This window comes from Abrus precatorius, unplaced genomic scaffold (genome assembly GCF_003935025.1).
Source record: "Abrus precatorius isolate BTA unplaced genomic scaffold, Abrus_2018 Scaffold3, whole genome shotgun sequence".
Classification (NCBI taxonomy): domain Eukaryota; kingdom Viridiplantae; phylum Streptophyta; class Magnoliopsida; order Fabales; family Fabaceae; genus Abrus; species Abrus precatorius.
In genome coordinates, this window is record NW_020874373.1 from 21,270,284 (window position 1) to 21,409,057 (window position 138,774).

The 138,774-nt window shown below is 48.2% G+C and overlaps 1 pseudogene; it reads left to right on the top strand.

The window, feature by feature from the left end:
- Nucleotides 1–40,376: 40,376 nt before the first annotated feature.
- On the top strand, nucleotides 40,377–117,027 carry LOC113862329 (annotated as a pseudogene).
- The last annotated feature ends 21,747 nt before the right edge of the window (nucleotides 117,028–138,774 follow it).

Consider the following 138,774-nt stretch of genomic DNA (forward strand, 5'->3'; position numbering starts at 1 on the left):
TTCTGGCACTTTCTGGCGCCTTTGGACCCAAGTTCCAGTTTTGGTCTCTTTTGGTCCCCTTTTGCTTAATAAAAGGAAGATGTGCGAAACTTGTCTCAGGCCACTGAAACTCCTTGAATATCACTCCTAGGACTCTATGGAAGGCTTTCTCACCCCTTCTCCCATTCTGGCACTTTCTGGCGCCTTTGGACCCAAGTTCCAGTTTTGGTCTCTTTTGGTCCCCTTTTGCTTAATGCAAAGGAAGATGTGCGAAACTGTCTCAGGCCACTGAAACTCCTTGAATATCACTCCTAGGACTCTATGGAAGGCTTTCTCACCCTTCTCCCATTCTGGCACTTTCTGGCGCCTTTGGACCCAAGTTCCAGTTTTGGTCTTTTTGGTCCCCTTTTGCTTACGCAAAGGAAGATGTGCGAAACTCGTCTCAGGCCACTGAAACTCCTTGAATATCACTCCTAGACTCTATGGAAGGCTTTCTCACCCCTTCTCCCCTTCTGGCACTTTCTGGCGCCTTTGGACCCAAGTTCCAGTTTTGGTCTCTTTTGGTCCCTTTTGCTTTATGGCAAGGAAGATGTGCGAAACTCGTCTCAGGCCACTGAAACTCCTTGAATATCCTCCTAGGACTCTATGAAGGCTTCTCACCCCTTCTCCCTTCGGCACTTCTGGCGCTTTGGACCAAGTTCAGTTTTGGTCTCTTTTGGTCCCTTTTTGCTTATCGGCAAAGGAAGATGTGCGAAAACTCGTCTCAGGCCACTGAAACTCCTTGAATATCACTCCTGGGACTCTATGGAAGGCTTTCTCACCCCTTCTCCCATTCTGGCACTTTCTGGCGCCTTTGGACCCAAGTTCAGTTTTGGTCTCTTTTGGTCCCTTTTGCTTACCGGCAAAGGAAGACGTGCGAAACTCGTCTCAGGCCACTGAACTTGAATATCACTCCTAGGACTCAATGAAGGCTTCTCACCCCTTCTCCCTTCTGGCACTTTCTGGCGCTTTGGACCCAGTTCCAGTTTTGGTCTCTTTTGGTCCCCTTTTGCTTAATGCAAAGGAAGATGTGCGAAACTCGTCTCAGCCACTGAAACTCCTTGAATATCACTCCTAGGACTCTATGAAAGGCTTTCTCACCACCTTCTCCCTTCTGGCACTTTCTGGCCTTTGGACCCAAGTTCCAGTTTTGGTCTCTTTTGGTCCCTTTTGCTTACGGCAAAGGAAGATGTGCGAAACTCGTCTCAGGCCACTGAAACTCCTTGAATATCACTCCTAGGACTCTATGGAAGGCTTTCTCACCCCTTCTCCCTTCTGGCACTTTCTGGCGCCTTTGGACCCAAGTTCCAGTTTTGGTCTCTTTTGGTCCCCTTTTGCTTACGGCAAAGGAAGATGCGAAACTCGTCTCAGGCACTGAACTCCTTGAATATCACTCCTAGGACTCTATGGAGCTTTCTCACCCCTTCTCCCTTCTGGCACTTTCTGGCGCTTTGGACCCAAGTTCCAGTTTTTGGTCTCTTTTGGTCCCCTTTTGCCTAATGGCAAAGGAAGATGTGCGAAACTCGTCTCAGGCCACTGAAACTCCTTGAATATCACTCCTAGGACTCTATGAAGGTTTCTCCCCTTCTCCCTTCTGGCACTTTCTGGCGCCTTTGGACCCAAGTTCCAGTTTTGGTCTCTTTTGGTCCCCTTTTGCTTACCGGCAAAGGAAGATGTGCGAAACTCGTCTCAGGCCACTGAAACTCCTTGAATATCACTCCTAGACTCTATGAAAGGCTTTCTCACCCCTTCTCCCCTTCTGGCACTTTCTGGCGCCTTTGGACCCAAGTTCCAGTTTTGGTCTCTTTTGGTCCTCTTTTGCTTACCGGCAAAGGAAGATGTGCGAAACTTGTCTCAGGCCACTGAAACTCCTTGAATATCACTTCTAGGACTCAATGGAAGGCTTTCTCACCCCCTTCTCCCCTTCTGGCACTTTCTGGCGCTTTTGGACCCAAGTTCCAGTTTTGGTCTCTTTTGGTCCCTTTTGCTTACCGGCAAAGGAAGATGTGCGAAACTCGTCTCAGGCCACTGAAACTCCTTGAATATCACTCCTAGGACTCTATGGAAGGCTTTCTCACCCCTTCTCCCTTCTGGCACTTTCTGGCGCTTTTGGACCCAGTTCCAGTTTTGGTCTCTTTTGGTCCCTTTTGCTTATGGCAAAGGAAGAGTGCGAAACTCGTCTCAGGCCACTGAAACTCCTTGAATATCACTCCTAGACTAATGAAGGCTTTCTCACCCCTTCTCCCTTCTGGCATTTCTGCGCTTTTGGACCCAAGTTCCAGTTTTGGTCTCTTTGGTCCCCTTTTGCTTACGGCAAAGGAAGAGTGCGAAACTCGTCTCAGGCACTGAAACTCCTTGAATATCACTCCTAGGACTCAATGGAAGGCTTTCTCACCCCTTCTCCCTTCTGGCACTTTCTGGCGCTTTGGACCAAGTTCCAGTTTTGGTCTCTTTTGTCCCCTTTTGCTTAACGGCAAAGGAAGATGTGCGAAACTCGTCTTCAGGCCACTGAAACTCCTTGAATATCATCTAGACTTAGGAAGGCTTTCTCAACCCCTTCTCCCTTCTGGCACTTTCTGGGCCTTTGGACCCAGTTCCAGTTTGGTCTCTTTTGGTCCCCTTTTGCTTACCGGCAAAGGAAGACGTGCGAAACTCGTCTCAGGCCACTGAAACTCCTTGAATATCACTCCTAGGACTCAATGGAAGGCTTCTCACCACCTTCTCCCCTTCTGGCACTTTCTGGCCTTTTGGACCCAGTTCAGTTTTGTCTCTTTTGTCCCCTTTTGCTTAAGGCAAAGGAAGATGTGCGAAACTCGTCTCAGGCCACTGAAACTCTTAATATCACTCCTAGACTCATGGAAGGCTTTCTCACCCCTTCTCCCTTCTGGCACTTTCTGGCGCTTTTGGACCAAGTTCATTTTGGTCTCTTTTGGTCCCCTTTTGCTTACCGGCAAAGGAAGACGTGCGAAACTCGTCTCAGGCCACTGAAACTCCTTGAATATCACTCCTAGACTCTATGGAAGGCTTTCTCACCCCCTTCTCCCATTCTGGCACTTTCTGGCGCCTTTGGACCCAAGTTCCAGTTTTGGTCTCTTTTGGTCCCCTTTTGCTTACGGCAAAGGAAGACGTGCGAAACTCGTCTCAGGCCACTGAAACTCCTTGAATATCACTCCTAGGACTCTATGGAAAGGCTTTCTCACCCCTTCTCCCGTTCTGGCACTTTCTGGCGCCTTTGGACCCAAGTTCCAGTTTTGGTCTCTTTTGGTCCCCTTTTGCTTACCGGCAAAGGAAGATGTGCGAAACTCGTCTCAGGCCACTGAAACTCCTTGAATATCACTCCTAGGACTCTATGGAAGGCTTTCTCACCACCTTCTCCCCTTCTGGCACTTTCTGGCGCTTTTGGACCCAAGTTCCAGTTTTGGTCTCTTTTGGTCCCCTTTTGCTTACCGGCAAAGGAAGATGTGCGAAACTCGTCTCAGGCCACTGAAACTCCTTGAATATCACTCCTAGGACTCTATGAAAGGCTTTCTCACCCCCTTCTCCCCTTCTGGCACTTTCTGGCCTTTGGACCCAAGTTCCAGTTTTGGTCTCTTTTGGTCCCTTTTGCTTACCGGCAAAGGAAGATGTGCGAAACTCGTCTCAGGCCACTGAAACTCCTTGAATATCACTCCTAGGACTCAATGAAAGGCTTTCTCACCACCTTCTCCCCTTCTGGCACTTTCTGGCGCCTTTGGACCCAAGTTCCAGTTTTGGTCTCTTTTGGTCCCCTTTTGCTTACCGGCAAAGGAAGATGTGCGAAACTCGTCTCAGGCCACTGAAACTCCTTGAATATCACTCCTAGGACTCAATGGAAGGCTTTCTCACCACCTTCTCCCCTTCTGGCACTTTCTGGCGCTTTTGGACCCAAGTTCCAGTTTTGGTCTCTTTTGGTCCCTTTTGCTTAATGGCAAAGGAAGATGTGCGAAACTCGTCTCAGGCCACTGAAACTCCTTGAATATCACTCCTAGGACTCTATGAGAAGGCTTTCTCACCCCTTTCTCCCTTCGGCACTTTCTGGCGCTTTGGACCCAAGTTCTAGTTTGGTCCTTTTGTCCCTTTTGCTTATCGGCAAAGGAAGATGTGCGAAACTCGTCTCAGGCCACTGAAACTCCTTGAATATCACTCCTAGGACTCTATGGAAGCTTTCTCACCCCTTCTCCCTTCTGGCACTTTCTGGCGCCTTTGGACCCAAGTTCCAGTTTGGTCTCTTTTGGTCCCCTTTTGCTTAAGCAAAGGAAGATGTGCGAAACTCGTCTCAGGCCACTGAAACTCCTTGAATATCACTCCTAGGACTCTATGAAAGGCTTTCTCACCCCTTCTCCCGTTCTGGCACTTTCTGGCGCCTTTGGACCCATGTTCTAGTTTTGGTCTCTTTTGGTCCCTTTTGCTTACCGGCAAAGGAAGATGTGCGAAACTTGTCTCAGGCCACTGAAACTCCTTGAATATCACTCCTAGGACTCTATGGAAGGCTTTCTCACCACCTTCTCCCTTCTGGCACTTTCTGGCGCTTTTGGACCCAAGTTCCAGTTTTGGTCTCTTTTGGTCCCCTTTTGCTTAAGGCAAAGGAAGACGTGCGAAACTCGTCTCAGGCCACTGAAACTCCTTGAATATCACTCCTAGGACTCTATGGAAGGCTTTCTCACCCCTTCTCCCGTTCTGGCACTTTCTGGCGCCTTTGGACCCAAGTTCCAGTTTTGGTCTCTTTTGGTCCCCTTTTGCTTACCGGCAAAGGAAGATGTGCGAAACTCGTCTCAGGCCACTGAAACTCCTTGAATATCACTCCTAGGACTCTATGGAAGGCTTTCTCACCACCTTCTCCCTTCTGGCACTTTCTGGCCTTTGGACCCAAGTTCCAGTTTTGGTCTCTTTTGGTCCCCTTTTGCTTATCGGCAAAGGAAGATGTGCGAAACTCGTCTCAGGCCACTGAAACTCCTTGAATATCACTCCTAGGACTCAATGGAAGGCTTCTCACCCCTTCTCCCTTCTGGCACTTTCTGGCGCTTTGACCCAAGTTCCAGTTTTGGTCTCTTTTGGTCCCCTTTTGCTAATAGCAAGGAAGATGTGCGAAACTCGTCTCAGGCCACTGAAACTCCTTGAATATCACTCCTAGGACTATGGAAAGGCTTTCTCACCACCTTCTCCCCTTCTGGCACTTTCTGGCGCCCTTTGGACCCAAGTTTCCAGTTTTTGGTCTCTTTTGGTCCCTTTTGCTTACCGCAAAGAAGATGTGCGAAACTCGTCTCAGGCCACTGAAACTCCTTGGAATATCCTCCTAGGACTCAATGGAAGGCTTTCTCACCCCTTCTCCCTTCTGGCACTTTCTGGCGCTTTGGACCCAAGTTCCAGTTTTGGTCTCTTTTGGTCCCTTTTGCTTACCGGCAAAGGAAGATGTGCGAAACTCGTCTCAGAGCCACTGAAACTCCTTGAATATCACTCCTAGGACTCAATGGAAGGCTTTCTCACCACCTTCTCCCTTCTGGCACTTTCTGGCGCTTTTGGACCCAAGTTCCAGTTTTTGGTCTCTTTTGGTCCCTTTTTTGCTACTGGCAAAGGAAGATGTGCGAAACTCGTCTCAGGCCACTGAAACTCCTTGAATATCACTCCTAGGACTCAATGGAAGGCTTCTCACCACCTTCTCCCTTCTGGCACTTTCTTGGCGCTTTTGGACCCAAGTTCCCAGTTTTGGTCTCTTTTGGTCCCCTTTTGCTTACGGCAAAGGAAGACGTGCGAAACTCGTCTCAGGCCACTGAAACTCCTTGAATATCACTCCTAGGACTCTATGAGGAAGGCTTTCTCACCACCTTCTCCCGTTCTGGCACTTTCTGGCGCCTTTGGACCCAAGTTCCAGTTTTGGTCTCTTTTGGTCCCCTTTTGCTTACCGGCAAAGGAAGATGTGCGAAACTCGTCTCAGGCCACTGAAACTCCTTGAATATCACTCCTAGGACTCAATGGAAGGCTTTCTCACCACCTTCTCCCCTTCTGGCACTTTCTGGCGCTTTGGACCCAAGTTCCAGTTTTGGTCTCTTTTGGTCCCCTTTTGCTTACCGGCAAAGGAAGATGTGCGAAACTCGTCTCAGGCCACTGAAACTCCTTGAATATCACTCCTAGGACTCAATGGAAGGCTTTCTCACCACCTTCTCCCCTTCTGGCACTTTCTGGCGCTTTTGGACCCAAGTTCCAGTTTTGGTCTCTTTTGGTCCCCTTTTGCTTAATGCAAAGGAAGATGTGCGAAACTCGTCTCAGGCCACTGAAACTCCTTGAATATCACTCCTAGGACTCTATGAAGGCTTTCTCACCCCTTCTCCCGTTCTGGCACTTTCTGGCGCCTTTGGACCCAAGTTCCAGTTTTGGTCTCTTTTGGTCCCCTTTTGCTTACCGGCAAAGGAAGATGTGCGAAACTCGTCTCAGGCCACTGAAACTCCTTGAATATCACTCCTAGGACTCTATGGAAGGCTTTCTCACCCCTTCTCCCTTCTGGCACTTTCTGGCGCCTTTGGACCCAAGTTCCAGTTTTGGTCTCTTTTGGTCCCCTTTTGCTTACCGGCAAAGGAAGATGTGCGAAACTCGTCTCAGGCCACTGAAACTCCTTGAATATCACTCCTAGGACTCTATGGAAGGCTTTCTCACCCCTTCTCCCGTTCTGGCACTTTCTGGCGCCTTTGGACCCAAGTTCCAGTTTTGGTCTCTTTTGGTCCCCTTTTGCTTACCGGCAAAGGAAGATGTGCGAAACTCGTCTCAGGCCACTGAAACTCCTTGAATATCACTCCTAGGACTCTATGGAAGGCTTTCTCACCCCTTCTCCCGTTCTGGCACTTTCTGGCGCCTTTGGACCCAAGTTCCAGTTTTGGTCTCTTTTGGTCCCCTTTTGCTTACGGCAAAGGAAGATGTGCGAAACTCGTCTCAGGCCACTGAAACTCCTTGAATATCACTCCTAGGACTCAATGGAAGGCTTTCTCACCCCCTTCTCCCGTTCTGGCACTTTCTGGCGCCTTTGGACCCAAGTTCAGTTTTGGTCTCTTTTGGTCCCCTTTTGCTTACGGCAAAGGAAGATGTGCGAAACTCGTCTCAGGCCACTGAAACTCCTTGAATATCACTCCTAGGACTCTATGGAAGGCTTTCTCACCCCTTCTCCCGTTCTGGCACTTTCTGGCGCCTTTGGACCCAAGTTCCAGTTTTGGTCTCTTTTGGTCCCCTTTTGCTTACCGGCAAAGGAAGATGTGCGAAACTCGTCTCAGGCCACTGAAACTCCTTGAATATCACTCCTAGGACTCTATGGAAGGCTTTCTCACCCCTTCTCCCGTTCTGGCACTTTCTGGCGCCTTTGGACCCAAGTTCCAGTTTTGGTCTCTTTTGGTCCCCTTTTGCTTACGGCAAAGGAAGATGTGCGAAACTCGTCTCAGGCCACTGAAACTCCTTGAATATCACTCCTAGGACTCTATGGAAGGCTTTCTCACCCCTTCTCCCTTCTGGCACTTTCTGGCGCCTTTGGACCCAAGTTCAGTTTTGGTCTCTTTTGGTCCCCTTTTGCTTACGGCAAAGGAAGATGTGCGAAACTCGTCTCAGGCCACTGAAACTCCTTGAATATCACTCCTAGGACTCATGGAAGGCTTTCTCACCCCTTCTCCCTTCTGGCACTTTCTGGCGCTTTGGACCCAAGTTCAGTTTTGGTCTCTTTTGGTCCCCTTTTGCTTACGGCAAAGGAAGATGTGCGAAACTCGTCTCAGGCCACTGAAACTCCTTGAATATCACTCCTAGGACTCTATGGAAGGCTTTCTCACCCCTTCTCCCTTCTGGCACTTTCTGGCGCCTTTGGACCCAAGTTCAGTTTTGGTCTCTTTTGGTCCCCTTTTGCTTACGGCAAAGGAAGATGTGCGAAACTCGTCTCAGGCCACTGAAACTCCTTGAATATCACTCCTAGGACTCTATGGAAGGCTTTCTCACCCCTTCTCCCTTCTGGCACTTTCTGGCGCCTTTGGACCCAAGTTCAGTTTTGGTCTCTTTTGGTCCCCTTTTGCTTACGGCAAAGGAAGAGTGCGAAACTCGTCTCAGGCCACTGAAACTCCTTGAATATCACTCCTAGGACTCATGGAAGGCTTTCTCACCCCTTCTCCCTTCTGGCACTTTCTGGCGCCTTTGGACCCAAGTTCTAATTTTGGTCTCTTTTGGTCCCCTTTTGCTTAAGGCAAAGGAAGACTCGCGAAACTCGTCTCAGGCCACTGAAACTCCTTGAATATCACTCCTAGGACTCTATGGAAGGCTTTCTCACCCCTTCTCCCTTCTGGCACTTTCTGGCGCCTTTGGACCCAAGTTCCAGTTTTGGTCTCTTTTGGTCCCCTTTTGCTTACGGCAAAGGAAGATGTGCGAAACTCGTCTCAGGCCACTGAAACTCCTTGAATATCACTCCTAGGACTCATGGAAGGCTTTCTCACCACCTTCTCCCTTCTGGCACTTTCTGGCGCTTTGGACCCAAGTTCAGTTTTGGTCTCTTTTGGTCCCCTTTTGCTTATGGCAAAGGAAGATGTGCGAAACTCGTCTCAGGCCACTGAAACTCCTTGAATATCACTCCTAGGACTCAAGGAAGGCTTTCTCACCACCTTCTCCCCTTTGGCACTTTCTGGCGCTTTGGACCCAAGTTCCAGTTTGGTCTCTTTTGGTCCCCTTTTGCTTACCGGCAAAGGAAGATGTGCGAAACTCGTCTCAGGCCACTGAAAACTCCTTGAATATCATACTAGGACTCAAAGGAAGGCTTTCTCACCCTTCTCCCTTTTGGCACTTTTGGCGCTTTGGACCCAAGTTCAGTTTGGTCTCTTTTGGTCCCTTTTTGCTTACGGCAAAGGAAGATGTGCGAAACTCGTCTCAGCCACTGAAACTCCTTGAATATCACTCTAGGACCAAGGAAGGTTTCTCACCCCTTCTCCCCTTTTGGCACTTTCTGGGCTTTGGACCCAAGTTCCAGTTTTGGTCTCTTTTGGTCCCCTTTTGCCTTACCGGCAAAGGAAGATGTGCGAAACTCGTCTCCAGGCCACTGAAACTCCTTGAATATCATCTAGGACTCAAAGAAGGCTTTCTCACCACTTTCCCCTTGGCACTTTCTGGCGCTTTTGACCCAAGTTCCAGTTTTAGGTCTCTTTTGGTCCCCTTTTGCTTACCGGCAAGGAAGATGTGCGAACTCTCCAGGCCACTGAAACTCCTTGAATATCACTCCTAGGACTCAAGGAAGGCTTTCACACCACCTTCTCCCCTTTTGCACTTTTCTGGCGTTTTTGGACCCAAGTTCCATTTTGGTCTCTTTGGTCCCCTTTTTGCTTACTGGCAAAGGAAGACGTGCGAAACTCGTCTCAGGCCACTGAAACTCCTTGAATATCACTCCTAGGACTCAAAGGAAGGCTTCTCACCCACCTTCTCCCCTTTTGGCACTTTCTGGCGCTTTTGGACCCAAGTTCCAGTTTTGGTCTCTTTTGGTCCCTTTTGCTTACCGGCAAAGGAAGACGTGCGAAACTCGTCTCAGGCCACTGAAACTCCTTGAATATCACTCCTAGACTCAAAGGAAGGCTTTCTCACCACCTTCTCCCCTTTTGGCACTTTCTGGCGCTTTTGGACCCAAGTTCCAGTTTTGGTCTCTTTTGGTCCCCTTTTGCTTACCGGCAAAGGAAGATGTGCGAAAACTCGTCTCAGGCACTGAAACTCCTTGAATATCACTCCTAGGACTCAAAGGAAGGCTTTCACCCCTTCTCCCCTTCTGGCACTTTCTGGCGCTTTGGACCCAAGTTCCAGTTTTGGTCTCTTTTGGTCCCCTTTTGCTTACCGGCAAAGGAAGATGTGCGAAACTCGTCTCAGGCCACTGAAACTCCTTGAATATCACTCCTAGGACTCAAGGAAGGCTTTCTCACCACCTTCTCCCTTTGGCACTTTCTGGCGCTTTGGACCCAAGTTCCAGTTTTGGTCTCTTTTGGTCCCTTTTGCTTACCGGCAAAGGAAGAGTGCGAAACTCGTCTCAGGCACTGAAACTCCTTGAATATCACTCCTAGGACTCAAGGAAGGCTTTCTCACCACCTTCTCCCCTTTTGGCACTTTCTGGCGCTTTTGGACCCAAGTTCCAGTTTTGGTCTCTTTTGGTCCCTTTTGCTTACCGGCAAAGGAAGACGTGCGAAACTCGTCTCAGGCCACTGAAACTCCTTGAATATCACTCCTAGGACTCAAAGGAAGGCTTTCTCACCACCTTCTCCCCTTCTGGCACTTTCTGGCGCTTTTGGACCCAAGTTCCAGTTTTGGTCTCTTTTGGTCCCCTTTTGCTTAACGGCAAAGGAAGACGTGCGAAACTCGTCTCAGGCCACTGAAACTCCTTGAATATCAGTACTAGGACTCATGGAAGGCTTCTCACCACCTTCTCCCCTTTGGCACTTTCTGGCGCTTTTGGACCCAAGTTCCAGTTTTGGTCTCTTTTGGTCCCCTTTTGCTTACCGGCAAAGGAAGATGTGCGAAACTCGTCTCAGGCCACTGAAACTCCTTGAATATCACTCCTAGGACTCAAGGAAGGCTTTCTCACCACCTTCTCCCCTTCTGGCACTTTCTGGCGCTTTTGGACCCAAGTTCCAGTTTGGTCTCTTTTGGTCCCCTTTTGCTTACGGCAAAGGAAGACGTGCGAAACTCGTCTCAGGCCACTGAAACTCCTTGAATATCACTCCTAGGACTCAATGGAAGGCTTTCTCACCCCTTCTCCCTTTGGCACTTTCTGCGCTTTTGGACCCAAGTTCCAGTTTTGGTCTCTTTTGGTCCCCTTTTGCTTACCGGCAAAGGAAGATGTGCGAAACTCGTCTCAGGCCACTGAAAACTCTTGAAATATTACCTAGGACTCAAGGAAGGCTTTCTCACCACCTTCTCCCCTTTTGGCACTTTCTGCGCTTTGGACCCAAGTTCCAGTTTTGGTCTCTTTTGGTCCCCTTTTGCTTACCGGCAAAGGAAGACGTGCGAAACTCGTCTCAGGCCACTGAAACTCCTTGAATATCACTCCTAGGACTCAAGGAAGGCTTTCTCACCACCTTCTCCCCTTTGGCACTTTCTGGCGCTTTGGACCCAAGTTCCAGTTTTGGTCTCTTTTGGTCCCCTTTTGCTTACCGGCAAAGGAAGACGTGCGAAACTCGTCTCAGGCCACTGAAACTCCTTGAATATCACTCCTAGGACTCAAAGGAAGGCTTTCTCACCACCTTCTCCCCTTTTGGCACTTTCTGGCGCTTTGGGACCCAAGTTCCAGTTTTGGTCTCTTTTGGTCCCCTTTTGCTTACCGGCAAAGGAAGACGTGCGAAACTCGTCTCAGGCCACTGAAACTCCTTGAATATCACTCCTAGGACTCAAAGGAAGGCTTTCTCACCACCTTTTCCCTTTTGGCACTTTCTGGCGCTTTGGACCCAAGTTCCAGTTTTGGTCTCTTTTGGTCCCCTTTTGCTTACCGGCAAAGGAAGACGTGCGAAACTCGTCTCAGGCCACTGAAACTCCTTGAATATCACTCCTAGGACTCAAAGGAAGGCTTTCTCACCACCTTCTCCCCTTTTGGCACTTTCTGGCGCTTTTGGACCCAAGTTCCAGTTTTGGTCTCTTTTGGTCCCCTTTTGCTTACCGGCAAAGGAAGACGTGCGAAACTCGTCTCAGGCCACTGAAACTCCTTGAATATCACTCCTAGGACTCAAGGAAGGCTTTCTCACCACCTTCTCCCTTCTGGCACTTTCTGGCGCCTTTGGACCCAAGTTCCAGTTTTGGTCTCTTTTGGTCCCTTTTGCTTACGGCAAAGGAAGATGTGCGAAACTCGTCTCAGGCCACTGAAACTCCTTGAATATCACTCCTAGGACTCTAGGAAGGCTTTCTCACCACCTTCTCCCTTCTGGCACTTTCTGGCGCTTTGGACCCAAGTTCCAGTTTTGGTCTCTTTTGGTCCCCTTTTGCTTACGGCAAAGGAAGATGTGCGAAACTCGTCTCAGGCCACTGAAACTCCTTGAATATCACTCCTAGGACTCTATGGAAGGCTTTCTCACCCCTTTTCCCGTTCTGGCACTTTCTGGCGCCTTTGGACCCAAGTTCCAGTTTTGGTCTCTTTTGGTCCCCTTTTGCTTACCGGCAAAGGAAGATGTGCGAAACTCGTCTCAGGCCACTGAAACTCCTTGAATATCACTCCTAGGACTCTATGGAAGGCTTTCTCACCCCTTCTCCCTTCTGGCACTTTCTGGCACCTTTGGACCCAAGTTCCAGTTTTGGTCTCTTTTGGTCCCCTTTTGCTTACCGGCAAAGGAAGACGTGCGAAACTCGTCTCAGGCCACTGAAACTCCTTGAATATCACTCCTAGGACTCTATGGAAGGCTTTCTCACCACCTTCTCCCCTTCTGGCACTTTCTGGCGCTTTGGACCCAAGTTCCAGTTTTGGTCTCTTTTGGTCCCCTTTTGCTTACCGGCAAAGGAAGATGTGCGAAACTCGTCTCAGGCCACTGAAACTCCTTGAATATCACTCCTAGGACTCAAGGAAGGCTTTCTCACCACCTTCTCCCCTTCTGGCACTTTCTGGCGCCTTTGGACCCAAGTTCAGTTTTGGTCTCTTTTGGTCCCCTTTTGCTTACCGGCAAAGGAAGATGTGCGAAACTCGTCTCAGGCCACTGAAACTCCTTGAATATCACTCCTAGGACTCAGAGGAAGGCTTTCTCACCACCTTCTCCCCTTCTGGCACTTTCTGGCGCCTTTGGACCCAAGTTCAGTTTTGGTCTCTTTTGGTCCCCTTTTGCTTACGGCAAAGGAAGATGTGCGAAACTCGTCTCAGGCCACTGAAACTCCTTGAATATCACTCCTAGGACTCAATGGAAGGCTTTCTCACCACCTTCTCCCCTTCTGGCACTTTCTGGCGCCTTTGGACCCAAGTTCCAGTTTTGGTCTCTTTTGGTCCCCTTTTGCTTACCGGCAAAGGAAGATGTGCGAAACTCGTCTCAGGCCACTGAAACTCCTTGAATATCACTCCTAGGACTCTATGGAAGGCTTTCTCACCCCTTCTCCCTTCTGGCACTTTCTGGCGCCTTTGGACCCAAGTTCCAGTTTTGGTCTCTTTTGGTCCCCTTTTGCTTACCGGCAAAGGAAGATGTGCGAAACTCGTCTCAGGCCACTGAAACTCCTTGAATATCACTCCTAGGACTCAAAGGAAGGCTTTCTCACCACCTTCTCCCCTTCTGGCACTTTCTGGCGCCTTTGGACCCAAGTTCAGTTTTGGTCTCTTTTGGTCCCCTTTTGCTTACCGGCAAAGGAAGATGTGCGAAACTCGTCTCAGGCCACTGAAACTCCTTGAATATCACTCCTAGGACTCATGGAAGGCTTTCTCACCACCTTCTCCCATTCTGGCACTTTCTGGCGCTTTGGACCCAAGTTTCAGTTTTGTCTCTTTTGGTCCCCTTTTGCTTATCGGCAAAGGAAGATGTGCGAAACTCGTCTCAGGCCACTGAAACTCCTTGAATATCACTCCTAGGACTCAAGGAAGGCTTTCTCACCCCCTTCTCCCGTTCTGGCACTTTCTGCCGCTTTGGACCCAAGTTCCAGTTTTGGTCTCTTTTGGTCCCCTTTTGCATACTGGCAAAGGAAGATGTGCGAAACTCGTCTCAGGCCACTGAAACTCCTTGAATATCACTCCTAGGACTCAATGGAAGGCTTTCTCACCACCTTCTCCCCTTCTGGCACTTTCTGGCGCTTTTGGACCCAAGTTCCAGTTTTGGTCTCTTTTGGTCCCCTTTTGCTTACGGCAAAGGAAGATGTGCGAAACTCGTCTCAGGCCACTGAAACTCCTTGAATATCACTCCTAGGACTCAAAGGAAGGCTTTCTCACCACCTTCTCCCCTTTTGGCACTTTCTGGCGCTTTTGGACCCAAGTTCCAGTTTTGGTCTCTTTTGGTCCCCTTTTGCTTATCGGCAAAGGAAGATGTGCGAAACTCGTCTCAGGCCACTGAAACTCCTTGAATATCACTCCTAGGACTCAAAGGAAGGCTTTCTCACCACCTTCTCCCTTCTGGCACTTTCTGGCGCCTTTGGACCCAAGTTCCAGTTTTGGTCTCTTTTGGTCCCCTTTTGCTTACCGGCAAAGGAAGACGTGCGAAACTCGTCTCAGGCCACTGAAACTCCTTGAATATCACTCCTAGGACTCAAGAAAGGCTTTCTCACCACCTTCTCCCTTTGGCACTTTCTGGCGCTTTGGACCCAAGTTCCAGTTTTGGTCTCTTTTGGTCCCCTTTTGCCTTACCGCAAAGGAACGTGCAAACTCGTCTCAGGCCACTGAAACTCCTGAAATCATCCTAGGACTCAGGGAAGCTTTCTCACCCCTTCTCCCCTCTGGCCTTTCTGGCCCTTTGGACCCAAGTTCCAGTTTTGGTCTCTTTTGGTCCCCTTTTGCTTACCGGCAAAGGAAGACGTGCGAAACTCGTCTCAGGCCACTGAAACTCCTTGAATATCACTCCTAGGACTCAAGGAAGGCTTTCTCACCACCTTCTCCCCTTCTGGCACTTTCTGGCGCTTTTGGACCCAAGTTCCAGTTTTGGTCTCTTTTGGTCCCTTTTTCTTACCGGCAAAGGAAGACGTGCGAAACTCGTCTCAGGCCACTGAAACTCCTTGAATATCACTCCTAGGACTCAAAGGAAGGCTTTCTCACCACCTTCTCCCCTTCTGGCACTTTCTGCGCTTTTGGACCCAAGTTCCAGTTTTGGTCTCTTTTGGTCCCTTTTGCTTACCGGCAAAGGAAGACGTGCGAAACTCGTCTCAGGCCACTGAAACTCCTTGAATATCACTCCTAGGACTCAAAGGAAGGCTTTCTCACCACCTTCTCCCCTTCTGGCACTTTCTGGCGCTTTGGACCCAAGTTCCAGTTTTGGTCTCTTTTGGTCCCCTTTTGCTTACCGGCAAAGGAAGACGTGCGAAACTCGTCTCAGGCCACTGAAACTCCTTGAATATCACTCCTAGGACTCAAAGGAAGGCTTTCTCACCACCTTCTCCCTTCTGGCACTTTCTGGCGCCTTTGGACCCAAGTTCAGTTTTGGTCTCTTTTGGTCCCCTTTTGCTTACCGGCAAAGGAAGATGTGCGAAACTCGTCTCAGGCCACTGAAACTCCTTGAATATCACTCCTAGGACTCTATGGAAGGCTTTCTCACCCCTTCTCCCTTCTGGCACTTTCTGGCGCCTTTGGACCCAAGTTCAGTTTTGGTCTCTTTTGGTCCCCTTTTGCTTACCGGCAAAGGAAGATGTGCGAAACTCGTCTCAGGCCACTGAAACTCCTTGAATATCACTCCTAGGACTCTATGGAAGGCTTTCTCACCCCTTCTCTCCTTCTGGCACTTTCTGGCGCCTTTGGACCCAAGTTCCAGTTTTGGTCTCTTTTGGTCCCCTTTTGCTTACCGGCAAAGGAAGATGTGCGAAACTCGTCTCAGGCCACTGAAACTCCTTGAATATCACTCCTAGGACTCTATGGAAGGCTTTCTCACCCCTTCTCCCTTCTGGCACTTTCTGGCGCCTTTGGACCCAAGTTCCAGTTTTGGTCTCTTTTGGTCCCCTTTTGCTTACGGCAAAGGAAGACGTGCGAAACTCGTCTCAGGCCACTGAAACTCCTTGAATATCACTCCTAGGACTCAAGGAAGGCTTTCTCACCACCTTCTCCCTTCTGGCACTTTCTGGCGCCTTTGGACCCAAGTTCCAGTTTTGGTCTCTTTTGGTCCCCTTTTGCTTACCGGCAAAGGAAGATGTGCGAAACTCGTCTCAGGCCACTGAAACTCCTTGAATATCACTCCTAGGACTCAGAGGAAGGCTTTCTCACCACCTTCTCCCCTTCTGGCACTTTCTGGCGCCTTTGGACCCAAGTTCCAGTTTTGGTCTCTTTTGGTCCCCTTTTGCTTACCGGCAAAGGAAGATGTGCGAAACTCGTCTCAGGCCACTGAAACTCCTTGAATATCACTCCTAGACTCAAGGAAGGCTTTCTCACCACCTTCTCCCTTCTGGCACTTTCTGGCGCTTTGGACCCAAGTTCCAGTTTTGGTCTCTTTTGGTCCCCTTTTGCTTACGGCAAAGGAAGATGTGCGAAACTCGTCTCAGGCCACTGAAACTCCTTGAATATCACTCCTAGACTCATGGAAGGCTTTCTCACCACCTTCTCCCTTCTGGCACTTTCTGGCGCCTTTGGACCCAAGTTCCAGTTTTGGTCTCTTTTGGTCCCCTTTTGCTTACGGCAAAGGAAGATGTGCGAAACTCGTCTCAGGCCACTGAAACTCCTTGAATATCACTCCTAGACTCTATGGAAGGCTTTCTCACCCCTTCTCCCTTCTGGCACTTTCTGGCGCTTTGGACCCAAGTTCCAGTTTTGGTCTCTTTTGGTCCCCTTTTGCTTACCGGCAAAGGAAGATGTGCGAAACTCGTCTCAGGCCACTGAAACTCCTTGAATATCACTCCTAGGACTCATGGAAGGCTTTCTCACCCCTTCTCCCTTCTGGCACTTTCTGGCGCCTTTGGACCCAAGTTCCAGTTTTGGTCTCTTTTGGTCCCCTTTTGCTTACCGGCAAAGGAAGATGTGCGAAACTCGTCTCAGGCCACTGAAACTCCTTGAATATCACTCCTAGGACTCATGGAAGGCTTTCTCACCACCTTCTCCCTTCTGGCACTTTCTGGCGCCTTTGGACCCAAGTTCCAGTTTTGGTCTCTTTTGGTCCCCTTTTGCTTACCGGCAAAGGAAGATGTGCGAAACTCGTCTCAGGCCACTGAAACTCCTTGAATATCACTCCTAGACTCAAGGAAGGCTTTCTCACCACCTTCTCCCTTCTGGCACTTTCTGGCGCCTTTGGACCCAAGTTCAGTTTTGGTCTCTTTTGGTCCCCTTTTGCTTACCGGCAAAGGAAGATGTGCGAAACTCGTCTCAGGCCACTGAAACTCCTTGAATATCACTCCTAGACTCTATGGAAGGCTTTCTCACCCCTTCTCCCTTCTGGCACTTTCTGGCGCCTTTGGACCCAAGTTCCAGTTTTGGTCTCTTTTGGTCCCCTTTTGCTTACCGGCAAAGGAAGATGTGCGAAACTCGTCTCAGGCCACTGAAACTCCTTGAATATCACTCCTAGGACTCATGGAAGGCTTTCTCACCCCTTCTCCCTTCTGGCACTTTCTGGCGCCTTTGGACCCAAGTTCCAGTTTTGGTCTCTTTTGGTCCCCTTTTGCTTACGGCAAAGGAAGATGTGCGAAACTCGTCTCAGGCCACTGAAACTCCTTGAATATCACTCCTAGGACTCTATGGAAGGCTTTCTCACCCCTTCTCCCATTCTGGCACTTTCTGGCGCCTTTGGACCCAAGTTCCAGTTTTGGTCTCTTTTGGTCCCCTTTTGCTTACCGGCAAAGGAAGATGTGCGAAACTCGTCTCAGGCCACTGAAACTCCTTGAATATCACTCCTAGGACTCAGAGGAAGGCTTTCTCACCACCTTCTCCCCTTCTGGCACTTTCTGGCGCCTTTGGACCCAAGTTCCAGTTTTGGTCTCTTTTGGTCCCCTTTTGCTTACCGGCAAAGGAAGATGTGCGAAACTCGTCTCAGGCCACTGAAACTCCTTGAATATCACTCCTAGGACTCAGAGGAAGGCTTTCTCACCACCTTCTCCCCTTCTGGCACTTTCTGGCGCCTTTGGACCCAAGTTCCAGTTTTGGTCTCTTTTGGTCCCCTTTTGCTTACCGGCAAAGGAAGATGTGCGAAACTCGTCTCAGGCCACTGAAACTCCTTGAATATCACTCCTAGGACTCAAGGAAGGCTTTCTCACCACCTTCTCCCTTCTGGCACTTTCTGGCGCTTTGGACCCAAGTTCCAGTTTTGGTCTCTTTTGGTCCCCTTTTGCTTACCGGCAAAGGAAGACGTGCGAAACTCGTCTCAGGCCACTGAAACTCCTTGAATATCACTCCTAGGACTCTATGGAAGGCTTTCTCACCCCTTCTCCCTTCTGGCACTTTCTGGCGCCTTTGGACCCAAGTTCCAGTTTTGGTCTCTTTTGGTCCCCTTTTGCTTACCGGCAAAGGAAGATGTGCGAAACTCGTCTCAGGCCACTGAAACTCCTTGAATATCACTCCTAGGACTCTATGGAAGGCTTTCTCACCCCTTCTCCCCTTCTGGCACTTTCTGGCGCCTTTGGACCCAAGTTCAGTTTTGGTCTCTTTTGGTCCCCTTTTGCTTACGGCAAAGGAAGATGTGCGAAACTCGTCTCAGGCCACTGAAACTCCTTGAATATCACTCCTAGGACTCATGGAAGGCTTTCTCACCCCTTCTCCCTTCTGGCACTTTCTGGCGCCTTTGGACCCAAGTTCCAGTTTTGGTCTCTTTTGGTCCCCTTTTGCTTACCGGCAAAGGAAGACGTGCGAAACTCGTCTCAGGCCACTGAACTCCTTGAATATCACTCCTAGGACTCAAAGGAAGGCTTCTCAACCACTTCTCCCTTTTGGCACTTTCTGCGCTTTTGGACCAAGTTCCAGTTTGGTCTCTTTTGGTCCCCTTTTGCTTACGGCAAAGGAAGACGTGCGAAACTCGTCTCAGGCCACTGAAAACTCCTTGAATATCACTCCTAGGACTCAAAGGAAGGCTTTCTCACCACCTTCTCCCCTTTTGGCACTTTCTGGCGCTTTTGGACCCAAGTTCCAGTTTTGGTCTCTTTTGGTCCCCTTTTGCTTACCGGCAAAGGAAGACGTGCGAAACTCGTCTCAGGCCACTGAAACTCCTTGAATATCACTCCTAGGACTCAAAGGAAGGCTTTCTCACCACCTTCTCCCCTTTTGGCACTTTCTGGCGCTTTTGGACCCAAGTTCCAGTTTTGGTCTCTTTTGGTCCCCTTTTGCTTACCGGCAAAGGAAGACGTGCGAAACTCGTCTCAGGCCACTGAAACTCCTTGAATATCACTCCTAGGACTCAAAGGAAGGCTTTTTCACCACCTTCTCCCCTTTTGGCACTTTCTGGCGCTTTTGGACCCAAGTTCCAGTTTTGGTCTCTTTTGGTCCCCTTTTGCTTACCGGCAAAGGAAGACGTGCGAAACTCGTCTCAGGCCACTGAAACTCCTTGAATATCACTCCTAGGACTCAAAGGAAGGCTTTCTCACCACCTTCTCCCCTTTTGGCACTTTCTGGCGCTTTTGGACCCAAGTTCCAGTTTTGGTCTCTTTTGGTCCCTTTTGCTTACCGGCAAAGGAAGACGTGCGAAACTCGTCTCAGGCCACTGAAACTCCTTGAATATCACTCCTAGGACTCAAAGGAAGGCTTTCTCACCACCTTCTCCCCTTCTGGCACTTTCTGGCGCTTTTGGACCCAAGTTCCAGTTTTGGTCTCTTTTGGTCCCCTTTTGCTTACCGGCAAAGGAAGACGTGCGAAACTCGTCTCAGGCCACTGAAACTCCTTGAATATCACTCCTAGGACTCAAAGGAAGGCTTTCACACCACCTTCTCCCCTTTGGCACTTTCTGGCGCTTTTGGACCCAAGTTCCAGTTTTGGTCTCTTTTGGTCCCCTTTTGCTTACCGGCAAAGGAAGACGTGCGAAACTCGTCTCAGGCCACTGAAACTCCTTGAATATCACTCCTAGGACTCAAAGGAAGGCTTTCTCACCACCTTCTCCCCTTTTGGCACTTTCTGGCGCTTTTGACCCAAGTTCCAGTTTTGGTCTCTTTTGGTCCCCTTTTGGCTTACCGGCAAAGGAAGACGTGCGAAACTCGTCTCAGGCCACTGAAACTCCTTGAATATCACTCCTAGGACTCAAAGGAAGGCTTTCTCACCAGCTTCTCCCCTTTTGGCACTTTCTGGCGCTTTTGGACCCAAGTTCCAGTTTTGGTCTCTTTTGGTCCCCTTTTGCTTACCGGCAAAGGAGACGTGCGAAACTCGTCTCAGGCCACTGAAACTCCTTGAATATCACTCCTAGGACTCAAAGGAAGGCTTTCTCACCAGCTTCTCCCCTTTTGGCACTTTCTGGCGCTTTTGGACCCAAGTTCCAGTTTTGGTCTCTTTTGGTCCCCTTTTGCTTACCGGCAAAGGAAGACGTGCGAAACTCGTCTCAGGCCACTGAAACTCCTTGAATATCACTCCTAGGACTCAAAGGAAGGCTTTCACACCAGCTTCTCCCCTTTTGGCACTTTCTGGCGCTTTTGGACCCAAGTTCCAGTTTTGGTCTCTTTTGGTCCCCTTTTGCTTACCGGCAAAGGAAGACGTGCGAAACTCGTCTCAGGCCACTGAAACTCCTTGAATATCACTCCTAGGACTCAAAGGAAGGCTTTCTCACCAGCTTCTCCCCTTTTGGCACTTTCTGGCGCTTTTGGACCCAAGTTCCAGTTTTGGTCTCTTTTGGTCCCCTTTTGCTTACCGGCAAAGGAAGACGTGCGAACCTCGTCTCAGGCCACTGAAACTCCTTGAATATCACTCCTAGGACTCAAAGGAAGGCTTTCACACCAGCTTCTCCCCTTTTGGCACTTTCTGGCGCTTTTGGACCCAAGTTCCAGTTTTGGTCTCTTTTGGTCCCCTTTTGCTTACCGGCAAAGGAAGACGTGCGAAACTCGTCTCAGGCCACTGAAACTCCTTGAATATCACTCCTAGGACTCAAAGGAAGGCTTTCTCACCAGCTTCTCCCCTTTTGGCACTTTCTGGCGCTTTTGGACCCAAGTTCCAGTTTTGGTCTCTTTTGGTCCCCTTTTGCTTACCGGCAAAGGAAGACGTGCGAAACTCGTCTCAGGCCACTGAAACTCCTTGAATATCACTCCTAGGACTCAAAGGAAGGCTTTCTCACCACCTTCTCCCCTTTTGGCACTTTCTGGCGCTTTTGGACCCAAGTTCCAGTTTTGGTCTCTTTTGGTCCCCTTTTGCTTACCGGCAAAGGAAGACGTGCGAAACTCGTCTCAGGCCACTGAAACTCCTTGAATATCACTCCTAGGACTCAAAGGAAGGCTTTCTCACCACCTTCTCCCCTTTTGGCACTTTCTGGCGCTTTTGGACCCAAGTTCCAGTTTTGGTCTCTTTTGGTCCCCTTTTGCTTACCGGCAAAGGAAGACGTGCGAAACTCGTCTCAGGCCACTGAAACTCCTTGAATATCACTCCTAGGACTCAAAGGAAGGCTTTCTCACCACCTTCTCCCCTTTTGGCACTTTCTGGCGCTTTTGGACCCAAGTTCCAGTTTTGGTCTCTTTGGTCCCCTTTTGCTTACCGGCAAAGGAAGACGTGCGAAACTCGTCTCAGGCCACTGAAACTCCTTGAATATCACTCCTAGGACTCAAAGGAAGGCTTTCACACCAGCTTCTCCCCTTTTGGCACTTTCTGGCGCTTTTGGACCCAAGTTCCAGTTTTGGTCTCTTTTGGTCCCCTTTTGCTTACCGGCAAAGGAAGACGTGCGAAACTCGTCTCAGGCCACTGAAACTCCTTGAATATCACTCCTAGGACTCAAAGGAAGGCTTTCTCACCAGCTTCTCCCCTTTTGGCACTTTCTGGCGCTTTTGGACCCAAGTTCCAGTTTTGGTCTCTTTTGGTCCCCTTTTGCTTACCGGCAAAGGAAGACGTGCGAAACTCGTCTCAGGCCACTGAAACTCCTTGAATATCACTCCTAGGACTCAAAGAAAGGCTTTCTCACCAGCTTCTCCCCTTTTGGCACTTTCTGGCGCTTTTGGACCCAAGTTCCAGTTTTGGTCTCTTTTGGTCCCCTTTTGCTTACCGGCAAAGGAAGACGTGCGAAACTCGTCTCAGGCCACTGAAACTCCTTGAATATCACTCCTAGGACTCAAAGGAAGGCTTTCACACCAGCTTCTCCCCTTTTGGCACTTTCTGGCGCTTTTGGACCCAAGTTCCAGTTTTGGTCTCTTTTGGTCCCCTTTTGCTTACCGGCAAAGGAAGACGTGCGAAACTCGTCTCAGGCCACTGAAACTCCTTGAATATCACTCCTAGGACTCAAAGGAAGGCTTTCTCACCACCTTCTCCCCTTTTGGCACTTTCTGGCGCTTTTGGACCCAAGTTCCAGTTTTGGTCTCTTTTGGTCCCCTTTTGCTTACCGGCAAAGGAAGACGTGCGAAACTCGTCTCAGGCCACTGAAACTCCTTGAATATCACTCCTAGGACTCAAAGGAAGGCTTTCTCACCACCTTCTCCCCTTTTGGCACTTTCTGGCGCTTTTGGACCCAAGTTCCAGTTTTGGTCTCTTTTGGTCCCCTTTTTGCTTACCGGCAAAGGAAGACGTGCGAAACTCGTCTCAGGCCACTGAAACTCCTTGAATATCACTCCTAGGACTCAAAGGAAGGCTTTCTCACCAGCTTCTCCCCTTTTGGCACTTTCTGGCGCTTTTGGACCCAAGTTCCAGTTTTGGTCTCTTTTGGTCCCCTTTTGCTTACCGGCAAAGGAGACGTGCGAAACTCGTCTCAGGCCACTGAAACTCCTTGAATATCACTCCTAGGACTCAAAGGAAGGCTTTCACACCAGCTTCTCCCCTTTTGGCACTTTCTGGCGCTTTTGGACCCAAGTTCCAGTTTTGGTCTCTTTTGGTCCCCTTTTGCTTACCGGCAAAGGAAGACGTGCGAAACTCGTCTCAGGCCACTGAAACTCCTTGAATATCACTCCTAGGACTCAAAGGAAGGCTTTCTCACCAGCTTCTCCCCTTTTGGCCTTTCTGGCGCTTTTGGACCCAAGTTCCAGTTTTGGTCTCTTTTGGTCCCCTTTTGCTTACCGGCAAAGGAAGACGTGCGAAACTCGTCTCAGGCCACTGAAACTCCTTGAATATCACTCCTAGGACTCAAAGGAAGGCTTTCTCACCACCTTCTCCCCTTTTGGCACTTTCTGGCGCTTTTGGACCCAAGTTCCAGTTTTGGTCTCTTTTGGTCCCCTTTTGCTTACCGGCAAAGGAAGACGTGCGAAACTCGTCTCAGGCCACTGAAACTCCTTGAATATCACTCCTAGGACTCAAAGGAAGGCTTTCACACCAGCTTCTCCCCTTTGGCACTTTCTGGCGCTTTTGGACCCAAGTTCCAGTTTTGGTCTCTTTTGGTCCCCTTTTGCTTACCGGCAAAGGGAAGACGTGCGAAACTCGTCTCAGGCCACTGAAACTCCTTGAATATCACTCCTAGGACTCAAAGGAAGGCTTTCCACCAGCTTCTCCCCTTTTGGCACTTTCTGGCGCTTTTGGACCCAAGTTCCAGTTTTGGTCTCTTTTGGTCCCCTTTTGCTTACCGGCAAAGGAAGACGTGCGAAACTCGTCTCAGGCCACTGAAACTCCTTGAATATCACTCCTAGGACTCAAAGGAAGGCTTTCTCACCAGCTTCTCCCCTTTTGGCACTTTCTGGCGCTTTTGGACCCAAGTTCAGTTTTGGTCTCTTTTGGTCCCCTTTTGCTTACCGGCAAAGGAGACGTGCGAAACTCGTCTCAGGCCACTGAAACTCCTTGAATATCACTCCTAGGACTCAAAGGAAGGCTTTCACACCAGCTTCTCCCTTTTGGCACTTTCTGGCGCTTTTGGACCCAAGTTCCAGTTTTGGTCTCTTTTGGTCCCTTTTGCTTACCGGCAAAGGAAGACGTGCGAAACTCGTCTCAGGCCACTGAAACTCCTGAATATCACTCCTAGGACTCAAAGGAAGGCTTTCTCACCACTTCTCCCCTTTTGGCACTTTCTGGCGCTTTTGGACCCAAGTTCCAGTTTTGGTCTCTTTTGGTCCCCTTTTGCTTACCGGCAAAGGAAGACGTGCGAAACTCGTCTCAGGCCACTGAAACTCCTTGAATATCACTCCTAGGACTCAAAGGAAGGCTTTCTCACCACCTTCTCCCCTTTTGGCACTTTCTGGCGCTTTTGGACCCAAGTTCCAGTTTTGGTCTCTTTTGGTCCCCTTTTGCTTACCGGCAAAGGAAGACGTGCGAAACTCGTCTCAGGCCACTGAAACTCCTTGAATATCACTCCTAGGACTCAAAGGAAGGCTTTCTCACCACCTTCTCCCCTTTTGGCACTTTCTGGCGCTTTTGGACCCAAGTTCCAGTTTTGGTCTCTTTTGGTCCCCTTTGCTTACCGGCAAAGGAAGACGTGCGAAACTCGTCTCAGGCCACTGAAACTCCTTGAATATCACTCCTAGGACTCAAAGGAAGGCTTTCTCACCACCTTCTCCCCTTTTGGCACTTTCTGGCGCTTTTGGACCCAAGTTCCAGTTTTGGTCTCTTTTGGTCCCCTTTTGCTTACCGGCAAAGGAAGACGTGCGAAACTCGTCTCAGGCCACTGAAACTCCTTGAATATCACTACTAGGACTCAAAGGAAGGCTTTCACACCAGCTTCTCCCCTTTTGGCACTTTCTGGCGCTTTTGGACCCAAGTTCCAGTTTTGGTCTCTTTTGGTCCCCTTTTGCTTACCGGCAAAGGAAGACGTGCGAAACTCGTCTCAGGCCACTGAAACTCCTTGAATATCACTCCTAGGACTCAAAGGAAGGCTTTCACACCAGCTTCTCCCCTTTTGGCACTTTCTGGCGCTTTTGGACCCAAGTTCCAGTTTTGGTCTCTTTTGGTCCCCTTTTGCTTACCGGCAAAGGAAGACGTGCGAAACTCGTCTCAGGCCACTGAAACTCCTTGAATATCACTCCTAGGACTCAAAGGAAGGCTTCTCACCACCTTCTCCCTTTTGGCACTTTCTGGCGCTTTTGGACCCAAGTTCCAGTTTTGGTCTCTTTTGGTCCCCTTTTGCTTACCGGCAAAGGAAGACGTGCGAAACTCGTCTCAGGCCACTGAAACTCCTTGAATATCACTCCTAGGACTCAAAGGAAGGCTTTCTCACCACCTTCTCCCTTTTGGCACTTTCTGGCGCTTTTGGACCCAAGTTCCAGTTTTGGTCTCTTTTGGTCCCCTTTTGCTTACCGGCAAAGGAAACGTGCGAAACTCGTCTCAGGCCACTGAAACTCCTTGAATATCACTCCTAGGACTCAAAGGAAGGCTTTCTCACCACCTTCTCCCCTTTGGCACTTTCTGGCGCTTTTGGACCCAAGTTCCAGTTTTGGTCTCTTTTGGTCCCCTTTTGCTTACCGGCAAAGGAAGACGTGCGAAACTCGTCTCAGGCCACTGAAACTCCTTGAATATCACTCCTAGGACTCAAAGGAAGGCTTTCTCACCACCTTCTCCCCTTTGGCACTTTCTGGCGCTTTTGGACCCAAGTTCCAGTTTTGGTCTCTTTTGGTCCCCTTTTCTTACCGGCAAAGAAGACGTGCGAAACTCGTCTCAGGCCACTGAAACTCCTTGAATATCACTCCTAGGACTCAAAGGAAGGCTTTCTCACCACCTTCTCCCCTTTGGCACTTTCTGGCGCTTTTGGACCCAAGTTCCAGTTTTGGTCTCTTTTGGTCCCCTTTGCTTACCGGCAAAGGAAGACGTGCGAAACTCGTCTCAGGCCACTGAAACTCCTTGAATATCACTCCTAGGACTCAAAGGAAGGCTTTCTCACCACCTTCTCCCCTTTTGGCACTTTCTGGCGCTTTGGACCCAAGTTCCAGTTTTGGTCTCTTTTGGTCCCCTTTTGCTTACCGGCAAAGGAAGACGTGCGAAACTCGTCTCAGGCCACTGAAACTCCTTGAATATCACTCCTAGGACTCAAAGGAAGGCTTTCTCACCACTTCTCCCCTTTGGCACTTTCTGGCGCTTTGGACCCAAGTTCCAGTTTTGGTCTCTTTTGGTCCCCTTTTGCTTACGGCAAAGGAAGACGTGCGAAACTCGTCTCAGGCCACTGAAACTCCTTGAATATCACTCCTAGGACTCAAAGGAAGGCTTTCTCACCACCTTCTCCCCTTTTGGCACTTTCTGGCGCTTTTGGACCCAAGTTCCAGTTTTGGTCTCTTTTGGTCCCCTTTTGCTTACTGGCAAAGGAAGACGTGCGAAACTCGTCTCAGGCCACTGAAACTCCTTGAATATCACTCCTAGGACTCAAAGGAAGGCTTTCTCACCACCTTCTCCCCTTTGGCACTTTCTGGCGCTTTGGACCCAAGTTCCAGTTTTGGTCTCTTTTGGTCCCCTTTTGCTTACCGGCAAAGGAAGACGTGCGAAACTCGTCTCAGGCCACTGAAACTCCTTGAATATCACTCCTAGGACTCAAAGGAAGGCTTTCTCACCACCTTCTCCCCTTTTGGCACTTTCTGGCGCTTTTGGACCCAAGTTCCAGTTTTGGTCTCTTTTGGTCCCCTTTTGCTTACCGGCAAAGGAAGACGTGCGAAACTCGTCTCAGGCCACTGAAACTCCTTGAATATCACTCCTAGGACTCAAAGGAAGGCTTTCTCACCACCTTCTCCCCTTTTGGCACTTTCTGGCGCTTTTGGACCCAAGTTCCAGTTTTGGTCTCTTTTGGTCCCCTTTTGCTTACCGGCAAAGGAAGACGTGCGAAACTCGTCTCAGGCCACTGAAACTCCTTGAATATCACTCCTAGGACTCAAAGGAAGGCTTTCTCACCACCTTCTCCCCTTTTGGCACTTTCTGGCGCTTTGGACCCAAGTTCCAGTTTTGGTCTCTTTTGGTCCCCTTTTGCTTACCGGCAAAGGAAGACGTGCGAAACTCGTCTCAGGCCACTGAAACTCCTTGAATATCACTCCTAGGACTCAAAGGAAGGCTTTCACACCAGCTTCTCCCCTTTTGGCACTTTCTGGCGCTTTTGGACCCAAGTTCCAGTTTTGGTCTCTTTTGGTCCCCTTTTGCTTACCGGCAAAGGAAGACGTGCGAAACTCGTCTCAGGCCACTGAAACTCCTTGAATATCACTCCTAGGACTCAAAGGAAGGCTTTCACACCAGCTTCTCCCCTTTTGGCACTTTCTGGCGCTTTTGGACCCAAGTTCCAGTTTTGGTCTCTTTTGGTCCCCTTTTGCTTACCGGCAAAGGAAGACGTGCGAAACTCGTCTCAGGCCACTGAAACTCCTTGAATATCACTCCTAGGACTCAAAGGAAGGCTTTCACACCAGCTTCTCCCCTTTTGGCACTTTCTGGCGCTTTTGGACCCAAGTTCCAGTTTTGGTCTCTTTTGGTCCCCTTTTGCTTACCGGCAAAGGAGACGTGCGAAACTCGTCTCAGGCCACTGAAACTCCTTGAATATCACTCCTAGGACTCAAAGGAAGGCTTTCACACCAGCTTCTCCCCTTTTGGCACTTTCTGGCGCTTTTGGACCCAAGTTCCAGTTTTGGTCTCTTTTGGTCCCCTTTTGCTTACCGGCAAAGGAAGACGTGCGAAACTCGTCTCAGGCCACTGAAACTCCTTGAATATCACTCCTAGGACTCAAAGGAAGGCTTTCACACCAGCTTCTCCCCTTTTGGCACTTTCTGGCGCTTTTGGACCCAAGTTCCAGTTTTGGTCTCTTTTGGTCCCCTTTTGCTTACCGGCAAAGGGAGACGTGCGAAACTCGTCTCAGGCCACTGAAACTCCTTGAATATCACTCCTAGGACTCAAAGGAAGGCTTTCACACCAGCTTCTCCCCTTTTGGCACTTTCTGGCGCTTTTGGACCCAAGTTCCAGTTTTGGTCTCTTTTGGTCCCCTTTTGCTTACCGGCAAAGGAGACGTGCGAAACTCGTCTCAGGCCACTGAAACTCCTTGAATATCACTCCTAGGACTCAAAGGAAGGCTTTCACACCAGCTTCTCCCCTTTTGGCACTTTCTGGCGCTTTTGGACCCAAGTTCCAGTTTTGGTCTCTTTTGGTCCCCTTTTGCTTACCGGCAAAGGAAGACGTGCGAAACTCGTCTCAGGCCACTGAAACTCCTTGAATATCACTCCTAGGACTCAAAGGAAGGCTTTCACACCAGCTTCTCCCCTTTTGGCACTTTCTGGCGCTTTTGGACCCAAGTTCCAGTTTTGGTCTCTTTTGGTCCCCTTTTGCTTACCGGCAAAGGAGACGTGCGAAACTCGTCTCAGGCCACTGAAACTCCTTGAATATCACTCTAGGACTCAAAGGAAGGCTTTCACACCAGCTTCTCCCCTTTTGGCACTTTCTGGCGCTTTTGGACCCAAGTTCCAGTTTTGGTCTCTTTTGGTCCCCTTTTGCTTACCGGCAAAGGGAGACGTGCGAAACTCGTCTCAGGCCACTGAAACTCCCTGAATATCACTCCTAGGACTCAAAGGAAGGCTTTCACACCAGCTTCTCCCCTTTTGGCACTTTCTGGCGCTTTTGGACCCAAGTTCCAGTTTTGGTCTCTTTTGGTCCCCTTTTGCTTACCGGCAAAGGAAGACGTGCGAAACTCGTCTCAGGCCACTGAAACTCCTTGAATATCACTCCTAGGACTCAAAGGAAGGCTTTCTCACCAGCTTCTCCCCTTTTGGCACTTTCTGGCGCTTTTGGACCCAAGTTCCAGTTTTGGTCTCTTTTGGTCCCCTTTTGCTTACCGGCAAAGGAGACGTGCGAAACTCGTCTCAGGCCACTGAAACTCCCTGAATATCACTCCTAGGACTCAAAGGAAGGCTTTCACACCAGCTTCTCCCCTTTTGGCACTTTCTGGCGCTTTTGGACCCAAGTTCCAGTTTTGGTCTCTTTTGGTCCCCTTTTGCTTACCGGCAATGGAAGACGTGCGAAACTCGTCTCAGGCCACTGAAACTCCTTGAATATCACTCCTAGGACTCAAAGGAAGGCTTTCTCACCAGCTTCTCCCCTTTTGGCACTTTCTGGCGCTTTTGGACCCAAGTTCCAGTTTTGGTCTCTTTTGGTCCCCTTTTGCTTACCGGCAAAGGAGACGTGCGAAACTCGTCTCAGGCCACTGAAACTCCTTGAATATCACTCCTAGGACTCAAAGGAAGGCTTTCACACCAGCTTCTCCCCTTTTGGCACTTTCTGGCGCTTTTGGACCCAAGTTCCAGTTTTGGTCTCTTTTGGTCCCCTTTTGCTTACCGGCAAAGGAGACGTGCGAAACTCGTCTCAGGCCACTGAAACTCCTTGAATATCACTCCTAGGACTCAAAGGAAGGCTTTCACACCAGCTTCTCCCCTTTTGGCACTTTCTGGCGCTTTTGGACCCAAGTTCCAGTTTTGGTCTCTTTTGGTCCCCTTTTGCTTACCGGCAAAGGAAGACGTGCGAAACTCGTCTCAGGCCACTGAAACTCCTTGAATATCACTCCTAGGACTCAAAGGAAGGCTTTCACACCAGCTTCTCCCCTTTTGGCACTTTCTGGCGCTTTTGGACCCAAGTTCCAGTTTTGGTCTCTTTTGGTCCCCTTTTGCTTACCGGCAAAGGGAGACGTGCGAAACTCGTCTCAGGCCACTGAAACTCCTTGAATATCACTCCTAGGACTCAAAGGAAGGCTTTCACACCAGCTTCTCCCCTTTTGGCACTTTCTGGCGCTTTTGGACCCAAGTTCCAGTTTTGGTCTCTTTTGGTCCCCTTTTGCTTACCGGCAAAGGAAGACGTGCGAAACTCGTCTCAGGCCACTGAAACTCCTTGAATATCACTCCTAGGACTCAAAGGAAGGCTTTCACACCAGCTTCTCCCCTTTTGGCACTTTCTGGCGCTTTTGGACCCAAGTTCCAGTTTTGGTCTCTTTTGGTCCCCTTTTGCTTACCGGCAAAGGAAGACGTGCGAAACTCGTCTCAGGCCACTGAAACTCCTTGAATATCACTCCTAGGACTCAAAGGAAGGCTTTCACACCAGCTTCTCCCCTTTTGGCACTTTCTGGCGCTTTTGGACCCAAGTTCCAGTTTTGGTCTCTTTTGGTCCCCTTTTGCTTACCGGCAAAGGAGACGTGCGAAACTCGTCTCAGGCCACTGAAACTCCTTGAATATCACTCCTAGGACTCAAAGGAAGGCTTTCACACCAGCTTCTCCCCTTTTGGCACTTTCTGGCGCTTTTGGACCCAAGTTCCAGTTTTGGTCTCTTTTGGTCCCCTTTTGCTTACCGGCAAAGGAAGACGTGCGAAACTCGTCTCAGGCCACTGAAACTCCTTGAATATCACTCCTAGGACTCAAAGGAAGGCTTTCACACCAGCTTCTCCCCTTTTGGCACTTTCTGGCGCTTTTGGACCCAAGTTCCAGTTTTGGTCTCTTTTGGTCCCCTTTTGCTTACCGGCAAAGGAAGACGTGCGAAACTCGTCTCAGGCCACTGAAACTCCTTGAATATCACTCCTAGGACTCAAAGGAAGGCTTTCACACCAGCTTCTCCCCTTTTGGCACTTTCTGGCGCTTTTGGACCCAAGTTCCAGTTTTGGTCTCTTTTGGTCCCCTTTTGCTTACCGGCAAAGGAGACGTGCGAAACTCGTCTCAGGCCACTGAAACTCCTTGAATATCACTCCTAGGACTCAAAGGAAGGCTTTCACACCAGCTTCTCCCCTTTTGGCACTTTCTGGCGCTTTTGGACCCAAGTTCCAGTTTTGGTCTCTTTTGGTCCCCTTTTGCTTACCGGCAAAGGAAGACGTGCGAAACTCGTCTCAGGCCACTGAAACTCCTTGAATATCACTCCTAGGACTCAAAGGAAGGCTTTCACACCAGCTTCTCCCCTTTTGGCACTTTCTGGCGCTTTTGGACCCAAGTTCCAGTTTTGGTCTCTTTTGGTCCCCTTTTGCTTACCGGCAAAGGAGACGTGCGAAACTCGTCTCAGGCCACTGAAACTCCTTGAATATCACTCCTAGGACTCAAAGGAAGGCTTTCACACCAGCTTCTCCCCTTTTGGCACTTTCTGGCGCTTTTGGACCCAAGTTCCAGTTTTGGTCTCTTTTGGTCCCCTTTTGCTTACCGGCAAAGGAGACGTGCGAAACTCGTCTCAGGCCACTGAAACTCCTTGAATATCACTCCTAGGACTCAAAGGAAGGCTTTCACACCAGCTTCTCCCCTTTTGGCACTTTCTGGCGCTTTTGGACCCAAGTTCCAGTTTTGGTCTCTTTTGGTCCCCTTTTGCTTACCGGCAAAGGAGACGTGCGAAACTCGTCTCAGGCCACTGAAACTCCTTGAATATCACTCCTAGGACTCAAAGGAAGGCTTTCACACCAGCTTCTCCCCTTTTGGCACTTTCTGGCGCTTTTGGACCCAAGTTCCAGTTTTGGTCTCTTTTGGTCCCCTTTTGCTTACCGGCAAAGGAAGACGTGCGAAACTCGTCTCAGGCCACTGAAACTCCTTGAATATCACTCCTAGGACTCAAAGGAAGGCTTTCACACCAGCTTCTCCCCTTTTGGCACTTTCTGGCGCTTTTGGACCCAAGTTCCAGTTTTGGTCTCTTTTGGTCCCCTTTTGCTTACCGGCAAAGGAAGACGTGCGAAACTCGTCTCAGGCCACTGAAACTCCTTGAATATCACTCCTAGGACTCAAAGGAAGGCTTTCTCACCAGCTTCTCCCCTTTTGGCACTTTCTGGCGCTTTTGGACCCAAGTTCCAGTTTTGGTCTCTTTTGGTCCCCTTTTGCTTACCGGCAAAGGAAGACGTGCGAAACTCGTCTCAGGCCACTGAAACTCCTTGAATATCACTCCTAGGACTCAAAGGAAGGCTTTCACACCAGCTTCTCCCCTTTTGGCACTTTCTGGCGCTTTTGGACCCAAGTTCCAGTTTTGGTCTCTTTTGGTCCCCTTTTGCTTACCGGCAAAGGGAGACGTGCGAAACTCGTCTCAGGCCACTGAAACTCCCTGAATATCACTCCTAGGACTCAAAGGAAGGCTTTCACACCAGCTTCTCCCCTTTTGGCACTTTCTGGCGCTTTTGGACCCAAGTTCCAGTTTTGGTCTCTTTTGGTCCCCTTTTGCTTACCGGCAAAGGAAGACGTGCGAAACTCGTCTCAGGCCACTGAAACTCCTTGAATATCACTCCTAGGACTCAAAGGAAGGCTTTCACACCAGCTTCTCCCCTTTTGGCACTTTCTGGCGCTTTTGGACCCAAGTTCCAGTTTTGGTCTCTTTTGGTCCCCTTTTGCTTACCGGCAAAGGAGACGTGCGAAACTCGTCTCAGGCCACTGAAACTCCTTGAATATCACTCCTAGGACTCAAAGGAAGGCTTTCACACCAGCTTCTCCCCTTTTGGCACTTTCTGCGCTTTTGGACCCAAGTTCCAGTTTTGGTCTCTTTTGGTCCCCTTTTGCTTACCGGCAAAGGAGACGTGCGAAACTCGTCTCAGGCCACTGAAACTCCTTGAATATCACTCCTAGGACTCAAAGGAAGGCTTTCACACCAGCTTCTCCCTTTTGGCACTTTCTGGCGCTTTTGGACCCAAGTTCCAGTTTTGGTCTCTTTTGGTCCCCTTTTGCTTACCGGCAAAGGAGACGTGCGAAACTCGTCTCAGGCCACTGAAACTCCTTGAATATCACTCCTAGGACTCAAAGGAAGGCTTTCACACCAGCTTCTCCCCTTTTGGCACTTTCTGGCGCTTTTGGACCCAAGTTCCAGTTTTGGTCTCTTTTGGTCCCCTTTTGCTTACCGGCAAAGGGAGACGTGCGAAACTCGTCTCAGGCCACTGAAACTCCTTGAATATCACTCCTAGGACTCAAAGGAAGGCTTTCACACCAGCTTCTCCCCTTTTGGCACTTTCTGGCGCTTTTGGACCCAAGTTCCAGTTTTGGTCTCTTTTGGTCCCCTTTTGCTTACCGGCAAAGGAGACGTGCGAAACTCGTCTCAGGCCACTGAAACTCCTTGAATATCACTCCTAGGACTCAAAGGAAGGCTTTCTCACCACCTTCTCCCCTTTTGGCACTTTCTGGCGCTTTTGGACCCAAGTTCCAGTTTTGGTCTCTTTTGGTCCCCTTTTGCTTACCGGCAAAGGGAGACGTGCGAAACTCGTCTCAGGCCACTGAAACTCCTTGAATATCACTCCTAGGACTCAAAGGAAGGCTTTCTCACCAGCTTCTCCCCTTTTGGCACTTTCTGGCGCTTTTGGACCCAAGTTCCAGTTTTGGTCTCTTTTGGTCCCCTTTTGCTTACCGGCAAAGGGAGACGTGCGAAACTCGTCTCAGGCCACTGAAACTCCTTGAATATCACTCCTAGGACTCAAAGGAAGGCTTTCACACCAGCTTCTCCCCTTTTGGCACTTTCTGGCGCTTTTGGACCCAAGTTCCAGTTTTGGTCTCTTTTGGTCCCCTTTTGCTTACCGGCAAAGGAAGACGTGCGAAACTCGTCTCAGGCCACTGAAACTCCTTGAATATCACTCCTAGGACTCAAAGGAAGGCTTTCTCACCAGCTTCTCCCCTTTTGGCACTTTCTGGCGCTTTTGGACCCAAGTTCCAGTTTTGGTCTCTTTTGGTCCCCTTTTGCTTACCGGCAAAGGAAGACGTGCGAAACTCGTCTCAGGCCACTGAAACTCCTTGAATATCACTCCTAGGACTCAAAGGAAGGCTTTCTCACCAGCTTCTCCCCTTTTGGCACTTTCTGGCGCTTTTGGACCCAAGTTCCAGTTTTGGTCTCTTTTGGTCCCCTTTTGCTTACCGGCAAAGGGAGACGTGCGAAACTCGTCTCAGGCCACTGAAACTCCTTGAATATCACTCCTAGGACTCAAAGGAAGGCTTTCTCACCAGCTTCTCCCCTTTTGGCACTTTCTGGCGCTTTTGGACCCAAGTTCCAGTTTTGGTCTCTTTTGGTCCCCTTTTGCTTACCGGCAAAGGAAGACGTGCGAAACTCGTCTCAGGCCACTGAAACTCCTTGAATATCACTCCTAGGACTCAAAGGAAGGCTTTCACACCAGCTTCTCCCCTTTTGGCACTTTCTGGCGCTTTTGGACCCAAGTTCCAGTTTTGGTCTCTTTTGGTCCCCTTTTGCTTACCGGCAAAGGAAGACGTGCGAAACTCGTCTCAGGCCACTGAAACTCCTTGAATATCACTCCTAGGACTCAAAGGAAGGCTTTCTCACCAGCTTCTCCCCTTTTGGCACTTTCTGGCGCTTTTGGACCCAAGTTCCAGTTTTGGTCTCTTTTGGTCCCCTTTTGCTTACCGGCAAAGGGAGACGTGCGAAACTCGTCTCAGGCCACTGAAACTCCTTGAATATCACTCCTAGGACTCAAAGGAAGGCTTTCACACCAGCTTCTCCCCTTTTGGCACTTTCTGGCGCTTTTGGACCCAAGTTCCAGTTTTGGTCTCTTTTGGTCCCCTTTTGCTTACCGGCAAAGGAGACGTGCGAAACTCGTCTCAGGCCACTGAAACTCCTTGAATATCACTCCTAGGACTCAAAGGAAGGCTTTCTCACCAGCTTCTCCCCTTTTGGCACTTTCTGGCGCTTTTGGACCCAAGTTCCAGTTTTGGTCTCTTTTGGTCCCCTTTTGCTTACCGGCAAAGGGAGACGTGCGAAACTCGTCTCAGGCCACTGAAACTCCTTGAATATCACTCCTAGGACTCAAAGGAAGGCTTTCACACCAGCTTCTCCCCTTTTGGCACTTTCTGGCGCTTTTGGACCCAAGTTCCAGTTTTGGTCTCTTTTGGTCCCCTTTTGCTTACCGGCAAAGGGAGACGTGCGAAACTCGTCTCAGGCCACTGAAACTCCTTGAATATCACTCCTAGGACTCAAAGGAAGGCTTTCACACCAGCTTCTCCCCTTTTGGCACTTTCTGGCGCTTTTGGACCCAAGTTCCAGTTTTGGTCTCTTTTGGTCCCCTTTTGCTTACCGGCAAAGGGAGACGTGCGAAACTCGTCTCAGGCCACTGAAACTCCTTGAATATCACTCCTAGGACTCAAAGGAAGGCTTTCACACCAGCTTCTCCCCTTTTGGCACTTTCTGGCGCTTTTGGACCCAAGTTCCAGTTTTGGTCTCTTTTGGTCCCCTTTTGCTTACCGGCAAAGGGAGACGTGCGAAACTCGTCTCAGGCCACTGAAACTCCTTGAATATCACTCCTAGGACTCAAAGGAAGGCTTTCACACCAGCTTCTCCCCTTTTGGCACTTTCTGGCGCTTTTGGACCCAAGTTCCAGTTTTGGTCTCTTTTGGTCCCTTTTGCTTACCGGCAAAGGAAGACGTGCGAAACTCGTCTCAGGCCACTGAAACTCCTTGAATATCACTCCTAGGACTCAAAGGAAGGCTTTCACACCAGCTTCTCCCCTTTTGGCACTTTCTGGCGCTTTTGGACCCAAGTTCCAGTTTTGGTCTCTTTTGGTCCCCTTTTGCTTACCGGCAAAGGGAGACGTGCGAAACTCGTCTCAGGCCACTGAAACTCCTTGAATATCACTACTAGGACTCAAAGGAAGGCTTTCACACCAGCTTCTCCCCTTTTGGCACTTTCTGGCGCTTTTGGACCCAAGTTCCAGTTTTGGTCTCTTTTGGTCCCCTTTTGCTTACCGGCAAAGGAAGACGTGCGAAACTCGTCTCAGGCCACTGAAACTCCTTGAATATCACTCCTAGGACTCAAAGGAAGGCTTTCACACCAGCTTCTCCCCTTTTGGCACTTTCTGGCGCTTTTGGACCCAAGTTCCAGTTTTGGTCTCTTTTGGTCCCCTTTTGCTTACCGGCAAAGGAGACGTGCGAAACTCGTCTCAGGCCACTGAAACTCCTTGAATATCACTCCTAGGACTCAAAGGAAGGCTTTCACACCAGCTTCTCCCCTTTTGGCACTTTCTGGCGCTTTTGGACCCAAGTTCCAGTTTTGGTCTCTTTTGGTCCCCTTTTGCTTACGGCAAAGGGAGACGTGCGAAACTCGTCTCAGGCCACTGAAACTCCTTGAATATCACTCCTAGGACTCAAAGGAAGGCTTTCACACCAGCTTCTCCCCTTTTGGCACTTTCTGGCGCTTTTGGACCCAAGTTCCAGTTTTGGTCTCTTTTGGTCCCCTTTTGCTTACCGGCAAAGGAAGACGTGCGAAACTCGTCTCAGGCCACTGAAACTCCTTGAATATCACTCCTAGGACTCAAAGGAAGGCTTTCACACCAGCTTCTCCCCTTTTGGCACTTTCTGGCGCTTTTGGACCCAAGTTCCAGTTTTGGTCTCTTTTGGTCCCCTTTTGCTTACCGGCAAAGGGAGACGTGCGAAACTCGTCTCAGGCCACTGAAACTCCTTGAATATCACTCCTAGGACTCAAAGGAAGGCTTTCACACCAGCTTCTCCCCTTTTGGCACTTTCTGGCGCTTTTGGACCCAAGTTCCAGTTTTGGTCTCTTTTGGTCCCCTTTTGCTTACCGGCAAAGGGAGACGTGCGAAACTCGTCTCAGGCCACTGAAACTCCTTGAATATCAGTCCTAGGACTCAAAGGAAGGCTTTCACACCAGCTTCTCCCCTTTTGGCACTTTCTGGCGCTTTTGGACCCAAGTTCCAGTTTTGGTCTCTTTTGGTCCCCTTTTGCTTACCGGCAAAGGAAGACGTGCGAAACTCGTCTCAGGCCACTGAAACTCCTTGAATATCACTCCTAGGACTCAAAGGAAGGCTTTCTCACCAGCTTCTCCCCTTTTGGCACTTTCTGGCGCTTTTGGACCCAAGTTCCAGTTTTGGTCTCTTTTGGTCCCCTTTTGCTTACCGGCAAAGGAGACGTGCGAAACTCGTCTCAGGCCACTGAAACTCCTTGAATATCACTCCTAGGACTCAAAGGAAGGCTTTCACACCAGCTTCTCCCCTTTTGGCACTTTCTGGCGCTTTTGGACCCAAGTTCCAGTTTTGGTCTCTTTTGGTCCCCTTTTGCTTACCGGCAAAGGAGACGTGCGAAACTCGTCTCAGGCCACTGAAACTCCTTGAATATCACTCCTAGGACTCAAAGGAAGGCTTTCACACCAGCTTCTCCCCTTTTGGCACTTTCTGGCGCTTTTGGACCCAAGTTCCAGTTTTGGTCTCTTTTGGTCCCTTTTGCTTACGGCAAAGGAGACGTGCGAAACTCGTCTCAGGCCACTGAAACTCCTTGAATATCATCTAGGACTCAAAGGAAGGCTTTCACACCAGCTTCTCCCCTTTTGGCACTTTCTGGCGCTTTTGGACCCAAGTTCCAGTTTTGGTCTCTTTTGGTCCCCTTTTGCTTACCGGCAAAGGAGACGTGCGAAACTCGTCTCAGGCCACTGAAACTCCCTGAATATCACTCCTAGGACTCAAAGGAAGGCTTTCACACCAGCTTCTCCCCTTTTGGCACTTTCTGGCGCTTTTGGACCCAAGTTCCAGTTTTGGTCTCTTTTGGTCCCCTTTTGCTTACCGGCAAAGGAAGACGTGCGAAACTCGTCTCAGGCCACTGAAACTCCTTGAATATCACTCCTAGGACTCAAAGGAAGGCTTTCTCACCAGCTTCTCCCCTTTTGGCACTTTCTGGCGCTTTTGGACCCAAGTTCCAGTTTTGGTCTCTTTTGGTCCCCTTTTGCTTACCGGCAAAGGAGACGTGCGAAACTCGTCTCAGGCCACTGAAACTCCTTGAATATCACTCCTAGGACTCAAAGGAAGGCTTTCACACCAGCTTCTCCCCTTTTGGCACTTTCTGGCGCTTTTGGACCCAAGTTCCAGTTTTGGTCTCTTTTGGTCCCCTTTTGCTTACCGGCAAAGGAAGACGTGCGAAACTCGTCTCAGGCCACTGAAACTCCTTGAATATCACTCCTAGGACTCAAAGGAAGGCTTTCTCACCAGCTTCTCCCCTTTTGGCACTTTCTGGCGCTTTTGGACCCAAGTTCCAGTTTTGGTCTCTTTTGGTCCCCTTTTGCTTACCGGCAAAGGAGACGTGCGAAACTCGTCTCAGGCCACTGAAACTCCTTGAATATCACCTAGGACTCAAAGGAAGGCTTTCACACCAGCTTCTCCCCTTTTGGCACTTTCTGGCGCTTTTGGACCCAAGTTCCAGTTTTGGTCTCTTTTGGTCCCCTTTTGCTTACCGGCAAAGGAAGACGTGCGAAACTCGTCTCAGGCCACTGAAACTCCTTGAATATCACTCCTAGGACTCAAAGGAAGGTTTCACACCAGCTTCTCCCCTTTTGGCACTTTCTGGCGCTTTTGGACCCAAGTTCCAGTTTTGGTCTCTTTTGGTCCCCTTTTGCTTACCGGCAAAGGAAGACGTGCGAAACTCGTCTCAGGCCACTGAAACTCCTTGAATATCACTCCTAGGACTCAAAGGAAGGCTTTCACACCAGCTTCTCCCCTTTTGGCACTTTCTGGCGCTTTTGGACCCAAGTTCCAGTTTTGGTCTCTTTTGGTCCCCTTTTGCTTACCGGCAAAGGAAACGTGCGAAACTCGTCTCAGGCCACTGAAACTCCTTGAATATCAATACTAGGACTCAAAGGAAGGCTTTCACACCAGCTTCTCCCCTTTTGGCACTTTCTGACGCTTTTGGACCCAAGTTCCAGTTTTGGTCTCTTTTGGTCCCCTTTTGCTTACCGGCAAAGGGACACGTGCGAAACTCGTCTCAGGCCACTGAAACTCCTTGAATATCAATTCTAGGACTCAAAGGAAGGCTTTCACACTGATGAGGACATGACCATGAGCAAGGGCAAGGATCCTCTTGAAGGACTTGGAGGACCTATGACAAGGGCTAGAGCAAGGAGAGCAAAAGAAGCTCTTCAACAAGTGTTGTCCATATTAATTGAATACAAGCCCAAGTTTCAAGGAGAAAAGACCAAGGTTGTGAATTGCATCATGGCCCAAATGGAGGAGAACTAAGGCGCCACTTTGCTTCAGTTTTTAAGTTTTTAGTTTGTTTTAAATAATGGCCCAATCCTTTGTAAAGTTGGCTGACCAAATTATGTTTTGTGGTTAATCAACTAATGGGCTTTGGTTTGGTTTTATTTCAAGTTGTAATAAGGGCCCAATTGGCAACTTAGGCATCAGCCTTTGGAAGACCAAGAGGCGCATAGCTAGTGGCTGTTGGGTGACTTTTTGGTTGCCACAATTTCAGTTACAATAGCCTTTGGAAGACCAAGAGGCGCATAGTGGCTGTTGGGTGACTTTTTGGTTGCCACAATTTCAGTTACAATCAGCCATCAAGTAGTTTCATTTTCCGTTACGGAACCTTTGTAATTCTGATGGTAAAGCTTCTATATAAGCTGAACCATTCTTATCAATAAGACAAGTTAAGTTTGATTCAGAAATATTAGAGTTTATCTCTTTTATCTTAGTGAGAGTGATTCTCCTAAGTTCTTGAGTGATTCAAGAACACCTTGGCTGTATCAAAGGGCTTTCACATCCCTTTGTGTGTTGCCTTCCTTGGAAAGAGTGATTCTTTCCTTCCCCCATTCAATTCTTCACCAAAGTTCCAAAAAAAACTCAAATCTGCCCAGAATTATTTCGTTATCATAACTCTCGTTCTACTCAGCCAAATTGAGTGATTCTTGAGCCTAAATTGCATTTCAGAACGAGAACTTTCACCTCGTTTTGGAATCACCTCAATTGGAGTTCTATAACTCGAGATACCGTCATTTCTAAAATTCTGTCCAGCCACCACCAAACCAGCGTTTTTGCTTCCTTTTTCACTCATTTTTAACACCATGGACCAACACCTAATTTGCCCAGAAATTCATCACTAAATTTTCAAATTTTTCTACAAGGTTCTAACCCTAAAGATCCTAAGTCAGCCCTTGTGCAAATGGGGTTCATATCATTTGGTATCAGAGCTCCGGTTTAAGGGTTTGAACATCAAATTGGTAACATCCTTCCTTCATTCTCTTTTTGCCAATTGATTACCTTATTGTTCATATTATTTGTGATTGTACTGAATCATTGCAAAAGTTAGGCCCTTGTGAAAATTCAAAAAAAAAAATCGTATAAAAAAAAAAAAAAAAAAAAAGAAAATTTTGGGCTGAATGATTCATGCTTTTCAACAATTTGTTATAAGGTAATATATTGGTGTTCTTAAAGGATTGTTGCTAATTCTCTTGTTTACCAATTTCCTTTACCCCTTTGTTTTTGTGATTTGTTAGCCTTTTCTTTGTCTACCTAGCCTTACCTTGCACATATTGGTGGATTGTTCTTTGTTGTGGCCATAATATCTTGAATTGCCTAAGAACCCAAGGAGAATTTGAGTGGTAAAAGGCAAGAGTGTTTTCATTAGAGAAAAAGCCATAATTGTGTGATACACTTGAGTGTGGTGAGGTTTCAAATTCTACTTTCTATTTGCTTGTTACGTTTGAATTTGTTTGTTTGTGATGGCTGAAGGAAATCCTAATCAAGGAGGAGGACTTTCTTCTTTCCAAATGCAAGCCTTGACACAACATTTGGAGAGATTGATGAGGCAACAAAATGACGAGCTCCATGAAAGATTGGACCAATTGGAGAAGAGGTAATGACGGTGCTCCTAGACAAAACCGAATTGATGGAGTCAAAATTTCTATTCCTCCATTCAAAGGAAGAAGTGACCCAGAAGCTTATTTGGAGTGGGAGATCAAAATAGAGCATATTTTCACTTGTAATACCTATGAAGAGGCCCAAAAGGTAAAGCTTGCAGCTATGGAGTTTTCCGATTACGCTCTTGTGTGGTGGAACAAATTGCAAAAAGAGAGAGCTAGGAATGAGGAGCCATTGGTGGATACATGGGTTGAAATGAAAAGGATCATGAGGAAGAGATATGTGCCGGCAAGCTATTCTAGGGACTTAAAATTCAAACTTCAAAAATTGTCCCAAGGTAGCAAAGGCGTTGAGGAGTACTACAAGGAAATGGAGGTGCTCATGATTCAAGCCAAGATAGAAGAGGATGAGGAGGTAACTATGGCTAGATTTCTTAGTGGTTTGAATAATGATATTCGTGATATTGTTGAACTGCAGGAATTTGTTGAAATGGAGGACTTGCTTCACAAAGCAATCCAAGTGGAGCAACAATTGAAAAGGAAAGGTGTGGCCAAAAGGAGCTCCACTAATTTTGGTTTTTCTAGTTGGAAGGATAAGGGAAAAGGGGCTGCCACTTCTAGTGCAGCGCCTACACCAACAAAAACTCCTCTAAAAACTCAAGAGCAACCCTCTAAAAGGAGTCGGGATGTGAAGTGCTTTAAGTGCCAAGGCTTAGGACACTATGCATATGAGTGCCCTAACAAAAAAACCATGATTCTTAGAGATGGAGAGTATATAAGTGAGTCCGAAATTGAAGAGGGAGAGGAGAATGAGGACGTGGAGGAGGAGGTGGAGAAAACACCAGAGGGAGACTTGTTGATGATAAGGCGGTTACTTGGTAGCCAATTGAAGCCTTTGGAGGAGAGCCAAAGAGAAAACATCTTCCATACTAGATGTTTGATCAATGGTAAACTTTGCATGGTGATCATTGATGGAGGGAGTTGCACCAATGTGGCGAGTGCAAGACTTGTGTCTAAATTGAATTTAGTTACAAAGCCACATCCTAGGCCATATAGGCTTCAATGGCTTAGTGAGGATGGAGAGGTGCAAGTAAGGAAGCAAGTAGAGTTGGATATTTCCATTGGAAGATACAATGATAAGGTGCTTTGTGATGTTGTTCCTATGGAGGCCAGCCACTTACTCTTGGGGAGACCATGGCAATTTGATAAAAGAGCCAATCATGATGGTTTCACCAACAAAATCTCATTCATGCACCAAGACAAGAAGATAGTGCTCAAACCTTTAAGTCCGCAAGAGGTGTGTGAGGATCAAAGAAAAATGAGAGAAAAGATTGTCCAAGAAAAGAAAGAAAAAGAAAGCCAAACACTTGAGAGCTCAAAAAGTGAGGACAAAAAGAGAGAAACACATGAGAGGAAAAAGAAGAGTGAAACACTTGAGGTGAAGGAGAGCTTTTTAGCTACAAAAAGTGAGGTCAAGAGGTTGTTTCTATCTAAACAGCCCCTATTTTTGTTAATTTGCAAAAACTATGTTTTGACCACTAACACTTTTGATAACCTTGATTTGCCTTCTAGAGTGAAGTCTCTTTTGCAGGAATTTGGAGATGTGTTTCCAACAAGTGTACCAAGTGGGTTGCCACCATTAAGAGGTATTGAGCATCAAATTGATCTCATTCCAGGAGCTTCTTTGCCTAATAGGCCAGCCTATAGAAGCAACCCTCAAGAGACCAAGGAGATCCAAAGACAAGTGGATGAACTCATTGGTAAGGGATGGGTAAGAGATAGCATGAGTCCTTGTGCTGTCCCGGTAATTTTGGTTCCTAAAAAGGATGGGACATGGCGCATGTGTTCTGATTGTAGAGCCCTTAATAACATCACCATTAAATATAGGCATCCTATACCTAGGCTTGATGATTTGCTTGATGAATTGCATGGTGCATGTTACTTCTCTAAAATTGATTTAAAAAGTGGATACAATCAAATTAGGGTTAGAGAAGGGGATGAATGGAAAACTGCTTTCAAAACAAAATATGGTTTGTATGAATGGTTGGTTATGCCTTTTGGCTTAACTAATGCTCCTAGCACTTTCATGAGATTAATGAACCATGTTTTGAGAAAATTCATAGGAAAATTTGTTGTGGTGTACTTTGATGATATTCTTATCTATAGCACTTCACTTGAATTGCATGTTGATCATTTAAAATCTGTCTTGTGTGTGCTTAGAGAAGAACAATTGTATGCCAATCTTGAAAAATGCATCTTTTGTACTAACCATGTTGTGTTTCTTGGTTTTGTTGTAAGTTCAAAAGGAGTACAAGTGGATGAGGAAAAGGTTAGGGCTATTCAAGAATGGCCTACACCTAAGTCCGTGACTGAAGTGAGAAGTTTCCATGGTTTAGCAAGTTTCTATAGGAGATTTGTGAAGGATTTTAGCACATTGGCAGCACCTCTCAATGAAGTGCTTAAGAAAAATGTTGGTTTCAAATGGGGAGAGAAACAAGAAGAAGCTTTCAAAGCTCTTAAGCAAAAGCTAACTAATGCCCCATACTTGCTTTGCCAAACTTTCAAAAATCTTTTGAAATTGAGTGTGATGCTTCAAATGTTGGGATTGGGGCTGTGTTGTTGCAAGAAGGCCATCCAATTGCTTATTTTAGTGAAAAGCTAAGTGGTCCTACCCTTAACTATTCAACTTATGATAAAGAGTTGTATGCCTTAGTGAGAGCTTTGAAAACATGGCAACACTACCTTTATCCCAAGGAATTTGTTATTCATAGTGACCATGAGTCCCTCAAATATATCAAGGGACAAGGCAAGCTTAACAAAAGGCATGCCAAGTGGGTGGAATTTCTAGAGCAATTCCCTTATGTTATCAAACATAAAAGAGGAAAAGGTAACATTGTAGCTGATGCTCTTTCTCGGCGTCATGCTTTGCTTTCTATGCTTGAAACAAAATTGATTGGTCTTGAATGTTTGAAAAACATGTATGAAAGTGATGAAACTTTTGGTGAAATTTTTAAAAATTGCGAAAAATTTTCAGAAAATGGTTTCTTTAGACATGAAGGCTTTCTTTTCAAAGAAAACAAATTGTGTGTGCCTAAATGTTCTACAAGAAACTTGCTTGTTAGTGAAGCACATGAAGGAGGTTTAATGGGGCATTTTGGGGTCCAAAAGACTCTAAAAACATTACAAGAACATTTTTATTGGCCTCATTTAAAAAAGGATGTGCAGAAATTTTGTGAACATTGCATTGTTTGTAAAAAGGCAAAGTCAAAGGTAAAGCCTCATGGATTGTATACTCCATTGCCAATTCCGGAGTATCCTTGGATTGATTTATCCATGGATTTTGTTTTGGGCTGCCAAACACAAGTAGTGGCAAAGATTCAATTTTTGTGGTTGTTGATAGGTTTCTAAGCATATATGTAAAAGTTTTTTTTTTTTTTTTTTTTTTTTTTTTTTTTTTTTTTTTTTTTTTTTTTTTTTTTTTTTTTTTTTTTTTTTTTTTTTTTTTTTTTTTTTTTTTTTTTTTTTTTTTTTTTTTTTTTTTTTTTTTTTTTTTTTAAGCATAAAGAAGGTCAAGCAAAGGCGGACTATGTGAAGAAGCTTCATGAGAGAGTCAAAAATCAAATTGAGAGGAGAAATGAAAGCTATGCTAAACAAGCCAACAAAGGGAGAAAGAAGGTTATCTTCGAACCCGGAGATTGGGTTTGGGTGCACATGAGAAAGGAAAGGTTTCCGGAACAAAGGAAGTCAAAGCTTCAACCAAGGGGAGATGGTCCATTCCAAGTGCTTGAAAGAATCAATGACAATGCTTACAAAATTGAGCTGCCGGGTGAGTATAATGTTAGTTCCACCTTCAATGTGTCTGACTTATCTCTTTTTGATGTAGATGGAGAATCCGATTTGAGGACAAATCCTTCTCAAGAGGGAGAGAATGATGAGGACATGACCATGAGCAAGGGCAAGGATCCTCTTGAAGGACTTGGAGGACCTATGACAAGGGCTAGAGCAAGGAGAGCAAAAGAAGCTCTTCAACAAGTGTTGTCCATATTAATTGAATACAAGCCCAAGTTTCAAGGAGAAAAGACCAAGGTTGTGAATTGCATCATGGCCCAAATGGAGGAGAACTAAGGCGCCACTTTGCTTCAGTTTTTAAGTTTTTAGTTTGTTTTAAATAATGGCCCAATCCTTTGTAAAGTTGGCTGACCAAATTATGTTTTGTGGTTAATCAACTAATGGGCTTTGGTTTGGTTTTATTTCAAGTTGTAATAAGGGCCCAATTGGCAACTTAGGCATCAGCCTTTGGAAGACCAAGAGGCGCATAGCTAGTGGCTGTTGGGTGACTTTTTGGTTGCCACAATTTCAGTTACAATCAGCCTTTGGAAGACCAAGAGGCGCATAGTGGCTGTTGGGTGACTTTTTGGTTGCCACAATTTCAGTTACAATCAGCCATCAAGTAGTTTCATTTTCCGTTACGGAACCTTTGTAATTCTGATGGTAAAGCTTCTATATAAGCTGAACCATTCTTATCAATAAGACAAGTTAAGTTTGATTCAGAAATATTAGAGTTTATCTCTTTTATCTTAGTGAGAGTGATTCTCCTAAGTTCTTGAGTGATTCAAGAACACCTTGGCTGTATCAAAGGGCTTTCACATCCCTTTGTGTGTTGCCTTCCTTGGAAAGAGTGATTCTTTCCTTCCCCCATTCAATTCTTCACCAAAGTTCCAAAAAAACTCAAATCTGCCCAGAATTATTTCGTTATCATAACTCTCGTTCTACTCAGCCAAATTGAGTGATTCTTGAGCCTAAATTGCATTTCAGAACGAGAACTTTCACCTCGTTTTGGAATCACCTCAATTGGAGTTCTATAACTCGAGATACCGTCATTTCTAAAATTCTGTCCAGCCACCACCAAACCAGCGTTTTTGCTTCCTTTTTCACTCATTTTTAACACCATGGACCAACACCTAATTTGCCCAGAAATTCATCACTAAATTTTCAAATTTTTCTACAAGGTTCTAACCCTAAAGATCCTAAGTCAGCCCTTGTGCAAATGGGGTTCATATCATCCTTTGCCGGTAAGCAAAGGGGACCAAAAGAGACCAAAACTGGAACTTGGGTCCAAAAGCGCCAGAAAGTGCAAAAGGGAGAAGTGGAGAAAGCCTTCCTTTGAGTCCTAGGAGTGATATTCAAGGAGTTTCAGTGGCCTGAGACGAGTTTCGCACGTCTTCCTTTGCCGGTAAGCAAAAGGGGACCAAAAGAGACAAAACTGGAACTTGGGTCCAAAAGCGCCAGAAAGTGCCAAAAGGGGAGAAGGTGGTGAGAAGCCTTCCTTTGAGTCCTAGGAGTGATATTCAAGGAGTTTCAGTGGCCTGAGACGAGTTTCGCACGTCTTCCTTTGCCGGTAAGCAAAAGGGACCAAAAGAGACCAAAACTGGAACTTGGGTCCAAAGCGCCAGAAAGTGCCAAAAGGGGAGAAGGTGTGAGAAAGCCTTCCTTTGAGTCCTAGGAGTGATATTCAAGGAGTTTCAGTGGCCTGAGACGAGTTTCGCACGTCTTCCTTTGCCGGTAAGCAAAAGGGGACCAAAAGAGACCAAAACTGGAACTTGGGTCCAAAAGCGCCAGAAAGTGCCAAAGGGGAGAAGGTGGTGAGAAAGCCTTCCTTTGAGTCCTAGGAGTGATATTCAAGGAGTTTCAGTGGCCTGAGACGAGTTTCGCACGTCTTCCTTTGCCGTAAGCAAAAGGGGACCAAAAGAGACCAAAACTGGAACTTGGGTCCAAAAGCGCAGAAAGTGCCAAAAGGGGAGAAGGTGGTGAGAAAGCCTTCCTTTGAGTCCTAGGAGTGATATTCAAGGAGTTTCAGTGGCCTGAGACGAGTTTCGCACGTCTTCCTTTGCCGGTAAGCAAAAGGGGACCAAAAGAGACCAAAACTGGAACTTGGGTCCAAAAGCGCCAGAAAGTGCCAAAAGGGGAGAAGGTGGTGAGAAAGCCTTCCTTTGAGTCCTAGGAGTGATATTCAAGGAGTTTCAGTGGCCTGAGACGAGTTTCGCACGTTTCCTTTGCCGGTAAGCAAAAGGGGACCAAAAGAGACCAAAACTGAACTTGGGTCCAAAAGCGCCAGAAAGTGCCAAAAGGGGAGAAGGTGGTGAGAAAGCCTTCCTTTGAGTCCTAGGAGTGATATTCAAGGAGTTTCAGTGGCCTGAGACGAGTTTCGCACGTCTTCCTTTGCCGGTAAGCAAAAGGGGACCAAAAGAGACCAAAACTGGAACTTGGGTCCAAAAGCGCCAGAAAGTGCCAAAAGGGGAGAAGGTGGTGAGAAGCCTTCCTTTGAGTCCTAGGAGTGATATTCAAGGAGTTTCAGTGGCCTGAGACGAGTTTCGCACGTCTTCCTTTGCCGGTAAGCAAAAGGGGACCAAAAGAGACCAAAACTGGAACTTGGGTCCAAAGCGCCAGAAAGTGCCAAAAGGGGAGAAGGTGGTGAGAAAGCCTTCCTTTGAGTCCTAGGAGTGATATTCAAGGAGTTTCAGTGGCCTGAGACGAGTTTCGCACGTCTTCCTTTGCCGGTAAGCAAAAGGGGACCAAAAGAGACCAAAACTGGAACTTGGGTCCAAAGCGCCAGAAAGTGCCAAAAGGGGAGAAGGTGGTGAGAAAGCCTTCCTTTGAGTCCTAGGAGTGATATTCAAGGAGTTTCAGTGCCTGAGACGAGTTTCGCACGTCTTCCTTTGCCGGTAAGCAAAAGGGGACCAAAAGAGACCAAAACTGGAACTTGGGTCCAAAAGCGCCAGAAAGTGCCAAAGGGGAGAAGCTGGTGAGAAAGCCTTCCTTTGAGTCCTAGGAGTGATATTCAAGGAGTTTCAGTGGCCTGAGACGAGTTTCGCACGTCTTCCTTTGCCGGTAAGCAAAAGGGGACCAAAAGAGACCAAAACTGGAACTTGGGTCCAAAAGCGCCAGAAAGTGCCAAAAGGGGAGAAGGTGGTGAGAAAGCCTTCCTTTGAGTCCTAGGAGTGATATTCAAGGAGTTTCAGTGGCCTGAGACGAGTTTCGCACGTCTTCCTTTGCCGGTAAGCAAAAGGGGACCAAAAGAGACCAAAACTGGAACTTGGGTCCAAAAGCGCCAGAAAGTGCCAAAAGGGGAGAAGGTGGTGAGAAAGCCTTCCTTTGAGTCCTAGGAGTGATATTCAAGGAGTTTCAGTGGCCTGAGACGAGTTTCGCACGTCTTCCTTTGCCGGTAAGCAAAAGGGGACCAAAAGAGACCAAAACTGGAACTTGGGTCCAAAAGCGCCAGAAAGTGCCAAAGGGGAGAAGGTGGTGAGAAAGCCTTCCTTTGAGTCCTAGGAGTGATATTCAAGGAGTTTCAGTGGCCTGAGACGAGTTTCGCACGTCTTCCTTTGCCGGTAAGCAAAAGGGGACCAAAAGAGACCAAAACTGGAACTTGGGTCCAAAGCGCCAGAAAGTGCCAAAAGGGGAGAAGTGGTGAGAAAGCCTTCCTTTGAGTCCTAGGAGTGATATTCAAGGAGTTTCAGTGGCCTGAGACGAGTTTCGCACGTCTTCCTTTGCCGGTAAGCAAAAGGGGACCAAAAGAGACCAAAACTGGAACTTGGGTCCAAAAGCGCCAGAAAGTGCCAGAAGGGGAGAAGGTGGTGAGAAAGCCTTCCTTTGAGTCCTAGGAGTGATATTCAAGGAGTTTCAGTGGCCTGAGACGAGTTTCGCACGTCTTCCTTTGCCGGTAAGCAAAAGGGGACCAAAAGAGACCAAAACTGGAACTTGGGTCCAAAGCGCCAGAAAGTGCCAAAGGGGAGAAGGTGGTGAGAAAGCCTTCCTTTGAGTCCTAGGAGTGATATTCAAGGAGTTTCAGTGGCCTGAGACGAGTTTCGCACGTCTTCCTTTGCCGGTAAGCAAAAGGGGACCAAAAGAGACCAAAACTGGAACTTGGGTCCAAAAGCGCCAGAAAGTGCCAAAAGGGGAGAAGGTGGTGAGAAAGCCTTCCTTTGAGTCCTAGGAGTGATATTCAAGGAGTTTCAGTGGCCTGAGACGAGTTTCGCACGTCTTCCTTTGCCGGTAAGCAAAAGGGGACCAAAAGAGACCAAAACTGGAACTTGGGTCCAAAAGCGCCAGAAAGTGCCAAAAGGGGAGAAGGTGGTGAGAAAGCCTTCCTTTGAGTCCTAGGAGTGATATTCAAGGAGTTTCAGTGGCCTGAGACGAGTTTCGCACGTCTTCCTTTGCCGGTAAGCAAAAGGGGACCAAAAGAGACCAAAACTGGAACTTGGGTCCAAAGCGCCAGAAAGTGCCAAAGGGGAGAAGTGGTGAGAAAGCCTTCCTTTGAGTCCTAGGAGTGATATTCAAGGAGTTTCAGTGGCCTGAGACGAGTTTCGCACGTCTTCCTTTGCCGGTAAGCAAAAGGGGACCAAAAGAGACCAAAACTGGAACTTGGGTCCAAAAGCGCCAGAAAGTGCCAAAAGGGGAGAAGTGGTGAGAAAGCCTTCCTTTGAGTCCTAGGAGTGATATTCAAGGAGTTTCAGTGGCCTGAGACGAGTTTCGCACGTCTTCCTTTGCCGGTAAGCAAAAGGGGACCAAAAGAGACCAAAACTGGAACTTGGGTCCAAAGCGCCAGAAAGTGCCAAAAGGGGAGAAGGTGGTGAGAAAGCCTTCCTTTGAGTCCTAGGAGTGATATTCAAGGAGTTTCAGTGGCCTGAGACGAGTTTCGCACGTCTTCCTTTGCCGGTAAGCAAAAGGGGACCAAAAGAGACCAAAACTGGAACTTGGGTCCAAAAGCGCCAGAAAGTGCCAAAAGGGGAGAAGGTGGTGAGAAAGCCTTCCTTTGAGTCCTAGGAGTGATATTCAAGGAGTTTCAGTGGCCTGAGACGAGTTTCGCACGTCTTCCTTTGCCGGTAAGCAAAAGGGGACCAAAAGAGACCAAAACTGGAACTTGGGTCCAAAAGCGCCAGAAAGTGCCAAAAGGGGAGAAGTGGTGAGAAAGCCTTCCTTTGAGTCCTAGGAGTGATATTCAAGGAGTTTCAGTGGCCTGAGACGAGTTTCGCACGTCTTCCTTTGCCGGTAAGCAAAAGGGGACCAAAAGAGACCAAAACTGGAACTTGGGTCCAAAAGCGCCAGAAAGTGCCAAAAGGGGAGAAGGTGGTGAGAAAGCCTTCCTTTGAGTCCTAGGAGTGATATTCAAGGAGTTTCAGTGGCCTGAGACGAGTTTCGCACGTCTTCCTTTGCCGGTAAGCAAAAGGGGACCAAAAGAGACCAAAACTGGAACTTGGGTCCAAAAGCGCCAGAAAGTGCCAAAAGGGGAGAAGGTGGTGAGAAAGCCTTCCTTTGAGTCCTAGGAGTGATATTCAAGGAGTTTCAGTGGCCTGAGACGAGTTTCGCACGTCTTCCTTTGCCGGTAAGCAAAAGGGGACCAAAAGAGACCAAAACTGGAACTTGGGTCCAAAGCGCCAGAAAGTGCCAAAGGGGAGAAGGTGGTGAGAAAGCCTTCCTTTGAGTCCTAGGAGTGATATTCAAGGAGTTTCAGTGGCCTGAGACGAGTTTCGCACGTCTTCCTTTGCCGTAAGCAAAAGGGACCAAAAGAGACCAAAACTGGAACTTGGGTCCAAAGCGCCAGAAAGTGCCAAAAGGGGAGAAGGTGGTGAGAAAGCCTTCCTTTGAGTCCTAGGAGTGATATTCAAGGAGTTTCAGTGGCCTGAGACGAGTTTCGCACGTCTTCCTTTGCCGTAAGCAAAAGGGGACCAAAAGAGACCAAAACTGGAACTTGGGTCCAAAAGCGCCAGAAAGTGCCAAAAGGGGAGAAGGTGGTGAGAAAGCCTTCCTTTGAGTCCTAGGAGTGATATTCAAGGAGTTTCAGTGGCCTGAGACGAGTTTCGCACGTCTTCCTTTGCCGGTAAGCAAAAGGGGACCAAAAGAGACCAAAACTGGAACTTGGGTCCAAAAGCGCCAGAAAGTGCCAAAAGGGGAGAAGGTGGTGAGAAAGCCTTCCTTTGAGTCCTAGGAGTGATATTCAAGGAGTTTCAGTGGCCTGAGACGAGTTTCGCACGTCTTCCTTTGCCGGTAAGCAAAAGGGGACCAAAAGAGACCAAAACTGGAACTTGGGTCCAAAAGCGCCAGAAAGTGCCAAAAGGGGAGAAGGTGGTGAGAAAGCCTTCCTTTGAGTCCTAGGAGTGATATTCAAGGAGTTTCAGTGGCCTGAGACGAGTTTCGCACGTCTTCCTTTGCCGGTAAGCAAAAGGGGACCAAAAGAGACCAAAACTGGAACTTGGGTCCAAAAGCGCCAGAAAGTGCCAAAAGGGAGAAGGTGGTGAGAAAGCCTTCCTTTGAGTCCTAGGAGTGATATTCAAGGAGTTTCAGTGGCCTGAGACGAGTTTCGCACGTCTTCCTTTGCCGGTAAGCAAAAGGGGACCAAAAGAGACCAAAACTGGAACTTGGGTCCAAAAGCGCCAGAAAGTGCCAAAAGGGAGAAGTGGTGAGAAAGCCTTCCTTTGAGTCCTAGGAGTGATATTCAAGGAGTTTCAGTGGCCTGAGACGAGTTTCGCACGTCTTCCTTTGCCGTAAGCAAAAGGGGACCAAAAGAGACCAAAACTGGAACTTGGGTCCAAAAGCGCCAGAAAGTGCCAAAAGGGGAGAAGGTGGTGAGAAAGCCTTCCTTTGAGTCCTAGGAGTGATATTCAAGGAGTTTCAGTGGCCTGAGACGAGTTTCGCACGTCTTCCTTTGCCGGTAAGCAAAAGGGGACCAAAAGAGACCAAAACTGGAACTTGGGTCCAAAAGCGCCAGAAAGTGCCAAAAGGGGAGAAGGTGGTGAGAAAGCCTTCCTTTGAGTCCTAGTAGTGATATTCAAGGAGTTTCAGTGGCCTGAGACGAGTTTCGCACGTCTTCCTTTGCCGGTAAGCAAAAGGGGACCAAAAGAGACCAAAACTGGAACTTGGGTCCAAAAGCGCCAGAAAGTGCCAAAAGGGGAGAAGGTGGTGAGAAAGCCTTCCTTTGAGTCCTAGGAGTGATATTCAAGGAGTTTCAGTGGCCTGAGACGAGTTTCGCACGTCTTCCTTTGCCGGTAAGCAAAAGGGACCAAAAGAGACCAAAACTGGAACTTGGGTCCAAAAGCGCCAGAAAGTGCCAAAGGGGAGAAGGTGGTGAGAAAGCCTTCCTTTGAGTCCTAGGAGTGATATTCAAGGAGTTTCAGTGGCCTGAGACGAGTTTCGCACGTCTTCCTTTGCCGTAAGCAAAAGGGGACCAAAAGAGACCAAAACTGGAACTTGGGTCCAAAAGCGCCAGAAAGTGCCAAAAGGGGAGAAGGTGGTGAGAAAGCCTTCCTTTGAGTCCTAGGAGTGATATTCAAGGAGTTTCAGTGGCCTGAGACGAGTTTCGCACGTCTTCCTTTGCCGTAAGCAAAAGGGGACCAAAAGAGACCAAAACTGGAACTTGGGTCCAAAAGCGCCAGAAAGTGCCAAAAGGGGAGAAGGTGGTGAGAAAGCCTTCCTTTGAGTCCTAGGAGTGATATTCAAGGAGTTTCAGTGGCCTGAGACGAGTTTCGCACGTCTTCCTTTGCCGGTAAGCAAAAGGGGACCAAAAGAGACCAAAACTGGAACTTGGGTCCAAAGCGCCAGAAAGTGCCAAAAGGGGAGAAGGTGGTGAGAAGCCTTCCTTTGAGTCCTAGGAGTGATATTCAAGGAGTTTCAGTGGCCTGAGACGAGTTTCGCACGTCTTCCTTTGCCGGTAAGCAAAAGGGGACCAAAAGAGACCAAAACTGGAACTTGGGTCCAAAAGCGCCAGAAAGTGCCAAAAGGGGAGAAGGTGGTGAGAAAGCCTTCCTTTGAGTCCTAGGAGTGATATTCAAGGAGTTTCAGTGGCCTGAGACGAGTTTCGCACGTCTTCCTTTGCCGGTAAGCAAAAGGGGACCAAAAGAGACCAAAACTGGAACTTGGGTCCAAAAGCGCCAGAAAGTGCCAAAGGGGAGAAGGTGGTGAGAAAGCCTTCCTTTGAGTCCTAGGAGTGATATTCAAGGAGTTTCAGTGGCCTGAGACGAGTTTCGCACGTCTTCCTTTGCCGTAAGCAAAAGGGGACCAAAAGAGACCAAAACTGGAACTTGGGTCCAAAGCGCCAGAAAGTGCCAGAAGGGGAGAAGGTGGTGAGAAAGCCTTCCTTTGAGTCCTAGGAGTGATATTCAAGGAGTTTCAGTGGCCTGAGACGAGTTTCGCACGTCTTCCTTTGCCGGTAAGCAAAAGGGGACCAAAAGAGACCAAAACTGGAACTTGGGTCCAAAGGCGCCAGAAAGTGCCAGAAGGGGAGAAGGTGGTGAGAAAGCCTTCCTTTGAGTCCTAGGAGTGATATTCAAGGAGTTTCAGTGGCCTGAGACGAGTTTCGCACGTCTTCCTTTGCCATAAGCAAAAGGGGACCAAAAGAGACCAAAACTGGAACTTGGGTCCAAAAGCGTCGAAAGTGCCAGAAGGGGAGAAGGTGTGAGAAAGCCTTCCTTTGAGTCCTAGAGTGATATTCAAGGAGTTTCAGTGGCCTGAGACAAGTTTCGCACGTCTTCCTTTGCCGGTAAGCAAAAGGGGACCAAAAGAGACCAAAACTGGAACTTGGGTCCAAAGGCGCCAGAAAGTGCCAAAAGGGGAGAAGGTGGTGAGAAAGCCTTCTTTGAGTCCTAGGAGTGATATTCAAGGAGTTTCAGTGGCCTGAGACGAGTTTCGCACGTCTTCCTTTGCCGGTAAGCAAAAGGGGACCAAAAGAGACCAAAACTGGAACTTGGGTCCAAAAGCGCCAGAAAGTGCCAGAAGGGAGAAGGTGGTGAGAAAGCCTTCCTTTGAGTCCTAGGAGTGATATTCAAGGAGTTTCAGTGGCCTGAGACGAGTTTCGCACGTCTTCCTTTGCCGGTAAGCAAAAGGGGACCAAAAGAGACCAAAACTGGAACTTGGGTCCAAAGGCCAGAAAGTGCCAGAAGGGAGAAGGTGGTGAGAAAGCCTTCCTTTGAGTCCTAGGAGTGATATTCAAGGAGTTTCAGTGGCCTGAGACGAGTTTCGCACGTCTTCCTTTGCCGGTAAGCAAAAGGGGACCAAAAGAGACCAAAACTGGAACTTGGGTCCAAAAGCGCCAGAAAGTGCCAGAAGGGGAGAAGGTGGTGAGAAAGCCTTCCTTTGAGTCCTAGGAGTGATATTCAAGGAGTTTCAGTGGCCTGAGACGAGTTTCGCACGTCTTCCTTTGCCGGTAAGCAAAAGGGGACCAAAAGAGACCAAAACTGGAACTTGGGTCCAAAAGCGCCAGAAAGTGCCAGAAGGGGAGAAGGTGGTGAGAAAGCCTTCCTTTGAGTCCTAGGAGTGATATTCAAGGAGTTTCAGTGGCCTGAGACAAGTTTCGCACGTCTTCCTTTGCATAAGCAAAAGGGGACCAAAAGAGACCAAAACTGGAACTTGGGTCCAAAAGCGCCAGAAAGTGCCAAAAGGGGAGAAGGTGGTGAGAATGCCTTCCTTTGAGTCCTAGGAGTGATATTCAAGGAGTTTCAGTGGCCTGAGACGAGTTTCGCACGTCTTCCTTTGCGGTAAGCAAAAGGGGACCAAAAGAGACCAAAACTAGAACTTGGGTCCAAAAGCGCCAGAAAGTGCCAAAAGGGGAGAAGGTGGTGAGAAAGCCTTCCTTTGAGTCCTAGGAGTGATATTCAAGGAGTTTCAGTGGCCTGAGACGAGTTTCGCACGTCTTCCTTTGCCGGTAAGCAAAAGGGGACCAAAAGAGACCAAAACTGGAACTTGGGTCCAAAAGCGCCAGAAAGTGCCAAAAGGGGAGAAGGTGGTGAGAAAGCCTTCCTTGAGTCCTAGGAGTGATATTCAAGGAGTTTCAGTGGCTGAGACGAGTTTCGCACATCTTCCTTTGCATAAGCAAAAGGGACCAAAAGAGACCAAAATGGAACTTGGGTCCAAAGGCGCCAGAAAGTGCCAGAAGGGGAGAAGGTGGTGAGAAAGCCTTCTTGAGTCCTAGGAGTGATATTAAGAGTTTCAGTGGCCTGAGACGAGTTTTGCACGTCTTCCTTTGCCGGTAAGCAAAAGGGGACCAAAAGAGACAAAACTGAAACTGGGTCCAAAGGCCCAGAAAGTGCCAGAAGGGAGAAGGGGTGAGAAAGCCTTCCTAGAGTCCTAGGAGTGATATTCAAGGAGTTTCAGTGGCCTGAGACGAGTTTCGCACGTCTTCCTTTGCCGGTAAGCAAAAGGGGACCAAAAGAGACCAAAACTTGAACTTGGGTCCAAAAGCGCAGAAAGTGCCAGAAGGGGAGAAGGTGGTGAGAAAGGCTTCCTTTGAGTCCTAGGAGTGATATTCAAGGAGTTTCAGTGGCCTGAGACGAGTTTCGCACGTCTTCCTTTGCCGGTAAGCAAAAGGGGACCAAAAGAGACCAAAACTGGAACTTGGGTCCAAAGGCGCCAGAAAGTGCCAGAAGGGAGAAGGGGTGAGAAAGCCTTCCTTTGAGTCCTAGGAGTGATATTCAAGGAGTTTCAGTGGCCTGAGACAAGTTTCGCACATCTTCCTTTGCCGGTAAGCAAAAGTGGACCAAAAGAGACCAAAACTGGAACTTGGGTCCAAAGGCGCCAGAAAGTGCCAAAGGGAGAAGGGGTGAGAAAGCCTTCCTAGAGTCCTAGGAGTGATATTCAAGGAGTTTCAGTGGCCTGAGACGAGTTTCGCACATCTTCCTTTGCCGATAAGCAAAAGGGGACCAAAAGAGACCAAAACTGGAACTTGGGTCCAAAAGCGCCAGAAAGTGCCAGAAGGGGAGAAGGTGGTGAGAAGCCTTCCATTGAGTCCTAGGAGTGATATTCAAGGAGTTTCAGTGGCCTGAGACGAGTTTCGCACGTCTTCCTTTGCCGATAAGCAAAAGGGGACCAAAAGAGACCAAAACTAGAACTTGGGTCCAAAGGGCCAGAAAGTGCCAGAAGGGAGAAGGGGTGAGAAAGCCTTCCTTGAGTCTAGGAGTGATATTCAAGAGTTTCAGTGGCCTGAGACGAGTTTTGCACGTCTTCCTTTGCCGGTAAGCAAAAGGGGACCAAAAGAGACCAAAACTGAAACTTGGGTCCAAAGGCGCCAGAAAGTGCCAGAAGGGAGAAGGGGTGAGAAAGCCTTCCATGAGTCCTAGGAGTGATATTCAAGGAGTTTCAGTGGCCTGAGACAGTTTCGCACATCTTCCTTTGCCGATAAGCAAAAGGGACCAAAAGAGACCAAAACTGGAACTTGGGTCCAAAGGCGCCAGAAAGTGCCAGAATGGGAGAAGGGGTGAGAAAGCCTTTCATAGAGTCCTAGGAGTGATATTCAAGGAGTTTCAGTGGCCTGAGACGAGTTTCGCACATCTTCCTTTGCCGTAAGCAAAAGGGGACCAAAAGAGACCAAAACTGAAACTTGGGTCCAAAGGCCCAGAAAGTGCCAGAATGGGAGAAGGGGTGAGAAAGCCTTCCATAGAGTCCTAGGAGTGATATTCAAGGAGTTTCAGTGGCCTGAGACAAGTTTCGCACATCTTCCTTTGCCAGTAAGCAAAAGGGGACCAAAAGAGACCAAAACTGGAACTTGGGTCCAAAGGCGCCAGAAAGTGCCAGAAGGGGAGAAGGTGGTGAGAATGCCTTCCATTGAGTCCTAGGAGTGATATTCAAGGAGTTTCAGTGGCCTGAGACGAGTTTCGCACATCTTCCTTTGCCATTAAGCAAAAGGGGACCAAAAGAGACCAAAACTGGAACTTGGGTCCAAAAGCGCCAGAAAGTGCCAGAAGGGGAGAAGGTGGTGAGAATGCCTTCCATTGAGTCCTAGGAGTGATATTCAAGGAGTTTCAGTGGCCTGAGACAAGTTTCGCACATCTTCCTTTGCCATTAAGCAAAAGGGGACCAAAAAGACCAAAACTGGAACTTGGGTCCAAAGGCGCCAGAAAGTGCCAGAATGGGAGAAGGGTGAGAAAGCCTTTCATAGAGTCCTAGGAGTGATATTCAAGGAGTTTCAGTGGCCTGAGACGAGTTTCGCACATCTTCCTTTGCCGGTAAGCAAAAGGGGACCAAAAGAGACAAAAAGGAACTTGGGTCCAAAAGCGCCAGAAAGTGCCAGAAGGGGAGAAGGTGGTGAGAATGCCTTCCATTGAGTCCTAGAGTGATATTCAAGGAGTTTCAGTGGCCTGAGACAAGTTTCGCACATCTTCCTTTGCCGTAAGCAAAAGAGGACCAAAAGAGACCAAAACTGGAACTTGGTCCAAAGGCGCCAGAAACTGCTCGAACGGGAGAAGGGGTGAGAAAGCCTTTCATAGAGTCCTAGGAGTGATATTCAAGGAGTTTTAGTGGCCTGAGACAAGTTTCGCACATCTTCCTTTGCCGTTAAGCAAAAGGGGACCAAAAGAGACCAAAACTGGAACTTGGGTCCAAAAGCGCCAGAAAGTGCCAGAAGGGGAGAAGGTGGTGAGAATGCCTTCCATTGAGTCCTAGGAGTGATATTCAAGGAGTTTCAGTGGCCTGAGACGAGTTTCGCACATCTTCCCTTGCTATTAAGCAAAAGGGGACCAAAAGAGACCAAAACTGGAACTTGGTCCAAAAGCGCCAGAAAGTGCCAGAAGGGGAGAAGGTGGTGAGAAGCCTTCCATTGAGTCCTAGGAGTGATATTCAAGGAGTTTCAGTGGCCTGAGACGAGTTTCGCACATCTTCCTTTGCATTAAGCAAAAGGGACCAAAAGAGACCAAAACTGGAACTTGGTCCAAAAGCGCCAGAAAGTGCCAGAAGGGAGAAGGTGGTGAGAAGCCTTCCATTGAGTCCTAGGAGTGATATTCAAGGAGTTTCAGTGGCCTGAGACGAGTTTCGCACGTCTTCCTTTGCCGGTAAGCAAAAGGGACCAAAAGAGACCAAAACTGAAACTTGGTCCAAAGGGCCAGAAAGTGCTAGAACGGGAGAAGGGGTGAGAAAGCCTTTCATAGAGTCCTAGGAGTGATATTCAAGGAGTTTTAGTGGCCTGAGACGAGTTTCGCACATCTTCCTTTGCCGTTAAGCAAAAGGGGACCAAAAGAGACCAAAACTGGAACCTGGGTCCAAAAGCGCCAGAAAGTGCCAGAAGGGAGAAGGTGGTGAGAATGCCTTCCATTGAGTCCTAGGAGTGATATTCAAGGAGTTTCAGTGGCCTGAGACGAGTTTCGCACATCTTCCTTTGCCATTAAGCAAAAGGGGACCAAAAGAGACCAAAACTGGAACTTGGGTCAAAAGGCGCCAGAAAGTGCCAGAACGGGAGAAGGGGTGAGAATGCCTTTCATAGAGTCCTAGGAGTGATATTCAAGGAGTTTCAGTGGCCTGAGACGAGTTTCGCACATCTTCCTTTGCCATTAAGCAAAAGGGGACCAAAAGAGACCAAAACTGGAACTTGGGTCCAAAGGCGCCAGAAAGTGCCAGAAGGGGAGAAGGTGGTGAGAAAGCCTTCCTCTGAGTCCTAGGAGTGATATTCAAGGAGTTTCAGTGGCCTGAGACGAGTTTCGCACGTCTTCCTTTGCCGGTAAGCAAAAGGGGACCAAAAGAGACCAAAACTGGAACTTGGGTCCAAAGGCGCCAGAAAGTGCCAGAAGGGAGAAGGGGTGAGAAAGCCTTCCATAGAGTCCTAGGAGTGATATTCAAGGAGTTTCAGTGGCCTGAGACAAGTTTCGCACATCTTCCTTTGCCATTAAGCAAAAGGGGACCAAAAGAGACCAAAACTAGAACTTGGGTCCAAAAGCGCCAGAAAGTGCCAGAATGGGAGAAGGGGGTGAGAAAGCCTTCCATAGAGTCCTAGGAGTGATATTCAAGGAGTTTCAGTGGCCTGAGACAAGTTTTGCACATCTTCCTTTGCCGGTAAGCAAAAGAGGACCAAAAGAGACCAAAACTGGAACTTGGGTCCAAAGCGCCAGAAAGTGCCAGAAGGGAGAAGGGTGAGAAAGCCTTTCATAGAGTCCTAGGAGTGATATTCAAGGAGTTTCAGTGGCCTGAGACGAGTTTCGCACATCTTCCTTTGCCATTAAGCAAAAGGGACCAAAAGAGACCAAAACTGGAACTTGGGTCCAAAGGCGCCAGAAAGTGCCAGAACGGGAGAAGGGGTGAGAAAGCCTTCCATAGAGTCCTAGGAGTGATATTCAAGGAGTTTCAGTGGCCTGAGACAGTTTCGCACATCTTCCTTTGCATTAAGCAAAAGGGGACCAAAAGAGACCAAAACTGGAACTTGGGTCCAAAAGCGCCAGAAAGTGCCAGAAGGGGAGAAGGTGGTGAGAATGCCTTCCATTGAGTCCTAGGAGTGATATTCAAGGAGTTTCAGTGGCCTGAGACGAGTTTCGCACATCTTCCTTTGGCATTAAGCAAAAGGGGACCAAAAGAGACCAAAACTGGAACTTGGGTCCAAAAGCGCCAGAAAGTGCCAGAAGGGGAGAAGGTGGTGAGAATGCCTTCCATTGAGTCCTAGGAGTGATATTCAAGGAGTTTCAGTGGCCTGAGACGAGTTTCGCACATCTTCCTTTGCCGGTAAGCAAAAGGGGACCAAAAGAGACCAAAACTGGAACTTGGGTCCAAAGGCGCCAGAAAGTGCCAGAATGGGAGAAGGGGTGAGAAAGCCTTCCATAGAGTCCTAGGAGTGATATTCAAGGAGTTTCAGTGGCCTGAGACGAGTTTCGCACGTCTTCCTTTGCCGGTAAGCAAAAGGGGACCAAAAGAGACCAAAACTGGAACTTGGGTCCAAAGGGCCAGAAAGTGCCAGAACGGGAGAAGGGGTGAGAAAGCCTTCATAGAGTCCTAGGAGTGATATTCAAGGAGTTTCAGTGGCCTGAGACAAGTTTCGCCATCTTCCTTTGCCATAAGCAAAAGGGGACCAAAAGAGACCAAAACTGGAACTTGGGTCCAAAAGCGCCAGAAAGTGCCAGAAGGGAGAAGGTGGTGAGAAAGCCTTCCATTGAGTCCTAGGAGTGATATTCAAGGAGTTTCAGTGGCCTGAGACGAGTTTCGCACATCTTCCTTTGCCATTAAGCAAAAGGGGACCAAAAGAGACCAAAACTGGAACTTGGGTCCAAAGCGCCAGAAAGTGCCAGAAGGGAGAAGGGGGTGAGAAAGCCTTCCATAGAGTCCTAGGAGTGATATTCAAGGAGTTTCAGTGGCCTGAGACAAGTTTCGCACATCTTCCTTTGCCGGTAAGCAAAAGGGACCAAAAGAGACCAAAACTGGAACTTGGGTCCAAAGGCGCCAGAAAGTGCCAGAATGGGAGAAGGGGTGAGAAGCCTTCCATAGAGTCCTAGGAGTGATATTCAAGGAGTTTCAGTGGCCTGAGACGAGTTTCGCACGTCTTCCTTTGCCGGTAAGCAAAAGGGGACCAAAAGAGACCAAAACTGGAACTTGGGTCCAAAGGCGCCAGAAAGTGCCAGAAGGGAGAAGGGGTGAGAAAGCCTTCCATTGAGTCCTAGGAGTGATATTCAAGGAGTTTCAGTGGCCTGAGACGAGTTTCGCACGTCTTCCTTTGCCGGTAAGCAAAAGGGGACCAAAAGAGACCAAAACTGGAACTTGGGTCCAAAGGCGCCAGAAAGTGCCAGAAGGGAGAAGGTGGTGAGAAAGCCTTCCATTGAGTCCTAGGAGTGATATTCAAGGAGTTTCAGTGGCCTGAGACGAGTTTCGCACGTCTTCCTTTGCCGGTAAGCAAAAGGGGACCAAAAGAGACCAAAACTGGAACTTGGGTCCAAAGCGCCAGAAAGTGCCAGAAGGGAGAAGGGGTGAGAAAGCCTTCCATAGAGTCCTAGGAGTGATATTCAAGGAGTTTCAGTGGCCTGAGACGAGTTTCGCACATCTTCCTTTGCCATTAAGCAAAAGGGGACCAAAAGAGACCAAAACTGGAACTTGGGTCCAAAAGCGCCAGAAAGTGCCAGAAGGGGAGAAGGTGGTGAGAAGCCTTCCTTGAGTCCTAGGAGTGATATTCAAGGAGTTTCAGTGGCCTGAGACGAGTTTCGCACATCTTCCTTTGCCGGTAAGCAAAAGGGACCAAAAGAGACCAAAACTGGAACTTGGGTCCAAAGGCGCCAGAAAGTGCCAGAACGGGAGAAGGGGTGAGAAAGCCTTTCATAGAGTCCTAGGAGTGATATTCAAGGAGTTTCAGTGGCCTGAGACGAGTTTCGCACATCTTCCTTTGCCATTAAGCAAAAGGGGACCAAAAGAGACCAAAACTGGAACTTGGGTCCAAAGGCGCCAGAAAGTGCCAGAAGGGAGAAGGGGTGAGAATGCCTTCCATTGAGTCCTAGGAGTGATATTCAAGGAGTTTCAGTGGCCTGAGACGAGTTTCGCACATCTTCCTTTGCCATTAAGCAAAAGGGGACCAAAAGAGACCAAAACTGGAACTTGGGTCCAAAGGCGCCAGAAAGTGCCAGAACGGGAGAAGGGGTGAGAAAGCCTTTCATAGAGTCCTAGGAGTGATATTCAAGGAGTTTCAGTGGCCTGAGACGAGTTTCGCACATCTTCCTTTGCCATTAAGCAAAAGGGGACCAAAAGAGACCAAAACTGGAACTTGGGTCCAAAGGCGCCAGAAAGTGCCAGAACGGGAGAAGGGGTGAGAAAGCCTTCCATAGAGTCCTAGGAGTGATATTCAAGGAGTTTCAGTGGCCTGAGACAAGTTTCGCACATCTTCCTTTGCCGGTAAGCAAAAGGGACCAAAAGAGACCAAAACTGGAACTTGGGTCCAAAGGCGCCAGAAAGTGCCAGAACGGGAGAAGGGGTGAGAAAGCCTTTCATAGAGTCCTAGGAGTGATATTCAAGGAGTTTCAGTGGCCTGAGACGAGTTTCGCACATCTTCCTTTGCCATTAAGCAAAAGGGACCAAAAGAGACCAAAACTGGAACTTGGGTCCAAAGGCGCCAGAAAGTGCCAGAAGGGGAGAAGGTGGTGAGAAAGCCTTCCATTGAGTCCTAGGAGTGATATTCAAGGAGTTTCAGTGGCCTGAGACGAGTTTCGCACGTCTTCCTTTGCCGGTAAGCAAAAGGGGACCAAAAGAGACCAAAACTAGAACTTGGGTCCAAAGGCGCCAGAAAGTGCCAGAAGGGAGAAGGGGTGAGAAAGCCTTCCATAGAGTCCTAGGAGTGATATTCAAGGAGTTTCAGTGGCCTGAGACGAGTTTCGCACGTCTTCCTTTGCCGTAAGCAAAAGGGGACCAAAAGAGACCAAAACTGGAACTTGGGTCCAAAGGCGCCAGAAAGTGCCAGAACGGGAGAAGGGGTGAGAAAGCCTTTCATAGAGTCCTAGGAGTGATATTCAAGGAGTTTCAGTGGCCTGAGACGAGTTTCGCACATCTTCCTTTGCATTAAGCAAAAGGGGACCAAAAGAGACCAAAACTGGAACTTGGGTCCAAAGGCGCCAGAAAGTGCCAGAATGGGAGAAGGGGTGAGAAAGCCTTTCATAGAGTCCTAGGAGTGATATTCAAGGAGTTTCAGTGGCCTGAGACGAGTTTCGCACATCTTCCTTTGCCATTAAGCAAAAGGGACCAAAAGAGACCAAAACTGGAACTTGGGTCCAAAGGCGCCAGAAAGTGCCAGAATGGGAGAAGGGGTGAGAAAGCCTTCATAGAGTCCTAGGAGTGATATTCAAGGAGTTTCAGTGGCCTGAGACGAGTTTCGCACATCTTCCTTTGCCATAAGCAAAAGGGACCAAAAGAGACCAAAACTGGAACTTGGGTCCAAAGGCGCCAGAAAGTGCCAGAACGGGAGAAGGGGTGAGAAAGCCTTTCATAGAGTCCTAGGAGTGATATTCAAGGAGTTTCAGTGGCCTGAGACGAGTTTCGCACATCTTCCTTTGCCATTAAGCAAAAGGGGACCAAAAGAGACCAAAACTGGAACTTGGGTCCAAAAGCGCCAGAAAGTGCCAGAAGGGGAGAAGGTGGTGAGAATGCCTTCCATTGAGTCCTAGGAGTGATATTCAAGGAGTTTCAGTGGCCTGAGACAAGTTTCGCACATCTTCCTTTGCCATTAAGCAAAAGGGGACCAAAAGAGACCAAAACTGGAACTTGGGTCCAAAGGCGCCAGAAAGTGCCAGAAGGGAGAAGGGGTGAGAAAGCCTTCCATAGAGTCCTAGGAGTGATATTCAAGGAGTTTCAGTGGCCTGAGACGAGTTTCGCACATCTTCCTTTGCCATTAAGCAAAAGGGGACCAAAAGAGACCAAAACTGGAACTTGGGTCCAAAGGCGCCAGAAAGTGCCAGAAGGGAGAAGGGGTGAGAAAGCCTTCCATAGAGTCCTAGGAGTGATATTCAAGGAGTTTCAGTGGCCTGAGACGAGTTTCGCACATCTTCCTTTGCCATTAAGCAAAAGGGGACCAAAAGAGACCAAAACTGGAACTTGGGTCCAAAGGCGCCAGAAAGTGCCAGAACGGGAGAAGGGGTGAGAAAGCCTTTCATAGAGTCCTAGGAGTGATATTCAAGGAGTTTCAGTGGCCTGAGACGAGTTTCGCACATCTTCCTTTGCATTAAGCAAAAGGGGACCAAAAGAGACCAAAACTGGAACTTGGGTCCAAAGCGCCAGAAAGTGCCAGAAGGGGAGAAGGTGGTGAGAAAGCCTTCCATAGAGTCCTAGGAGTGATATTCAAGGAGTTTCAGTGGCCTGAGACAAGTTTCGCACATCTTCCTTTGCCGGTAAGCAAAAGGGACCAAAAGAGACCAAAACTGGAACTTGGGTCCAAAGGCGCCAGAAAGTGCCAGAACGGGAGAAGGGGTGAGAAAGCCTTCATAGAGTCCTAGGAGTGATATTCAAGGAGTTTCAGTGGCCTGAGACGAGTTTCGCACATCTTCCTTTGCCGTTAAGCAAAAGGGGACCAAAAGAGACCAAAACTGGAACTTGGGTCCAAAGCGCCAGAAAGTGCCAGAAGGGAGAAGGTGGTGAGAATGCCTTCCATGAGTCCTAGGAGTGATATTCAAGGAGTTTCAGTGGCCTGAGACGAGTTTCGCACGTCTTCCTTTGCCGATAAGCAAAAGGGACCAAAAGAGACCAAAACTGGAACTTGGGTCCAAAGGCGCCAGAAAGTGCCAGAACGGGAGAAGGGGTGAGAAAGCCTTCATAGAGTCCTAGGAGTGATATTCAAGGAGTTTCAGTGGCCTGAGACGAGTTTCGCACATCTTCCTTTGCCATAAGCAAAAGGGGACCAAAAGAGACCAAAACTGGAACTTGGGTCCAAAAGCGCCAGAAAGTGCCAGAAGGGAGAAGGTGGTGAGAATGCCTTCCATAGAGTCCTAGGAGTGATATTCAAGGAGTTTCAGTGGCCTGAGACAAGTTTCGCACATCTTCCTTTGCCATTAAGCAAAAGGGACCAAAAGAGACCAAAACTGGAACTTGGGTCCAAAGGCGCCAGAAAGTGCCAGAAGGGAGAAGGTGGTGAGAAAGCCTTCCATAGAGTCCTAGGAGTGATATTCAAGGAGTTTCAGTGGCCTGAGACGAGTTTCGCACATCTTCCTTTGCCATTAAGCAAAAGGGACCAAAAGAGACCAAAACTGGAACTTGGGTCCAAAGGCGCCAGAAAGTGCCAGAAGGGGAGAAGGTGGTGAGAAAGCCTTCATGAGTCCTAGGAGTGATATTCAAGGAGTTTCAGTGGCCTGAGACGAGTTTCGCACATCTTCCTTTGCATTAAGCAAAAGGGACCAAAAGAGACCAAAACTGGAACTTGGGTCCAAAGGCGCCAGAAAGTGCCAGAAGGGGAGAAGGGGTGAGAAAGCCTTCCATTGAGTCCTAGGAGTGATATTCAAGGAGTTTCAGTGGCCTGAGACGAGTTTCGCACGTCTTCCTTTGCCGGTAAGCAAAAGGGGACCAAAAGAGACCAAAACTGGAACTTGGGTCCAAAGGCGCCAGAAAGTGCCAGAAGGGAGAAGGGGTGAGAAAGCCTTCCATAGAGTCCTAGGAGTGATATTCAAGGAGTTTCAGTGGCCTGAGACGAGTTTCGCACATCTTCCTTTGCCATTAAGCAAAAGGGGACCAAAAGAGACCAAAACTGGAACTTGGGTCCAAAGGCGCCAGAAAGTGCCAGAACGGGAGAAGGGGTGAGAAAGCCTTTCATAGAGTCCTAGGAGTGATATTCAAGGAGTTTCAGTGGCCTGAGACGAGTTTCGCACATCTTCCTTTGCCATTAAGCAAAAGGGGACCAAAAGAGACCAAAACTGGAACTTGGGTCCAAAGGCGCCAGAAAGTGCCAGAACGGGAGAAGGGGTGAGAAAGCCTTTCATAGAGTCCTAGGAGTGATATTCAAGGAGTTTCAGTGGCCTGAGACGAGTTTCGCACATCTTCCTTTGCCATTAAGCAAAAGGGACCAAAAGAGACCAAAACTGGAACTTGGGTCCAAAGGCGCCAGAAAGTGCCAGAAGGGAGAAGGGGTGAGAAAGCCTTCCATAGAGTCCTAGGAGTGATATTCAAGGAGTTTCAGTGGCCTGAGACAAGTTTCGCACATCTTCCTTTGCCATAAGCAAAAGGGGACCAAAAGAGACCAAAACTGGAACTTGGGTCCAAAGGCGCCAGAAAGTGCCAGAACGGGAGAAGGGGTGAGAAAGCCTTCATAGAGTCCTAGGAGTGATATTCAAGGAGTTTCAGTGGCCTGAGACGAGTTTCGCACATCTTCCTTTGCCATTAAGCAAAAGGGACCAAAAGAGACCAAAACTGGAACTTGGGTCCAAAGGCGCCAGAAAGTGCCAGAACGGGAGAAGGGGTGAGAAAGCCTTTCATAGAGTCCTAGGAGTGATATTCAAGGAGTTTCAGTGGCCTGAGACGAGTTTCGCACATCTTCCTTTGCCGTTAAGCAAAAGGGGACCAAAAGAGACCAAAACTGGAACTTGGGTCCAAAAGCGCCAGAAAGTGCCAGAAGGGAGAAGGTGGTGAGAATGCCTTCCATTGAGTCCTAGGAGTGATATTCAAGGAGTTTCAGTGGCCTGAGACGAGTTTCGCACATCTTCCTTTGCCATTAAGCAAAAGGGGACCAAAAGAGACCAAAACTGGAACTTGGGTCCAAAGGCGCCAGAAAGTGCCAGAACGGGAGAAGGGGTGAGAAAGCCTTTCATAGAGTCCTAGGAGTGATATTCAAGGAGTTTCAGTGGCCTGAGACGAGTTTCGCACATCTTCCTTTGCCATAAGCAAAAGGGGACCAAAAGAGACCAAAACTGGAACTTGGGTCCAAAGGCGCCAGAAAGTGCCAGAACGGGAGAAGGGGTGAGAAAGCCTTCCATAGAGTCCTAGGAGTGATATTCAAGGAGTTTCAGTGGCCTGAGACAAGTTTCGCACATCTTCCTTTGCCGTAAGCAAAAGGGACCAAAAGAGACCAAAACTGGAACTTGGGTCCAAAGGCGCCAGAAAGTGCCAGAACGGGAGAAGGGGTGAGAAAGCCTTTCATAGAGTCCTAGGAGTGATATTCAAGGAGTTTCAGTGGCCTGAGACGAGTTTCGCACATCTTCCTTTGCCATTAAGCAAAAGGGACCAAAAGAGACCAAAACTGGAACTTGGGTCCAAAGGCGCCAGAAAGTGCCAGAAGGGGAGAAGGTGGTGAGAAAGCCTTCCATTGAGTCCTAGGAGTGATATTCAAGGAGTTTCAGTGGCCTGAGACGAGTTTCGCACGTCTTCCTTTGCCGGTAAGCAAAAGGGGACCAAAAGAGACCAAAACTGGAACTTGGGTCCAAAGGCGCCAGAAAGTGCCAGAATGGGAGAAGGGGTGAGAAAGCCTTCCATAGAGTCCTAGGAGTGATATTCAAGGAGTTTCAGTGGCCTGAGACGAGTTTCGCACATCTTCCTTTGCCGGTAAGCAAAAGGGGACCAAAAGAGACCAAAACTGGAACTTGGGTCCAAAGGCGCCAGAAAGTGCCAGAACGGGAGAAGGGGTGAGAAAGCCTTTCATAGAGTCCTAGGAGTGATATTCAAGGAGTTTCAGTGGCCTGAGACGAGTTTCGCACATCTTCCTTTGCCATTAAGCAAAAGGGACCAAAAGAGACCAAAACTGGAACTTGGGTCCAAAGGCGCCAGAAAGTGCCAGAACGGGAGAAGGGGTGAGAAAGCCTTTCATAGAGTCCTAGGAGTGATATTCAAGGAGTTTCAGTGGCCTGAGACGAGTTTCGCACATCTTCCTTTGCCATTAAGCAAAAGGGGACCAAAAGAGACCAAAACTGGAACTTGGGTCCAAAGGCGCCAGAAAGTGCCAGAACGGGAGAAGGGGTGAGAAAGCCTTTCATAGAGTCCTAGGAGTGATATTCAAGGAGTTTCAGTGGCCTGAGACGAGTTTCGCACATCTTCCTTTGCCATTAAGCAAAAGGGGACCAAAAGAGACCAAAACTGGAACTTGGGTCCAAAGGCGCCAGAAAGTGCCAGAACGGGAGAAGGGGTGAGAAAGCCTTCCATAGAGTCCTAGGAGTGATATTCAAGGAGTTTCAGTGGCCTGAGACGAGTTTCGCACATCTTCCTTTGCCATTAAGCAAAAGGGGACCAAAAGAGACCAAAACTGGAACTTGGGTCCAAAGGCGCCAGAAAGTGCCAGAACGGGAGAAGGGGTGAGAAAGCCTTTCATAGAGTCCTAGGAGTGATATTCAAGGAGTTTCAGTGGCCTGAGACGAGTTTCGCACATCTTCCTTTGCCGTTAAGCAAAAGGGGACCAAAAGAGACCAAAACTGGAACTTGGGTCCAAAGGCGCCAGAAAGTGCCAGAACGGGAGAAGGGGTGAGAAAGCCTTCCATTGAGTCCTAGGAGTGATATTCAAGGAGTTTCAGTGGCCTGAGACGAGTTTCGCACATCTTCCTTTGCCATTAAGCAAAAGGGGACCAAAAGAGACCAAAACTGGAACTTGGGTCCAAAGGCGCCAGAAAGTGCCAGAACGGGAGAAGGGGTGAGAAAGCCTTTCATAGAGTCCTAGGAGTGATATTCAAGGAGTTTCAGTGGCCTGAGACGAGTTTCGCACATCTTCCTTTGCCATTAAGCAAAAGGGGACCAAAAGAGACCAAAACTGGAACTTGGGTCCAAAGGCGCCAGAAAGTGCCAGAAGGGAGAAGGGGTGAGAAAGCCTTCCATAGAGTCCTAGGAGTGATATTCAAGGAGTTTCAGTGGCCTGAGACGAGTTTCGCACATCTTCCTTTGCCGTAAGCAAAAGGGGACCAAAAGAGACCAAAACTGGAACTTGGGTCCAAAGGCGCCAGAAAGTGCCAGAATGGGAGAAGGGGTGAGAAAGCCTTCCATAGAGTCCTAGGAGTGATATTCAAGGAGTTTCAGTGGCCTGAGACGAGTTTCGCACATCTTCCTTTGCCGTAAGCAAAAGGGGACCAAAAGAGACCAAAACTGAACTTGGGTCCAAAGGCGCCAGAAAGTGCCAGAACGGGAGAAGGGGTGAGAAAGCCTTCCATAGAGTCCTAGGAGTGATATTCAAGGAGTTTCAGTGGCCTGAGACGAGTTTCGCACATCTTCCTTTGCCATTAAGCAAAAGGGGACCAAAAGAGACCAAAACTGGAACTTGGGTCCAAAGGCGCCAGAAAGTGCCAGAACGGGAGAAGGGGTGAGAAAGCCTTCCATAGAGTCCTAGGAGTGATATTCAAGGAGTTTCAGTGGCCTGAGACGAGTTTCGCACATCTTCCTTTGCCATTAAGCAAAAGGGGACCAAAAGAGACCAAAACTGGAACTTGGGTCCAAAGGCGCCAGAAAGTGCCAGAACGGGAGAAGGGGTGAGAAAGCCTTCCATAGAGTCCTAGGAGTGATATTCAAGGAGTTTCAGTGGCCTGAGACGAGTTTCGCACATCTTCCTTTGCCATTAAGCAAAAGGGGACCAAAAGAGACCAAAACTGGAACTTGGGTCCAAAGGCGCCAGAAAGTGCCAGAAGGGAGAAGGGGTGAGAAAGCCTTCCATAGAGTCCTAGGAGTGATATTCAAGGAGTTTCAGTGGCCTGAGACGAGTTTCGCACATCTTCCTTTGCCATTAAGCAAAAGGGGACCAAAAGAGACCAAAACTGGAACTTGGGTCCAAAGGCGCCAGAAAGTGCCAGAACGGGAGAAGGGGTGAGAAAGCCTTTCATAGAGTCCTAGGAGTGATATTCAAGGAGTTTCAGTGGCCTGAGACGAGTTTCGCACATCTTCCTTTGCATTAAGCAAAAGGGGACCAAAAGAGACCAAAACTGGAACTTGGGTCCAAAGGCGCCAGAAAGTGCCAGAAGGGAGAAGGGGTGAGAAAGCCTTCCATAGAGTCCTAGGAGTGATATTCAAGGAGTTTCAGTGGCCTGAGACGAGTTTCGCACATCTTCCTTTGCCATTAAGCAAAAGGGGACCAAAAGAGACCAAAACTGGAACTTGGGTCCAAAGGCGCCAGAAAGTGCCAGAACGGGAGAAGGGGTGAGAAAGCCTTTCATAGAGTCCTAGGAGTGATATTCAAGGAGTTTCAGTGGCCTGAGACGAGTTTCGCACATCTTCCTTTGCCATTAAGCAAAAGGGGACCAAAAGAGACCAAAACTGGAACTTGGGTCCAAAGGCGCCAGAAAGTGCCAGAACGGGAGAAGGGGTGAGAAAGCCTTTCATAGAGTCCTAGGAGTGATATTCAAGGAGTTTCAGTGGCCTGAGACGAGTTTCGCACATCTTCCTTTGCCGTAAGCAAAAGGGGACCAAAAGAGACCAAAACTGGAACTTGGGTCCAAAGGCGCCAGAAAGTGCCAGAAGGGAGAAGGGGTGAGAAAGCCTTCCATAGAGTCCTAGGAGTGATATTCAAGGAGTTTCAGTGGCCTGAGACGAGTTTCGCACATCTTCCTTTGCCATAAGCAAAAGGGGACCAAAAGAGACCAAAACTGGAACTTGGGTCCAAAGGCGCCAGAAAGTGCCAGAACGGGAGAAGGGGTGAGAAAGCCTTTCATAGAGTCCTAGGAGTGATATTCAAGGAGTTTCAGTGGCCTGAGACGAGTTTCGCACATCTTCCTTTGCCATTAAGCAAAAGGGGACCAAAAGAGACCAAAACTGGAACTTGGGTCCAAAGCGCCAGAAAGTGCCAGAAGGGAGAAGGGGTGAGAAAGCCTTCCATAGAGTCCTAGGAGTGATATTCAAGGAGTTTCAGTGGCCTGAGACGAGTTTCGCACATCTTCCTTTGCCGTAAGCAAAAGGGGACCAAAAGAGACCAAAACTGAACTTGGGTCCAAAGGCGCCAGAAAGTGCCAGAACGGGAGAAGGGGTGAGAAAGCCTTCCATAGAGTCCTAGGAGTGATATTCAAGGAGTTTCAGTGGCCTGAGACGAGTTTCGCACATCTTCCTTTGCCATTAAGCAAAAGGGGACCAAAAGAGACCAAAACTGGAACTTGGGTCCAAAGGCGCCAGAAAGTGCCAGAAGGGAGAAGGGGTGAGAAAGCCTTCCATAGAGTCCTAGGAGTGATATTCAAGGAGTTTCAGTGGCCTGAGACGAGTTTCGCACATCTTCCTTTGCCATAAGCAAAAGGGGACCAAAAGAGACCAAAACTGGAACTTGGGTCCAAAGGCGCCAGAAAGTGCCAGAATGGGAGAAGGGGTGAGAAAGCCTTCCATAGAGTCCTAGGAGTGATATTCAAGGAGTTTCAGTGGCCTGAGACGAGTTTCGCACATCTTCCTTTGCCGTAAGCAAAAGGGGACCAAAAGAGACCAAAACTGAACTTGGGTCCAAAGCGCCAGAAAGTGCCAGAAGGGAGAAGGGGTGAGAAAGCCTTCCATGAGTCCTAGGAGTGATATTCAAGGAGTTTCAGTGGCCTGAGACGAGTTTCGCACATCTTCCTTTGCCGTAAGCAAAAGGGGACCAAAAGAGACCAAAACTGAACTTGGGTCCAAAGGCGCCAGAAAGTGCCAGAAGGGAGAAGGGGTGAGAAAGCCTTCATAGAGTCCTAGGAGTGATATTCAAGGAGTTTCAGTGGCCTGAGACGAGTTTCGCACATCTTCCTTTGCATTAAGCAAAAGGGACCAAAAGAGACCAAAACTGAACTTGGGTCCAAAGGCGCCAGAAAGTGCCAGAAGGGAGAAGGGGTGAGAAAGCCTTTCATAGAGTCCTAGGAGTGATATTCAAGGAGTTTCAGTGGCCTGAGACGAGTTTCGCACATCTTCCTTTGCCATTAAGCAAAAGGGGACCAAAAGAGACCAAAACTGGAACTTGGGTCCAAAAGCGCCAGAAAGTGCCAGAAGGGAGAAGGGGTGAGAAAGCCTTCCATAGAGTCCTAGGAGTGATATTCAAGGAGTTTCAGTGGCCTGAGACGAGTTTCGCACATCTTCCTTTGCCATTAAGCAAAAGGGGACCAAAAGAGACCAAAACTGGAACTTGGGTCCAAAGGCGCCAGAAAGTGCCAGAACGGGAGAAGGGGTGAGAAAGCCTTCCATAGAGTCCTAGGAGTGATATTCAAGGAGTTTCAGTGGCCTGAGACGAGTTTCGCACATCTTCCTTTGCCATTAAGCAAAAGGGGACCAAAAGAGACCAAAACTGGAACTTGGGTCCAAAGGCGCCAGAAAGTGCCAGAAGGGAGAAGGGGTGAGAAAGCCTTCCATAGAGTCCTAGGAGTGATATTCAAGGAGTTTCAGTGGCCTGAGACGAGTTTCGCACGTCTTCCTTTGCCGTAAGCAAAAGGGGACCAAAAGAGACCAAAACTGAACTTGGGTCCAAAGGCGCCAGAAAGTGCCAGAATGGGAGAAGGGGTGAGAAAGCCTTCCATAGAGTCCTAGGAGTGATATTCAAGGAGTTTCAGTGGCCTGAGACGAGTTTCGCACATCTTCCTTTGCCATTAAGCAAAAGGGGACCAAAAGAGACCAAAACTGGAACTTGGGTCCAAAGGCGCCAGAAAGTGCCAGAACGGGAGAAGGGGTGAGAAAGCCTTCCATAGAGTCCTAGGAGTGATATTCAAGGAGTTTCAGTGGCCTGAGACGAGTTTCGCACATCTTCCTTTGCCGTAAGCAAAAGGGGACCAAAAGAGACCAAAACTGGAACTTGGGTCCAAAGGCGCCAGAAAGTGCCAGAACGGGAGAAGGGGTGAGAAAGCCTTCCATAGAGTCCTAGGAGTGATATTCAAGGAGTTTCAGTGGCCTGAGACGAGTTTCGCACATCTTCCTTTGCCATTAAGCAAAAGGGACCAAAAGAGACCAAAACTGGAACTTGGGTCCAAAGGCGCCAGAAAGTGCCAGAACGGGAGAAGGGGTGAGAAAGCCTTTCATAGAGTCCTAGGAGTGATATTCAAGGAGTTTCAGTGGCCTGAGACGAGTTTCGCACATCTTCCTTTGCCATTAAGCAAAAGGGGACCAAAAGAGACCAAAACTGGAACTTGGGTCCAAAGGCGCCAGAAAGTGCCAGAAGGGAGAAGGGGTGAGAAAGCCTTCCATAGAGTCCTAGGAGTGATATTCAAGGAGTTTCAGTGGCCTGAGACGAGTTTCGCACATCTTCCTTTGCCGTAAGCAAAAGGGGACCAAAAGAGACCAAAACTAGAACTTGGGTCCAAAGGCGCCAGAAAGTGCCAGAATGGGAGAAGGGGTGAGAAAGCCTTCCATAGAGTCCTAGGAGTGATATTCAAGGAGTTTCAGTGGCCTGAGACGAGTTTCGCACATCTTCCTTTGCCATTAAGCAAAAGGGGACCAAAAGAGACCAAAACTGGAACTTGGGTCCAAAGGCGCCAGAAAGTGCCAGAACGGGAGAAGGGGTGAGAAAGCCTTCCATAGAGTCCTAGGAGTGATATTCAAGGAGTTTCAGTGGCCTGAGACGAGTTTCGCACATCTTCCTTTGCCGTAAGCAAAAGGGGACCAAAAGAGACCAAAACTGGAACTTGGGTCCAAAGGCGCCAGAAAGTGCCAGAACGGGAGAAGGGGTGAGAAAGCCTTCCATAGAGTCCTAGGAGTGATATTCAAGGAGTTTCAGTGGCCTGAGACGAGTTTCGCACATCTTCCTTTGCCATTAAGCAAAAGGGGACCAAAAGAGACCAAAACTGGAACTTGGGTCCAAAGGCGCCAGAAAGTGCCAGAACGGGAGAAGGGGTGAGAAAGCCTTCCATAGAGTCCTAGGAGTGATATTCAAGGAGTTTCAGTGGCCTGAGACGAGTTTCGCGAGTCTTCCTTTGCCTTAAGCAAAAGGGGACCAAAAGAGACCAAAACTGGAACTTGGGTCCAAAGGCGCCAGAAAGTGCCAGAATGGGAGAAGGGGTGAGAAAGCCTTCCATAGAGTCCTAGGAGTGATATTCAAGGAGTTTCAGTGGCCTGAGACGAGTTTCGCACATCTTCCTTTGCCGTAAGCAAAAGGGGACCAAAAGAGACCAAAACTGGAACTTGGGTCCAAAGGCGCCAGAAAGTGCCAGAAGGGAGAAGGGGTGAGAAAGCCTTCCATAGAGTCCTAGGAGTGATATTCAAGGAGTTTCAGTGGCCTGAGACGAGTTTCGCACATCTTCCTTTGCCGTAAGCAAAAGGGGACCAAAAGAGACCAAAACTGAACTTGGGTCCAAAGGCGCCAGAAAGTGCCAGAATGGGAGAAGGGGTGAGAAAGCCTTCCATAGAGTCCTAGGAGTGATATTCAAGGAGTTTCAGTGGCCTGAGACGAGTTTCGCACATCTTCCTTTGCCATTAAGCAAAAGGGGACCAAAAGAGACCAAAACTGGAACTTGGGTCCAAAGCGCCAGAAAGTGCCAGAAGGGGAGAAGGGGTGAGAAAGCCTTCCATAGAGTCCTAGGAGTGATATTCAAGGAGTTTCAGTGGCCTGAGACGAGTTTCGCACATCTTCCTTTGCCGGTAAGCAAAAGGGGACCAAAAGAGACCAAAACTGGAACTTGGGTCCAAAGGCGCCAGAAAGTGCCAGAACGGGAGAAGGGGTGAGAAAGCCTTCCATAGAGTCCTAGGAGTGATATTCAAGGAGTTTCAGTGGCCTGAGACGAGTTTCGCACATCTTCCTTTGCCGTAAGCAAAAGGGGACCAAAAGAGACCAAAACTGGAACTTGGGTCCAAAGGCGCCAGAAAGTGCCAGAACGGGAGAAGGGGTGAGAAAGCCTTCCATAGAGTCCTAGGAGTGATATTCAAGGAGTTTCAGTGGCCTGAGACGAGTTTCGCACATCTTCCTTTGCCATTAAGCAAAAGGGGACCAAAAGAGACCAAAACTGGAACTTGGGTCCAAAGGCGCCAGAAAGTGCCAGAAGGGGAGAAGGGGTGAGAAAGCCTTCCATAGAGTCCTAGGAGTGATATTCAAGGAGTTTCAGTGGCCTGAGACGAGTTTCGCACATCTTCCTTTGCCATAAGCAAAAGGGACCAAAAGAGACCAAAACTGGAACTTGGGTCCAAAGGCGCCAGAAAGTGCCAGAAGGGAGAAGGGGTGAGAAAGCCTTCCATAGAGTCCTAGGAGTGATATTCAAGGAGTTTCAGTGGCCTGAGACGAGTTTCGCACATCTTCCTTTGCCGTAAGCAAAAGGGGACCAAAAGAGACCAAAACTGGAACTTGGGTCCAAAGGCGCCAGAAAGTGCCAGAACGGGAGAAGGGGTGAGAAAGCCTTTCATAGAGTCCTAGGAGTGATATTCAAGGAGTTTCAGTGGCCTGAGACGAGTTTCGCACATCTTCCTTTGCCATTAAGCAAAAGGGGACCAAAAGAGACCAAAACTGGAACTTGGGTCCAAAGGCGCCAGAAAGTGCCAGAAGGGAGAAGGGGTGAGAAAGCCTTCCATAGAGTCCTAGGAGTGATATTCAAGGAGTTTCAGTGGCCTGAGACGAGTTTCGCACGTCTTCCTTTGCCTTAAGCAAAAGGGGACCAAAAGAGACCAAAACTGGAACTTGGGTCCAAAGGCGCCAGAAAGTGCCAGAATGGGAGAAAGGGGTGAGAAAGCCTTCCATAGAGTCCTAGGAGTGATATTCAAGGAGTTTCAGTGGCCTGAGACGAGTTTCGCACATCTTCCTTTGCCGTAAGCAAAAGGGGACCAAAAGAGACCAAAACTGAACTTGGGTCCAAAGGCGCCAGAAAGTGCCAGAAGGGAGAAGGGGTGAGAAAGCCTTCCATAGAGTCCTAGGAGTGATATTCAAGGAGTTTCAGTGGCCTGAGACGAGTTTCGCACATCTTCCTTTGCCATAAGCAAAAGGGGACCAAAAGAGACCAAAACTGGAACTTGGGTCCAAAGCGCCAGAAAGTGCCAGAAGGGAGAAGGGGTGAGAAAGCCTTCCATAGAGTCCTAGGAGTGATATTCAAGGAGTTTCAGTGGCCTGAGACGAGTTTCGCACATCTTCCTTTGCCGTAAGCAAAAGGGGACCAAAAGAGACCAAAACTGGAACTTGGGTCCAAAGGCGCCAGAAAGTGCCAGAAGGGAGAAGGGGTGAGAAAGCCTTCCATAGAGTCCTAGGAGTGATATTCAAGGAGTTTCAGTGGCCTGAGACGAGTTTCGCACATCTTCCTTTGCCGTAAGCAAAAGGGGACCAAAAGAGACCAAAACTGGAACTTGGGTCCAAAGGCGCCAGAAAGTGCCAGAAGGGAGAAGGGGTGAGAAAGCCTTCCATAGAGTCCTAGGAGTGATATTCAAGGAGTTTCAGTGGCCTGAGACGAGTTTCGCACATCTTCCTTTGCCGTAAGCAAAAGGGGACCAAAAGAGACCAAAACTGGAACTTGGGTCCAAAGCGCCAGAAAGTGCCAGAAGGGGAGAAGGGGTGAGAAAGCCTTCCATAGAGTCCTAGGAGTGATATTCAAGGAGTTTCAGTGGCCTGAGACGAGTTTCGCACATCTTCCTTTGCCGTAAGCAAAAGGGGACCAAAAGAGACCAAAACTAGAACTTGGGTCCAAAGGCGCCAGAAAGTGCCAGAACGGGAGAAGGGGTGAGAAAGCCTTTCATAGAGTCCTAGGAGTGATATTCAAGGAGTTTCAGTGGCCTGAGACGAGTTTCGCACATCTTCCTTTGCCATTAAGCAAAAGGGGACCAAAAGAGACCAAAACTGGAACTTGGGTCCAAAGGCGCCAGAAAGTGCCAGAACGGGAGAAGGGGTGAGAAAGCCTTTCATAGAGTCCTAGGAGTGATATTCAAGGAGTTTCAGTGGCCTGAGACGAGTTTCGCACATCTTCCTTTGCCATTAAGCAAAAGGGGACCAAAAGAGACCAAAACTGGAACTTGGGTCCAAAGGCGCCAGAAAGTGCCAGAACGGGAGAAGGGGTGAGAAAGCCTTCCATAGAGTCCTAGGAGTGATATTCAAGGAGTTTCAGTGGCCTGAGACGAGTTTCGCACATCTTCCTTTGCCATTAAGCAAAAGGGGACCAAAAGAGACCAAAACTGGAACTTGGGTCCAAAGGCGCCAGAAAGTGCCAGAACGGGAGAAGGGGTGAGAAAGCCTTCCATAGAGTCCTAGGAGTGATATTCAAGGAGTTTCAGTGGCCTGAGACGAGTTTCGCACATCTTCCTTTGCCGGTAAGCAAAAGGGGACCAAAAGAGACCAAAACTGGAACTTGGGTCCAAAGGCGCCAGAAAGTGCCAGAACGGGAGAAGGGGTGAGAAAGCCTTCCATAGAGTCCTAGGAGTGATATTCAAGGAGTTTCAGTGGCCTGAGACGAGTTTCGCACATCTTCCTTTGCCATTAAGCAAAAGGGGACCAAAAGAGACCAAAACTGGAACTTGGGTCCAAAGGCGCCAGAAAGTGCCAGAACGGGAGAAGGGGTGAGAAAGCCTTCATAGAGTCCTAGGAGTGATATTCAAGGAGTTTCAGTGGCCTGAGACGAGTTTCGCACATCTTCCTTTGCCTTAAGCAAAAGGGGACCAAAAGAGACCAAAACTGGAACTTGGGTCCAAAGCGCCAGAAAGTGCCAGAATGGGAGAAGGGGTGAGAATGCCTTCCATAGAGTCCTAGGAGTGATATTCAAGGAGTTTCAGTGGCCTGAGACGAGTTTCGCACATCTTCCTTTGCCGTAAGCAAAAGGGGACCAAAAGAGACCAAAACTGGAACTTGGGTCCAAAGGCGCCAGAAAGTGCCAGAACGGGAGAAGGGGTGAGAAAGCCTTCCATAGAGTCCTAGGAGTGATATTCAAGGAGTTTCAGTGGCCTGAGACGAGTTTCGCACATCTTCCTTTGCCATTAAGCAAAAGGGGACCAAAAGAGACCAAAACTGGAACTTGGGTCCAAAGGCGCCAGAAAGTGCCAGAACGGGAGAAGGGGTGAGAAAGCCTTCATAGAGTCCTAGGAGTGATATTCAAGGAGTTTCAGTGGCCTGAGACGAGTTTCGCACATCTTCCTTTGCCATAAGCAAAAGGGGACCAAAAGAGACCAAAACTGGAACTTGGGTCCAAAGGCGCCAGAAAGTGCCAGAAGGGAGAAGGGGTGAGAAAGCCTTCCATAGAGTCCTAGGAGTGATATTCAAGGAGTTTCAGTGGCCTGAGACGAGTTTCGCACGTCTTCCTTTGCCGTAAGCAAAAGGGGACCAAAAGAGACCAAAACTGGAACTTGGGTCCAAAGGCGCCAGAAAGTGCCAGAAGGGAGAAGGGGTGAGAAAGCCTTCCATAGAGTCCTAGGAGTGATATTCAAGGAGTTTCAGTGGCCTGAGACGAGTTTCGCACATCTTCCTTTGCCATTAAGCAAAAGGGGACCAAAAGAGACCAAAACTGGAACTTGGGTCCAAAGGCGCCAGAAAGTGCCAGAAGGGAGAAGGGGTGAGAAAGCCTTCCATAGAGTCCTAGGAGTGATATTCAAGGAGTTTCAGTGGCCTGAGACGAGTTTCGCACATCTTCCTTTGCCGTAAGCAAAAGGGGACCAAAAGAGACCAAAACTGGAACTTGGGTCCAAAGGCGCCAGAAAGTGCCAGAACGGGAGAAGGGGTGAGAAAGCCTTCCATAGAGTCCTAGGAGTGATATTCAAGGAGTTTCAGTGGCCTGAGACGAGTTTCGCACATCTTCCTTTGCCGGTAAGCAAAAGGGGACCAAAAGAGACCAAAACTGGAACTTGGGTCCAAAGGCGCCAGAAAGTGCCAGAAGGGAGAAGGGGTGAGAAAGCCTTCCATAGAGTCCTAGGAGTGATATTCAAGGAGTTTCAGTGGCCTGAGACGAGTTTCGCACATCTTCCTTTGCCATTAAGCAAAAGGGGACCAAAAGAGACCAAAACTGGAACTTGGGTCCAAAGCGCCAGAAAGTGCCAGAAGGGGAGAAGGGGTGAGAAAGCCTTCCATAGAGTCCTAGGAGTGATATTCAAGGAGTTTCAGTGGCCTGAGACGAGTTTCGCACATCTTCCTTTGCCGTAAGCAAAAGGGGACCAAAAGAGACCAAAACTGGAACTTGGGTCCAAAGCGCCAGAAAGTGCCAGAACGGGAGAAGGGGTGAGAAAGCCTTCCATAGAGTCCTAGGAGTGATATTCAAGGAGTTTCAGTGGCCTGAGACGAGTTTCGCACGTCTTCCTTTGCCGGTAAGCAAAAGGGGACCAAAAGAGACCAAAACTGGAACTTGGGTCCAAAGGCGCCAGAAAGTGCCAGAACGGGAGAAGGGGTGAGAAAGCCTTTCATAGAGTCCTAGGAGTGATATTCAAGGAGTTTCAGTGGCCTGAGACGAGTTTCGCACATCTTCCTTTGCCGTAAGCAAAAGGGGACCAAAAGAGACCAAAACTGGAACTTGGGTCCAAAGCGCCAGAAAGTGCCAGAAGGGGAGAAGGGGTGAGAAAGCCTTCCATTGAGTCCTAGGAGTGATATTCAAGGAGTTTCAGTGGCCTGAGACGAGTTTCGCACGTCTTCCTTTGCCGTAAGCAAAAGGGGACCAAAAGAGACCAAAACTGGAACTTGGGTCCAAAGGCGCCAGAAAGTGCCAGAACGGGAGAAGGGGTGAGAAAGCCTTCCATAGAGTCCTAGGAGTGATATTCAAGGAGTTTCAGTGGCCTGAGACGAGTTTCGCACTCTTCCTTTGCCGTAAGCAAAAGGGGACCAAAAGAGACCAAAACTGGAACTTGGGTCCAAAGGCGCCAGAAAGTGCCAGAACGGGAGAAGGGGTGAGAAAGCCTTCCATAGAGTCCTAGGAGTGATATTCAAGGAGTTTCAGTGGCCTGAGACGAGTTTCGCACATCTTCCTTTGCCATTAAGCAAAAGGGGACCAAAAGAGACCAAAACTGGAACTTGGGTCCAAAGGCGCCAGAAAGTGCCAGAATGGGAGAAGGGGTGAGAAAGCCTTCCATAGAGTCCTAGGAGTGATATTCAAGGAGTTTCAGTGGCCTGAGACGAGTTTCGCACGTCTTCCTTTGCCGTAAGCAAAAGGGGACCAAAAGAGACCAAAACTGGAACTTGGGTCCAAAGGCGCCAGAAAGTGCCAGAACGGGAGAAGGGGTGAGAAAGCCTTCCATAGAGTCCTAGGAGTGATATTCAAGGAGTTTCAGTGGCCTGAGACGAGTTTCGCACATCTTCCTTTGCCGTAAGCAAAAGGGGACCAAAAGAGACCAAAACTGGAACTTGGGTCCAAAGGCGCCAGAAAGTGCCAGAACGGGAGAAGGGGGTGAGAAAGCCTTCCATAGAGTCCTAGGAGTGATATTCAAGGAGTTTCAGTGGCCTGAGACGAGTTTCGCACATCTTCCTTTGCCGTAAGCAAAAGGGGACCAAAAGAGACCAAAACTGGAACTTGGGTCCAAAGCGCCAGAAAGTGCCAGAATGGGAGAAGGGGTGAGAAAGCCTTCCATAGAGTCCTAGGAGTGATATTCAAGGAGTTTCAGTGGCCTGAGACGAGTTTCGCACGTCTTCCTTTGCCGTAAGCAAAAGGGGACCAAAAGAGACCAAAACTGGAACTTGGGTCCAAAGGCGCCAGAAAGTGCCAGAAGGGAGAAGGGGTGAGAAAGCCTTCCATAGAGTCCTAGGAGTGATATTCAAGGAGTTTCAGTGGCCTGAGACGAGTTTCGCACGTCTTCCTTTGCCGTAAGCAAAAGGGACCAAAAGAGACCAAAACTGAACTTGGGTCCAAAGGCGCCAGAAAGTGCCAGAAGGGAGAAGGGGTGAGAAAGCCTTCCATAGAGTCCTAGGAGTGATATTCAAGGAGTTTCAGTGGCCTGAGACGAGTTTCGCACATCTTCCTTTGCCGTAAGCAAAAGGGGACCAAAAGAGACCAAAACTGGAACTTGGGTCCAAAGGCGCCAGAAAGTGCCAGAAGGGAGAAGGGGTGAGAAAGCCTTCCATAGAGTCCTAGGAGTGATATTCAAGGAGTTTCAGTGGCCTGAGACGAGTTTCGCACGTCTTCCTTTGCCGGTAAGCAAAAGGGGACCAAAAGAGACCAAAACTGGAACTTGGGTCCAAAGGCGCCAGAAAGTGCCAGAACGGGAGAAGGGGTGAGAAAGCCTTCCATAGAGTCCTAGGAGTGATATTCAAGGAGTTTCAGTGGCCTGAGACGAGTTTCGCACGTCTTCCTTTGCCGTAAGCAAAAGGGGACCAAAAGAGACCAAAACTGGAACTTGGGTCCAAAGGCGCCAGAAAGTGCCAGAAGGGAGAAGGGGTGAGAAAGCCTTCCATAGAGTCCTAGGAGTGATATTCAAGGAGTTTCAGTGGCCTGAGACGAGTTTCGCACATCTTCCTTTGCCGTAAGCAAAAGGGACCAAAAGAGACCAAAACTGGAACTTGGGTCCAAAGGCGCCAGAAAGTGCCAGAAGGGAGAAGGGGTGAGAAAGCCTTCCATAGAGTCCTAGGAGTGATATTCAAGGAGTTTCAGTGGCCTGAGACGAGTTTCGCACATCTTCCTTTGCCGTAAGCAAAAGGGACCAAAAGAGACCAAAACTGGAACTTGGGTCCAAAGGCGCCAGAAAGTGCCAGAAGGGAGAAGGGGTGAGAAGCCTTCCATTGAGTCCTAGGAGTGATATTCAAGGAGTTTCAGTGGCCTGAGACGAGTTTCGCACATCTTCCTTTGCCGTAAGCAAAAGGGACCAAAAGAGACCAAAACTGGAACTTGGGTCCAAAAGCGCCAGAAAGTGCCAGAAGGGAGAAGGGGTGAGAAAGCCTTCCATTGAGTCCTAGGAGTGATATTCAAGGAGTTTCAGTGGCCTGAGACGAGTTTCGCACATCTTCCTTTGCCGTAAGCAAAAGGGACCAAAAGAGACCAAAACTGGAACTTGGGTCCAAAGGCGCCAGAAAGTGCCAGAAGGGAGAAGGGGTGAGAAAGCCTTCCATTGAGTCCTAGGAGTGATATTCAAGGAGTTTCAGTGGCCTGAGACGAGTTTCGCACGTCTTCCTTTGCCGGTAAGCAAAAGGGGACCAAAAGAGACCAAAACTGGAACTTGGGTCCAAAGGCGCCAGAAAGTGCCAGAAGGGAGAAGGGGTGAGAAAGCCTTCCATGAGTCCTAGGAGTGATATTCAAGGAGTTTCAGTGGCCTGAGACGAGTTTCGCACGTCTTCCTTTGCCGGTAAGCAAAAGGGGACCAAAAGAGACCAAAACTGGAACTTGGGTCCAAAGGCGCCAGAAAGTGCCAGAAGGGAGAAGGGGTGAGAAAGCCTTCCATGAGTCCTAGGAGTGATATTCAAGGAGTTTCAGTGGCCTGAGACGAGTTTCGCACATCTTCCTTTGCCGGTAAGCAAAAGGGGACCAAAAGAGACCAAAACTGAACTTGGGTCCAAAGGCGCCAGAAAGTGCCAGAAGGGAGAAGGGGTGAGAAAGCCTTCCATTGAGTCCTAGGAGTGATATTCAAGGAGTTTCAGTGGCCTGAGACGAGTTTCGCACGTCTTCCTTTGCCGGTAAGCAAAAGGGGACCAAAAGAGACCAAAACTGGAACTTGGGTCCAAAGCGCCAGAAAGTGCCAGAAGGGAGAAGGGGTGAGAAAGCCTTCCATTGAGTCCTAGGAGTGATATTCAAGGAGTTTCAGTGGCCTGAGACGAGTTTCGCACGTCTTCCTTTGCCGGTAAGCAAAAGGGACCAAAAGAGACCAAAACTGGAACTTGGGTCCAAAGGCGCCAGAAAGTGCCAGAAGGGAGAAGGGGTGAGAAAGCCTTCCATGAGTCTAGGAGTGATATTCAAGGAGTTTCAGTGGCCTGAGACGAGTTTCGCACGTCTTCCTTTGCCGGTAAGCAAAAGGGGACCAAAAGAGACCAAAACTGGAACTTGGGTCCAAAGCGCCAGAAAGTGCCAGAATGGGAGAAGGGGTGAGAAAGCCTTCCATTGAGTCCTAGGAGTGATATTCAAGGAGTTTCAGTGGCCTGAGACGAGTTTCGCACGTCTTCCTTTGCCGGTAAGCAAAAGGGGACCAAAAGAGACCAAAACTGGAACTTGGGTCCAAAGGCGCCAGAAAGTGCCAGAAGGGAGAAGGGGTGAGAAGCCTTCCATTGAGTCCTAGGAGTGATATTCAAGGAGTTTCAGTGGCCTGAGACGAGTTTCGCACGTCTTCCTTTGCCGGTAAGCAAAAGGGGACCAAAAGAGACCAAAACTGGAACTTGGGTCCAAAGGCGCCAGAAAGTGCCAGAACGGGAGAAGGGGTGAGAAAGCCTTCCATTGAGTCCTAGGAGTGATATTCAAGGAGTTTCAGTGGCCTGAGACGAGTTTCGCACGTCTTCCTTTGCCGGTAAGCAAAAGGGACCAAAAGAGACCAAAACTGGAACTTGGGTCCAAAGCGCCAGAAAGTGCCAGAAGGGGAGAAGGTGGTGAGAATGCCTTCCATTGAGTCCTAGGAGTGATATTCAAGGAGTTTCAGTGGCCTGAGACGAGTTTCGCACGTCTTCCTTTGCCGGTAAGCAAAAGGGACCAAAAGAGACCAAAACTGGAACTTGGGTCCAAAGGCGCCAGAAAGTGCCAGAAGGGGAGAAGGTGGTGAGAATGCCTTCCATTGAGTCCTAGGAGTGATATTCAAGGAGTTTCAGTGGCCTGAGACGAGTTTCGCACGTCTTCCTTTGCCGGTAAGCAAAAGGGACCAAAAGAGACCAAAACTGGAACTTGGGTCCAAAGCGCCAGAAAGTGCCAGAAGGGAGAAGGGGTGAGAAAGCCTTCCTTGAGTCCTAGGAGTGATATTCAAGGAGTTTCAGTGGCCTGAGACGAGTTTCGCACGTCTTCCTTTGCCGGTAAGCAAAAGGGGACCAAAAGAGACCAAAACTGGAACTTGGGTCCAAAGCGCCAGAAAGTGCCAGAAGGGAGAAGGGGTGAGAAAGCCTTCCTTGAGTCTTAGGAGTGATATTCAAGGAGTTTCAGTGGCCTGAGACGAGTTTCGCACGTCTTCCTTTGCCGGTAAGCAAAAGGGACCAAAAGAGACCAAAACTGGAACTTGGGTCCAAAGGCGCCAGAAAGTGCCAGAAGGGAGAAGGGGTGAGAAAGCCTTCCATTGAGTCCTAGGAGTGATATTCAAGGAGTTTCAGTGGCCTGAGACGAGTTTCGCACGTCTTCCTTTGCCGGTAAGCAAAAGGGGACCAAAAGAGACCAAAACTGGAACTTGGGTCCAAAGCGCCAGAAAGTGCCAGAAGGGAGAAGGGGTGAGAAAGCCTTCCTTGAGTCCTAGGAGTGATATTCAAGGAGTTTCAGTGGCCTGAGACGAGTTTCGCACGTCTTCCTTTGCCGGTAAGCAAAAGGGACCAAAAGAGACCAAAACTGGAACTTGGGTCCAAAGGCGCCAGAAAGTGCCAGAAGGGAGAAGGTGGTGAGAAGCCTTCCATTGAGTCCTAGGAGTGATATTCAAGGAGTTTCAGTGGCCTGAGACGAGTTTCGCACGTCTTCCTTTGCCGGTAAGCAAAAGGGACCAAAAGAGACCAAAACTGGAACTTGGGTCCAAAGGCGCCAGAAAGTGCCAGAAGGGAGAAGGGGTGAGAAAGCCTTCCTTGAGTCCTAGGAGTGATATTCAAGGAGTTTCAGTGGCCTGAGACGAGTTTCGCACGTCTTCCTTTGCCGGTAAGCAAAAGGGACCAAAAGAGACCAAAACTGGAACTTGGGTCCAAAGGCGCCAGAAAGTGCCAGAAGGGAGAAGGTGGTGAGAAGCCTTCCATTGAGTCCTAGGAGTGATATTCAAGGAGTTTCAGTGGCCTGAGACGAGTTTCGCACGTCTTCCTTTGCCGGTAAGCAAAAGGGACCAAAAGAGACCAAAACTGGAACTTGGGTCCAAAGCGCCAGAAAGTGCCAGAAGGGAGAAGGGGTGAGAAAGCCTTCCATTGAGTCCTAGGAGTGATATTCAAGGAGTTTCAGTGGCCTGAGACGAGTTTCGCACGTCTTCCTTTGCCGGTAAGCAAAAGGGGACCAAAAGAGACCAAAACTGGAACTTGGGTCCAAAGGCGCCAGAAAGTGCCAGAAGGGGAGAAGGTGGTGAGAAAGCCTTCCATTGAGTCCTAGGAGTGATATTCAAGGAGTTTCAGTGGCCTGAGACGAGTTTCGCACGTCTTCCTTTGCCGGTAAGCAAAAGGGGACCAAAAGAGACCAAAACTGGAACTTGGGTCCAAAGGCGCCAGAAAGTGCCAGAAGGGAGAAGGTGGTGAGAAAGCCTTCCATTGAGTCCTAGGAGTGATATTCAAGGAGTTTCAGTGGCCTGAGACGAGTTTCGCACGTCTTCCTTTGCCGGTAAGCAAAAGGGGACCAAAAGAGACCAAAACTGGAACTTGGGTCCAAAGGCGCCAGAAAGTGCCAGAAGGGAGAAGGGGTGAGAAAGCCTTCCATTGAGTCCTAGGAGTGATATTCAAGGAGTTTCAGTGGCCTGAGACGAGTTTCGCACGTCTTCCTTTGCCGGTAAGCAAAAGGGGACCAAAAGAGACCAAAACTGGAACTTGGGTCCAAAGGCGCCAGAAAGTGCCAGAAGGGAGAAGGGGTGAGAAAGCCTTCCTTGAGTCCTAGGAGTGATATTCAAGGAGTTTCAGTGGCCTGAGACGAGTTTCGCACGTCTTCCTTTGCCGGTAAGCAAAAGGGGACCAAAAGAGACCAAAACTGGAACTTGGGTCCAAAGGCGCCAGAAAGTGCCAGAAGGGAGAAGGGGTGAGAAAGCCTTCCATTGAGTCCTAGGAGTGATATTCAAGAGTTTCAGTGGCCTGAGACGAGTTTCGCACGTCTTCCTTTGCCGGTAAGCAAAAGGGACCAAAAGAGACCAAAACTGGAACTTGGGTCCAAAGGCGCCAGAAAGTGCCAGAAGGGAGAAGGGGTGAGAAAGCCTTCCATTGAGTCCTAGGAGTGATATTCAAGGAGTTTCAGTGGCCTGAGACGAGTTTCGCACGTCTTCCTTTGCCGGTAAGCAAAAGGGGACCAAAAGAGACCAAAACTGGAACTTGGGTCCAAAGGCGCCAGAAAGTGCCAGAAGGGAGAAGGGGTGAGAAAGCCTTCCTTGAGTCCTAGGAGTGATATTCAAGGAGTTTCAGTGGCCTGAGACGAGTTTCGCACGTCTTCCTTTGCCGGTAAGCAAAAGGGGACCAAAAGAGACCAAAACTGGAACTTGGGTCCAAAGGCGCCAGAAAGTGCCAGAAGGGAGAAGGGGTGAGAAAGCCTTCCTGAGTCCTAGGAGTGATATTCAAGGAGTTTCAGTGGCCTGAGACGAGTTTCGCACGTCTTCCTTTGCCGGTAAGCAAAAGGGACCAAAAGAGACCAAAACTGGAACTTGGGTCCAAAGGCGCCAGAAAGTGCCAGAAGGGAGAAGGTGGTGAGAAGCCTTCCATTGAGTCCTAGGAGTGATATTCAAGAGTTTCAGTGGCCTGAGACGAGTTTCGCACGTCTTCCTTTGCCGGTAAGCAAAAGGGGACCAAAAGAGACCAAAACTGGAACTTGGGTCCAAAGGCGCCAGAAAGTGCCAGAAGGGAGAAGGGGTGAGAAAGCCTTCCTTGAGTCTAGGAGTGATATTCAAGGAGTTTCAGTGGCCTGAGACGAGTTTCGCACGTCTTCCTTTGCCGGTAAGCAAAAGGGGACCAAAAGAGACCAAAACTGGAACTTGGGTCCAAAGGCCAGAAAGTGCCAGAAGGGAGAAGGGGTGAGAAAGCCTTCCTTGAGTCTAGGAGTGATATTCAAGGAGTTTCAGTGGCCTGAGACGAGTTTCGCACGTCTTCCTTTGCCGGTAAGCAAAAGGGACCAAAAGAGACCAAAACTGGAACTTGGGTCCAAAGGCGCCAGAAAGTGCCAGAAGGGAGAAGGGGTGAGAAAGCCTTCCATTGAGTCCTAGGAGTGATATTCAAGGAGTTTCAGTGGCCTGAGACGAGTTTCGCACGTCTTCCTTTGCCGGTAAGCAAAAGGGGACCAAAAGAGACCAAAACTGGAACTTGGGTCCAAAGGCGCCAGAAAGTGCCAGAATGGGAGAAGGGGGTGAGAAAGCCTTCCTCTGAGTCTTAGGAGTGATATTCAAGGAGTTTCAGTGGCCTGAGACGAGTTTCGCACGTCTTCCTTTGCCGGTAAGCAAAAGGGACCAAAAGAGACCAAAACTGGAACTTGGGTCCAAAGGCGCCAGAAAGTGCCAGAAGGGAGAAGGTGGTGAGAAAGCCTTCCTTGAGTCCTAGGAGTGATATTCAAGGAGTTTCAGTGGCCTGAGACGAGTTTCGCACGTCTTCCTTTGCCGGTAAGCAAAAGGGACCAAAAGAGACCAAAACTGGAACTTGGGTCCAAAGCGCCAGAAAGTGCCAGAAGGGAGAAGGTGGTGAGAAAGCCTTCCATTGAGTCCTAGGAGTGATATTCAAGGAGTTTCAGTGGCCTGAGACGAGTTTCGCACGTCTTCCTTTGCCGGTAAGCAAAAGGGGACCAAAAGAGACCAAAACTGGAACTTGGGTCCAAAGGCGCCAGAAAGTGCCAGAAGGGGAGAAGGTGGTGAGAAAGCCTTCCATTGAGTCCTAGGAGTGATATTCAAGGAGTTTCAGTGGCCTGAGACGAGTTTCGCACGTCTTCCTTTGCCGGTAAGCAAAAGGGGACCAAAAGAGACCAAAACTGGAACTTGGGTCCAAAGGCGCCAGAAAGTGCCAGAAGGGGAGAAGGGGTGAGAAAGCCTTCCATTGAGTCCTAGGAGTGATATTCAAGGAGTTTCAGTGGCCTGAGACGAGTTTCGCACGTCTTCCTTTGCCGGTAAGCAAAAGGGACCAAAAGAGACCAAAACTGGAACTTGGGTCCAAAGGCGCCAGAAAGTGCCAGAAGGGGAGAAGGTGGTGAGAAAGCCTTCCATTGAGTCCTAGGAGTGATATTCAAGGAGTTTCAGTGGCCTGAGACGAGTTTCGCACGTCTTCCTTTGCCGGTAAGCAAAAGGGACCAAAAGAGACCAAAACTGGAACTTGGGTCCAAAGGCGCCAGAAAGTGCCAGAAGGGGAGAAGGTGGTGAGAATGCCTTCCATTGAGTCCTAGGAGTGATATTCAAGGAGTTTCAGTGGCCTGAGACGAGTTTCGCACGTCTTCCTTTGCCGGTAAGCAAAAGGGACCAAAAGAGACCAAAACTGGAACTTGGGTCCAAAAGCGCCAGAAAGTGCCAGAAGGGGAGAAGGTGGTGAGAATGCCTTCCATTGAGTCCTAGGAGTGATATTCAAGAGTTTCAGTGGCCTGAGACGAGTTTCGCACGTCTTCCTTTGCCGGTAAGCAAAAGGGGACCAAAAGAGACCAAAACTGGAACTTGGGTCCAAAAGCGCCAGAAAGTGCCAGAAGGGGAGAAGGTGGTGAGAAAGCCTTCCTTGAGTCCTAGGAGTGATATTCAAGGAGTTTCAGTGGCCTGAGACGAGTTTCGCACGTCTTCCTTTGCCGGTAAGCAAAAGGGGACCAAAAGAGACCAAAACTGGAACTTGGGTCCAAAGGCGCCAGAAAGTGCCAGAAGGGGAGAAGGGGTGAGAAAGCCTTCCTCTGAGTCTTAGGAGTGATATTCAAGGAGTTTCAGTGGCTTGAGACGAGTTTCGCACGTCTTCCTTTGCCGGTAAGCAAAAGGGGACCAAAAGAGACCAAAACTGAAACTTGGGTCCAAAGGCGCCAGAAAGTGCCAGAATGGGAGAAGGGGGTGAGGAAGCCTTCCACAGAGTCCTAGGAATGATATTCAAGGAGTTTCAGTGGTCTGAGACGAGTTTCGAAAGTCTTCCTTTGCCGGTAAGCAAAAGGGGACCAAAAGAGACCAAAACAGGAACTTGGGTCCAAAAGTGCCAGAAAGTGCCAGAAGGGGAGAAGGTGGTGAGAATGCCTTCATTCAGTCCTAGGAGTGATATTCAAGAAGTTTCAGTGGCCTGAGACAAGTTTCGCACGTCTTCCTTTGCCGGTAAGCGAAAGGGGACCAAAAGAGACCAAAACTGGAACTTGGGTCCAAAGGCGCCAGAAAGTGCCAGAACGGGAGAAGGGGTTGAGAAAGCCTTCCACAGAGTCCTAGGAATGATATTCAAGGAGTTTCAGTGGTCTGAGACGAGTTTCGAAGTCTTCCTTTGCCGGTAAGCAAAAGGGGACCAAAAGAGACCAAAACTGAAACTTGGGTCCAAAAGCACAAGAAAGTGCCAGAAGAGAAGAAGGTGGTGAGAATGCCTTCCATTGAGTCCTAGGAGTGATATTCAAGAAGTTTCAGTGGCCTGAGACAAGTTTCGCACGTCTTCCTTTGCCGGTAAGCAAAAGGGGACCAAAAGAGACCAAAACTAGAACTTGGGTCCAAAGGCGCCAGAAAGTGCCAGAATGGGAGAAGGGGGTGATAAAGCCTTCCACAGAGTCCTAGGAATGATATTCAAGGAGTTTCAGTGGTCTGAGACGAGTTTCGAAAGTCTTCCTTTGCCGGTAAGCAAAAGGGGACCAAAAGAGACCAAAACTGAAACTTGGGTCCAAAAGCACAAGAAAGTGCCAGAAGAGAAGAAGCTGGTGAGAATGCCTTCCATTGAGTCCTAGGAGTGATATTCAAGAAGTTTCAGTGGCCTGAGACAAGTTTCGCACGTCTTCCTTTGCCGGTAAGCAAAAGGGGACCAAAAGAGACCAAAACTGAAACTTGGGTCCAAAAGCACAAGAAAGTGCCAGAAGAGAAGAAGCTGGTGAGAATGCCTTCCATTGAGTCCTAGGAGTGATATTCAAGAAGTTTCAGTGGCCTGAGACAAGTTTCGCACGTCTTCCTTTGCCGGTAAGCAAAAGGGGACCAAAAGAGACCAAAACTAGAACTTGGGTCCAAAGGCGCCAGAAAGTGCCAGAATGGGAGAAGGGGGTGATAAAGCCTTCCTCTGAGTCTTAGGAGTGATATTCAAGAGTTTCAGTGGCCTGAGACGAGTTTCGCACGTCTTCCTTTGCCGGTAAGCAAAAGGGGACCAAAAGAGACCAAAACTGAAACTTGGGTCCAAAAGCACAAGAAAGTGCCAGAAGGAAGAAGGTGGTGAGAATGCCTTCCATTGAGTCCTAGGAGTGATATTCAAGAAGTTTCAGTGGCCTGAGACAAGTTTCGCACGTCTTCCTTTGCCGGTAAGCAAAAGGGGACCAAAAGAGACCAAAACTAGAACTTGGGTCCAAAGGCGCCAGAAAGTGCCAGAATGGGAGAAGGGGGTGAGAAAGCCTTCCTCTGAGTCTTAGGAGTGATATTCAAGCAGTTTCAGTGGCCTGAGACGAGTTTCGCACGTCTTCCTTTGCCGGTAAGCGAAAGGGGACCAAAAGAGACCAAAACTGGAACTTGGGTCCAAAAGCGCCAGAAAGTGCCAGAACGGGAGAAGGTGGTGAGAATGCCTTCCATTGAGTCCTAGGAGTGATATTCAAGAAGTTTCAGTGGCTTGAGACGAGTTTCGCACGTCTTCCTTTGCCGGTAAGCAAAAGGGGACCAAAAGAGACCAAAACTGGAACTTGGGTCCAAAAGCGCCAGAAAGTGCCAGAAGGGAAGAAGGTGGTGAGAATGCCTTCCATAGAGTCCTAGGAGTGATATTCAAGGAGTTTCAGTGGCTTAGACGAGTTTCGCACGTCTTCCTTTGCCGGTAAGCAAAAGGGGACCAAAAGAGACCAAAACTGGAACTTGGGTCCAAAGGCGCCAGAAAGTGCCAGAATGGGAGAAGGGGGTGAGAAAGCCTTCCTCTGAGTCTTAGGAGTGATATTCAAGGAGTTTCAGTGGCCTGAGTCGAGTTTCGCACGTCTTCCTTTGCCGGTAAGCGAAAGGGGACCAAAAGAGACCAAAACTGGAACTTGGGTCCAAAGGCGCCAGAAAGTGCCAGAAGGGGAGAAGGTGGTGAAAAAGCCTTCCTCTGAGTCTTAGGTTGATATTCAAAAGTTCAGTGCTGAGACGAGTTTCGCACGTCTTCCTTTGCCGGTAAGCAAAAGGGGACCAAAAGAGACCAAAACTGGAACTTGGGTCCAAAGGCGCCAGAAAGTGCCAGAAGGGGAGAAGGTGGTTAAAAAGCCTTCCTCTGAGTCTTAGGAGTGATATTCAAGGAGTTTCAGTGGCTTGAGACGAGTTTCGCACGTCTTCCTTTGCCGGTAAGCAAAAGGGGACCAAAAGAGACCAAAACTGGAACTTGGGTCCAAAAGCGCCAGAAAGTGCCAGAAGGGAAGAAGGTGGTGAGAATGCCTTCCATTAAGTCCTAGGAGTGATATTCAAGGAGTTTCAGTGGCCTGAGACGAGTTTCGCACGTCTTCCTTTGCCGGTAAGCAAAAGGGGACCAAAAGAGACCAAAACTGGAACTTGGGTCCAAAGGCGCCAGAAAGTGCCAGAAGGGGAGAAGGTGGTGAAAAAGCCTTCCTCTGAGTCTAGGAGTGATATTCAAAAGTTTCAGTGGCCTGAGACGAGTTTCGCACGTCTTCCTTTGCCGGTAAGCAAAAGGGGACCAAAAGAGACCAAAACTGAACTTGGGTCCAAAGGTGCCAGAAAGTGCCAGAACGGGAGAAGGGGGGAGAAAGCCTTCCATAGAGTCCTAGGAGTGATATTCAAGGAGTTTCAGTGGCCTGAGACAAGTTTCGCACATCTTCCTTTGCCGGTAAGCAAAAGAGGACCAAAAGAGACCAAAACTGGAACTTGGGTCCAAAGGTGCCAGAAAGTGCCAGAAGGGGAGAAGGTGGTGAGAATGCCTTCCATTGAGTCCTAGGAGTGATATTCAAGAAGTTTCAGTGGCCTGAGACGAGTTTCGCACGTCTTCCTTTGCCGGTAAGCGAAAGGGGACCAAAAGAGACCAAAACTAGAACTTGGGTCCAAAGGCGCCAGAAAGTGCCAGAAGGGGAGAAGGTGGTTAAAAAGCCTTCCTCTGAGTCTTAGGAGTGATATTCAAGAAGTTTCAGTGGCCTGAGACGAGTTTCGCACGTCTTCCTTTGCCGGTAAGCAAAAGGGGACCAAAAGAGACCAAAACTGAAACTTGGGTCCAAAGGCGCCAGAAAGTGCCAGAAGGGGAGAAGGTGGTGAGAATGCCTTCCATTGAGTCCTAGGAGTGATATTCAAGAAGTTTCAGTGGCCTGAGACGAGTTTCGCACGTCTTCCTTTGCCGGTAAGCAAAAGGGACCAAAAGAGACCAAAACTGGAACTTGGGTCCAAAGGTGCCAGAAAGTGCCAGAACGGGAGAAGGTGGTGAGAATGCCTTCCATTGAGTCCTAGGAGTGATATTCAAGAAGTTTCAGTGGCCTGAGACGAGTTTCGCACGTCTTCCTTTGCCGGTAAGCAAAAGGGACCAAAAGAGACCAAAACTGGAACTTGGTCCAAAGCGCCAGAAAGTGCCAGAAGGGGAGAAGGTGGTGAGAATGCCTTCCATTGAGTCCTAGGAGTGATATTCAAGGAGTTTCAGTGGCCTGAGACGAGTTTCGCACGTCTTCCTTTGCCGGTAAGCAAAAGGGGACCAAAAGAGACCAAAACTGGAACTTGGGTCCAAAGGTGCCAGAAAGTGCCAGAACGGGAGAAGGGGGGAGAAAGCCTTCCATAGAGTCCTAGGAGTGATATTCAAGGAGTTTCAGTGGCCTGAGACAAGTTTCGCACATCTTCCTTTGCCGGTAAGCAAAAGAGGACCAAAAGAGACCAAAACTGGAACTTGGGTCCAAAGGTGCCAGAAAGTGCCAGAAGGGGAGAAGGTGGTGAGAATGCCTTCCATTGAGTCCTAGGAGTGATATTCAAGAAGTTTCAGTGGCCTGAGACGAGTTTCGCACGTCTTCCTTTGCCGGTAAGCGAAAGGGGACCAAAAGAGACCAAAACTAGAACTTGGGTCCAAAGGCGCCAGAAAGTGCCAGAAGGGGAGAAGGTGGTTAAAAAGCCTTCCTCTGAGTCTTAGGAGTGATATTCAAGAAGTTTCAGTGGCCTGAGACGAGTTTCGCACGTCTTCCTTTGCCGGTAAGCAAAAGGGGACCAAAAGAGACCAAAACTGAAACTTGGGTCCAAAGGCGCCAGAAAGTGCCAGAAGGGGAGAAGGTGGTGAGAATGCCTTCCATTGAGTCCTAGGAGTGATATTCAAGAAGTTTCAGTGGCCTGAGACGAGTTTCGCACGTCTTCCTTTGCCGGTAAGCAAAAGGGGACCAAAAGAGACCAAAACTGGAACTTGGGTCCAAAGGCGCCAGAAAGTGCCAGAAGGGGAGAAGGTGGTGAGAATGCCTTCCATTGAGTCCTAGGAGTGATATTCAAGAAGTTTCAGTGGCCTGAGACGAGTTTCGCACGTCTTCCTTTGCCGGTAAGCAAAAGGGGACCAAAAGAGACCAAAACTGGAACTTGGGTCCAAAAGCGCCAGAAAGTGCCAGAAGGGAAGAAGGTGGTGAGAATGCCTTCCATTAAGTCCTAGGAGTGATATTCAAGGAGTTTCAGTGGCCTGAGACGAGTTTCGCACGTCTTCCTTTGCCGGTAAGCAAAAGAGGACCAAAAGAGACCAAAACTGGAACTTGGGTCCAAAGGCGCCAGAAAGTGCCAGAAGGGGAGAAGGTGGTGAGAAGCCTTCCATTGAGTCCTAGGAGTGATATTCAAGAAGTTTCAGTGGCCTGAGACGAGTTTCGCACGTCTTCCTTTGCCGGTAAGCGAAAGGGGACCAAAAGAGACCAAAACTGGAACTTGGGTCCAAAGGCGCCAGAAAGTGCCAGAAGGGGAGAAGGTGGTTAAAAAGCCTTCCTCTGAGTCTTAGGAGTGATATTCAAGGAGTTTCAGTGGCCTGAGACGAGTTTCGCACGTCTTCCTTTGCCGGTAAGCAAAGGGGACCAAAAGAGACCAAAACTGAAACTTGGGTCCAAAGGCGCCAGAAAGTGCCAGAAGGGGAGAAGGGGTGAGAAAGCCTTCCATAGAGTCCTAGGAGTGATATTCAAGGAGTTTCAGTGGCCTGAGACAAGTTTCGCACGTCTTCCTTTGCCGGTAAGCAAAAGAGGACCAAAAGAGACCAAAACTGGAACTTGGGTCCAAAGGCGCCAGAAAGTGCCAGAAGGGGAGAAGGTGGTGAGAATGCCTTCCATTGAGTCCTAGGAGTGATATTCAAGAAGTTTCAGTGGCCTGAGACGAGTTTCGCACGTCTTCCTTTGCCGGTAAGCGAAAGGGGACCAAAAGAGACCAAAACTAGAACTTGGGTCCAAAGGCGCCAGAAAGTGCCAGAAGGGGAGAAGGTGGTTAAAAAGCCTTCCTCTGAGTCTTAGGAGTGATATTCAAGGAGTTTCAGTGGCTTGAGACGAGTTTCGCACGTCTTCCTTTGCCGGTAAGCAAAAGAGACCAAAAGAGACCAAAACTGGAACTTGGGTCCAAAGGCGCCAGAAAGTGCCAGAAGGGGAGAAGGTGGTGAAAAGCCTTCCTCTGAGTCTTAGGAGTGATATTCAAGGAGTTTCAGTGGCCTGAGACGAGTTTCGCACGTCTTCCTTTGCCGGTAAGCAAAAGGGGACCAAAAGAGACCAAAACTGGAACTTGGGTCCAAAGGCGCCAGAAAGTGCCAGAAGGGGAGAAGGTGGTGAGAATGCCTTCCATTGAGTCCTAGGAGTGATATTCAAGAAGTTTCAGTGGCCTGAGACGAGTTTCGCACGTCTTCCTTTGCCGGTAAGCAAAAGGGGACCAAAAGAGACCAAAACTGGAACTTGGTCCAAAGGCGCCAGAAAGTGCCAAAAGGGGAGAAGGTGGTGAAAAGCCTTCCTTGAGTCCTAGGAGTGATATTCAAGAGTTTCAGTGGCCTGAGACGAGTTTCGCACGTCTTCCTTTGCCGGTAAGCAAAAGGGGACCAAAAGAGACCAAAACTGAACTTGGGTCCAAAGGCGCCAGAAAGTGCCAGAACGGGAGAAGGGGGTGAGAAAGCCTTCCATGAGTCCTAGGAGTGATATTCAAGGAGTTTCAGTGGCCTGAGACGAGTTTCGCACGTCTTCCTTTGCCGGTAAGCAAAAGGGACCAAAAGAGACCAAAACTGGAACTTGGGTCCAAAGGCGCCAGAAAGTGCCAGAAGGGGAGAAGGTGGTGAAAAGCCTTCCTCTGAGTCTTAGGAGTGATATTCAAGAGTTTCAGTGGCCTGAGACGAGTTTCGCACGTCTTCCTTTGCCGGTAAGCAAAAGGGACCAAAAGAGACCAAAACTGGAACTTGGGTCCAAAGGCGCCAGAAAGTGCCAGAAGGGGAGAAGGTGGTGAGAAAGCCTTCCATTGAGTCCTAGGAGTGATATTCAAGGAGTTTCAGTGGCCTGAGACGAGTTTCGCACGTCTTCCTTTGCCGGTAAGCAAAAGGGGACCAAAAGAGACCAAAACTGGAACTTGGGTCCAAAAGCGCCAGAAAGTGCCAGAAGGGAGAAGGTGGTGAGAAGCCTTCCATTGAGTCCTAGGAGTGATATTCAAGGAGTTTCAGTGGCCTGAGACGAGTTTCGCACGTCTTCCTTTGCCGGTAAGCAAAAGGGGACCAAAAGAGACCAAAACTGGAACTTGGGTCCAAAGGCGCCAGAAAGTGCCAGAAGGGGAGAAGGTGGTGAAAAGCCTTCCTCTGAGTCTAGGAGTGATATTCAAGAGTTTCAGTGGCCTGAGACGAGTTTCGCACGTCTTCCTTTGCCGGTAAGCAAAGGGGACCAAAAGAGACCAAAACTGGAACTTGGGTCCAAAGGCGCCAGAAAGTGCCAGAAGGGGAGAAGGTGGTGAGAATGCCTTCCATTGAGTCCTAGGAGTGATATTCAAGAAGTTTCAGTGGCCTGAGACGAGTTTCGCACGTCTTCCTTTGCCGGTAAGCAAAAGGGGACCAAAAGAGACCAAAACTGGAACTTGGGTCCAAAGGCGCCAGAAAGTGCCAGAAGGGGAGAAGGTGGTGAGAATGCCTTCCATTGAGTCCTAGGAGTGATATTCAAGGAGTTTCAGTGGCCTGAGACGAGTTTCGCACGTCTTCCTTTGCCGGTAAGCAAAAGGGGACCAAAAGAGACCAAAACTGGAACTTGGGTCCAAAGGCGCCAGAAAGTGCCAGAAGGGGAGAAGGGGTGAGAAAGCCTTCCATAGAGTCTAGGAGTGATATTCAAGGAGTTTCAGTGGCCTGAGACGAGTTTCGCACGTCTTCCTTTGCCGGTAAGCAAAAGAGGACCAAAAGAGACCAAAACTGGAACTTGGGTCCAAAGGCGCCAGAAAGTGCCAGAAGGGGAGAAGGTGGTGAGAAGCCTTCCATTGAGTCCTAGGAGTGATATTCAAGAAGTTTCAGTGGCCTGAGACGAGTTTCGCACGTCTTCCTTTGCCGGTAAGCGAAAGGGGACCAAAAGAGACCAAAACTGGAACTTGGGTCCAAAGGCGCCAGAAAGTGCCAGAAGGGGAGAAGGTGGTTAAAAAGCCTTCCTCTGAGTCTTAGGAGTGATATTCAAGGAGTTTCAGTGGCTGAGACGAGTTTCGCACGTCTTCCTTTGCCGGTAAGCAAAAGGGACCAAAAGAGACCAAAACTGGAACTTGGGTCCAAAGCGCCAGAAAGTGCCAGAAGGGAGAAGGTGGTGAGAATGCCTTCCATTGAGTCCTAGGAGTGATATTCAAGGAGTTTCAGTGGCCTGAGACGAGTTTCGCACGTCTTCCTTTGCCGGTAAGCAAAAGGGACCAAAAGAGACCAAAACTGGAACTTGGGTCCAAAAGCGCCAGAAAGTGCCAGAAGGGGAGAAGGTGGTGAGAATGCCTTCCATTGAGTCCTAGGAGTGATATTCAAGAAGTTTCAGTGGCCTGAGACGAGTTTCGCACGTCTTCCTTTGCCGGTAAGCAAAAGGGACCAAAAGAGACCAAAACTGGAACTTGGGTCCAAAGGCGCCAGAAAGTGCCAGAAGGGGAGAAGGTGGTGAAAAGCCTTCCTCTGAGTCTTAGGAGTGATATTCAAGGAGTTTCAGTGGCTTGAGACGAGTTTCGCACGTCTTCCTTTGCCGGTAAGCAAAAGGGGACCAAAAGAGACCAAAACTGGAACTTGGGTCCAAAGGCGCCAGAAAGTGCCAGAAGGGAGAAGGGGTGAGAAGCCTTCCATGAGTCCTAGGAGTGATATTCAAGGAGTTTCAGTGGCCTGAGACGAGTTTCGCACGTCTTCCTTTGCCGGTAAGCAAAAGGGACCAAAAGAGACCAAAACTGGAACTTGGGTCCAAAGGCGCCAGAAAGTGCCAGAAGGGGAGAAGGTGGTGAGAATGCCTTCCATTGAGTCCTAGGAGTGATATTCAAGAAGTTTCAGTGGCCTGAGACGAGTTTCGCACGTCTTCCTTTGCCGGTAAGCAAAAGGGGACCAAAAGAGACCAAAACTGGAACTTGGGTCCAAAGGCGCCAGAAAGTGCCAGAAGGGGAGAAGGGGTGAGAAAGCCTTCCATTGAGTCCTAGGAGTGATATTCAAGGAGTTTCAGTGGCCTGAGACGAGTTTCGCACGTCTTCCTTTGCCGGTAAGCAAAAGGGACCAAAAGAGACCAAAACTGGAACTTGGGTCCAAAGGCGCCAGAAAGTGCCAGAAGGGAGAAGGGGTGAGAAAGCCTTCCATTGAGTCTAGGAGTGATATTCAAGGAGTTTCAGTGGCCTGAGACGAGTTTCGCACGTCTTCCTTTGCCGGTAAGCAAAAGGGACCAAAAGAGACCAAAACTGGAACTTGGGTCCAAAGGCGCCAGAAAGTGCCAGAAGGGAGAAGGTGGTGAAAAGCCTTCCTTGAGTCTAGGAGTGATATTCAAGAGTTTCAGTGGCCTGAGACGAGTTTCGCACGTCTTCCTTTGCCGGTAAGCAAAAGGGACCAAAAGAGACCAAAACTGGAACTTGGGTCCAAAGGCGCCAGAAAGTGCCAGAAGGGGAGAAGGTGGTGAGAAAGCCTTCCATTGAGTCCTAGGAGTGATATTCAAGGAGTTTCAGTGGCCTGAGACGAGTTTCGCACGTCTTCCTTTGCCGGTAAGCAAAAGGGGACCAAAAGAGACCAAAACTGGAACTTGGGTCCAAAAGCGCCAGAAAGTGCCAGAAGGGAGAAGGTGGTGAGAATGCCTTCCATTGAGTCCTAGGAGTGATATTCAAGGAGTTTCAGTGGCCTGAGACGAGTTTCGCACGTCTTCCTTTGCCGGTAAGCAAAAGGGACCAAAAGAGACCAAAACTGGAACTTGGGTCCAAAGGCGCCAGAAAGTGCCAGAAGGGGAGAAGGTGGTGAAAAGCCTTCCTTGAGTCTAGGAGTGATATTCAAGAAGTTTCAGTGGCCTGAGACGAGTTTCGCACGTCTTCCTTTGCCGGTAAGCAAAAGGGGACCAAAAGAGACCAAAACTGGAACTTGGGTCCAAAGGCGCCAGAAAGTGCCAGAAGGGGAGAAGGTGGTGAGAATGCCTTCCATTGAGTCCTAGGAGTGATATTCAAGAGTTTCAGTGGCCTGAGACGAGTTTCGCACGTCTTCCTTTGCCGGTAAGCAAAAGGGGACCAAAAGAGACCAAAACTGGAACTTGGGTCCAAAGGCGCCAGAAAGTGCCAGAAGGGAGAAGGGGTGAGAAAGCCTTCCATTGAGTCCTAGGAGTGATATTCAAGGAGTTTCAGTGGCCTGAGACGAGTTTCGCACGTCTTCCTTTGCCGGTAAGCAAAAGGGGACCAAAAGAGACCAAAACTGGAACTTGGGTCCAAAGGCGCCAGAAAGTGCCAGAAGGGGAGAAGGTGGTGAGAATGCCTTCCATTGAGTCCTAGGAGTGATATTCAAGGAGTTTCAGTGGCCTGAGACGAGTTTCGCACGTCTTCCTTTGCCGGTAAGCAAAAGGGACCAAAAGAGACCAAAACTGGAACTTGGGTCCAAAAGCGCCAGAAAGTGCCAGAAGGGGAGAAGGTGGTGAGAAAGCCTTCCATGAGTCCTAGGAGTGATATTCAAGGAGTTTCAGTGGCCTGAGACGAGTTTCGCACGTCTTCCTTTGCCGGTAAGCAAAAGGGACCAAAAGAGACCAAAACTGGAACTTGGGTCCAAAGGCGCCAGAAAGTGCCAGAAGGGGAGAAGGTGGTGAGAATGCCTTCCATTGAGTCCTAGGAGTGATATTCAAGAAGTTTCAGTGGCCTGAGACGAGTTTCGCACGTCTTCCTTTGCCGGTAAGCAAAAGGGGACCAAAAGAGACCAAAACTGGAACTTGGGTCCAAAGGCGCCAGAAAGTGCCAGAAGGGGAGAAGGTGGTGAAAAGCCTTCCTCTGAGTCTTAGGAGTGATATTCAAGGAGTTTCAGTGGCCTGAGACGAGTTTCGCACGTCTTCCTTTGCCGGTAAGCAAAAGGGACCAAAAGAGACCAAAACTGGAACTTGGGTCCAAAGGCGCCAGAAAGTGCCAGAAGGGGAGAAGGTGGTGAAAAGCCTTCCTCTGAGTCCTAGGAGTGATATTCAAGGAGTTTCAGTGGCCTGAGACGAGTTTCGCACGTCTTCCTTTGCCGGTAAGCAAAAGGGGACCAAAAGAGACCAAAACTGGAACTTGGGTCCAAAGGCGCCAGAAAGTGCCAGAAGGGAGAAGGGGTGAGAAAGCCTTCCTTTGAGTCCTAGGAGTGATATTCAAGGAGTTTCAGTGGCCTGAGACGAGTTTCGCACGTCTTCCTTTGCCGGTAAGCAAAAGGGGACCAAAAGAGACCAAAACTGGAACTTGGGTCCAAAAGCGCCAGAAAGTGCCAGAAGGGAGAAGGTGGTGAGAAGCCTTCCATTGAGTCCTAGGAGTGATATTCAAGGAGTTTCAGTGGCCTGAGACGAGTTTCGCACGTCTTCCTTTGCCGGTAAGCAAAAGGGGACCAAAAGAGACCAAAACTGGAACTTGGGTCCAAAGGCGCCAGAAAGTGCCAGAAGGGGAGAAGGTGGTGAGAAGCCTTCCATTGAGTCCTAGGAGTGATATTCAAGGAGTTTCAGTGGCCTGAGACGAGTTTCGCACGTCTTCCTTTGCCGGTAAGCAAAAGGGGACCAAAAGAGACCAAAACTGGAACTTGGGTCCAAAGGCGCCAGAAAGTGCCAGAAGGGAGAAGGTGGTGAGAAAGCCTTCCTCTGAGTCTTAGGAGTGATATTCAAGGAGTTTCAGTGGCCTGAGACGAGTTTCGCACGTCTTCCTTTGCCGGTAAGCAAAAGGGACCAAAAGAGACCAAAACTGGAACTTGGGTCCAAAGGCGCCAGAAAGTGCCAGAAGGGGAGAAGGTGGTGAGAAAGCCTTCCTTGAGTCTTAGGAGTGATATTCAAGGAGTTTCAGTGGCCTGAGACGAGTTTCGCACGTCTTCCTTTGCCGGTAAGCAAAAGGGGACCAAAAGAGACCAAAACTGGAACTTGGGTCCAAAGGCGCCAGAAAGTGCCAGAAGGGGAGAAGGTGGTGAGAAAGCCTTCCTCTGAGTCTTAGGAGTGATATTCAAGGAGTTTCAGTGGCCTGAGACGAGTTTCGCACGTCTTCCTTTGCCGGTAAGCAAAAGGGGACCAAAAGAGACCAAAACTGGAACTTGGGTCCAAAGGCGCCAGAAAGTGCCAGAAGGGAGAAGGTGGTGAGAAGCCTTCCATTGAGTCCTAGGAGTGATATTCAAGGAGTTTCAGTGGCCTGAGACGAGTTTCGCACGTCTTCCTTTGCCGGTAAGCAAAAGGGGACCAAAAGAGACCAAAACTGGAACTTGGGTCCAAAGCGCCAGAAAGTGCCAGAAGGGGAGAAGGTGGTGAGAAAGCCTTCCATTGAGTCCTAGGAGTGATATTCAAGGAGTTTCAGTGGCCTGAGACGAGTTTCGCACGTCTTCCTTTGCCGGTAAGCAAAAGGGACCAAAAGAGACCAAAACTGGAACTTGGGTCCAAAGGCGCCAGAAAGTGCCAGAAGGGGAGAAGGTGGTGAGAATGCCTTCCATTGAGTCCTAGGAGTGATATTCAAGGAGTTTCAGTGGCCTGAGACGAGTTTCGCACGTCTTCCTTTGCCGGTAAGCAAAAGGGGACCAAAAGAGACCAAAACTGGAACTTGGGTCCAAAGGCGCCAGAAAGTGCCAGAAGGGAGAAGGTGGTGAAAAGCCTTCCTCTGAGTCTTAGGAGTGATATTCAAGGAGTTTCAGTGGCCTGAGACGAGTTTCGCACGTCTTCCTTTGCCGGTAAGCAAAAGGGACCAAAAGAGACCAAAACTGGAACTTGGGTCCAAAGGCGCCAGAAAGTGCCAGAACGGGAGAAGGTGGTGAGAAAGCCTTCCTTGAGTCCTAGGAGTGATATTCAAGGAGTTTCAGTGGCCTGAGACGAGTTTCGCACGTCTTCCTTTGCCGGTAAGCAAAAGGGGACCAAAAGAGACCAAAACTGAACTTGGGTCCAAAGGCGCCAGAAAGTGCCAGAAGGGAGAAGGTGGTGAAAAGCCTTCCTCTGAGTCTTAGGAGTGATATTCAAGGAGTTTCAGTGGCCTGAGACGAGTTTCGCACGTCTTCCTTTGCCGGTAAGCAAAAGGGACCAAAAGAGACCAAAACTGGAACTTGGGTCCAAAGGCGCCAGAAAGTGCCAGAAGGGAGAAGGTGGTGAGAAAGCCTTCCTTGAGTCTTAGGAGTGATATTCAAGGAGTTTCAGTGGCCTGAGACGAGTTTCGCACGTCTTCCTTTGCCGGTAAGCAAAAGGGACCAAAAGAGACCAAAACTGGAACTTGGGTCCAAAGGCGCCAGAAAGTGCCAGAAGGGAGAAGGTGGTGAGAAGCCTTCCATTGAGTCCTAGGAGTGATATTCAAGAGTTTCAGTGGCCTGAGACGAGTTTCGCACGTCTTCCTTTGCCGGTAAGCAAAAGGGACCAAAAGAGACCAAAACTGGAACTTGGGTCCAAAGCGCCAGAAAGTGCCAGAATGGGAGAAGGTGGTGAGAAAGCCTTCCATTGAGTCTTAGGAGTGATATTCAAGGAGTTTCAGTGGCCTGAGACGAGTTTCGCACGTCTTCCTTTGCCGGTAAGCAAAAGGGGACCAAAAGAGACCAAAACTGGAACTTGGGTCCAAAGGCGCCAGAAAGTGCCAGAAGGGAGAAGGTGGTGAGAAAGCCTTCCATTGAGTCCTAGGAGTGATATTCAAGGAGTTTCAGTGGCCTGAGACGAGTTTCGCACGTCTTCCTTTGCCGGTAAGCAAAAGGGACCAAAAGAGACCAAAACTGGAACTTGGGTCCAAAGGCGCCAGAAAGTGCCAGAAGGGGAGAAGGTGGTGAGAAAGCCTTCCATTGAGTCCTAGGAGTGATATTCAAGGAGTTTCAGTGGCCTGAGACGAGTTTCGCACGTCTTCCTTTGCCGGTAAGCAAAAGGGACCAAAAGAGACCAAAACTGGAACTTGGGTCCAAAGGCGCCAGAAAGTGCCAGAAGGGGAGAAGGTGGTGAGAAAGCCTTCCTCTGAGTCTTAGGAGTGATATTCAAGGAGTTTCAGTGGCCTGAGACGAGTTTCGCACGTCTTCCTTTGCCGGTAAGCAAAAGGGACCAAAAGAGACCAAAACTGGAACTTGGGTCCAAAGGCGCCAGAAAGTGCCAGAAGGGGAGAAGGTGGTGAGAAAGCCTTCCATTGAGTCCTAGGAGTGATATTCAAGGAGTTTCAGTGGCCTGAGACGAGTTTCGCACGTCTTCCTTTGCCGGTAAGCAAAAGGGACCAAAAGAGACCAAAACTGGAACTTGGGTCCAAAGGCGCCAGAAAGTGCCAGAAGGGGAGAAGGTGGTGAGAAAGCCTTCCATTGAGTCCTAGGAGTGATATTCAAGAGTTTCAGTGGCCTGAGACGAGTTTCGCACGTCTTCCTTTGCCGGTAAGCAAAAGGGGACCAAAAGAGACCAAAACTGGAACTTGGGTCCAAAGGCGCCAGAAAGTGCCAGAAGGGGAGAAGGTGGTGAAAAGCCTTCCTCTGAGTCTTAGGAGTGATATTCAAGGAGTTTCAGTGGCCTGAGACGAGTTTCGCACGTCTTCCTTTGCCGGTAAGCAAAAGGGACCAAAAGAGACCAAAACTGGAACTTGGGTCCAAAGGCGCCAGAAAGTGCCAGAAGGGGAGAAGGTGGTGAGAAAGCCTTCCTTGAGTCCTAGGAGTGATATTCAAGGAGTTTCAGTGGCCTGAGACGAGTTTCGCACGTCTTCCTTTGCCGGTAAGCAAAAGGGACCAAAAGAGACCAAAACTGGAACTTGGGTCCAAAGGCGCCAGAAAGTGCCAGAATGGGAGAAGGTGGTGAGAAAGCCTTCCATTGAGTCCTAGGAGTGATATTCAAGGAGTTTCAGTGGCCTGAGACGAGTTTCGCACGTCTTCCTTTGCCGGTAAGCAAAAGGGGACCAAAAGAGACCAAAACTGGAACTTGGGTCCAAAGGCGCCAGAAAGTGCCAGAAGGGAGAAGGTGGTGAGAAAGCCTTCCTTGAGTCCTAGGAGTGATATTCAAGGAGTTTCAGTGGCCTGAGACGAGTTTCGCACGTCTTCCTTTGCCGGTAAGCAAAAGGGGACCAAAAGAGACCAAAACTGGAACTTGGGTCCAAAGGCGCCAGAAAGTGCCAGAAGGGGAGAAGGTGGTGAGAAAGCCTTCCATTGAGTCCTAGGAGTGATATTCAAGGAGTTTCAGTGGCCTGAGACGAGTTTCGCACGTCTTCCTTTGCCGGTAAGCAAAAGGGACCAAAAGAGACCAAAACTGGAACTTGGGTCCAAAGGCGCCAGAAAGTGCCAGAAGGGAGAAGGTGGTGAGAAAGCCTTCCTTGAGTCCTAGGAGTGATATTCAAGGAGTTTCAGTGGCCTGAGACGAGTTTCGCACGTCTTCCTTTGCCGGTAAGCAAAAGGGGACCAAAAGAGACCAAAACTGGAACTTGGGTCCAAAGGCGCCAGAAAGTGCCAGAAGGGAGAAGGTGGTGAGAAAGCCTTCCTTGAGTCTAGGAGTGATATTCAAGGAGTTTCAGTGGCCTGAGACGAGTTTCGCACGTCTTCCTTTGCCGGTAAGCAAAAGGGACCAAAAGAGACCAAAACTGGAACTTGGGTCCAAAGGCGCCAGAAAGTGCCAGAAGGGAGAAGGTGGTGAGAAAGCCTTCCTTGAGTCTAGGAGTGATATTCAAGGAGTTTCAGTGGCCTGAGACGAGTTTCGCACGTCTTCCTTTGCCGGTAAGCAAAAGGGGACCAAAAGAGACCAAAACTGGAACTTGGGTCCAAAGGCGCCAGAAAGTGCCAGAAGGGAGAAGGTGGTGAGAAGCCTTCCATTGAGTCCTAGGAGTGATATTCAAGGAGTTTCAGTGGCCTGAGACGAGTTTCGCACGTCTTCCTTTGCCGGTAAGCAAAAGGGACCAAAAGAGACCAAAACTGGAACTTGGGTCCAAAGGCGCCAGAAAGTGCCAGAAGGGAGAAGGTGGTGAGAAAGCCTTCCTTGAGTCTTAGGAGTGATATTCAAGGAGTTTCAGTGGCCTGAGACGAGTTTCGCACGTCTTCCTTTGCCGGTAAGCAAAAGGGACCAAAAGAGACCAAAACTGGAACTTGGGTCCAAAGGCGCTAGAAAGTGCCAGAAGGGGAGAAGGTGGTGAGAAAGCCTTCCTTTGAGTCTTAGGAGTGATATTCAAGGAGTTTCAGTGGCCTGAGACGAGTTTCGCACGTCTTCCTTTGCCGGTAAGCAAAAGGGACCAAAAGAGACCAAAACTGGAACTTGGGTCCAAAGGCGCCAGAAAGTGCCAGAAGGGGAGAAGGTGGTGAGAAAGCCTTCCATTGAGTCCTAGGAGTGATATTCAAGGAGTTTCAGTGGCCTGAGACGAGTTTCGCACGTCTTCCTTTGCCGGTAAGCAAAAGGGACCAAAAGAGACCAAAACTGGAACTTGGGTCCAAAGGCGCCAGAAAGTGCCAGAAGGGGAGAAGGTGGTGAGAAAGCCTTCCATTGAGTCCTAGGAGTGATATTCAAGGAGTTTCAGTGGCCTGAGACGAGTTTCGCACGTCTTCCTTTGCCGGTAAGCAAAAGGGGACCAAAAGAGACCAAAACTGGAACTTGGGTCCAAAGGCGCCAGAAAGTGCCAGAAGGGAGAAGGTGGTGAGAAAGCCTTCCTTGAGTCTAGGAGTGATATTCAAGGAGTTTCAGTGGCCTGAGACGAGTTTCGCACGTCTTCCTTTGCCGGTAAGCAAAAGGGGACCAAAAGAGACCAAAACTGGAACTTGGGTCCAAAGGCGCCAGAAAGTGCCAGAAGGGAGAAGGGGTGAGAAAGCCTTCCATTGAGTCCTAGGAGTGATATTCAAGGAGTTTCAGTGGCCTGAGACGAGTTTCGCACGTCTTCCTTTGCCGGTAAGCAAAAGGGACCAAAAGAGACCAAAACTGGAACTTGGGTCCAAAGGCGCCAGAAAGTGCCAGAAGGGGAGAAGGTGGTGAGAAAGCCTTCCTTGAGTCCTAGGAGTGATATTCAAGGAGTTTCAGTGGCCTGAGACGAGTTTCGCACGTCTTCCTTTGCCGGTAAGCAAAAGGGGACCAAAAGAGACCAAAACTGGAACTTGGGTCCAAAGGCGCCAGAAAGTGCCAGAAGGGGAGAAGGTGGTGAGAAAGCCTTCCTTGAGTCTTAGGAGTGATATTCAAGGAGTTTCAGTGGCCTGAGACGAGTTTCGCACGTCTTCCTTTGCCGGTAAGCAAAAGGGGACCAAAAGAGACCAAAACTGGAACTTGGGTCCAAAGGCGCCAGAAAGTGCCAGAAGGGGAGAAGGTGGTGAGAAAGCCTTCCATTGAGTCCTAGGAGTGATATTCAAGGAGTTTCAGTGGCCTGAGACGAGTTTCGCACGTCTTCCTTTGCCGGTAAGCAAAAGGGGACCAAAAGAGACCAAAACTGGAACTTGGGTCCAAAGGCGCCAGAAAGTGCCAGAAGGGGAGAAGGTGGTGAGAAAGCCTTCCATTGAGTCCTAGGAGTGATATTCAAGGAGTTTCAGTGGCCTGAGACGAGTTTCGCACGTCTTCCTTTGCCGGTAAGCAAAAGGGGACCAAAAGAGACCAAAACTGGAACTTGGGTCCAAAGGCGCCAGAAAGTGCCAGAAGGGGAGAAGGTGGTGAGAAAGCCTTCCTTGAGTCCTAGGAGTGATATTCAAGGAGTTTCAGTGGCCTGAGACGAGTTTCGCACGTCTTCCTTTGCCGGTAAGCAAAAGGGGACCAAAAGAGACCAAAACTGGAACTTGGGTCCAAAGGCGCCAGAAAGTGCCAGAAGGGAGAAGGTGGTGAGAAAGCCTTCCTTGAGTCCTAGGAGTGATATTCAAGGAGTTTCAGTGGCCTGAGACGAGTTTCGCACGTCTTCCTTTGCCGGTAAGCAAAAGGGGACCAAAAGAGACCAAAACTGGAACTTGGGTCCAAAGGCGCCAGAAAGTGCCAGAAGGGGAGAAGGTGGTGAGAAAGCCTTCCTCTGAGTCTTAGGAGTGATATTCAAGGAGTTTCAGTGGCCTGAGACGAGTTTCGCACGTCTTCCTTTGCCGGTAAGCAAAAGGGACCAAAAGAGACCAAAACTGGAACTTGGGTCCAAAGGCGCCAGAAAGTGCCAGAAGGGGAGAAGGTGGTGAGAAAGCCTTCCTCTGAGTCTAGGAGTGATATTCAAGGAGTTTCAGTGGCCTGAGACGAGTTTCGCACGTCTTCCTTTGCCGGTAAGCAAAAGGGACCAAAAGAGACCAAAACTGGAACTTGGGTCCAAAGGCGCCAGAAAGTGCCAGAAGGGAGAAGGTGGTGAGAAAGCCTTCCTTGAGTCTAGGAGTGATATTCAAGGAGTTTCAGTGGCCTGAGACGAGTTTCGCACGTCTTCCTTTGCCGGTAAGCAAAAGGGACCAAAAGAGACCAAAACTGGAACTTGGGTCCAAAGGCGCCAGAAAGTGCCAGAAGGGAGAAGGTGGTGAGAAGCCTTCCATTGAGTCCTAGGAGTGATATTCAAGGAGTTTCAGTGGCCTGAGACGAGTTTCGCACGTCTTCCTTTGCCGGTAAGCAAAAGGGACCAAAAGAGACCAAAACTGGAACTTGGGTCCAAAGGCGCCAGAAAGTGCCAGAAGGGAGAAGGTGGTGAGAAAGCCTTCCTTGAGTCTAGGAGTGATATTCAAGGAGTTTCAGTGGCCTGAGACGAGTTTCGCACGTCTTCCTTTGCCGGTAAGCAAAAGGGACCAAAAGAGACCAAAACTGGAACTTGGGTCCAAAGGCGCCAGAAAGTGCCAGAAGGGAGAAGGTGGTGAGAAAGCCTTCCATTGAGTCCTAGGAGTGATATTCAAGGAGTTTCAGTGGCCTGAGACGAGTTTCGCACGTCTTCCTTTGCCGGTAAGCAAAAGGGGACCAAAAGAGACCAAAACTGGAACTTGGGTCCAAAGGCGCCAGAAAGTGCCAGAACGGGAGAAGGTGGTGAGAAAGCCTTCCTTGAGTCTTAGGAGTGATATTCAAGGAGTTTCAGTGGCTGAGACGAGTTTCGCACGTCTTCCTTTGCCGGTAAGCAAAAGGGGACCAAAAGAGACCAAAACTGGAACTTGGGTCCAAAGGCGCCAGAAAGTGCCAGAAGGGAGAAGGTGGTGAGAAAGCCTTCCTTGAGTCCTAGGAGTGATATTCAAGGAGTTTCAGTGGCCTGAGACGAGTTTCGCACGTCTTCCTTTGCCGGTAAGCAAAAGGGACCAAAAGAGACCAAAACTGGAACTTGGGTCCAAAGGCGCCAGAAAGTGCCAGAAGGGAGAAGGTGGTGAGAAAGCCTTCCTTGAGTCTTAGGAGTGATATTCAAGGAGTTTCAGTGGCCTGAGACGAGTTTCGCACGTCTTCCTTTGCCGGTAAGCAAAAGGGACCAAAAGAGACCAAAACTGGAACTTGGGTCCAAAGGCGCCAGAAAGTGCCAGAAGGGGAGAAGGTGGTGAGAAAGCCTTCCTTGAGTCCTAGGAGTGATATTCAAGGAGTTTCAGTGGCCTGAGACGAGTTTCGCACGTCTTCCTTTGCCGGTAAGCAAAAGGGACCAAAAGAGACCAAAACTGGAACTTGGGTCCAAAGGCGCCAGAAAGTGCCAGAAGGGAGAAGGTGGTGAGAAAGCCTTCCTTGAGTCCTAGGAGTGATATTCAAGGAGTTTCAGTGGCCTGAGACGAGTTTCGCACGTCTTCCTTTGCCGGTAAGCAAAAGGGGACCAAAAGAGACCAAAACTGGAACTTGGGTCCAAAGCGCCAGAAAGTGCCAGAAGGGAGAAGGTGGTGAGAAGCCTTCCTTGAGTCCTAGGAGTGATATTCAAGGAGTTTCAGTGGCCTGAGACGAGTTTCGCACGTCTTCCTTTGCCGGTAAGCAAAAGGGGACCAAAAGAGACCAAAACTGGAACTTGGGTCCAAAGGCGCCAGAAAGTGCCAGAAGGGAGAAGGTGGTGAGAAAGCCTTCCTTGAGTCCTAGGAGTGATATTCAAGGAGTTTCAGTGGCCTGAGACGAGTTTCGCACGTCTTCCTTTGCCGGTAAGCAAAAGGGGACCAAAAGAGACCAAAACTGGAACTTGGGTCCAAAGGCGCCAGAAAGTGCCAGAAGGGAGAAGGTGGTGAGAAAGCCTTCCTTGAGTCTAGGAGTGATATTCAAGGAGTTTCAGTGGCCTGAGACGAGTTTCGCACGTCTTCCTTTGCCGGTAAGCAAAAGGGACCAAAAGAGACCAAAACTGGAACTTGGGTCCAAAGGCGCCAGAAAGTGCCAGAAGGGAGAAGGTGGTGAGAAAGCCTTCCTTGAGTCTAGGAGTGATATTCAAGGAGTTTCAGTGGCCTGAGACGAGTTTCGCACGTCTTCCTTTGCCGGTAAGCAAAAGGGACCAAAAGAGACCAAAACTGGAACTTGGGTCCAAAGGCGCCAGAAAGTGCCAGAAGGGGAGAAGGTGGTGAGAAAGCCTTCCTTGAGTCCTAGGAGTGATATTCAAGGAGTTTCAGTGGCCTGAGACGAGTTTCGCACGTCTTCCTTTGCCGGTAAGCAAAAGGGACCAAAAGAGACCAAAACTGGAACTTGGGTCCAAAGGCGCCAGAAAGTGCCAGAAGGGAGAAGGTGGTGAGAAAGCCTTCCTTGAGTCTAGGAGTGATATTCAAGGAGTTTCAGTGGCCTGAGACGAGTTTCGCACGTCTTCCTTTGCCGGTAAGCAAAAGGGGACCAAAAGAGACCAAAACTGGAACTTGGGTCCAAAGCGCCAGAAAGTGCCAGAAGGGGAGAAGGTGGTGAGAAAGCCTTCCTTGAGTCCTAGGAGTGATATTCAAGGAGTTTCAGTGGCCTGAGACGAGTTTCGCACGTCTTCCTTTGCCGGTAAGCAAAAGGGACCAAAAGAGACCAAAACTGGAACTTGGGTCCAAAGGCGCCAGAAAGTGCCAGAAGGGAGAAGGTGGTGAGAAAGCCTTCCTTGAGTCCTAGGAGTGATATTCAAGGAGTTTCAGTGGCCTGAGACGAGTTTCGCACGTCTTCCTTTGCCGGTAAGCAAAAGGGGACCAAAAGAGACCAAAACTGGAACTTGGGTCCAAAGGCGCCAGAAAGTGCCAGAAGGGGAGAAGGTGGTGAGAAAGCCTTCCTTTGAGTCCTAGGAGTGATATTCAAGGAGTTTCAGTGGCCTGAGACGAGTTTCGCACGTCTTCCTTTGCCGGTAAGCAAAAGGGGACCAAAAGAGACCAAAACTGGAACTTGGGTCCAAAGGCGCCAGAAAGTGCCAGAAGGGGAGAAGGTGGTGAGAAAGCCTTCCTTTGAGTCCTAGGAGTGATATTCAAGGAGTTTCAGTGGCCTGAGACGAGTTTCGCACGTCTTCCTTTGCCGGTAAGCAAAAGGGGACCAAAAGAGACCAAAACTGGAACTTGGGTCCAAAGGCGCCAGAAAGTGCCAGAAGGGAGAAGGTGGTGAGAAAGCCTTCCTTGAGTCCTAGGAGTGATATTCAAGGAGTTTCAGTGGCCTGAGACGAGTTTCGCACGTCTTCCTTTGCCGGTAAGCAAAAGGGACCAAAAGAGACCAAAACTGGAACTTGGGTCCAAAGCGCCAGAAAGTGCCAGAAGGGAGAAGGTGGTGAGAAAGCCTTCCTTGAGTCCTAGGAGTGATATTCAAGGAGTTTCAGTGGCCTGAGACGAGTTTCGCACGTCTTCCTTTGCCGGTAAGCAAAAGGGGACCAAAAGAGACCAAAACTGGAACTTGGGTCCAAAGCGCCAGAAAGTGCCAGAAGGGAGAAGGTGGTGAGAAAGCCTTCCTTGAGTCCTAGGAGTGATATTCAAGGAGTTTCAGTGGCCTGAGACGAGTTTCGCACGTCTTCCTTTGCCGGTAAGCAAAAGGGGACCAAAAGAGACCAAAACTGGAACTTGGGTCCAAAGCGCCAGAAAGTGCCAGAAGGGAGAAGGTGGTGAGAAAGCCTTCCTTGAGTCCTAGGAGTGATATTCAAGGAGTTTCAGTGGCCTGAGACGAGTTTCGCACGTCTTCCTTTGCCGGTAAGCAAAAGGGACCAAAAGAGACCAAAACTGGAACTTGGGTCCAAAGGCGCCAGAAAGTGCCAGAAGGGGAGAAGGTGGTGAGAAAGCCTTCCTTGAGTCCTAGGAGTGATATTCAAGAAGTTTCAGTGGCCTGAGACGAGTTTCGCACGTCTTCCTTTGCCGGTAAGCAAAAGGGGACCAAAAGAGACCAAAACTGGAACTTGGGTCCAAAAGCGCCAGAAAGTGCCAGAAGGGGAGAAGGTGGTGAGAAAGCCTTCCTTGAGTCCTAGGAGTGATATTCAAGGAGTTTCAGTGGCCTGAGACGAGTTTCGCACGTCTTCCTTTGCCGGTAAGCAAAAGGGGACCAAAAGAGACCAAAACTGGAACTTGGGTCCAAAAGCGCCAGAAAGTGCCAGAAGGGGAGAAGGTGGTGAGAAAGCCTTCCTTTGAGTCCTAGGAGTGATATTCAAGGAGTTTCAGTGGCCTGAGACGAGTTTCGCACGTCTTCCTTTGCCGGTAAGCAAAAGGGGACCAAAAGAGACCAAAACTGGAACTTGGGTCCAAAAGCGCCAGAAAGTGCCAGAAGGGGAGAAGGTGGTGAGAAAGCCTTCCTTGAGTCCTAGGAGTGATATTCAAGGAGTTTCAGTGGCCTGAGACGAGTTTCGCACGTCTTCCTTTGCCGGTAAGCAAAAGGGGACCAAAAGAGACCAAAACTGGAACTTGGGTCCAAAGCGCCAGAAAGTGCCAGAAGGGAGAAGGTGGTGAGAAAGCCTTCCTTTGAGTCCTAGGAGTGATATTCAAGGAGTTTCAGTGGCCTGAGACGAGTTTCGCACGTCTTCCTTTGCCGGTAAGCAAAAGGGGACCAAAAGAGACCAAAACTGGAACTTGGGTCCAAAGGCGCCAGAAAGTGCCAGAAGGGAGAAGGTGGTGAGAAAGCCTTCCTTGAGTCCTAGGAGTGATATTCAAGGAGTTTCAGTGGCCTGAGACGAGTTTCGCACGTCTTCCTTTGCCGGTAAGCAAAAGGGGACCAAAAGAGACCAAAACTGGAACTTGGGTCCAAAGGCGCCAGAAAGTGCCAGAAGGGGAGAAGGTGGTGAGAAAGCCTTCCTTTGAGTCCTAGGAGTGATATTCAAGGAGTTTCAGTGGCCTGAGACGAGTTTCGCACGTCTTCCTTTGCCGGTAAGCAAAAGGGACCAAAAGAGACCAAAACTGGAACTTGGGTCCAAAAGCGCCAGAAAGTGCCAGAAGGGGAGAAGGTGGTGAGAAAGCCTTCCTTTGAGTCCTAGGAGTGATATTCAAGGAGTTTCAGTGGCCTGAGACGAGTTTCGCACGTCTTCCTTTGCCGGTAAGCAAAAGGGGACCAAAAGAGACCAAAACTGGAACTTGGGTCCAAAAGCGCCAGAAAGTGCCAGAAGGGAGAAGGTGGTGAGAAAGCCTTCCTTGAGTCCTAGGAGTGATATTCAAGGAGTTTCAGTGGCCTGAGACGAGTTTCGCACGTCTTCCTTTGCCGGTAAGCAAAAGGGGACCAAAAGAGACCAAAACTGGAACTTGGGTCCAAAGCGCCAGAAAGTGCCAAAGGGGAGAAGGTGGTGAGAAAGCCTTCCTTGAGTCCTAGGAGTGATATTCAAGGAGTTTCAGTGGCCTGAGACGAGTTTCGCACGTCTTCCTTTGCCGGTAAGCAAAAGGGGACCAAAAGAGACCAAAACTGGAACTTGGGTCCAAAGCGCCAGAAAGTGCCAGAAGGGAGAAGGTGGTGAGAAAGCCTTCCTTGAGTCCTAGGAGTGATATTCAAGGAGTTTCAGTGGCCTGAGACGAGTTTCGCACGTCTTCCTTTGCCGGTAAGCAAAAGGGGACCAAAAGAGACCAAAACTGGAACTTGGGTCCAAAGCGCCAGAAAGTGCCAGAAGGGGAGAAGGTGGTGAGAAGCCTTCCTTTGAGTCCTAGGAGTGATATTCAAGGAGTTTCAGTGGCCTGAGACGAGTTTCGCACGTCTTCCTTTGCCGGTAAGCAAAAGGGGACCAAAAGAGACCAAAACTGGAACTTGGGTCCAAAGCGCCAGAAAGTGCCAGAAGGGAGAAGGTGGTGAGAAAGCCTTCCTTGAGTCCTAGGAGTGATATTCAAGGAGTTTCAGTGGCCTGAGACGAGTTTCGCACGTCTTCCTTTGCCGGTAAGCAAAAGGGGACCAAAAGAGACCAAAACTGGAACTTGGGTCCAAAGCGCCAGAAAGTGCCAGAAGGGGAGAAGGTGGTGAGAAAGCCTTCCTTTGAGTCCTAGGAGTGATATTCAAGAGTTTCAGTGGCCTGAGACGAGTTTCGCACGTCTTCCTTTGCCGGTAAGCAAAAGGGGACCAAAAGAGACCAAAACTGGAACTTGGGTCCAAAAGCGCCAGAAAGTGCCAGAAGGGGAGAAGGTGGTGAGAAAGCCTTCCTTTGAGTCCTAGGAGTGATATTCAAGGAGTTTCAGTGGCCTGAGACGAGTTTCGCACGTCTTCCTTTGCCGGTAAGCAAAAGGGGACCAAAAGAGACCAAAACTGGAACTTGGGTCCAAAAGCGCCAGAAAGTGCCAGAAGGGAGAAGGTGGTGAGAAAGCCTTCCTTGAGTCCTAGGAGTGATATTCAAGGAGTTTCAGTGGCCTGAGACGAGTTTCGCACGTCTTCCTTTGCCGGTAAGCAAAAGGGGACCAAAAGAGACCAAAACTGGAACTTGGGTCCAAAGCGCCAGAAAGTGCCAGAAGGGAGAAGGGGTGAGAAAGCCTTCCTTGAGTCCTAGGAGTGATATTCAAGGAGTTTCAGTGGCCTGAGACGAGTTTCGCACGTCTTCCTTTGCCGGTAAGCAAAAGGGGACCAAAAGAGACCAAAACTGGAACTTGGGTCCAAAGCGCCAGAAAGTGCCAGAAGGGAGAAGGGGTGAGAAAGCCTTCCTTGAGTCCTAGGAGTGATATTCAAGGAGTTTCAGTGGCCTGAGACGAGTTTCGCACGTCTTCCTTTGCCGGTAAGCAAAAGGGACCAAAAGAGACCAAAACTGGAACTTGGGTCCAAAGGCGCCAGAAAGTGCCAGAAGGGGAGAAGGTGGTGAGAAAGCCTTCCTTTGAGTCCTAGGAGTGATATTCAAGGAGTTTCAGTGGCCTGAGACGAGTTTCGCACGTCTTCCTTTGCCGGTAAGCAAAAGGGGACCAAAAGAGACCAAAACTGGAACTTGGGTCCAAAGGCGCCAGAAAGTGCCAGAAGGGAGAAGGGGGTGAGAAAGCCTTCCTTTGAGTCCTAGGAGTGATATTCAAGGAGTTTCAGTGGCCTGAGACGAGTTTCGCACGTCTTCCTTTGCCGGTAAGCAAAAGGGACCAAAAGAGACCAAAACTGGAACTTGGGTCCAAAGGCGCCAGAAAGTGCCAGAAGGGGAGAAGGTGGTGAGAAAGCCTTCTTTGAGTCCTAGGACTGATATTCAAGGAGTTTCAGTGGCCTGAGACGAGTTTCGCACGTCTTCCTTTGCCGGTAAGCAAAAGGGGACCAAAAGAGACCAAAACTGGAACTTGGGTCCAAAGGCGCCAGAAAGTGCCAGAAGGGAGAAGGGGTGAGAAAGCCTTCCTCTGAGTCTTAGGAGTGATATTCAAGGAGTTTCAGTGGCCTGAGACGAGTTTCGCACGTCTTCTTTGCCGGTAAGCAAAAGAGGACCAAAAGAGACCAAAACTGGAACTTGGGTCCAAAGGCGCCAGAAAGTGCCAGAAGGGGAGAAGGTGGTGAGAATGCCTTCTATTGAGTCCTAGGACTGATATTCAAGAAGTTTCAGTGGCCTGATACGAGTTTCGCACGTCTTCCTTTGCTGGTAAGCGAAAGGGGACCAAAAGAGACCAAAACTGGAACTTGGGTCCAGAGGTGCCAGAAAGTGCCAGAAGGGGGAAGGGGGTGAGAAAGCCTTCCTCTGAGTCTTAGGAGTGATATTCAAGGAGTTTCAGTGGCCTCAGACGAGTTTTGCACGTCTTCCTTTGTCGGTAAGCAAAAGGGGACCAAAAGAGACCAAAACTGGAACTTGAGTCCAAAGGCGCCAGAAAGTGCCCGAAAGGGAGAAGGGGGTGAGAAAGCCTTCCTCTGAGTCTTAGGAGTGATATTCAAGGAGTTTCAGTGGCCTTATATAAGCTGAACCATTCTTATCAATAAGACAAGTTAAGTTTGATTCAGAAATATTAGAGTTTATCTCTTTCATCTTAGTGAGAGTGATTCTCCTAAGTTCTTGAGTGATTCAAGAACACCTTGGCTGTATCAAAGGGCTTTCACATCCCTTTGTGTGTTGCCTTCCTTGGAAAGAGTGATTCTTTCCTTCCCCCATTCAATTCTTCACCAAAGTTCCAAAAAAAACTCAAATCTGCCCAGAATTATTTCGTTATCATAACTCTCGTTCTACTCAGCCAAATTGAGTGATTCTTGAGCCTAAATTGTATTTCAGAACGAGAACTTTCACCTCGTTTTGGAATCACCTCAATTGGAGTTCTATAACTCGAGATACCGTCATTTCTAAAATTCTGTCCAGCCACCACCAAACCAGCGTTTTTGCTTCTTTTTCACTCATTTTTAACACCATGGACCAACACCTAATTTGCCCAGAAATTCATCACTAAATTTTCAAATTTTTCTACAAGTTTCTAACCCTAAAGATCCTATGTCAGCCCTTGTGCAAATGGGCTATACATAGGATCTTTAGGGTTAGAACCTTGTAGAAAAATTTGAAAATTTAGTGATGAATTTCTGGGCAAATTAGGTGTTGGTCCATGGTGTAAAAATGAGTGAAAAAGGAAGCAAAAACGCTGGTTTGGTGGTGGCTGGACAGAATTTTAGAAATGACGGTATCTCGAGTTATAGAACTCCAATTGAGGTGATTCAAAACGAGGTGAAAGTTCTCGTTCTGAAATGCAATTTAGGCTCAAGAATCACTCAATTTGGCTGAGTAGAACGAGAGTTATGATAACGAAATAATTCTGGGCAGATTTGAGTTTTTTTTGGAACTTTGGTGAAGAATTGAATGGGGGAAGGAAAGAATCACTCTTTCCAAGGAAGGCAACACACAAAGGGATGTGAAAGCCCTTTGATACAGCCAAGGTGTTCTTGAATCACTCAAGAACTTAGGAGAATCACTCTCACTAAGATAAAAGAGATAAACTCTAATATTTCTGAATCAAACTTAACTTGTCTTATTGATAAGAATGGTTCAGCTTATATAGAAGCTTTACCATCAGAATTACAAAGGTTCCGTAACGGAAAATGAAACTACTTGATGGCTGATTGTAACTGAAATTGTGGCAACCAAAAAGTCACCCAACAGCCACTATGCGCCTCTTGGTCTTCCAAAGGCTGATTGTAACTGAAATTGTGGCAACCAAAAAGTCACCCAACAGCCACTAGCTATGCGCTCTTGGTCTTCCAAAGGCTGATGCCTAAGTTGCCAATTGGGCCCTTATTACAACTTGAAATAAAACCAAACCAAAGCCCATTAGTTGATTAACCACAAAACATAATTTGGTCAGCCAACTTTACAAAGGATTGGGCCATTATTTAAAACAAACTAAAAACTTAAAAACTGAAGCAAAGTGGCGCCTTAGTTCTCCTCCATTTGGGCCATGATGCAATTCACAACCTTGGTCTTTTCTCCTTGAAACTTGGGCTTGTATTCAATTAATATGGACAACACTTGTTGAAGAGCTTCTTTTGCTCTCCTTGCTCTAGCCCTTGTCATAGGTCCTCCAAGTCCTTCAAGAGGATCCTTGCCCTTGCTCATGGTCATGTCCTCATCACTATGTCAGCCCTTGTGCAAATGGGGTTCATATCATTTGGTATCAGAGCTCCGGTTTAAGGGTTTGAACGTGAAATTGGTAACATCCTTCCTTCATTCTCTTTTTTCCAATTGATTACCTTATTGTTCATATTATTTGTGATTGTACTGAATCATTGCAAAAGTTAGGCCCTTGTGAAAATTCAAAAAAAAAATCGTATAAAAAAAAAGAAGAAATTTTTGGGCTGAATGATTCATGCTTTTCAACAATTTGTTATAAGGTAATATATTGGTGTTCTTAAAGGATTGTTGCTAATTCTCTTGTTTACCAATTTTCCTTTACCCCTTTGTTTTTGTGATTTGTTAGCCTTTTCTTTGTCTACCTAGCCTTACCTTGCACATATTGGTGGATTGTTCTTTGTTGTGGCCATAATATCTTGAATTGCCTAAGAACCCAAGGAGAATTTTAGTGGTAAAAGGCAAGAGTGTTTTCATTAGAGAAAAAGCCATAATTGTGTGATACACTTGAGTGTGGTGAGGTTTCAAATTCTACTTTCTATTTGCTTGTTACGTTTGAATTTGTTTGTTTGTGATGGCTGAAGGAAATCCTAATCAAGGAGGAGGACTTTCTCCTTTCCAAATGCAAGCCATGACACAACATTTGGAGAGATTGATGAGGCAACAAAATGATGAGCTCCATGAAAGATTGGACCAATTGGAGAATAGAGGTCATGATGAAGAAGAAAAGAGGAGAAGAGGTAATGACGGTGCTCCTAGACAAAACCGAATTGATGGAGTCAAAATTTCTATTCCTCCATTCAAAGGAAGAAGTGACCCAGAAGCTTATTTGGAGTGGGAGATCAAAATAGAGCATATTTTCACTTGTAATACCTATGAAGAGGCCCAAAAGGTAAAGCTTGCAGCTATGGAGTTTTCCGATTACGCTCTTGTGTGGTGGAACAAATTGCAAAAAGAGAGAGCTAGGAATGAGGAGCCATTGGTGGATACATGGGTTGAAATGAAAAGGATCATGAGGAAGAGATATGTGCCGGCAAGCTATTCTAGGGACTTAAAATTCAAACTTCAAAAGTTGTCCCAAGGTAGCAAAGGCGTTGAGGAGTACTACAAGGAAATGGAGGTGCTCATGATTCAAGCCAAGATAGAAGAGGATGAGGAGGTAACTATGGCTAGATTTCTTAGTGGTTTGAATAATGATATTCGTGATATTGTTGAACTGCAGGAATTTGTTGAAATGGAGGACTTGCTTCACAAGGCAATCCAAGTGGAGCAACAATTGAAAAGGAAAGGTGTGGCCAAAAGGAGCTCCACTAATTTTGGTTTTTCTAGTTGGAAGGATAAGGGAAAAGGGGCTGCCACTTCTAGTGCAGCGCCTACACCAACAAAAACTCCTCTAAAAACTCAAGAGCAACCCTCTAAAAGGAGTCGGGATGTGAAGTGCTTTAAGTGCCAAGGCTTAGGACACTATGCATATGAGTGCCCTAACAAAAAAACCATGATTCTTAGAGATGGAGAGTATATAAGTGAGTCCGAAATTGAAGAGGGAGAGGAGAATGAGGACGTGGAGGAGGAGGTGGAGAAAACACCAGAGGGAGACTTGTTGATGATAAGGCGGTTACTTGGTAGCCAATTGAAGCCTTTGGAGGAGAGCCAAAGAGAAAACATCTTCCATACTAGATGTTTGATCAATGGTAAACTTTGCATGGTGATCATTGATGGAGGGAGTTGCACCAATGTGGCGAGTGCAAGACTTGTGTCTAAATTGAATTTAGTTACAAAGCCACATCTTAGGACATATAGGCTTCAATGGCTTAGTGAGGATGGAGAGTTGCAAGTAAGGAAGCAAGTAGAGTTGGATATTTCCATTGGAAGATACAATGATAAGGTGCTTTGTGATGTTGTTCCTATGGAGGCCAGCCACTTAATCTTGGGGAGACCATGGCAATTTGATAAAAAAGCCAATCATGATGGTTTCACCAACAAAATCTCATTCATGCACCAAGACAAGAAGATAGTGCTCAAACCTTTAAGTCTGCAAGAGGTGTGTGAGGATCAAAGAAAAATGAGAGAAAAGATTGTCCAAGAAAAGAAAGAAAAAGAAAGCCAAACACTTGAGAGCTCAAAAAGTGAGGACAAAAAGAGAGAAACACATGAGAGGAAAAAGAAGAGTGAAACACTTGAGGTGAAGGAGAGCTTTTTAGCTACAAAAAGTGAGGTCAAGAGGTTGTTTCTATCTAAACAGCCCCTATTTTTGTTAATTTGCAAAAACTATGTTTTGACCACTAACACTTTTGATAACCTTGATTTGCCTTCTAGAGTGAAGTCTCTTTTACAGGAATTTGGAGATGTGTTTCCAACAAGTGTACCAAGTGGGTTGCCACCATTAAGAGGCATTGAGCATCAAATTGATCTCATTCCAGGAGCTTCTTTGCCTAATAGGCCAGCCTATAGAAGCAACCCTCAAGAGACCAAGGAGATCCAAAGACAAGTGGATGAACTCATTGTTTTTAAGCATAAAGAAGGTCAAGCAAAGGCGGACTATGTGAAGAAGCTTCATGAGAGAGTCAAAAATCAAATTGAGAAGAGAAATGAAAGCTATGCTAAACAAGCCAACAAAGGGAGAAAGAAGGTTATCTTCGAACCCGGAGATTGGGTTTGGGTGCACATGAGAAAGGAAAGGTTTCCGGAACAAAGGAAGTCAAAGCTTCAACCAAGGGGAGATGGTCCATTTCAAGTGCTTGAAAGAATCAATGACAATGCTTACAAAATTGAGCTGCCGGGTGAGTATAATGTTAGTTCCACCTTCAATGTGTCTGACTTATCTCTTTTTGATGTAGATGGAGAATCCAATTTGAGGACAAATCCTTCTCAAGAGGGAGAGAATGATGAGGACATGACCATGAGCAAGGGCAAGGATCCTCTTGAAGGACTTGGAGGACCTATGACAAGGGCTAGAGCAAGGAGAGCAAAAGAAGCTCTTCAACAAGTGTTGTCCATATTAATTGAATACAAGCCCAAGTTTCAAGGAGAAAAGACCAAGGTTGTGAATTGCATCATGGCCCAAATGGAGGAGAACTAAGGCGCCACTTTGCTTCAGTTTTTAAGTTTTTAGTTTGTTTTAAATAATGGCCCAATCCTTTGTAAAGTTGGCTGACCAAATTATGTTTTGTGGTTAATCAACTAATGGGCTTTGGTTTGGTTTTATTTCAAGTTGTAATAAGGGCCCAATTGGCAACTTAGGCATCAGCCTTTGGAAGACCAAGACGCGCATAGCTAGTGGCTGTTGGGTGACTTTTTGGTTGCCACAATTTCAGTTACAATCAGCCTTTGGAAGACCAAGAGGCGCATAGTGGCTGTTGGGTGACTTTTTGGTTGCCACAATTTCAGTTACAATCAGCCATCAAGTAGTTTCATTTTCCGTTACGGAACCTTTGTAATTCTGATGGTAAAGCTTCTATATAAGCTGAACCATTCTTATCAATAAGACAAGTTAAGTTTGATTCAGAAATATTAGAGTTTATCTCTTTTATCTTAGTGAGAGTGATTCTCCTAAGTTCTTGAGTGATTCAAGAACACCTTGGCTGTATCAAAGGGCTTTCACATCCCTTTGTGTGTTGCCTTCCTTGGAAAGAGTGATTCTTTCCTTCCCCCATTCAATTCTTCACCAAAGTTCCAAAAAAACTTAAATCTGCCCAGAATTATCTCGTTATCATAACTCTCGTTCTACTCAACCAAATTGAGTGATTCTTGAGCCTAAATTGAATTTCAGAACGAGAGATTTCACCTCGTTTTGGAATCACCTCAATTGGAGTTCTATAACTCGAGATACCGTCATTTCTAAAATTCTGTCCAGCCACCACCAAACCAGCGTTTTTGCTTCCTTTTTCACTTATTTTAACACCATGGACCAACAACTAATTTGCCCAGAAATTCATCACTAAATTTTCAAATTTTTCTACAAGGTTCTAACCCTAAAGATCCCAAGTCAGCCCTTGAGGTGATTCCAAAACGAGGTGATTCCAAAACGAACTGAAAGCTTTCTCACCCCCTTCTCCCTTTCGGGCACTTTCTGTTTTGGGATCTTTAGGGTTAGAACCTTGTAGAAAAATTTGAAAATTTAGTGATGAATTTCTGGGCAAATTAGTTGTTGGTCCATGGTGTTAAAATAATTTGGCTACTAAAAGCTTTCTCACCCCCTTCTCCTTAGAAATGACGGTATCTCGAGTTATAGAACTCCAATTGAGGTGATTCCAAAACGAACTGAAAGCTCTCGTTCTGAAATTCAATTTAGGCTCAAGAATCACTCAATTTGGCTGAGTAGAATGAGAGTTATGATAACGAGATAATTCTGGGCAGATTTGAGTTTTTTTTGGAACTTTGGTGAAGAATTGAATGGGGGAAGGAAAGAATCACTCTTTCCAAGGAAGGCAACACACAAAGGGATGTGAAAGCCCTTTGATACAGCCAAGGTGTTCTTGAATCACTCAAGAACTTAGGAGAATCACTCTCACTAAGATAAAAGAGATAAACTCTAATATTTCTGAATCAAACTTAACTTGTCTTATTGATAAGAATGGTTCAACTTATATAGAAGCTTTACCATCAGAATTACAAAGGTTCCGTAACGGAAAATGAAACTACTTGATGGCTGATTGTAACTGAAATTGTGGCAACCAAAAAGTCACCCAACAGCCACTATGCGCCTCTTGGTCTTCCAAAGGCTGATTGTAACTGAAATTGTGGCAACCAAAAAGTCACCCAACAGCCACTAGCTATGCGCCTCTTGGTCTTCCAAAGGCTGATGCCTAAGTTGCCAATTGGGCCCTTATTACAACTTGAAATAAAACCAAACCAAAGCCCATTAGTTGATTAACCACAAAACATAATTTGGTCAGCCAACTTTACAAAGGATTGGGCCATTATTTAAAACAAACTAAAAACTTAAAAACTGAAGCAAAGTGGCGCCTTAGTTCTCCTCCATTTGGGCCATGATGCAATTCACAACCTTGGTCTTTTCTTCTTGAAACTTGGGCTTGTATTCAATTAATATAGACAACACTTGTTGAAGAGCTTCTTTTGCTCTCCTTGCTCTAGCCCTTGTCATAGGTCCTCCAAGTCCTTCAAGAGGATCCTTGCCCTTGCTCATGGTCATGTCCTCATCATTCTCTCCCTCTTGAGAAGGATTTGTCCTCAAATTGGATTCTCCATCTACATCAAAAAGAGATAAGTCAGACACATTGAAGGTGGAACTAACATTATACTCACCCGGCAGCTCAATTTTGTAAGCATTGTCATTGATTCTTTCAAGCACTTGGAATGGACCATCTCCCCTTGGTTGAAGCTTTGACTTCCTTTGTTCTGGAAACCTTTCCTTTCTCATGTGCACCCAAACCCAATCTCCGGGTTCGAAGATAACCTTCTTTCTCCCTTTGTTGGCTTGTTTAGCATAGCTTTCATTTCTCCTCTCAATTTGATTTTTGACTCTCTCATGAAGCTTCTTCACATAGTCCGCCTTTGCTTGACCTTCTTTATGCTTAAAAACTGAAACATTAGGCATAGGCAAAAGATCAAGAGGAGTTAGTGGGTTAAAACCATAAACAACCTCAAAAGGAGAACAATTAGTAGTGCTATGAACAGCCCTATTGTAAGCAAACTCAACATGGGGTAAACAAACTTCCCAAGTTTTTAAGTTCTTTCTTAAAACTGTCCTAAGCAATGTTCCCAACGTCCTATTAACAACTTCCGTTTGCCCATCGGTTTGTGGGTGACAAGTGGTTGAAAATAACAATTTAGTGCCCAACTTGCCCCACAAGGTCCTCCAAAAATGGCTTAGGAACTTAGAGTCCCTATCACTGACAATGCTCCTTGGCAAACCATGGAGTCTCACAATCTCCTTGAAAAACAAATCAGCCACATGAGAAGCATCATTCACCTTTTTACATGGAATAAAATGAGCCATTTTAGAAAACCTATCAACAACCACAAAAATTGAATCTTTGCCACTACTTGTGTTTGGCAGCCCCAAAACAAAATCCATGGATAAATCAATCCAAGGATACTCCGGAATTGGCAATGGAGTATACAATCCATGAGGCTTTACCTTTGACTTTGCCTTTTTACAAACAATGCAATGTTCACAAAATTTCTGCACATCCTGTTTCAAATGAGGCCAATAAAAATGTTCTTGTAATGTTTTTAGAGTCTTTTGGACCCCAAAATGCCCCATTAAACCTCCTTCATGTGCTTCACTAACAAGCAAGTTTCTTGTAGAACATTTAGGCACACACAATTTGTTTTCTTTGAAAAGAAAGCCTTCATGTCTAAAGAAACCATTTTCTGAAAATTTTTCGCAATTTTTAAAAATTTCACCAAAAGTTTCATCACTTTCATACATGTTTTTCAAACATTCAAGACCAATCAATTTTGTTTCAAGCATAGAAAGCAAAGCATGACGCCGAGAAAGAGCATCAGCTACAATGTTACCTTTTCCTCTTTTATGTTTGATAACATAAGGGAATTGCTCTAGAAATTCCACCCACTTGGCATGCCTTTTGTTAAGCTTGCCTTGTCCCTTGATATATTTGAGGGACTCATGGTCACTATGAATAACAAATTCCTTGGGATAAAGGTAGTGTTGCCATGTTTTCAAAGCTCTCACTAAGGCATACAACTCTTTATCATAAGTTGAATAGTTAAGGGTAGGACCACTTAGCTTTTCACTAAAATAAGCAATTGGATGGCCTTCTTGCAACAACACAGCCCCAATCCCAACATTTGAAGCATCACACTCAATTTCAAAAGATTTTTGAAAGTTTGGCAAAGCAAGTATGGGGGCATTAGTTAGCTTTTGCTTAAGAGCTTTGAAAGCTTCTTCTTGTTTCTCTCCCCATTTGAAACCAACATTTTTCTTAAGCACTTCATTTAGAGGTGCTGCCAATGTGCTAAAATCCTTCACAAATCTCCTATAGAAACTTGCTAAACCATGGAAACTTCTCACTTCGGTCACGGACTTAGGTGTAGGCCATTCTTGAATAGCCCTAACCTTTTCCTCATCCACTTGTACTCCTTTTGAACTTACAACAAAACCAAGAAACACAACATGGTTAGTACAAAAGATGCATTTTTCAAGATTGGCATACAATTGTTCTTCTCTAAGCACACACAAGACAGATTTTAAATGATCAACATGCAATTCAAGTGAAGTGCTATAGATAAGAATATCATCAAAGTACACCACAACAAATTTTCCTATGAATTTTCTCAAAACATGGTTCATTAATCTCATGAAAGTGCTAGGAGCATTAGTTAAGCCAAAAGGCATAACCAACCATTCATACAAACCATATTTTGTTTTGAAAGCAGTTTTCCATTCATCCCCTTCTCTAACCCTAATTTGATTGTATCCACTTTTTAAATCAATTTTAGAGAAGTAACATGCACCATGCAATTCATCAAGCAAATCATCAAACCTAGGTATAGGATGCCTATATTTAATGGTGATGTTATTAAGGGCTCTACAATCAGAACACATGCGCCATGTCCCATCCTTTTTAGGAACCAAAATTACTGGGACAGCACAAGGACTCATGTTATCTCTTACCCATCCCTTACCAATGAGTTCATCCACTTGTCTTTGGATCTCCTTGGTCTCTTGAGGGTTGCTTCTATAGGCTGGCCTATTAGGCAAAGAAGCTCCTGGAATGAGATCAATTTGATGCTCAATACCTCTTAATGGTGGCAACCCACTTGGTACACTTGTTGGAAACACATCTCCAAATTCCTGCAAAAGAGACTTCACTCTAGAAGGCAAATCAAGGTTATCAAAAGTGCTAGTGGTCAAAACATAGTTTTTGCAAATTAACAAAAATAGGGGCTGTTTAGATAGAAACAACCTCTTGACCTCACTTTTTGTAGCTAAAAAGCTCTCCTTCACCTCAAGTGTTTCACTCTTCTTTTTCCTCTCATGTGTTTCTCTCTTTTTGTCCTCACTTTTTGAGCTCTCAAGTGTTTGGCTTTCTTTTTCTTTCTTTTCTTGGACAATCTTTTCTCTCATTTTTCTTTGATCCTCACACACCTCTTGCGGACTCAAAGGTTTGAGCACTATCTTCTTGTCTTGGTGCATGAATGAGATTTTGTTGGTGAAACCATCATGATTGGCTTTTTTATCAAATTGCCATGGTCTCCCAAGATTAAGTGGCTGGCCTCCATAGGAACAACATCACAAAGCACCTTATCATTGTATCTTCCAATGGAAATATCCAACTCTACTTGCTTCCTTACTTGCACCTCTCCATCCTCACTAAGCCATTGAAGCCTATATGGCCTAGGATGTGGCTTTGTAACTAAATTCAATTTAGACACAAGTCTTGCACTCGCCACATTGGTGCAACTCCCTCCATCAATGATCACCATGCAAAGTTTACCATTGATCAAACATCTAGTATGGAAGATGTTTTCTCTTTGGCTCTCCTCCAAAGGCTTCAATTGGCTACCAAGTAACCGCCTTATCATCAACAAGTCTCCCTCTGGTGTTTTCTCCACCTCCTCCTCCACGTCCTCATTCTCCTCTCCCTCTTCAATTTCGGACTCACTTATATACTCTCCATCTCTAAGAATCATGGTTTTTTTGTTAGGGCACTCATATGCATAGTGTCCTAAGCCTTGGCACTTAAAGCACTTCACATCCCGACTCCTTTTAGAGGGTTGCTCTTGAGTTTTTAGAGGAGTTTTTGTTGGTGTAGGCGCTGCACTAGAAGTGGCAGCCCCTTTTCCCTTATCCTTCCAACTAGAAAAACCAAAATTAGTGGAGCTCCTTTTGGCCACACCTTTCCTTTTCAATTGTTGCTCCACTTGGATTGCTTTGTGAAGCAAGTCCTCCATTTCAACAAATTCCTGCAGTTTAACAATATCACGAATATCATTATTCAAACCACTAAGAAATCTAGCCATAGTTACCTCCTCATCCTCTTCTATCTTGGCCTGAATCATGAGCACCTCCATTTCCTTGTAGTACTCCTCAACGCCTTTGCTACCTTGGGACAATTTTTGAAGTTTGAATTTTAAGTCCCTAGAATAGCTTGCTGGCACATATCTCTTCCTCATGATTCTTTTCATTTCAACCCATGTATCCACCAATGGCTCCTCATTCCTAGCTCTCTCTTTTTGCAATTTGTTCCACCACACAAGAGCGTAATCGGAAAACTCCATAGCTGCAAGCTTTACCTTTTGGGCCTCTTCATAGGTATTACAAGTGAAAATATGCTCTATTTTGATCTCCCACTCCAAATAAGCTTCCGGGTCACTTCTTCCTTTGAATGGAGGAATAGAAATTTTGACTCCATCAATTCGGTTTTGTCTAGGAGCACCGTCATTACCTCTTCTCCTCTTTTCTTCTTCATCATAACCTCTATTCTCCAATTGGTCCAATCTTTCATGGAGCTCATCATTTTGTTGCCTCATCAATCTCTCCAAATGTTGTGTCATGGCTTGCATTTGGAAAGGAGAAAGTCCTCCTCCTTGATTAGGATTTCCTTCAGCCATCACAAACAAACAAATTCAAACGTAACAAGCAAATAGAAAGTAGAATTTGAAACCTCACCACACTCAAGTGTATCACACAATTATGGCTTTTTCTCTAATGAAAACACTCTTGCCTTTTGCCACTCAAATTCTCCTTGGGTTCTTAGGCAATTCAAGATATTATGGCCACAACAAAGAACAATCCACCAATATGTGCAAGGTAAGGCTAGGTAGACAAAGAAAAGGCTAACAAATCACAAAAACAAAGGGGTAAAGGAAAATTGGTAAACAAGAGAATTAGCAACAATCCTTTAAGAACACCAATATATTACCTTATAACAAATTGTTGAAAAGCATGAATCATTCAGGCCAAAATTTTCTTCTTTTTTTTTTTTTTTTGGTTTTTTATACAATTTTTTTTTTTTTTTGAATTTTCACAAGGGCCTAACTTTTGCAATGATTCAGTACAATCACAAATAATATGAACAATAAGGTAATCAATTGGCAAAAAGAGAATGAAGGAAGGATGTTACCAATTTGATGTTCAAACCCTTAAACCGGAGCTCTGATACCAAATGATATGAACCCCATTTGCACAAGGGCTGACTTAGGATCTTTAGGGTTAGAACCTTGTAGAAAAATTTGAAAATTTAGTGATGAATTTCTGGGCAAATTAGGTGTTGGTCCATGGTGTTAAAATAAGTGAAAAAGGAAGCAAAAACGCTGGTTTGGTGGTGGCTGGACAGAATTTTAGAAATGACGGTATCTCGAGTTATAGAACTCCAATTGAGGTGATTCCAAAACGAACTGAAAGCTCTCGTTCTGAAATTCAATTTAGGCTCAAGAATCACTCAATTTGGCTGAGTAGAATGAGAGTTATGATAACGAGATAATTCTGGGCAGATTTGAGTTTTTTTTGGAACTTTGGTGAAGAATTGAATGGGGAAGGAAAGAATCACTCTTTCCAAGGAAGGCAACACACAAAGGGATGTGAAAGCCCTTTGATACAGCCAAGGTGTTCTTGAATCACTCAAGAACTTAGGAGAATCACTCTCACTAAGATAAAAGAGATAAACTCTAATATTTCTGAATCAAACTTAACTTGTCTTATTGATAAGAATGGTTCAACTTATATAGAAGCTTTACCATCAGAATTACAAAGGTTCCGTAACGGAAAATGAAACTACTTGATGGCTAATTGTAACTGAAATTGTGGCAACCAAAAAGTCACCCAACAGCCACTATGCGCCTCTTGGTCTTCCAAAGGCTGATTGTAACTGAAATTGTGGCAACCAAAAAGTCACCCAACAGCCACTAGCTATGCGCGTCTTGGTCTTCCAAAGGCTGATGCCTAAGTTGCCAATTGGGCCCTTATTACAACTTGAAATAAAACCAAACCAAAGCCCATTAGTTGATTAACCACAAAACATAATTTGGTCAGCCAACTTTACAAAGGATTGGGCCATTATTTAAAACAAACTAAAAACTTAAAAACTGAAGCAAAGTGGCGCCTTAGTTCTCCTCCATTTGGGCCATGATGCAATTCACAACCTTGGTCTTTTCTTCTTGAAACTTGGGCTTGTATTCAATTAATATGGACAACACTTGTTGAAGAGCTTCTTTTGCTCTCCTTGCTCTAGCCCTTGTCATAGGTCCTCCAAGTCCTTCAAGAGGATCCTTGCCCTTGCTCATGGTCATGTCCTCATCAAGTTTCGCACGTCTTCCTTTGCTGGTAAGCGAAAGGGGACCAAAAGAGACCAAAACTGGAACTTGGGTCCAGAGGTGCCAGAAAGTGCCAGAATGGGAGAAGGGGGTGAGAAAGCCTTCCTCTGAGTCTTAGGAGTGATATTCAAGGAGTTTCAGTGGCCTCAGACGAGTTTCGCACGTCTTCCTTTGTCGGTAAGCAAAAGGGGACCAAAAGAGACCAAAACTGGAACTTGGGTCCAAAGGCGCCAGAAAGTGCCGAAAGGGAGAAGGGGTGAGAAAGCCTTCCTCTGAGTCTTAGGAGTGATATTCAAGGAGTTTCAGTGGCCTCAGACGAGTTTCGCACGTCTTCCTTTGTCGGTAAGCAAAATGGGACCAAAAGAGACCAAAATTGGAAGTTGAGTCCAAAGGCGCCAGAAAGTGCCAGAAAGGGAGAAGGTGGTGAGAAAGCCTTCCATAGAATCCTAGGAGTGATATTCAAGGAGTTTCAGTGGCCTGAGTCGAGTTTCGCACGTCTTCCTTTGCCGGTAAGCAAAAGGGACCAAAAGAGACCAAAACTAGAACTTGGGTCCAAAGGCGCCAGAAAGTGCCAGAAGGGGAGAAGGTGGTGAGAATGCCTTCTTTGAGTCCTAGGACTGATATTCAAGGAGTTTCAGTGGCCTGAGACGAGTTTCGCACGTCTTCCTTTGCCGGTAAGCGAAAGGGGACCAAAAGAGACCAAAACTGGAACTTGGGTCCAAAGCGCCAGAAAGTGCCAGAAGGGAGAAGGGGTGAGAAAGCCTTCCTCTGAGTCCTAGGAGTGATATTCAAGGAGTTTCAGTGGCCTGAGTCGAGTTTCGCACGTCTTCCTTTGCCGGTAAGCAAAAGGGGACCAAAAGAGACCAAAACTGGAACTTGGGTCCAAAGCGCCAGAAAGTGCCAGAAGGGGAGAAGGTGGTGAGAAAGCCTTCTTTGAGTCCTAGGAGTGATATTCAAGAGTTTCAGTGGCCTGAGACGAGTTTCGCACGTCTTCCTTTGCCGGTAAGCAAAAGGGGACCAAAAGAGACCAAAACTGGAACTTGGGTCCAAAGCGCCAGAAAGTGCCAGAAGGGAGAAGGGGTGAGAAAGCCTTCCTCTGAGTCCTAGGAGTGATATTCAAGGAGTTTCAGTGGCCTGAGTCGAGTTTCGCACGTCTTCCTTTGCCGGTAAGCAAAAGGGGACCAAAAGAGACCAAAACTGGAACTTGGGTCCAAAGGCGCCAGAAAGTGCCAGAAGGGGAGAAGGTGGTGAGAAAGCCTTCTTTGAGTCCTAGGAGTGATATTCAAGGAGTTTCAGTGGCCTGAGACGAGTTTCGCACGTCTTCCTTTGCCGGTAAGCAAAAGGGGACCAAAAGAGACCAAAACTGGAACTTGGGTCCAAAGCGCCAGAAAGTGCCAGAAGGGGAGAAGGTGGTGAGAAAGCCTTCCTTTGAGTCCTAGGAGTGATATTCAAGGAGTTTCAGTGGCCTGAGACGAGTTTCGCACGTCTTCCTTTGCCGGTAAGCAAAAGGGGACCAAAAGAGACCAAAACTGGAACTTGGGTCCAAAGCGCCAGAAAGTGCCAGAAGGGGAGAAGGTGGTGAGAAAGCCTTCCTTTGAGTCCTAGGACTGATATTCAAGGAGTTTCAGTGGCCTGATACGAGTTTCGCACGTCTTCCTTTGCCGGTAAGCAAAAGGGGACCAAAAGAGACCAAAACTGGAACTTGGTCCAAAGCGCCAGAAAGTGCCAAAGGGAGAAGGTGGTGAGAAAGCCTTCCTTTGAGTCCTAGGAGTGATATTCAAGGAGTTTCAGTGGCCTGAGACGAGTTTCGCACGTCTTCCTTTGCCGGTAAGCAAAAGGGGACCAAAAGAGACCAAAACTGGAACTTGGGTCCAAAGCGCCAGAAAGTGCCAGAAGGGGAGAAGGTGGTGAGAAAGCCTTCCTTTGAGTCCTAGGAGTGATATTCAAGGAGTTTCAGTGGCCTGAGACGAGTTTCGCACGTCTTCCTTTGCCGGTAAGCAAAAGGGGACCAAAAGAGACCAAAACTGGAACTTGGGTCCAAAGCGCCAGAAAGTGCCAAAGGGAGAAGGTGGTGAGAAAGCCTTCCTTTGAGTCTAGGAGTGATATTCAAGGAGTTTCAGTGGCCTGAGACGAGTTTCGCACGTCTTCCTTTGCCGGTAAGCAAAAGGGACCAAAAGAGACCAAAACTGGAACTTGGGTCCAAAGCGCCAGAAAGTGCCAAAGGGAGAAGGTGGTGAGAAAGCCTTCCTTTGAGTCTAGGAGTGATATTCAAGGAGTTTCAGTGGCCTGAGACGAGTTTCGCACGTCTTCCTTTGCGGTAAGCAAAAGGGACCAAAAGAGACCAAAACTGGAACTTGGTCCAAAGCGCCAGAAAGTGCCAAAAGGGAGAAGGTGGTGAGAAAGCCTTCCTTGATCCTAGGAGTGATATTCAAGGAGTTTCAGTGGCCTGAGACGAGTTTCGCACGTCTTCCTTTGCCGGTAAGCAAAAGGGGACCAAAAGAGACCAAAACTGGAACTTGGGTCCAAAGCGCCAGAAAGTGCCAGAAGGGGAGAAGGTGGTGAGAAGCCTTCTTTGAGTCCTAGGATGATATTCAAGGAGTTTCAGTGGCCTGAGACGAGTTTCGCACGTCTTCCTTTGCCGGTAAGCAAAAGGGGACCAAAAGAGACCAAAACTGGAACTTGGGTCCAAAGCGCAGAAAGTGCCAGAAGGGAGAAGGTGGTGAGAAAGCCTTCCTTTGAGTCCTAGGAGTGATATTCAAGGAGTTTCAGTGGCCTGAGACGAGTTTCGCACGTCTTCCTTTGCCGGTAAGCAAAAGGGGACCAAAAGAGACCAAAACTGGAACTTGGGTCCAAAGGCGCCAGAAAGTGCCAAAAGGGAGAAGGTGGTGAGAAAGCCTTCCTTTGAGTCCTAGGAGTGATATTCAAGGAGTTTCAGTGGCCTGAGACGAGTTTCGCACGTCTTCCTTTGCCGGTAAGCAAAAGGGACCAAAAGAGACCAAAACTGGAACTTGGGTCCAAAGGCCCAGAAAGTGCCAGAAGGGGAGAAGGTGGTGAGAAAGCCTTCCTTTGAGTCCTAGGAGTGATATTCAAGGAGTTTCAGTGGCCTGAGACGAGTTTCGCACGTCTTCCTTTGCCGGTAAGCAAAAGGGGACCAAAAGAGACCAAAACTGGAACTTGGGTCCAAAAGCGCCAGAAAGTGCCAGAAGGGGAGAAGGTGGTGAGAAAGCCTTCCTTTGAGTCCTAGGAGTGATATTCAAGGAGTTTCAGTGGCCTGAGACGAGTTTCGCACGTCTTCCTTTGCCGGTAAGCAAAAGGGGACCAAAAGAGACCAAAACTGGAACTTGGGTCCAAAAGCGCCAGAAAGTGCCAGAAGGGGAGAAGGTGGTGAGAAAGCCTTCCTTTGAGTCCTAGGAGTGATATTCAAGGAGTTTCAGTGGCCTGAGACGAGTTTCGCACGTCTTCCTTTGCCGGTAAGCAAAAGGGGACCAAAAGAGACCAAAACTGGAACTTGGGTCCAAAAGCGCCAGAAAGTGCCAAAGGGGAGAAGGTGGTGAGAAAGCCTTCCTTTGAGTCCTAGGAGTGATATTCAAGGAGTTTCAGTGGCCTGAGACGAGTTTCGCACGTCTTCCTTTGCCAGTAAGCAAAAGGGGACCAAAAGAGACCAAAACTGGAACTTGGGTCCAAAAGCGCCAGAAAGTGCCAGAAGGGGAGAAGGTGGTGAGAAAGCCTTCCTTTGAGTCCTAGGAGTGATATTCAAGGAGTTTCAGTGGCCTGAGACGAGTTTCGCACGTCTTCCTTTGCCGGTAAGCAAAAGGGGACCAAAAGAGACCAAAACTGGAACTTGGGTCCAAAAGCGCCAGAAAGTGCCAAAAGGGAGAAGGTGGTGAGAAAGCCTTCCTTTGAGTCCTAGGAGTGATATTCAAGGAGTTTCAGTGGCCTGAGACGAGTTTCGCACGTCTTCCTTTGCCGGTAAGCAAAAGGGGACCAAAAGAGACCAAAACTGGAACTTGGTCCAAAGCGCCAGAAAGTGCCAAAGGGGAGAAGGTGGTGAGAAAGCCTTCCTTTGAGTCCTAGGAGTGATATTCAAGGAGTTTCAGTGGCCTGAGACGAGTTTCGCACGTCTTCCTTTGCCGGTAAGCAAAAGGGACCAAAAGAGACCAAAACTGGAACTTGGGTCCAAAGCGCCAGAAAGTGCCAAAGGGGAGAAGGTGGTGAGAAAGCCTTCCTTTGAGTCCTAGGATGATATTCAAGGAGTTTCAGTGGCCTGAGACGAGTTTCGCACGTCTTCCTTTGCCGGTAAGCAAAAGGGGACCAAAAGAGACCAAAACTGGAACTTGGGTCCAAAGCGCCAGAAAGTGCCAGAAGGGAGAAGGTGGTGAGAAAGCCTTCCTTTGAGTCCTAGGAGTGATATTCAAGGAGTTTCAGTGGCCTGAGACGAGTTTCGCACGTCTTCCTTTGCCGGTAAGCAAAAGGGACCAAAAGAGACCAAAACTGGAACTTGGGTCCAAAGCGCCAGAAAGTGCCAAAGGGGAGAAGGTGGTGAGAAAGCCTTCCTTTGAGTCCTAGGATGATATTCAAGGAGTTTCAGTGGCCTGAGACGAGTTTCGCACGTCTTCCTTTGCCGGTAAGCAAAAGGGGACCAAAAGAGACCAAAACTGGAACTTGGGTCCAAAGCGCCAGAAAGTGCCAAAGGGGAGAAGGTGGTGAGAAAGCCTTCCTTTGAGTCCTAGGAGTGATATTCAAGGAGTTTCAGTGGCCTGAGACGAGTTTCGCACGTCTTCCTTTGCCGGTAAGCAAAAGGGGACCAAAAGAGACCAAAACTGGAACTTGGGTCCAAAAGCGCCAGAAAGTGCCAAAAGGGGAGAAGGTGGTGAGAAAGCCTTCCTTTGAGTCCTAGGAGTGATATTCAAGGAGTTTCAGTGGCCTGAGACGAGTTTCGCACGTCTTCCTTTGCCGGTAAGCAAAAGGGGACCAAAAGAGACCAAAACTGGAACTTGGGTCCAAAGGCCCAGAAAGTGCCAAAAGGGAGAAGGTGGTGAGAAAGCCTTCCTTTGAGTCCTAGGAGTGATATTCAAGGAGTTTCAGTGGCCTGAGACGAGTTTCGCACGTCTTCCTTTGCCGGTAAGCAAAAGGGGACCAAAAGAGACCAAAACTGGAACTTGGGTCCAAAGGCGCCAGAAAGTGCCAGAAGGGGAGAAGGTGGTGAGAAAGCCTTCCTTTGAGTCCTAGGAGTGATATTCAAGGAGTTTCAGTGGCCTGAGACGAGTTTCGCACGTCTTCCTTTGCCGGTAAGCAAAAGGGGACCAAAAGAGACCAAAACTGGAACTTGGGTCCAAAGGCGCCAGAAAGTGCCAGAAGGGGAGAAGGTGGTGAGAAAGCCTTCCTTTGAGTCCTAGGAGTGATATTCAAGGAGTTTCAGTGGCCTGAGACGAGTTTCGCACGTCTTCCTTTGCCGGTAAGCAAAAGGGGACCAAAAGAGACCAAAACTGGAACTTGGGTCCAAAAGCGCCAGAAAGTGCCAGAAGGGGAGAAGGTGGTGAGAAAGCCTTCCTTTGAGTCCTAGGAGTGATATTCAAGGAGTTTCAGTGGCCTGAGACGAGTTTCGCACGTCTTCCTTTGCCGGTAAGCAAAAGGGGACCAAAAGAGACCAAAACTGGAACTTGGGTCCAAAGCGCCAGAAAGTGCCAGAAGGGAGAAGGTGGTGAGAAAGCCTTCCTTTGAGTCTTAGGAGTGATATTCAAGGAGTTTCAGTGGCCTGAGACGAGTTTCGCACGTCTTCCTTTGCCGGTAAGCAAAAGGGGACCAAAAGAGACCAAAACTGGAACTTGGGTCCAAAGCGCCAGAAAGTGCCAAAAGGGGAGAAGGTGGTGAGAAAGCCTTCCTTTGAGTCCTAGGAGTGATATTCAAGGAGTTTCAGTGGCCTGAGACGAGTTTCGCACGTCTTCCTTTGCCGGTAAGCAAAAGGGGACCAAAAGAGACCAAAACTGGAACTTGGGTCCAAAAGCGCCAGAAAGTGCCAAAAGGGAGAAGGTGGTGAGAAAGCCTTCCTTTGAGTCCTAGGAGTGATATTCAAGGAGTTTCAGTGGCCTGAGACGAGTTTCGCACGTCTTCCTTTGCCGGTAAGCAAAAGGGGACCAAAAGAGACCAAAACTGGAACTTGGGTCCAAAGCGCCAGAAAGTGCCAGAAGGGAGAAGGGGTGAGAAAGCCTTCCTTGAGTCTTAGGAGTGATATTCAAGGAGTTTCAGTGGCCTGAGACGAGTTTCGCACGTCTTCCTTTGCCGGTAAGCAAAAGGGACCAAAAGAGACCAAAACTGGAACTTGGGTCCAAAGCGCCAGAAAGTGCCAGAAGGGGAGAAGGTGGTGAGAAAGCCTTCCTTGAGTCTAGGAGTGATATTCAAGAGTTTCAGTGGCCTGAGACGAGTTTCGCACGTCTTCCTTTGCCGGTAAGCAAAGGGGACCAAAAGAGACCAAAACTGGAACTTGGGTCCAAAGCGCCAGAAAGTGCCAGAAGGGGAGAAGGTGGTGAGAAAGCCTTCCTTTGAGTCTAGGAGTGATATTCAAGGAGTTTCAGTGGCCTGAGACGAGTTTCGCACGTCTTCCTTTGCCGGTAAGCAAAAGGGACCAAAAGAGACCAAAACTGGAACTTGGGTCCAAAGGCGCCAGAAAGTGCCAGAAGGGAGAAGGGGTGAGAAAGCCTTCCTTGAGTCTTAGGAGTGATATTCAAGGAGTTTCAGTGGCCTGAGACGAGTTTCGCACGTCTTCCTTTGCCGGTAAGCAAAAGGGGACCAAAAGAGACCAAAACTGGAACTTGGGTCCAAAGCGCCAGAAAGTGCCAAAAGGGGAGAAGGTGGTGAGAAAGCCTTCCTTGAGTCTTAGGAGTGATATTCAAGGAGTTTCAGTGGCCTGAGACGAGTTTCGCACGTCTTCCTTTGCCGGTAAGCAAAAGAGGACCAAAAGAGACCAAAACTGGAACTTGGGTCCAAAGGCGCCAGAAAGTGCCAAAGGGGAGAAGGTGGTGAGAAAGCCTTCCTTTGAGTCCTAGGAGTGATATTCAAGGAGTTTCAGTGGCCTGAGACGAGTTTCGCACGTCTTCCTTTGCCGGTAAGCAAAAGGGGACCAAAAGAGACCAAAACTGGAACTTGGGTCCAAAGGCGCCAGAAAGTGCCAGAAGGGGAGAAGGTGGTGAGAAAGCCTTCCTTTGAGTCCTAGGAGTGATATTCAAGGAGTTTCAGTGGCCTGAGACAAGTTTCGCACGTCTTCCTTTGCCGGTAAGCAAAAGGGGACCAAAAGAGACCAAAACTGGAACTTGGGTCCAAAGCGCCAGAAAGTGCCAAAGGGAGAAGGTGGTGAGAAAGCCTTCCTTGAGTCCTAGGAGTGATATTCAAGGAGTTTCAGTGGCCTGAGACGAGTTTCGCACGTCTTCCTTTGCCGGTAAGCAAAAGGGACCAAAAGAGACCAAAACTGGAACTTGGGTCCAAAGGCGCCAGAAAGTGCCAGAAGGGAGAAGGGGTGAGAAAGCCTTCCTTGAGTCTAGGAGTGATATTCAAGGAGTTTCAGTGGCCTGAGACGAGTTTCGCACGTCTTCCTTTGCCGGTAAGCAAAAGGGGACCAAAAGAGACCAAAACTGGAACTTGGGTCCAAAGCGCCAGAAAGTGCCAAAGGGGAGAAGGTGGTGAGAAAGCCTTCCTTGAGTCTAGGAGTGATATTCAAGGAGTTTCAGTGGCCTGAGACGAGTTTCGCACGTCTTCCTTTGCCGGTAAGCAAAAGGGGACCAAAAGAGACCAAAACTGGAACTTGGGTCCAAAGCGCCAGAAAGTGCCAAAGGGGAGAAGGTGGTGAGAAAGCCTTCCTTGAGTCCTAGGAGTGATATTCAAGGAGTTTCAGTGGCCTGAGACGAGTTTCGCACGTCTTCCTTTGCCGGTAAGCAAAAGGGACCAAAAGAGACCAAAACTGGAACTTGGGTCCAAAGGCGCCAGAAAGTGCCAAAGGGAGAAGGGGGTGAGAAAGCCTTCCTTGAGTCCTAGGAGTGATATTCAAGGAGTTTCAGTGGCCTGAGACGAGTTTCGCACGTCTTCCTTTGCCGGTAAGCAAAAGGGGACCAAAAGAGACCAAAACTGGAACTTGGGTCCAAAGGCGCCAGAAAGTGCCAGAAGGGAGAAGGGGTGAGAAAGCCTTCCTTGAGTCTAGGAGTGATATTCAAGGAGTTTCAGTGGCCTGAGACGAGTTTCGCACGTCTTCCTTTGCCGGTAAGCAAAAGGGACCAAAAGAGACCAAAACTGGAACTTGGGTCCAAAGGCGCCAGAAAGTGCCAGAAGGGAGAAGGTGGTGAGAAAGCCTTCCTTTGAGTCCTAGGAGTGATATTCAAGGAGTTTCAGTGGCCTGAGACGAGTTTCGCACGTCTTCCTTTGCCGGTAAGCAAAAGGGGACCAAAAGAGACCAAAACTGGAACTTGGGTCCAAAGCGCCAGAAAGTGCCAAAGGGGAGAAGGTGGTGAGAAAGCCTTCCTTTGAGTCCTAGGAGTGATATTCAAGGAGTTTCAGTGGCCTGAGACGAGTTTCGCACGTCTTCCTTTGCCGGTAAGCAAAAGGGGACCAAAAGAGACCAAAACTGGAACTTGGGTCCAAAGCGCCAGAAAGTGCCAAAAGGGAGAAGGTGGTGAGAAAGCCTTCCTTTGAGTCTTAGGAGTGATATTCAAGGAGTTTCAGTGGCCTGAGACGAGTTTCGCACGTCTTCCTTTGCCGGTAAGCAAAAGGGACCAAAAGAGACCAAAACTGGAACTTGGGTCCAAAGGCGCCAGAAAGTGCCAGAAGGGGAGAAGGTGGTGAGAAAGCCTTCCTTTGAGTCCTAGGAGTGATATTCAAGGAGTTTCAGTGGCCTGAGACGAGTTTCGCACGTCTTCCTTTGCCGGTAAGCAAAAGGGGACCAAAAGAGACCAAAACTGGAACTTGGGTCCAAAGGCGCCAGAAAGTGCCAGAATGGGAGAAGGGGTGAGAAAGCCTTCCTTGAGTCCTAGGAGTGATATTCAAGGAGTTTCAGTGGCCTGAGACGAGTTTCGCACGTCTTCCTTTGCCGGTAAGCAAAAGGGGACCAAAAGAGACCAAAACTGGAACTTGGGTCCAAAGGCGCCAGAAAGTGCCAGAAGGGAGAAGGTGGTGAGAAAGCCTTCCTCTGAGTCTTAGGAGTGATATTCAAGGAGTTTCAGTGGCCTGAGACGAGTTTCGCACGTCTTCCTTTGCCGGTAAGCAAAAGGGGACCAAAAGAGACCAAAACTGGAACTTGGGTCCAAAGGCGCCAGAAAGTGCCAGAAGGGAGAAGGTGGTGAGAAAGCCTTCCTTGAGTCTAGGAGTGATATTCAAGGAGTTTCAGTGGCCTGAGACGAGTTTCGCACGTCTTCCTTTGCCGGTAAGCAAAAGGGACCAAAAGAGACCAAAACTGGAACTTGGGTCCAAAGGCGCCAGAAAGTGCCAGAAGGGAGAAGGGGTGAGAAAGCCTTCCTCTGAGTCTAGGAGTGATATTCAAGGAGTTTCAGTGGCCTGAGACGAGTTTCGCACGTCTTCCTTTGCCGGTAAGCAAAAGGGGACCAAAAGAGACCAAAACTGGAACTTGGGTCCAAAGGCGCCAGAAAGTGCCAGAATGGGAGAAGGGGGTGAGAAAGCCTTCCTCTGAGTCTTAGGAGTGATATTCAAGGAGTTTCAGTGGCCTGAGACGAGTTTCGCACGTCTTCCTTTGCCGGTAAGCAAAAGGGACCAAAAGAGACCAAAACTGGAACTTGGGTCCAAAGGCGCCAGAAAGTGCCAGAAGGGGAGAAGGTGGTGAGAATGCCTTCCATTGAGTCCTAGGACTGATATTCAAGAGTTTCAGTGGCCTGAGACGAGTTTCGCACGTCTTCCTTTGCCGGTAAGCAAAAGGGGACCAAAAGAGACCAAAACTGGAACTTGGGTCCAAAGCGCCAGAAAGTGCCAAAGGGAGAAGGGGTGAGAAAGCCTTCCTTGAGTCCTAGGAGTGATATTCAAGGAGTTTCAGTGGCCTGAGACGAGTTTCGCACGTCTTCCTTTGCCGGTAAGCAAAAGGGGACCAAAAGAGACCAAAACTGGAACTTGGGTCCAAAGGCGCCAGAAAGTGCCAGAAGGGGAGAAGGTGGTGAGAAAGCCTTCCTTTGAGTCCTAGGAGTGATATTCAAGGAGTTTCAGTGGCCTGAGACGAGTTTCGCACGTCTTCCTTTGCCGGTAAGCAAAAGGGACCAAAAGAGACCAAAACTGGAACTTGGGTCCAAAGGCGCCAGAAAGTGCCAGAAGGGAGAAGGGGTGAGAAAGCCTTCCTCTGAGTCTTAGGAGTGATATTCAAGGAGTTTCAGTGGCCTGAGACGAGTTTCGCACGTCTTCCTTTGCCGGTAAGCAAAAGGGACCAAAAGAGACCAAAACTGGAACTTGGGTCCAAAGGCGCCAGAAAGTGCCAGAAGGGGAGAAGGTGGTGAGAAAGCCTTCCTCTGAGTCCTAGGAGTGATATTCAAGGAGTTTCAGTGGCCTGAGACGAGTTTCGCACGTCTTCCTTTGCCGGTAAGCAAAAGGGGACCAAAAGAGACCAAAACTGGAACTTGGGTCCAAAGGCGCCAGAAAGTGCCAGAAGGGAGAAGGTGGTGAGAAGCCTTCCATTGAGTCCTAGGAGTGATATTCAAGAGTTTCAGTGGCCTGAGACGAGTTTCGCACGTCTTCCTTTGCCGGTAAGCAAAAGGGGACCAAAAGAGACCAAAACTGGAACTTGGGTCCAAAAGCGCCAGAAAGTGCCAGAAGGGAGAAGGTGGTGAGAAAGCCTTCCTTGAGTCCTAGGAGTGATATTCAAGGAGTTTCAGTGGCCTGAGACGAGTTTCGCACGTCTTCCTTTGCCGGTAAGCAAAAGGGGACCAAAAGAGACCAAAACTGGAACTTGGGTCCAAAGGCGCCAGAAAGTGCCAGAAGGGGAGAAGGGGTGAGAAAGCCTTCCTTGAGTCTTAGGAGTGATATTCAAGGAGTTTCAGTGGCCTGAGACGAGTTTCGCACGTCTTCCTTTGCCGGTAAGCAAAAGGGGACCAAAAGAGACCAAAACTGGAACTTGGGTCCAAAGGCGCCAGAAAGTGCCAGAAGGGAGAAGGGGTGAGAAAGCCTTCCATTGAGTCCTAGGAGTGATATTCAAGGAGTTTCAGTGGCCTGAGACGAGTTTCGCACGTCTTCCTTTGCCGGTAAGCAAAAGGGACCAAAAGAGACCAAAACTGGAACTTGGGTCCAAAGGCGCCAGAAAGTGCCAGAATGGGAGAAGGGGGTGAGAAAGCCTTCCTCTGAGTCTTAGGAGTGATATTCAAGGAGTTTCAGTGGCCTGAGACGAGTTTCGCACGTCTTCCTTTGCCGGTAAGCAAAAGGGACCAAAAGAGACCAAAACTGGAACTTGGGTCCAAAGGCGCCAGAAAGTGCCAGAATGGGAGAAGGGGGTGAGAAAGCCTTCCTCTGAGTCTTAGGAGTGATATTCAAGGAGTTTCAGTGGCCTGAGACGAGTTTCGCACGTCTTCCTTTGCCGGTAAGCAAAAGGGACCAAAAGAGACCAAAACTGGAACTTGGGTCCAAAGGCGCCAGAAAGTGCCAGAAGGGAGAAGGTGGTGAGAAAGCCTTCCATTGAGTCCTAGGAGTGATATTCAAGGAGTTTCAGTGGCCTGAGACGAGTTTCGCACGTCTTCCTTTGCCGGTAAGCAAAAGGGACCAAAAGAGACCAAAACTGGAACTTGGGTCCAAAGGCGCCAGAAAGTGCCAGAAGGGGAGAAGGGGTGAGAAAGCCTTCCTTGAGTCCTAGGAGTGATATTCAAGGAGTTTCAGTGGCCTGAGACGAGTTTCGCACGTCTTCCTTTGCCGGTAAGCAAAAGGGACCAAAAGAGACCAAAACTGGAACTTGGGTCCAAAGGCGCCAGAAAGTGCCAGAAGGGAGAAGGTGGTGAGAAAGCCTTCCTTGAGTCTAGGATGATATTCAAGAGTTTCAGTGGCCTGAGACGAGTTTCGCACGTCTTCCTTTGCCGGTAAGCAAAAGGGGACCAAAAGAGACCAAAACTGGAACTTGGGTCCAAAGGCGCCAGAAAGTGCCAGAAGGGAGAAGGTGGTGAGAAAGCCTTCCATTGAGTCCTAGGAGTGATATTCAAGGAGTTTCAGTGGCCTGAGACGAGTTTCGCACGTCTTCCTTTGCCGGTAAGCAAAAGGGGACCAAAAGAGACCAAAACTGGAACTTTGGTCCAAAGGCGCCAGAAAGTGCCAGAAGGGGAGAAGGTGGTGAGAAAGCCTTCCTTGAGTCTTAGGAGTGATATTCAAGGAGTTTCAGTGGCCTGAGACGAGTTTCGCACGTCTTCCTTTGCCGGTAAGCAAAAGGGACCAAAAGAGACCAAAACTGGAACTTGGGTCCAAAGGCGCCAGAAAGTGCCAGAACGGGAGAAGGTGGTGAGAAAGCCTTCCTCTGAGTCTTAGGAGTGATATTCAAGGAGTTTCAGTGGCCTGAGACGAGTTTCGCACGTCTTCCTTTGCCGGTAAGCAAAAGGGACCAAAAGAGACCAAAACTGGAACTTGGGTCCAAAGGCGCCAGAAAGTGCCAGAAGGGGAGAAGGTGGTGAGAAAGCCTTCCATTGAGTCCTAGGAGTGATATTCAAGGAGTTTCAGTGGCCTGAGACGAGTTTCGCACGTCTTCCTTTGCCGGTAAGCAAAAGGGGACCAAAAGAGACCAAAACTGGAACTTGGGTCCAAAGGCGCCAGAAAGTGCCAGAAGGGAGAAGGGGTGAGAAAGCCTTCCTTGAGTCTTAGGAGTGATATTCAAGGAGTTTCAGTGGCCTGAGACGAGTTTCGCACGTCTTCCTTTGCCGGTAAGCAAAAGGGACCAAAAGAGACCAAAACTGGAACTTGGGTCCAAAGGCGCCAGAAAGTGCCAGAAGGGAGAAGGTGGTGAGAAAGCCTTCCTTGAGTCTTAGGAGTGATATTCAAGGAGTTTCAGTGGCCTGAGACGAGTTTCGCACGTCTTCCTTTGCCGGTAAGCAAAAGGGGACCAAAAGAGACCAAAACTGGAACTTGGGTCCAAAGGCGCCAGAAAGTGCCAGAAGGGAGAAGGGGTGAGAAAGCCTTCCTTGAGTCCTAGGAGTGATATTCAAGGAGTTTCAGTGGCCTGAGACGAGTTTCGCACGTCTTCCTTTGCCGGTAAGCAAAAGGGACCAAAAGAGACCAAAACTGGAACTTGGGTCCAAAGGCGCCAGAAAGTGCCAGAAGGGAGAAGGGGTGAGAAAGCCTTCCTTGAGTCTTAGGAGTGATATTCAAGGAGTTTCAGTGGCCTGAGACGAGTTTCGCACGTCTTCCTTTGCCGGTAA